Here is a 144,179-nt window from a genome sequence, read left to right as displayed (position 1 = left end):
CAAGTGTAAACACTTGAATTGGATATGGGTCATAGTTGAAAGCATGGGTAAACAGATGGTCAAAAAAATCAGATATAGGCAACAAATCAGAATTGGGCATCGAGATCTGCACTGTTTCAACAGGTTTGCATCAACATTTTTTACATCTTCGGGAATAGTCCAGATGAGTACCATGAATAAATACTGTATGGTGACAGCTGGAGAGACAGTAATCGGGGGCCCAACAAGCTACAAAAGCCCAAAAGGCTATGGAAAGCCCTAAGGATTTATACCCCTAGCAATGGTTGGTGGGTAAGCACCCCAACAGGATGGACACACAGGCATTGACCCAAACTAACGTAAATATGATGACGAGTGTAGTCTGCATATGTGGCAAAGTCTGCAAAAACCTTCATGGCCTGAAGATCCAATGATGCAATACACAGGTCCAGCACCTGGTAAGACGCAGGAGGAGCCAGACCATCAGTTTTACCCCTAGTTCCCCAAATCAGGCAACCAGAGCATCGCAGGAGTGAGTGGCCTGATGCCAACAGGATGAGTGAGTGGTTCCAGTTTAATGAGGATGTGGATTTTTATTTTATTTACCCATTTATTTATTTTAATTAAAAAAATATTTTTAGTGTTTTGGTCAATGTGCGTGAAGTGTTGCACAGTGTTTTAAAAGAAGATGCTGTGGAAAACAAATCTGATTTATGAGCAGGGTTTTATTCTATGAACAAATCATGCTTGAGTCACTCTATAATTTGGGGTACATTCCATGTGCATTGATGATAGGTATAGTAGCTCGAAATATTTTCTTCAAAAATATATTTTGCCACATAAGAGAAAGCATGTTATAATAACACACAAACATTATTTGCATCCTATGCTTCACTTAGCTTGAAAATTGTCATGATGTTGCCAAATTGACCATTTTTCCATGACCGCTTTTGCAATTCAGGGTTTCTTGGTTTCAAAATAATGAAGAAAAATAATATATAAAGTAATATAATTCTTCTCTGTGATGTAAACGCACTTTGGTAAGTGTTCTCTTATTTAAAAAAAAATAATTCTACCTATCATAGCTCATTGCCATTGAGTATATTGATTGACTCAACTCAACTATGTTATATACACTGATATGGTTCACAGATTCTTTATGATGATTTTAATTAAATGATTTGCTCAGATATGAACAAATTAAGTTAAAATAGTTCAATTAAACCAGTTAAGTTAAGCAGGATTAAATGTTAATGAAGTGGTTGGGTAAGGCAAGTCCTACTAGGAACATTTAGGGTCAAAATACAGAAATTGTCAATGATATTTACCTGTAATAAGTGCTGTGTAAGTTCACACTTCACAAGCTCAATGCTCAGTTCACATTAAAATCAACTAAGTCATGTTCATAGGTCACAATTTAGAATTTAGAAGTTAACTTCACAGCCCAAACAATTGACTAATTCATGTTAATTTGTCTTTTTTTTCTCAACAAACAAGCTGCTCTGAGATTGAAACGGTTGCTGGAAGCAGCATCGGTCACAGTGTAATAAACACCATGTTTCGCCCCACCTGAGAATCTGATTATCTTGTGACCTGCTTCACTTCTGACTGCTTTGACTAATGACATGGGAAACTTATTTCTTTGGCTCAAATAATAAAGAATATCAGAAGATATCCCACCTTGTTAAAACTCTTCAGCACCAGTATAAACATCCACCTATTAGAAATGAGGAAACTTTTTCATGAATAGTTACCCAAGGATCTAAAGTATGCTAGAATGGCAGGTTGTGCTCGACAATGAAAGAAGTTAAGTATCTTAGCTCTTATGACCCTCTCACCAGACTTTAGTTTTAATTTATTTAAATTGTGCATATACTATTATGTGCTCCTTAAAAAGAAATAAAAGCATGAGGTACATCCTTATCTTATCCTTATTATATTGGCTTGTGTAATACTTTCTTTTGTGGTTATAATTTTAAACCACTTTTCCCACTATATTCACATTACTGAAAATACTATTGCAGTATATGATATTATTAATTCATTTATTTTCTATACCCCTTATCCTGTATACACTGTAAAAAATGAATCATGAGGCTTGTAATTTTCATTAATAAAATTAAAATTATTTTTTAAACAATATATTGAGAACATTTCACTAATAAAATTAAGAAATAAATTTTAACTATTTTTTTAAGGAAATAAGTGCAATTTTTAGGCTTAATTTGAGGAAAAATTTAATCAAAAATCTTGAGGAAAAAAGGCTTCGTATTTATTTTAAGAGAACTGGCCCAATTATCCGGGTTTGATTAAGTCACCTTCTTTTGAATCTCAACAACAGCAGTAATCAGACGGCATTTTAAAGGAACACATGAACAGTGTAAAATGTTAAAAAGTTAAGCCCCTTACTAATTTTTATATTTTGTTTTGATTAAATAAGCTCCTTTGTTGCACTAGTGTCAGTAATATAAATGAAATAAATTAAACATTGTGAACATTTCTGAAAACATCCTGTCTCCCCATCAGCATACTTGAGTTTGTTGCAGTGTCTCCACAGTTCATTGAAACAGGTTTTGTGTAGTTAGTGTTTTACTGTACAATGTTACAAAGATATGAACTTGGAAATGGTTTACTGTACAAGTTCTCTCAGGTTTTAGTACAGAATGTGACTATTCCCACAAAAAAGGTGTTAGCATATAATGCTAAACAGTTTATTTCAATGGCATGTAAATTGTCAGTTACAAACTGTTTTACAAACTGTTTTACAGATCTTAAAACTGCTGTAAATGTTATATTTACTATTTATACCAGTGAAACATGAAAACACCAAAATGTTTAACACCAAAATGCATTATGTATTCATTTCATTATAAAATGTTTTTATATTATTAAGTAATTTTCCCTAATGCATATGAGTAACTTAACAAAGATTTTTTTTAGATTTCACTAATAATGTTAAAATCATCAGGTCTCTGGATAAAGAATTTAGGATGTTTTACATGATTTATTCAAGAAGATTCTACAAAAAAAAATCAAGCCTTAAAAACTGCTTAAAAATAATATGTGCAATTTTGTTACCATATTTTTTTTAAGTAGATAGCACATAGGATTTTTTACAGTGTAGGGGCAAGGACAGCCTACATACTGTATACACTGAGACATTCACTCACACCTCAGGCAATTTGAGAACGCCAACTCTGCATGTTTTTGAGCTGTGGGAGGAAATCAACGTAGGAAACCGATCAAGCACAGGGAGAACATACATACTAGAATTGACTGGAGGTGCAGGCCACAGTGTTAACACATAAGCAGCTGTGCACAATTATTTAAATATTCTAATTTAATATTCTATTAGACCTTTAACCAAGAAAACAGTAAGTTTGACCTCATCACACAGAGCTACAGGACACTAGCCAGATAGCTTATATGGAATGTAAGCTATCAAATGCTAATGAAAAAATGAAAAGGTTAAATTCCATTTAACATATCTTTTGCAACCTTTAAACTCACTACTACAGGCAGTAGAAAAAAAATCAGCGAACAAAACCAATATTATATTCACTGGCACGAGTACAATTTACTGTACTTGAGGTGAAGTGTGTTTCCTATCTTCACTTTTTTTGACAACTCCAGCCGCGGCACTGCACAAGATTTAGGTGGACTGATGGAGAGAGACAGAGAGGTTAAATGTAAGTACTGGTAAACGTGTAAACTCACGTTCTTTTGTTGCAAATTGATCTGTTCAGGTCACTGTTAGCAAAAAATGAGCTGTTGGCAATGAACAGCACTCTTTTTAGCGAAACACAGTGTTCATGCAAAACACTGCCTGTCAACAGTGTTAGCAGTGGGGTACATCATCAGTCAGGAAAAAATGATAATGATTAAGCTAGGCAATTCACAGATATGTTACACCAAAGAAATTTACCAACTTGAACCATTTTTTGTTCTATTGAGAGGGGACATTATTTTTGTTCTTTTTTACTTATTTGAATTAAAATGTAAAATGACTTACTCTACACATCCATTCCCTCCGAAACATGACTTTAATCTTCTATCAGCTGCAAACTTTATACAGTAGCTTTTCTTTTGTCATAAATGGATGACTATTTGTGTTTGTCTTAATTTGTGGGTTTGTTCTGGTTCAATTTATTTATTTTTTATATTTTATAATTAATGTCAGCAGTATAAAATGACTAGTTTTCATAAAATGGTTTTGATCTCCTGAACTAGTAGGATGATTTGTTTTTGACAAAGCTTACAAAGCATGTACCGTATATACTGGATAATTTTAGTACAGATGGAAAGTTAAATCCATATAAAAAAGTTGGCCAGTTAAGGTTTAAATTAATAAGACTTAATTTTATTGCCAAATAATGTGTCTGACCCTGGACCTGACCAACTAAACAACCCTCAGAGGTTTGTTCAGTGTGAACTATGCATGATGGGTGCATCACTTTATGTATTTAATGCATCTCATGCATCAGATCACCTCAATAACAAGTGGTTTCCTGGAAACACACAGCTGTTTAGTCCCAATCCCCAATCCTGAGTCATCCCGTTTTGCATGTGGAAATTATCTTACTTTCATAGGGTTTTTTTTGTTATGCAACTTTATGAAATGTTTATCTCATTGATTTACACTGATAAAAAATACTATTTGCATAGTTTTACTGTCAATCAATTGTGAAATTGTGAAACTTACAGCATGTTTTAGCTGTGAAAAATTATAATTTGCTAATATTTAAATGCATAGATTTTTTTTCTTTGCATTTACGAGATTCCACCAGACCACAGACCAAAACCAGAAGCCAATGTAGCAAAGAGAGCATTATACAGTATTTAAAGCTCATCAAAAATAATATAACTACATAGTTTACTAGTAATTCATGTGATGGTCCCATAACACAGCTGTATTAAACATCATTTCATTATGCTTATTACCATCTTTACTCAGTCACAGATGTGTGTACCCTTTATGAAAGTCAAGGCATTGGACTACGGTTCAGAAGATCCCAGGTTCAAACCCCACAACCACCAAGTTGCCACTGTTGCCACCCTTGAGCAAGGCCCTTAACCCTTAACTGCTCAGATGTGTAATGAGACAAAAATGTAAGTCGCTCTGCATAAGAGCATCTGCCAAATGCCTAAATGTAAATGTATAGGAATAAGAACCAACCAAGTTATCAATATATTGAATGAACACTAATATTTTATTAGCAACTTTAGTGATAAACTTTTTTGTTCTATTTATACTTTTTTGTTCTCAGCATTCAGCATCAGCAGTGTACTAATCACCAGCCTGATCATCTGTCATCATCTGCACCTGTTTCTTACTGATTTATGGCTTAACTTGGATGTTTTTTATGCATGAATAATTCCTGTAAATCTGGTTAGGTAAAGAGACTGACTGAAAATGAGAGGCAACATCTTGTGACAAAACTGACATTGTAAGGCTGTCTTATACATCTCCTACTCTATGAAATAATAACACGAATAACATTTTTCGTGTAAAAACAGGAACAGGCATCAAGGTCAAGATTAATGCTTGCACTGCTCACATTTACTGTAGCAGAGCAGTTGTGCCAATAAGTTCAAATGCCCGGTGGTACATTTTTGCAATAATAGTCTGTGTCCTACACTGTGTACAAAACAATTGCTTTAATCTCATATAGACATAAAGGTTTCTTGCAAAGTAATGAAACTATCAATATTGTACTGGGAGAAAGTGAAAACATGAGTGATTGTATTAGCGAAAAAAGAAGGATGCTACCTGTTCCTATGTTGTACCACAGCTATCAGTAGAGACCAATTAGCGGCCCCAGCATTGAACCTATTAGTTTTACAAATAGCTCAGGTGCTGGAACTACACAGTCTAATTGTGCAGGATGTCCTGAGCATAACATCCACTGAAGTGGAAAACATAAAGCCAGGTTTATGCTTACATGCAGTTTAAACGAATCAGGTTCAATTGAGCAAGTAAGCACATCTGCTAGCTAGAAAAAAAAAACATTAGCAAAAAAACAATGCATGATGCTACTGTAACATGGCTAAATTTTTTTTACTACAATTCAAACAAAACAGCAAAACAAGAGATGCAAAAGTTAAAGACATACAGTAAAGTACAGTAAATACACAAAAAAAACGAACACCAAACATCTCATCATTAGTTTCATATGAACATCATCATAGGCTGAACATTTCCATGCATGACAAGCTGCAAGTAATTTGTCAGGACTCTCAGCAACAGACAGACAGAATTTAAAATATTCCCCAATGTTCAATGTGTTGACACACCCCAAATAGGAATAACGGTACTCCCTCAACCTCTCCTGAACTTTGCATACCCTATTATAAAACAGACATTCTTAAAGGGAGACCTGCATCACAAGATGCCCATAATGATCCCTAGGACCTGCCTCACCTCATTGTATGTTACTACAGCTCAAAGTTTCTTGCCACCTTTGAGAGGAAGAAGAAATATTATTTCTACCATTTAAAAAAGTAGTTTAGAGGCAAGGTTGGATTAATGGGGAGAGGGGAAGAGCCTAGTATACTAATATACAGTGTATACAATAGTGTACATTATGAGCACCTGATTTAAGTTGGGTATCAGTGATACATACAATAGGCAAAAGACAATGTCCTACTATTCCTACTGTATATGTATTGTGCATATGTTAAGGTCATCCATTCAGTCAATATAGTATTGTGTACCTTACATAAGTCTTTATCCACCCCTCATTTCCTCACATTAAATAGAATTTAATTATGGAGATTAAATTAAAGAGAACAAATGTTTTACTGTAACAGACTGTAAAATGCCCAAAGATACAATAAAAAAAAATATTGTTTATGTAGCAACCTCAGCAGCAAGCTCATTTCATTCACATTCACATTACGGCATTTGGCAGACACTCTTACCTAGAGTGACTTGCATAAGTGCTTGGAAATCTCCATAAATAAATCTATCCTTACACTAGTTCACTAGGTTACTGACTAGAAGTTCCATCAAACACTGGTGAGTTTTTTTTCTTAACCCAAAAAAGTAAATAAACAGATGTAGAAAGTAACAGTGCCTCAGCTGTGTGGACACCGAGAATAAGTTATTCCATCAGAAAAGTACCACAATAGAAAACAGTCAATATGCATGTCTTCCTCAACCACTGAAATATGGAAGGACCACTACAGAAAGACAGTGGAAGGAGTGGTGGAGTGATGCAGGAGAACTTTGAAACTTGTTGATTGAAAGCAACCTGTACATTTCCCCACTTGTCTGTTCTGAAACTATTCAGGTTCAGGGGCTGGACTGAAAATGAGAACCAACAATTTGCCAAAATTGAGAGCCAAAAATATTCATTATACATAATTCATCCAATTTCACAAGGAAACAAGAAAATCTGGCCCTTCAGAAACAACAGATGAAGAAAGGAGGGGTGGCTTAAGACCTTCGCAGTGTACTGAGTTTTCAGAAGGCTGAGTCTTGGCCAGCAATGGTCTTCATGAGAGCCAGTTCCACCATGGTCCTTGACGGTTTTTGCAAATGCACTTGACAATATTGTTATTGCAATACCTATTCCGAACAGCAGACCTTCAAGTCTTAAAATGACAGTTGACTAAAATCCCATAAATCTCCAGTATTGTTATAGAACGTAAAAAATAAATCACGAAGAACACTGAATTAAAAGGTGTGTCCAAACTTTTGACTGGTACCCTATATTAGAAATGACGCTGCATCCAGAGTACAGTACTTCTAATAAAACCTCCTATGCCTCTTGCCATACTTTTGTGTGAGGAAGGGGATAAGTGAGCTTTTAGACAGCCATGATGATGAACATCACACAGACTTCAGGCAAAAGTTAAGTTGACAAAAAAGCCAAAGTTGTAGTCCCTTCATTTTCTAAACTCCATACCAGGGGTCGGCAACCAGGTTGCAAGGATGTACAAAGGATGTAGGCACACAGAAGCAGATGGTCATTTGGTTTGCTGCAGATATTTTAACTTGTTTTTTTTTTTTATTTCATCAATACGAGGGCTCAAATAGACATTGAGTATTTTATTTGAAAGTAACCTTTAACCCAGCGTCTTTTTTTCTGAGTTTAAAATGTTTTTGTTTGCATGCAGAAATAAAATTTTGTTTGCTCTGTAGAAGTTCATTGGTTTCATAAATGCAACACACTATAGATTTTTTTTTATACGTACTGTAGCATAAAAAACAGTTTATGCTGCAGTGTTATCCTTATTTTAAATGTCTAAAGGGTTTTGTGGCTCCCAGTGTTTCCTTTTCTGTGAGAACCGTGTCCAAATGGCTCGTTGAGTGTTTAATGTTGGCGACCCCTGTCCTCTGACCATCCCCACCCTCCGGCTGCAATGCACATGTACATGTGTCTTCATATTGCCGGAAGAGAGGTGAGCACTTTACTAGCCTGCTGGCTAACAAAAAGGAAAACCATTAGCCAATAACAACATTACTTCATTCTACTCTGCCTGGTTAAAAACAGTCTCTGTTTGGATTTAAATACCTAAGAGCTTTTGGGCGGATAATAACTGTAGTGAATAACATGCTTCAGCTGGCAACAATTCTTTTAACTCCAACTGATACAATGAATAGCCTCTAATTACTTAAGCAAAAATGTGTCTTGCAAAGTGTTTCAGGTGTTTCAGCAGGGTCAAATTATTGGCCTGCATCAAGCAAAGAAATCAACTGAGCAGATTGCTGAAATTACTGGAAATGGGTTCAGAACTGTCAACCGCATTATTAAAACATGGAAGGATAGTGCTGACATGTCAACTTCCTGGAAGGAATGTGGCTGAAAAAAATGAATCATGGAAGGCTGTTATGGGAGATCACAAACATTTCGTGAAGTTGCACCATAAAAAAATAAACTGTAGAAATCAGAGTTACATTTAATTGTGAAAATAAGAACAAAGAGCTCATGAGAATGGAACTAAACAGCCTGTGGACATAAGACAACTGCATGTTAGCGAGTCTCTAGAGGCATCTGCTGCTGTGATCTGGTCTGGGCTGGGCTCAACAATGCTATGGGAGAATAAAAGAAGGTTAGATTAATACCTGAATGTACATAAAGACCAGGTTATCCAATCTATGAAGCTTTTCTTCCCTGATAGCATGCTCATTTTTGCTGGATGACCATAGCAAGACAAGTCTGGCTCAAATTGTGAAAAAGTGCCCCTGGGAGCATAAGGAATCATTTTCACACATAAACTGGCCACCACTGAAAGTCTTTGGGATGCAGCAAAGGAGACTTCGTAAAGTGGTTCTTGTCAACACAAGGTCTTGGCCGAAAAAAAATTCTGGAAGGAAATAAATGTTGTGATTTTGCATAATGTTGTTGAAACAATTCCATGGCAAATGCAAGTCATAATCAGAGATAAATGCGATCCGATGAAATATTAGATCATGGAACCATTTTTTGGCCAGGCAGGCTATTTGTTGTTCATCTTAGACCGCGCATGCTCAAGGTGCAGATTCAGGCAGACCATGAACCCGAGGAAAAATACACCTTCTAATCCAAAGTTGTTTTCACTGGTTGTCATGCTGGCTGTAATAAGGCTGTGGGTTTAGATGTACACACATTCAAAAGAGCTGTATACATATGCTTTTGTGTGTGTGTGTGTGTGTGTCTGTGTGTGTGTGTGTCTGTGTGTGCGTGTTTGGCGAGTGTTCTGGCCCTAGGAGGCTGGTGAAGGGTGGGGTGGGGGTTTCTGGTAATTGTGCCGCTTCAGAAAGGGGTGGTATTAAAAGTAAGTGTGTGTGTGTGTGTGTGTGTGTGTGTGTGTGTGTGTGTGTGTGTGTGTAAGTGTGTATGTGTGTGTGTGTGTGTGTGTGCATGTGTGTGTGCATGTGTGTGTGTAAGTGTGTGTGTGTGTGTGTGTGTGTGTGTGTGTTTTTTAGAGAGAGAGAGAGAGAGAGAGAGAGAGATGTGCCATGTCAAACTGTTCATTGTTACAGAGCAGCTTTACACATTTTTTGCTTTACATGACTGGGGTCAGAAGAGCAGTAGATTGGCTAGCCTTTATGGCACCCCAGTGACCACTTTAACACCCACACACACACACACGCACGCACACACACACACACACACACTCCAATGCTGAACCTTGCCTCTAAGGCCTCATCCTACATGCATTCACTCACACACAGACACACACACACACAGACGCACAAAAAATGCACACATTTTCAGCTAAGACTTCCTCGAAGCCTACAAAAATAAGCAATTACTCGCACAGATATAGAACACACTCTGTCTACGCTCTGGCTCTCACACATATACACATTCTCAGCAGGACTCTCTCCAACAATGCCACAATGACATGCTACAGGACCAGGGACAATGTGTGCAGGCACGCTGAAAGAAATATCGTTGATGTTTTAGTTGACCATGCTTCCTTTTGACCAAAAAACGCAGAGAAAAAAGTCCACTACACAGAGATGAAATGTATAGAAGAAATCCTCCACTACACACAGTTGAGGTAAAACAAAATGAGTCCATTACTATGTAGAAGCTGATCATGACCAAAAGCAACATTTGGGTATGAAAATTTCCAGAAAATACAAGAAGGAACAGATGCCGATGAGTCCAAAAGCAGACATTTATCATGAACACATATGTTTCCTTGGACCAGGGTGACTTTTATGGATGCTGAAAGCTCCAGGGGAACTGATGGATGAATCCCTTTGGTAGTGATCAGTTTGGGTGGAGATCAGGAAAGAGAACTAATGTCTTTTACTAAGCAAATACAAAATGTCAGAACACATATCACAGAAGATTAGAAAGTATGGAAATGAGTGCTTTCCCAGACAGGTACACTGTAAATCTCATCCTAAAATAAATTAGACTTCAAAACTATATGAACAGAAATTAGCTTACCTAGTCATGGTTTAAAATAGTTAATAGACTTAACTTAGTTCTGAATTAACTCAACTGATTCAATAAAGGAGAACTTTAGTTACTTCAGGGATAAACTAAGGCGCAAAGTTAACCTTCCAGCTTAAAACTAGGTTTAGCATGTAGATTACCTTGACTATGTTGCATGAATTGTTTGCCTACGAACCTGGTATTGAGTTGGATGTTGCCATCATCCACCTACTTCACAGAGCACTCTCCCTCTTACCTGGAGAACCTGGGAACGCTGTTAGAATCATGTTTTTTATTCTTCAGTGCATTCAACACCATTCAGCCTGAGCATCTGAGGAACAGGTTGGAGAACACAGGTGTGGACGCCCTTCTGTCACACTGGATTCTGAATCTCCACATCTATTGTCCACAGTATATGAGGATACAGGACTGTGTGTCTGACATGGTGGTTTACAGTATAGGGGTCTTTCAGGTAACTATCTCAGCCCACTTCCTCTTCTCCATGTATACTGCAGACTATGTCGAATTCACTGAACTATTCCCTACAGAAGTGCTCTGATGACTCTGCTATCATCTGCCTCATTTCAGAGGAGGATGACAGGGAGAACAAAGTACTAAACCACAACTTTGTTACCTGGTGCCTGTGAAGCCACCTCTAAATCAATGCAGGGTGGAGCCGGTGGTGGATTTCTGTAGGAACAGACACCCTCCACCAACACTGGTGAGCATCCAGGAAACGGACATTAAGAAAACGGACTCTTATAAATATCTAAGTGTCCACAATAACATTAGACTGGACTGGTCAGACAACAATACTCTTCTCTTCAGGAAGGGTCAGAGCAGACTATATCTGCTCAGAAGAATATAGGCATGAAGGAGGCACTTCTTTCCTGACACAGTGGTGGCATCAGCCATCTTTTTTGGAGTGGTGTGCTGAGCCAGCAGCATCTCAATTACAGACAGTAAGAGACTTCCTCTTAACCTAGTGCAGATGGTGGGAGCCATGCTATCATCTCTGCTGGAGAATGTCTCCCATCCTATGCATGAAACTCCAAGAGCACTGGGCAGTTCTATTAGTGACATACTGCTTCATCCAAAATGTGTGATGGAGTGTTATTGTATGCCCTTCTTTCTTCTGCTGTAAGGTCTTCCTCTTGAACTCCTGCCTGGCAGTTCCAACCTCAGCATCCTCCTGCATATATATTTACAGTTATAGTCTCTTCTCTGAACATGTCAAAACCACCTCAATCTGGCCTCTTTGACTTTATCTTCAAAACATCTAACATAGGTTGTCCCTCTGATGGACTCCTATCCATCCTTGTCCCTCCCAAAGAGAACCTCAACATCTTTATCTCTGCTACCTCCATCTTTGCCTCCTGTCTTTTCTTCAGTGTCACTGTCTCTAAGCCGTAGCCGTGATACTCTTTAATCACACACATGAAACGTTTCTCCACTTGTCCCAACCTGCCTACACACGCCTCTTCACCTCCTTTTCACACTCCCCACTGCTGGACTGCTGACCCTAAGTACTTAAAGGCTAGCACCTTCTTTACCTCACCGTTCCACTTGGGTTCTTCTTATTCAAACACAAACGCATTCATCTTTTTATTCTCTGTTGCTGCTGTAACTATATAAATTTTCCCTTTGGGCGGACATTAAAGGTTTATCTCATCTTACAGTATCTTATGAATGAATCCATAAGTTATGATACACATATATACAGTAAAATATAGTATCGCATGTATAGAACTTATGTATGTATGTATGTAATATTCAGTAACCTCTTTATCCTGATAATGGTGGATCCAGAGAACATTATTCAGGGTGAATGAAATGGAAACCAATTCACCTACCAAATGTGTTTTGAAGAAAAGAGAACTTGGAAGAAATTGTGAAGAACCTGCAAAGATAATCTATAGGACTGATAGTAGACTCTGTATGATGCTGTACCACTGTAAGTGCCAGGCAGTACAAAAAATGACGAAGACTATAGTGGAGATTAAAAGTGGAGGTAAAGGAAGATGATGGGCAAAAGATGCTAAAAAAAATCATCTTCCCCAAATCCAAAAGTTCTACTTCTGCAAGGAAATGAGAACTGAGAAGATTTACACCCCTGTATTCTTTGCTCAATTACCCCAGAGACAAAGAGAAACCACAGGGAGAAACCAAAAAAAAGAGAGAAAAAGAAAAAGAAAAAATGATAATGACAAGGGAAAGAGAGAGACAGGGAGACAGGGAAAGATAGATAAGGAGAGAGAGGCAAAAAGCAAGGACACAATGTGAGGTAAATAGACAAAAACAAAAGAGGGGAATGAGTCTGTGAAGTAGCAGGCAGGAGAAAGGAGGAGGAAGTGCTGAATGGGAAGAGCAGCGGCGTGTAAGCGGTATGTGTGTGAGAGAGAGAACGCTGAGGCCTTCCCACACACAGCAGCCCGGCCGCCCCGCTGAGCCCAGCCAAGGGGAAACGCTCAACTCCTCTGAGCCATGGGGTCAAGGTTGGGGATGATTGGGGGGCAGGGTCATGTGCAGTGGGAGGAGCCAAGCAGGGATGAAGCAGTGATGAAGACTCGTACTGAGGTGGTTAACTGGGTCACAAACATGAGGCCATGGTCTGTAGTAGAGTCAGTCAGAGGGGTTTGTATGGACTGTATGGGATAAACAGCAGACGGGACATTTGTGGGTTTCTAGGGTGCTGAGGACAAGAAAGGGGGCTGAGAGAAAGCGAGGGTGATGGAGACATGGACTAAACGGTGTAGCTTTGACATTAGGGGGTAGAGTGGTCTGCTATGTGGAATGAGGAATGTTTGCTTAAACGATGGACACTTGTCGGGACAATGGTTTTGTCTCAGACTTGGGGATACTTTTATGCCTACTGAGGCATGTACAGAGGTGCGTGAGAAGGGTCAGCAGAGTTTAATGTGCCAAGGGATCTGGCGCCTGTGTGCATGCATGTGTGTATACATAATGTGTTTACCGGCATTCATTGTTTGCCTGAATTACTGTACTTCCTGTTAAGAAAGGCAACATCTCAGCACCTTAGACTGAGATACCAGAGAAATCAGGCATGCCAAGATTATAGAGAATTAAGGCATTTGTCTTAAGATCAAAGCTACACTTTTTTCTTTTTGCCTGATTCATACTTCATTCACATAAACCGGCATAAACAAAGGTCTTTATTAATATGCCTCTCACAAATCACTACATTTAATAATGTAAAGTAATATCTGATAAAAAGCCATAATCATACAATTAGCCTTGCAATAATTACAACATGAAGACAAACAACATTAAAAGCTGAATAGTAATGTATTTATTGTGACCTGTTGTCTGCTTTTATATTTATTCTATATTATTTTTATCTATTTTGCGGTGGTGGTAGCCTGGAAACCCTTGCTGAAAGATAACTAGATAGAAAACAGCAGGATAACTGCAGACAATAGATTCCCTGCAGATTTTAATTATTTACTCCTAATCTTGCCCTCACAGAAATATGTTTTTCTATTGCACATATCTAAACCTTTAAGTTTAAACCTTGAGCATGTTAACCTCCAAAAATGAGAATTTGCATTTTAGTCCCACTCCAGCTGATCTGAGAACACCAACACACTTATTATCCAGCAATAATGTATAGATTCAATTAAAACAATATAGAATTTATTACAGAAATAATAAATGAAAGCAATGATGAAGTTATTCATCGCATACAGAATGACAGGGTATCTAACCCATCCAGTAGTCATTCCATGCTTAATAATAATATCCTTTACTTATTATATTTTCAAATAGGGGAAAATAATCTTTCTACACTGCCAGGTGGAAAAAAAAAAAGTCCACACTCTTGGATTTTGTTGGCGTGCCTGTAGCATTGATTTCCACCCACATTTGCTATGGCATTATTTCAGTAATTTTATGCAATGTCACAACATTTATTTCCATCCAGAGTTTCATTAGTTTTTGGCCAAGGTCTTCAGTATTACTGATGGAAGAGTGGAACCACTTTATAAACAATTTTCTAGAACAAACCAATGACTTTCAATAAGATTATTTTTAGTCCTGGAATATGCCCAAGCTACCAGGGGAAACTTAATTCACAGGATAACCTGGTCATTCAGTACATTCAGGTCATCAGCTGACCTCATTGTATTACCACATAACATCGTTGACCCTACTGTAGATCTGACCAACTCAAGCAACCCCAGATCATAACACTGCCTCTAGAGGCTTGTATGGTGGGCAATATGCATGTGTGGTGCACTGCTTCATGCACTTCCCTTCTAACCCTTACAGAATCTGTTTATTATTATAGGTTCATGATGGAAATGATCTTTTGATCATCATCATCATCATCCTCAAGTAAGTTGCAGTCACAACACTTACATTTAGGCATCTGTCAGAATCCCTTATCCAGAGCGACTTCATTATACATAATACATCTGAGCAGTTGAGGGTTAAGAGCCTTGCCCAAGGGCCCAATAGGGACAACTTGGCAATCGTGGGAATTGAACCTGGGACAACATCTAGTAAGCAGTAAACCCCCTACACAACTGATCACTGTCCACTCTTACACCAGTGAAAACAATCAGTGGTCAACATACTGTATTTACATCAAGCCAGCACAGTGGAGTAGTGGTTAGCACTGTGGCATCACATCCCCAGGGATGGGGTTCGATAGCCGCTTCTGATCTGTGTGCGTGGAGTTTGCATGTTCTCCCTGCGTTTGGTGAATTTCCAACAAATACTCTGGGTTTCTTCCCAAGTCCAAAGACCTGCAGATTAGACTAACTGACATTTCCAATTTGCCTGGAAAATGTTTAATTTCCAATTAGCGTCTGGAATGGAACCCTGCACAGAGTTTGCTAGGAAAGGATGAGTGACACATTGCACAAGATTTGACGACTGACTGTTGACAAATTGAATCTGTTGATCGATGTCTACTGTATATTTCTGTCACACATAACCAACAACCTGATGATATTTGCTGTAGAAAACTACGACTTAAAACATCCTATACTGGGTCTTGATTTCTTTCTGGGTCTAGTTAAAGAACATTATTTTTTTCCTTAATGTGACACAGATGTGATTTTTTTAGAACTATGTGTGTCTTTTTTTTTTTTTTTTTAAATCAGAACGAACCACTTTAGTATGTATGTGCTAGATTGGACACAAATTCGATAAAGGATGTGGCCATGCAAGATGAATGACAGCAGTTCTATCAGAATTCATGTGGTTTGTTCTCAATGCACATGTTCCCAAATCACTGGATCATCAATATCCACTGTTGGCCCTGTGGCAAAACAATACAATTGTAAACAAAAAAAAGCAATTGCATTAACTATGTTCAGTGGAAGGAGAGGGTTAATTGTGATTTACTTGATATTTTTCTTTTTAAAAAGTGAAAAGTGCATCCCAAAAACAAATGAGGCACAAAAAAGCCAGGGGAACAGTCTTCAGTAGGAATACACTGCGAATCCCTTTCCACCACAGGCCCACCACTGCTGGCATCTCTTTTGTACCTACACCTTGTTTTGTGCTGCAAAAAGCAGCACTGCCTAGCCATTTGTCCTCTCCTTTTTGTCCTAATCATGTATGTTTGACAGCCTTCAGCTCCAATTGTGACACCGTTTTAATATGGATATGGATCACAGTAATGAAAACTACAATAAAGTATTCGAACTTGTGCAACGAAGCTTGTGATGTGGTGGTAGCCTAAGTGTGTTAAGGACAAAACCAAAAACACAGTTAAAAAAAAATATATATATATATAACCTGTGTAGCCAATGTAGGTTAAAAATCAATACGGGTATGGTGAATCTCTGAACCAGGAGCAAGAGTCTAGCTTGCAGTCATTGTACTGGCGGTAACAATTCATTTTAAATCATAATGATATAGATGGGATGTGCGCAGCGATGAGTGACTCCATGCACAATGGTAAATTTGTAGGTAAGCATCAATTTCTTGAACTTGATGTGATTAGTGAGGGGGCGGTTGGCGGTGTACGATGAGGAGAGGCATGCACTTGTTTAGACTTGTGGTTTACCAGTTCAAGTTGGTTAGGTAGGGTTACAGAATTCCAGTTATGAGATAGTGTGTGCATAGACAAAGAACTGTGTATCATGCTCCTAATATGGTCACACACACAGGTCATTCAGGGCTTGCTAGTAACCCATTCGTTTCCTTGGGTTTCTGGGATACACTTTAAAATACTAACACACCCAAAGAAAAGCAGTTTTTGTTTCCTGAAGTTCACCGTCTTCGCATGTACCCTTCACTTTCCGCGGCCGTACAGACCTCAGAACGACATGCACGAACATTTTCAAGTAATTCAACATATCCATTAGTGATGTGCGCTTTAAACTGATTGCTGCTGGGCTAAAATATTCCCCACCAGACATAAACATGATGCCTGGGACTGTTTCTGTCTTTCTGGCTCCGGCAGTGTTTTATGTGTTCTGATACATGTGTTAGAAATCAAGAACACACACTCTGTTCTCAGACAGAGAGGACCCTTGACAGTGAAGAGGATAATGTCTCTTTGTCTCTAATAAGATCTTGGATGATTTTCAACTTCAGTGTTGGATGATGCTTTTTGTATTAAGCACAGCTTTTAGGTTAATGAGGCACACCTTCTATAATTTTCTGCAGAATACAGGGCTATTCATGAGCTGAGAATTTTCCTGAACTAAACACACCATACACTAGGGTTCCTGATATTACACAGGAGAGCCATATTGAATTTCACTACCAAACTGACTGCATTTTAGATGACGATGATGATGATGATGATGGTGAGGAGGAGGAGGAGGAGAAAAAAACAACTATGCTGGAAAAAGCAGAATATAGAGGAAAAACATACGCTTTTCCATGCAGACAGTAGTCTAAACATAATTAGTTCTTAATTAGTCCCTGTAGAATTTTGTATTTAACCCATCACTCCGGGGTTGTTCCACACTTGGCAAGGCTGTGATAAGTTTGCATCACCCCATAATAAACACATACCAGTACACTTACTGTAACAGCACAGCACATATGGGAAGATTAGGACAAGCATCCAACTCCTATCCTTCATTGTGAAAGAGTCAGATGGAGGCTATTCCATAAAGCTTTTGTGGTTGCTTTTGCCCAATCCCAAACATTTGTATAATGACAGGCACTCTCTATGAGAGACTTAAAAAGACTCTGATTTCAGATTTGCACACAGTGATCTGGTTTACAACAACATTTACGAAACTGGTTATTACCAATGCTCAATTTTGGATTATTATGTACAATGCATAGATATTATTTTAAATTCCTATAAGTTTTATTAGGCACCAGTGTTGCACAGAAACTTTTTTCTCAATTTGCCTGACAAACTGGGGAAATTCTAACATGTTCCCTTATACAACATTCCAGATATCCAGATCTTCCAGAACTGAAAGTTGTTTCTCTTTTGCCCACACCTTTATTAGTTAAGCATTTCAAAATCTGGAAAGGAAATGAAAAGTCAACAAGCCCACCGAAAAACGCAAACACACTGATTGTTTATTTGGACTACTTACAACATAATTTAATATGTAATAAAGAAAATGTGTAGGGTTGGTTTACAGTACATTAAATTATGTAATATGTACATAACTATGACAATATGTCTATTCATTAGCCTTTATGTATAGTCTACAAAGTAATATAAAATGCAATATTTAAAAAAACAGACAACCTCAAATTATTTGTTGGAATTATATTAACTTGACTTAATATTATTTAAAGTAAAACAGAAATCTGATATGATTAATAAAATAACTACATTAACTTGGAATAATTACACCTCAGATGCAAGCACACCTTCAATAACCTTTTCTTTAATATCAGGCAAAAACCCCCCAATAAATAATTGGGGGGTAAATAATTAACTATTAAAATTATTGATTTTAAGGAAGACAAATTGATAACTAACAATGTAGAGGACAATATCAAAATCAAATCAAACTAGAATATATTTTTAGAGTTGAGTGAATAATCCTCTCCTAGCTCAGGTCTTGTTGGTCTGATCGTTATGGTTTGTATGGTCAAAATTTTAGTGTTCCACAAGGCCCAAGGTCCAATTTTCTAGTTTAAAGCCTACTAACTTCCTTATGTTTAATTATATATCTCAAACATATAATTTATTTCTCCATGCCCTTATTTCTTTAACAAAAAAGATGACAAAAAAAAGATAACATACCCCTTACTGCTTCCTGAGACTACTGTAACTGATCATTCGCAGGTTGTTGCTGCTAAAGGTGGACCTACAAGGTATTGAATCAGGGCGACTAAGTGTTTCCCACATGTTTATTTTCTTTTTGGCTTCATTCTGAGGTTTTGTTTGCCCAATACTGAGACCAGATATTTTATTTGTTATATATACGAATGGGTATTAAAAGGTTTTGACATTCGCCACAGATTTGATCGCTTTCGCCATACGTCCTCCCTCAGATGCCTGAAAACCTGGCAGTAGAATCCGCTTTTGTTTGATTAACGCTATAATTGAATGACGATATGGAATTGACTGATGTCTAGCCCCTGGGGATGATTTCTTGATGCAGCGAACTGGTTGAGTTGCATGGAGATGGTGTGGGTGGTGGTCGTAGAGATGGGCTCTTCCACTGTAAAGACTGTTGCTTCTTCTCTAGGTTGTACCAACACACCCAAGTTCCATCACTGGTAACAATCCTTGACGTAAAGGACAGGTCATCCACGGAGTTCTTGGCAGACTTTGACGATGTTCCTTCTGCTCCTTGGTCTGCTCCTAGGGAAGAACTTGGCAGCAACACAGCGCATGATTAAACCACACATGAGGATTGCCTGGACTGTTTCGTATGAGACAATGACAATGGCAGCAATGTTGTGGATTGTTCTCCGACACACATCATCATCATGCACAAGTTGAATGGTTTTGATATTTTTGGCGTTTAAGCTTGTTGAAAGTCTTCCTGATCTCTCGTCGGGTTTGCGTGACACTAAAAACACTGCAGCATCGCCAAACCTGCCCAATCATTTCAAATGTCCCTGTGGCAGATTTACTTAAAGAATTGAACATTCGCACTTTGTTCTAACTTGCTGTTCATGATGGAATAGCAGATGTGGTCAGAACTAGTTGCACACTCCAGATGTACACAGGATGATGTCTTTTGGCACACTGACTTATGAAGGTACCTTGTGTTTATATATACTGTACGTACACACACACACACACACACACACACACACACACACACACACACACACACACACACACACACACACAGTGCTGTACTAATCATCTGTGAAAAGCTTAGAATTGTCAGCTAACATTTTGCAACCGCTGTTTAAGTCCAACATGATTGTGACGTCAAAAAACAACCTGTTAAATTCAAAACTGCTATTTTTAATTATCTTTAGAGAAAACAAAATAATGTATAACTTTGGCCAACCTCTTCATTTTTGTGGAAGGAGTCTTATGACATGAGGATACATTACTCTCTCAAAAACTCATTTAGTCATTGAATGAAAATTAATTTTCAATTTAAGTCAATTTTTTCATTTATTATGGTGAGCATTTAATTTATTTTGTGAACTAGTTTTATTTAGAAAATCCTTAAGGCTAAAAGTTGATGTATAATATTCTGGAACCAGTTTAAGAAGGAAACCTGTCAAGAAAGTATTATACTATAAGTATTTACAGTATAAGGTATAATTCACTGTCCTGATTTCACGCATTAGACATGCCTTTACCTGCAATTGCACCCATCTCCATTCAATAAGACATGACAGTGCTGGAATATTAAGCCTAAAAACAGAATTGGATTGTTGACGTTGCCTGTAAAGGCATTGTCTGGAAGATCAAGCAGGTCTATGTAGACCTGTAAAGTGGGTTTGTGGATTTATCATGGCCTGGTTGTAATCAGTGCTGACCTTACAGAAGCATTAAAGTGTGCGTTTCCTAACCACAATTGTGTTGGACTTTCCCCTTCCACACGTGCACACACGCACAAACACACACACACACACACATACACATACACAGATGAGGTGGGGTTTCCTAAATTGTGCAGCATACCATGTTGTCGCCACCAAACACATCATGACTGCACAATGCCACAATGTGCATGGCAAATAATGGCACTGTGGTACGAGGATTTAGTGCGATCCAGAGTTTTTGGCATTTCAAGTGTGACTTATTTTTTACTTAAATAACATGAATCAACATTTTATTGCTACCCAACAATGTTGACGGCAATAGGACTTTGTACAGCACAATATTTAACAACAAACAATAGCAAAATTATACTGAGCAATTAAATGATGCTTCTTACCAAAGTCTGATCACACTGAAACCAAAAGAGAACAAATAATAAATTGACATTACTTGACATTAATTGACACAGTGGCTAGTGTGATTCCTCATTTTAGTGTCTCCAGCTTTCCCTTTTACAATTGGAGTTTCATCTGGGTTCTCTGGTTTCCTCCAACCTTCCAAAATCAAGACTGACTACACTAAGTAAATAAGTGTGTGCATGCTATATTTTTATGATGAAGTTCATAAATTGCATTTGGAGTGCATTCACACATAAAGGTATCCAACACTACCCTCCCCAGGATAAAACATTTACTGAGGATGAACTTGGAGTTTCATTAGCATTACATTATTATTAGCATAATAATGAAAAATATTGTTCACCATAACAGGTCTACACACAGCACCTTAGGTCCATTGCTATGAGTTTAAGTGAAAAGTCCTTTAACTAGTTATTAATGCAACAGCGCCCTCATCTGTTTATTGAGTCACTGTACAGAACAGCCATCATTATTGAAAAAAGGGCATTTTAAATAAAATTATTTTTAAGAATATTATTACACACACACACACACACAAACACACACACACACACATATAGTCTTTGTGAAGTATCAAGAGCCATGGTATCCAGGGTAATGTCAGCATACCACCCAGAAGGATGAACCACATCCTACAGGGGTAACTGTGGAAGCAAGAGGAAGCTGTCTGAAAGGGATGTCCGGGTGCAAACCCGGATATTATCCAAAAAGCATAAAACCACAGATGCCCAATTCACTGCAGAATTAAATGTGCATGCCACCTCTCCTGTTTCGACCAAAACTGTTCTTCGGGAGCTCCAACGAGCCAATGTACATGGCCAGGCTGCATTAGCCAAACCTTTGGTCACTCGTGCCAATGCCAAACGTCGGTTTCAATGGTGGCAGCAGTGAAAATCTTGGGCTGTGGACAATGTGAAACATGTATTGTTCTGTGATGAGACCACCGGGAGAGTTACGGTGCCGAGAAGCCCCAAAGAAGCGTACCACCCAGACTGTTGCATGCCCAGAGTGAAACATGGAGGTGGATGGTTTGGGCTGCAATATCATGGCATTTGCTAGGCCCAATACTTATTGATGGGTGCGTCACGAACCATTCTGGAGGACCAAGTGCACCCAATGGTTTAAACATTGTATCCTGAAGGGACTGCCGTGTATCAGGATGATAATGCAACAATACACACAGCAAGACTGATGACAGACTGGTTTAATAAACATGAAAGTGAAGTTAAATATCTCCCATGGCCTGCACAGTCACCAGATCTAAATATTATTGAGCTACTTTGGGGTGTTTTGGAGAAGCGAGTCAGGAAACGTTTTCCTCCACCAGTGACCTGGCCACTATTCTGCAAGAAGAATGGCTCAAAATCCCTCTGGTCACTGTGCAGGACTTGTATCTGTCATTCCCAAGATGAACTAATGCTGTATTGGCCGCAAAAAGGAGGCCCTACAACAAACTAATGAATTATTGTGATCTAAAACTAGGCGTGTCCAACCCCTATATATCAAGGGTATGTGAACCCCTGACTGTCAATCTCATATATCGGTTTTTCCCTTATTGTTGCCACAATGTTTAAAGCACACAGTTAAATATATTGCATTAATACTCTGTAACTTTAAGCAGTTCCCATTATTGGAACTAATGTGTCCCAAACATATTTCATAATGACTGTGTCCCTATGCACAAAACTAGATCCATAAAAACATGGTTTATCATAGATGGAGTGTAAGAACTTGAGTGGCCTGCACAGAGCGCTGATGTCAACCAGAAACACTAACTGAACTTTAAGCCTCCTGACTTGACATCAAAATCTGATCCTATTAATGTTCTTGTTAACAGCAAATAGCTACAAATTTCTAAAACCATACTCCAAAAATCTATTGGAAAGTCATCCTAGAAAAGTGGAAGCAGCAACAAATATGGAAGTAAATTTATAATGAAAAACTATACTGAACATGAGGATGTGCTTGGGCAGGTGTCCAATTTTTTTTAATATAATGTATTATAGTGTATTATGCCAATAACTAGAGGGAACCTCTATTTTTAGATGGCTGGCATTCAGGAAAGTTTACATGGTCATTTCTAGGATGTTACAGAACAGCTTTATGAACTATTGATTATACAGTAGGTATATTTTCATTGGGTTTTATACTGAAAATGGTATGAGTTCATTGTGTGCTTTACCGCTTTATCCTGTGTACAGCGTCGCGGGGGGCCTGGAGGCGCGGCACATCCCGGACAGGGTGCCAATCCTTTGCAGGGCACACACACTTTCATACTCATTCACACACTACAGGCAATTTTTGAATGGCGATTTGCCTAATTTGCATTTGGTCTGTGGGAGGAAACCAGAGAAAACCCACCAAGCAAGGGGGAAGAATATGCAAACTCCAAACGCACACAAACAGACCCGAGGCTGGAATCGAACCCAGACCCTGGACGTGCAAGGCAACACTGCCACCATGCCGCCTGGATTAATATTACTTAATTTGTACTTTAAATTTAGTAGAAAACTCATCTTACCCATCATTTGAAAAGGGGTGATGTCACATTCTGGTGACTGCTGATTTTTTTTTTTTGTTTGTTTGTATTGCCATTTATTAAATACACATTTATTAATGCAAAAAAGGCTTTCATCTTAAACATGCATAGTCAATAAAAACAGAAATCTAGTTTTTATTCGATTTAAACTAATTATTTCACTGTGAAAATAAATAAATTAATGAGAAAGTAAGTCTGGTAAAATATATTTTTATTATTGTTTCATTTAAAACGTGCCTTGTACCTTTAGGATCAGGGTTCGAGTCCTGCCTCGTGCCTGTGTGCAGGTTTCCTCTGGGTACTCTGGTTTCCTCCCACAGTCTAAAGACATGCAGATTAGCCTGATTGGTGTGAATTGCCTGTAGTGTGTGAGTGTCTGCGTGTGTGCTCTGCAATTAATTGGCACCTCATCCAGGGTGTACCACACCTTGTGCCCTAAGTCTCCTGGGATATCCCCTGCACACAGGATAACCATTATAGAAGATTAAGGCAGGAGAAACCACCTGGACATCAACGCCAGGCATCCTACAGTAAAGAGCTGTTAAGGGAGGGGGGTGGTAAGGCCTACAATCCATTCATTCATGGATCTCTGTTAAGACATTTTAATCGAGTATCACGCTGTGGTGATTTTATGGGGCGGCAAAAAATGGAACTGCAAGTCCCACAATGCCTCAGTCCACGAAAAAGAGAGCTGCGAAAAAGGCAGCGGTTTCCATTCATTTGGGTATCAGGAGAGCGTGAAGAGAAATAACAGCCCCGCGTTCTTCCCCGTATAAATGGAGGCGCGACCTTAACGAACAAAACGGGTTATTTTAAACATGGCGAAAGATCAAGAAGTCGAGCGCATCGCCAAAAAGCTGGACAAAATGGTGCACAAAAACAACACGGTAAGTGTGTGTGTGTGTGTGTGTGTGCCTGCGAACCGCCGGATTTTTTGCAGCATCAGGAAGCAGGTAGCGTTCAGGTCAGCTGCACTTACAGTTATGGAGGACATTTCTGGAAAGAAAACAAATCTCTGTGTGTGTGTGTGTGTGAGCACCGTTGTGAACGGCACTGCCAGTTCTCCATGTCCGTCTTCATGAAGGCGGTAACTTCTCTCCCCCGCGCTTCCCGGACCCGCTTTAGCTTTGCCTGGCTGCTTCACTGCAACATTGTGGCTCTCAGTTAGAGCTGGAGTGGACCAGATGCCTCCGAATAAGCCGCCATTGCTTCATTAAAGTCCAGGCTACTCATTGGCATGTCGGCGTGTTTTTATTGGAATGATGTGAGCTGTGCAGAGTTTCAAGCCGAAAATCCGTGAAGGAGTTACATATCCATTCGTCAGCATGTTGGGGGAAAAAGCAAAACCTTGTCAGTGTTTCATTAGGACGACTGTTGGGCCTAGACTGTTAGCTCCTATACAATCACATTAGTCTTGTGTTGTTTCAGTGGAGCTGATGAGCTGGCAACTGGTTCTTCTCCAATTTTCGTCCTGCGCATCGCTGCTCCTAAAGCAAAACGGTCTATTCTCTATTCACCATTACACTCCAAACAGGCCAAACTCTATGTTCCCTGATTTGGATTAAACATCAATCCACTACTTTTGCAGTGCTTACTTCATATGTGTTTACTACTACTACTACTACTACTAATAATAATAATAATAATAAACTTGCTGTGTTACTGGAAGTTTAAAAAAAATCTGTTGTTTGAGAAACCCATCCCGAATTTCAAATGTTTTTAAAGAAAAATAAAAAAATCTCCATTTCTCATTTTGTCTTTTAACCTTAGGATGGCGCTATGGACCTTTTAAGAGAACTGAAGAACATGAAGATGTCACTAGAGACCCTGCAGGTAACCCAGTCAGCGTTGATTTATTTTGATCAATTCTTTTTATTAATGTAGAAATTCTCCACAACAGGGAAGATTCAAAACTTAAAGAGGCCATGTGTGCACCATTTCCTCTTTTCAAGTCTCACAAACCAGAACTTCGCTGGTGTTTAGTACGTTTCCTCAAAAAAATCTAAAAAATAAATTCAAGACTCTTACTTTTACAGGAAGAGCTTTTAGTCAATTGGCCACAGCCTGTTAGCAACCAGGCGCGAGTGCCTCGTTTCCTCAGCGCTAAGTGTGTCGCGCAGTACTCTTGAATAACTTGTAATGACTGATTTTTGTGGCCAGTGTCTATTCTGCTCCAAAAAAATGTTTGTGTTCAAAAGTTGAAAGTTGTGGTCAGATAACATTTATGTTTCTATTTATTGCATGTGGCATAGGCGGCAAAGTAGCTCAGTGTCGCCTTGGACTTCCAGGTTCCGGTTCAATTCACGTCTTGTGGTCTGTGTACATGGAGTTTGCAGGTTCTCCCCATGCTTGTTGCCTCCCACAGTCCCAAGACATGCGAAAACTTATTCGCACACTGGCCTTAGAATTGTATCTTAAAGACCTTAAAAAGACAAATACGAGGTAGTATCAAAAAATTTCAGGACTAGTTTTGTTTGAAACATGCCAACAGATGGCAGCAGAAAGCTGCACGCACTGTCACAAGAAGCACCGACTTTCATAAGTAAATGTGCCAAGAGACATCGCCTTGTGTACATCAGACGCTGTGTAACTGGTGCTATTCCCACCATGTGGTTTATCATAAACAGCATGTTAGGACAAAGAGTGGCGTGAAATTAAGGGCAAATCTGCCACAGAGACATTTAACATGATTCAGCGAGTTTATGGCGTTGCTGCAACCAGTCATTTGAGGTGTTGTGAGTAGCAAGCGTGTTTCAAGTGCGGAAGAACAACGCTGGAAGATGATGAAAGATCTGGAAGAATTTCAACGAGCTCAACCCCTCAAAATGTAAGTCATCTGGCAACTTGTGCCTGATGATCGTCGGATAACAATCCACAACTGTCGTTTTATCCACATTGCCATTGCCATTGTCGGTGTGTCCTACTAAACAGTCCAGACAATCCTCACGTGTGATTGGAACATGTGCCGTGTTGCTGCCAAGTTCATCCCCAGGCTGCTGACCCAGGAGCAGACGGAACATTGCGTTGAAGTCTGCTGAGAACTTCGTCAGCGTGCTGTGGATGACCCATTCTTCATGTCGAGGAACGTTAGCGGTGATGGAACTTGGGCGTATGGGTAAGACCCTAATACAAATCAACAGTTTTCACAGTGGAAGAGCCCATCTTTTCCACAACCGAAAAAGGCGTGGCAGGTCTGCAGCTCGACTAAGTGCATGTTTATCATTCGCTGCCTTGTGCATGGGGAATTCATCCTCAGTAGCCAGATCATCAATAGCAAATGGTACTGCCAGGTTTTAAGGCATTAAAAGGTATCCATAATTTATATTCCTTTATTAAGAATGTTTTGGGCTAAGCTGCTTTTAGGGGACCAAACAGGTTAAAGTTCAATGGAGCAAGATCAGGACTATAGAGATGGAGGATGCTTACATCTATGTTACAACATCTCATAACATAGATGTTCAGAATGTAAACACTGTATATGGATGAGTATTGTCATGCAAGATCACAACACCCTTAGATAGCAGTCTTCTGCATTTTATCAGAACCTTTAGGCTTCAGCATTTCAATAAAAAGCACCTTACTGTAATGAACAATGTTGATTATCAGGAAACAGGTTCAACAATGGTTCCAATACTGGCCCTTGAGTCCCAGAAAACTGTAAGCATCAATTTTCCATCTGATGGCTGACTTTAACTTTTTTCTTGGTCGGAGATTGAGGATGTTCATTTCATACTCTCCCGTTTACTCCCATGCTCGTAGTGATGGATCAGTGTCTCTTCACCAGTAATGATGCGCTTTAAGTAACTTTCAACTTCCTTACAATATTGACTCAATTCATTCTTTCAGATATCCAAATGTTTGTTTGTTCCTCCACAAGTGGAGCGTCTATTTTTGCTTGCACAGCACTTACAAATGAACTGATGTAACATGTTCACACCTGCACAACAGTGACTTGGGTAGCCTGAAGTAGCCCTGAACGGAAAGCACTGATAAGACAGTGCAGCTAACAAAAGTTTTATTTGACCAGAGTGCAAATAGTTTTTGACTCATCCGCTTATATGTCTTTAGTTTTTATTTGACAAGGTTTTGGACATGGGAAATCTTCCAGAACAGAGAAGAGCCTTGATGCACATCTTTCTTATATCCCCCGAGAAATAGATAAGTGCATTAAGTTATGCGGGTGTTAACATTTTTGACTTTGTAAGAAAAGCAGCAGTGTTTGTCATATGACTCAGGCAGCTGTAGAAAGCCAGTGAAGGTCACATGGCAATGGAGGTGTGTGGAAGGGCATGCGAAGGTTGTAAGCAGTGAAAGTCATGCAGCTGAAGATGTGCAGTAGCGAGTTACAATAGTGCAGTACAAGGGACTGAACAAGCACCTTTAAGTGGACTATATGGATAGAAATAGCTAAATACTTCTGATGTTTTATTTATGAATTGTCATGAGTGTGTCGGTTTTAGTGTTATGGAGAAATTTTTTGTTTCATTCCTCTTTTTTTTTTCCGCAAGAATTGGGAAATTTAACAGTGCCACACTGTTAGTAATGGGGATGGCTGTTTAGGGCTGTGCAATTACTCGATACTTCAAGTATCTGCTGCTACGGTAATGTCTTGGTGCTGGATACCACAGCGCACCTTTACCATGACATGTTAGCTGTTTGGGTAAAAAATAAACAAAATAATTGTTTTTAATAATCATGATTTCAATAGTGACCGAAATAATCATGATTTAAATTTTTACCAATGTAGGGCACCCCTAGTGCTATTCCACAAGATCTATTAGTAGGGGCATCCTTATGGAAGCTATTACTTTTTTAAGGAATCTGATTAATGGTTTTCATAACATTTAGGATTAGCAGCCGTGTCGCCCTTAATTTGGCACACACCTCCACGAAGCTTGTATGAAGACATCTGCCCTGGTCTCATGAGTGCAATGGAAAATAAAACAAAAAGCCATTTTCAATTTATGAGGATCCCTTTGATACCCAGTCCGAACCACTTGGTTACCTGTTTTTGATCCAACTTGAAAATGAGGTTGGTTGAACAGCTTGAATAACTGTACTTTACTACAGTGTAGTGAGTGACCCAAAAAATAGACAGTGCAGTGCACCAGATACCAATATTTACGATAATGTACAATATCTTTAGTGTGCAAGTGAATGTTTTAAATGTCCAAAATCCGGTATATTGTATGTGGGTGTGCGGGAGAAATAAGTCGGCCCTACCCGCTTCAATCAATCAGTCCCAGAGCACAATGCTAGAAAATACCTGTCATTTAAAGCTGTCCCGTTGCTGAATAATCTTAATTTTGGAGAATCTTCAAGGTAACAGTGTTCAAAGTCCTATATAGACAGGGACACAATGGTGTCCCTGCTGCGTCACCAGGATTCCCCTTGCGATTTGGAGGCGCAGTCTCCTGGGAGAATAATGCGGAACCAAAACAGCAAACTTTTATTTATTTATTTTTTCTTTTTTTAAATATAATGCTTTACCTTGTATATTTGTGTCAAAAGTGTACAAGACTCACTTTGTCAGACTTACGAACAAATCGAACTTATGAATGTTCTCCCAGAATACAGTTTGTTCGTAAGTCGGGGATTTGTGTGTGTGTGTATTAATATTTTTATTTTATGTCTTTAACTTTGAATAAATGTACTTTATTTAAAATTTTGATTTAGATTATTTTCACTTTCTGTGAGAAATTAGACATTATTAACCACAGGCTTTTTACAAAATAATTGTATCCTTATCTTGTTTACCTGTCCTTACCAGTGCCAGTACAGTTTCATTTCAGTTTAATAAACAAAACACTTTTTGGCATTTTTTTTTTCTTGAGGACCAAATGTTTGACTTTCTAACTCTGTATGTTACACAATGTGTTCAGTCCACACGGATTGGGATGTCTGTGAATGCTGTTAGAAAGCAGAGTTCAGACGAGGAGGTACAAACTCTAGCCAAGTCTCTCATCAAGACCTGGAAGAAGCTGCTTGGTACAGTTATTTTATTCTTTTTTCCCCCCCTTATGTTTGTTATTAAATCATGTTCCTGTTATCAGCCATGGACATTTTGCTTAAGGTTGCTGTATTTTTTATTTTATTTTTTTGTACAGTGTTTAAAATGACAGGTGCTATTGCCTGCTTTCTGAGAAGATAATTTCTGATTATGAGCGTAGTCTAGATAGTAATGTGAAAAGTACATAAATTAACTTCTAACTCCTTCTACCTTCATAGATGGTTCTGAAGGCAAGTCAGAGGAGAAGAAAAAGGGGCTACCCCCCCTTCAGTCGTCATCGAAAGACAGTGCTGGATCCAGTGACTTCAGGTGTGTATTTGTGTGTGTTGTTAATAAAAACTATGTGCTGACTGCAACACCCCTGACCTCAAGCCACATTCTGTAATGTGTAAGAAATCTTATACAAAAACACTTATAAATAGACCTTGGACCATTATGTATGTATCTACTACAAGCTTTACATTCTTAGTCGGGATGCACCATTTGCGACATTCAGGGCCGATATGGATAGTCAAAATAATAGCGATACCGCTTTGTTTTGTTTTTCTTCTTTTGCATAGTTTGAGTGGAAAATTTAAATCATTTGTGTAATTTTTTATTCATACAGATACTTTAGTTCATCTGGCTGTACAGTAGGATGCCATATTTTCCTATGTGTAAATGAGTTTTTTTTTTTTTGCTTTGATTGTTTTTTTTTTTAGTAAAAAAACTGAGACGTCAAAAGCTCCCAGCACCCCTACGACCCCCACGACCCCTACGACCCCTAAGATGACCTCATTTCCCCCTCCCCCAGTTACCACTGACAGTGTACGCAATAAATGCAGAGAGCTGCTCGTGTCGGCGCTGCAGACAGACGGTAAGGCAAATGACCACTGTACCACACAGTCAGTAATTATGCATGTGTGTATTCAAATTCAGAGAACTTTATTAATCCCAGAGGGAAATTGTTTATGTATGTACATTAATCAGCCATAAAAATTGTAAGTAAATGCACACATGCACCGATCAGCAATACTCAATATCAGGCAGGTCATAATTTATTGCCTGATCAGTGTATGTAACTACCATTTCACTTTATTTTTAAATAGAAAAATATTTCATTAAATCAATGCTTTCACACCTAGAGGAGGAATTTTTCTTTATTTTTTTTATCCTGGACATGGAGTACCTCTAACCTTGTCTATTTCCTCTTGTCTTTGGGTGTCTTCATGTACAGTATGCAGCCCACTCAAATCAAATCCTATTGTGGTTTCCTCTTTGGTGCAGAATACACAGGAATCACACTCGGGTGCAGACAAAAAACATTTTTGATGTGCACCTGCATACTCATGGTCATGGTTTTATTTTTCCATAGCGGTTTTAGATATAACTCTTCACCCCCCATTTCCAGTGAAAGTTCTTCTGTAGTGTAAAACTAAGCCAAGATGCAAATGATCAGTTTCACAATGATTGTAGTTCAGCAAACAAAATTTGCTAACACATGTTGTGGCTTAACACGTACCTCAGTCTAGTGTGGGCCTACTTATTAGCGCAAATACCATCAAGTTCGCTAGGAGCACACTTAAATGTCCATGATACCCAAGTACAGGTTAGAGAGACCATGTTAACGGACAAATGAATTAAATTGAAACGTTTAGAGTACACTTGCGAATTTACACTCTCCAATACAACAGGGGACGGTATGCACCTACTTGGTTTGTGAGCTGTCAATCAAACACGAGAAGAAGAGAACAAGGAGCTTAACTTTTGTGCTATGCCTAATGATAAGGAAAAAAAGTCAACAGCGAGCTCCTGGATACTTTATAGGCAATGGCTGATCGCATCTAATCTTCTACGCACAGGTACGATTGTCTTTCATATCTGATTCGATCTGTTTCTGAGTACCGAGACAACCACTTCAATCGGACCCGGGCATGAATCTCCATGACCAAAATGCACCAGACTTTGCAGTTAAGTGTTCTCAGAAACCGTCCCAGGTCCCTAATGTGAAAACCCCCTAAGACCTCCTAATGAGGAAGTCTCACTTTCCGAGGGTTCCAAGTTTGCCTGATCTTATTTCTATTTGATCTAACCCTGCCTTATCACACTTGGTTCATTTTTTTTTCTTTAGTGAAGGAACCAAGTATAAAAACAGCCTTTTTTGCTCTTTTCACAGATGACTACAAAACAATTGGAGCAGACTGTGAAGCTTTGGCAGCAGAGATCGAAGATTATATCCTTCTGTTTTTTAAAAGCCTATTGTTGGATCTGTTTTGTTTCTCGGCGCTAAGCTGAAGTGGGTAGAATTGCTTGAGGCTGTAGGATTCCTTGAGCTTTGGAATAATGCTTTAAAGATAAGAAACGGCTCTATCCATTCATAGGTTAACGTCTCATACTCTCCGGGCTTTCTTAACTGACTTTTACGCATCTACAAAGAGTTCAAATCTACCGACGTGAAGTATAAGTCTCGGTTGAGGAGCCGCATCTCCAACCTGAAAGACCAGAAGAACCCAGACCTGCGGCGCAACGTACTGTGTGGAAACATCAGCTGTGAACGCATCGCCAGCATGACTGCAGAGGTGCACTTTAGTCTACAACTGTATGACCCATCACAACCCAGTCTTAAAAGCATATTCTTACCCGTGCTTGAACTTATTGTACAAGGATGTGTCCGTGTAAAAAAAAAAAAAAAATTATAATAATAAAAAATAATAATAATAAATAAATCCTGCAGTTTCTTTCCCGAAAAATGTTTGTGTTTTTTCGCAGGAAATGGCAAGTGCTGAGCTGAAAGAGATAAGGAAGGCACTAACTAAAGAGTCTATCCGGGAGCACCAGCTCTCTAAAGTAGGAGGCACTGAGACTGATATGTTTGTCTGTGGAAAGTGCAAGAGCAAGAGCTGCACCTACACGCAGGTAAAGAGCCACGCCTCTAACAGGCTTCACACTTCTAAGAAGGCTTTCCAATTGATTTTGGAGTATACTGAGGTTGTGGAGATTTGCACCTTCCAGCCACAAACGCATTAATGAGTTTGGGCGATGGTGTTGTGTTAGGGACGTATCAGTCATCACGGTCTCCGTGCAGGACATTTGAGTTGTTCCACACCTCCCCTCTGTGTAAACATGCCTCCAGGCACCGGGCTTTGTGCACCTTGTAGAACTGTCATGCTGGAACATGTTCGAGTCTCTTGGGTTCGTGAAGGCAAATGTTAAACTAGCAGCGTACAAGAACATTCTAGACGACTTTGTGGCACGGTTTGGGGAAGAACCATATACGGGTGTGACCGTCAGGTGTCCACAAACTTTGACAGTGTAAATAAAAGGAAAGTAACTATTACATGTGTTAGTATTTCGGCTGCTCCCATGAAGGGGGTCGCCACAGTGGACCATCCGATCCACACACAACTTGGCAACCAGGTTTTACACCGGCTGCCCTTTCTGATGCAACCATCCCGTTATATCCCGTTGGGTTTTTGGACGCAGGGTTGGAATCAGTGGTAATTTTGTCAGCTATTTTAAATCTTAGTCTTAGTCTATGTCCCTGTTAGTTTTTATCATATTTAGTCAATCTTATCCTATTTTTGTCAGTCAAATTTTATTCAACTAAGTGTCTGGGCGTTTTAGTCGGAGGAATTCTTACGTATTTATGTCTAGTTTTAGTCAATGAACTAAGTTTTAGTCTCGTCTTTTTTCGTCAACAATATCGCATGCTGATTTCGTCAGTCGGCTGTCGCTGCTCATTGACGTCTCGCCATCATCTCGTCTTGGTCTTGGGGGGGGAAAAGGTCGTCAAATTATTTTTAATTTTCACTGACGAATTGAACACTAGTTGGAGTAGAGCCTGGGCCTTAAGTATGGCAGGTGAGAAACTTACCGCCTGTGAAATCTAATTTTAAATGGAAGCTTATACTCTAAATGGAAAAATATTATAAATTTGTTTTTAACATACAGAAATCTTTGTTCCACTGTTCTCACTTATGCACAGTACCTGTCATTATCTACTGTATATGATCAAACAAAACTATCATGTGTCCTCAGTATAGAAATTCGATGAGATTTGACCTTGCTGTTTTATCACAGCCTAAATTTTAACTGTTATATAATGTAGGATGCAATAATTACATGACATGATGCTTGTATTTTTTACCTTTTTGCCATTTTTCGATCAGTTATAAAGCGTGACGTAATTATGTAGCGTGCCAGCTTTTATTGCACCGAGTCGTTACAGAAGAACACAAAGTCACAAAACTGTCCTGTTTCTAAGGTTGCTCGTTGTAAAAAGCCAATTTACTTAACTTTAAACAAACACTTGTCAATATGCAGTGCTGTCAGCATAGTTTGCCACGCCTGCCTAAAACTACCCAGTATATTGTTTGAGAACTACACACATCGACACGAACGTACACACACACACACACTCACACACTCTGCCCTGGGCAGGCCTGCACAAGCCCCCAGTCTCTTGAGGCAGTGATGGCAGAGAGATCCCTGACACTAATGGAGCAGTGTGTTCCTGCGTGTACATCCGTGCACAAGCTTAGTGGGACCAATGGGACTGAGCACTTCTTTGTCAACACACATTCTCTCTTTACACAGGTTCAGACTCGCAGTGCAGATGAACCCATGACCACATTTGTAATGTGCAACCAATGTGGCAATCGGTGGAAGGTAAGAGAAAGTCTGAACACACAAGATAAGACATATGCACTGCAATTAAAATATTTGGATTTTATATATTTTTAAAAAATCATAAGAATAAAATGTGTATAATCATTTTTGATAAGGCCACATGGAGGCACTGTTTGCTCAGTGTAATTAAACCTACTGTAAGCATTCTTCCAGTTAAAAAGTTTATATTATACACTTTATAGTGTTATAAATTGGTTAATAGAGACATAAATGGATATTTGGTTAGAGATCTAAATAGAAGAGTCATATATGAATAACTCTGCTCTCTGTTCTTTTTCTCAATTTAGTTTTGTTAAGAAGCGTCAGGATTCTTCATGTAATCAAGTGACAGATTAACATTGTTATAAGGTACATTTTGTTACTTTTTTTTCAAAAGAAATGTCATTTTTATACTCATTTCATAGCTTTGTAATATATTCTGTATGCATATTGCTGTATATGCAAAAAAAAAAAAGCATTTGATGTAAATTTTTATTTTATAGCATCTTTTGTACTGGGAGTATGTTCATTACCTTTAAGCACTTGAGTTAATTGGACTTTGTAAGTCAGCATTAGCTCATTTGATACTGCTTTTTGCCCCCCCCGATGACACACTCTCTGCTTTCAATGCTAAGATTGTCATGCTTAAAGATTTGTACAAATTCTTTTGCACATCAGTAAGATTTGTGAAAGTGTGTTGTAGATATGCATACACGGATTATGCATTCAGTAACATTATTTTACACTTTATTTGGATAGTCGTTTGTAGATGCTTCTTGAATTTCCAGTGATCATTGAATAAATGAATAAAAAGTTCCAAGTATACAGTAGCTTGAAGTGCATTTGGTCACCTGGAGAAATAACTGATTAGTCTGTAGATCATCTATAGGAGACCTTCCAGATAAAGTGGAACTTTTTGTTTTCTTTTGCAGCTGAATAATGTGTGAAAAGTGGATCTGATTGATATTTGACATGTATGATAAACTTGTAGACCAGTTGGTCTTAATAAATTTGGAAAAACATGTGCAGAGATTTTGTGGGATTAGTTGTGCATGAGTATCAGGTGTTTGTACGGAATTGAATAATAGCTAAGCAATTTAACCATTAACATATTACAGACTTCAGTAAGCAGGCAAGAACTCGATGAACCTGACATAACTAACAGAGTCCAGTAAGCAAATGGTGCCGTACATACAGGACATGCATTCAGGTTTCTCCCAAGCTGCTTTAAACATACTCCAAACAAACTTGGATTGAAATGCAGTTAAATGTCCAGTACAGAAAGTGGTGCCTTTACAAATCAAGTAGGGGTTTGTCCTTGTTTTTTCAGTGTTGCCACTAGAGGGTAGTGAGTACAGTAGGTCATGTCCCCAAGTTGCTGATCATCACTTTTGTAGTGTAACTGATGAGGGTCCTCAATGCATGCGCACTAAAGTTCACACACAGCAAATTAAATAAACTCAAAAAAGGACATTAGCCGTCAATGATTTCCCAGAATAGCCAGAAACTTTCCATCTAAGACATTAACACACTAAATTTAGGTTTTGTTTTCCTTTTCCAGAGTTCATGCACACATTCAAGATGAACGTCTGGTCCATGTTGCATTTATTCCATAATTTCAGATTTAATAAAATATATATATTTAGAACTATTCCAATAAAACAAATGAAAAAAAAGGTTGATTCTGTGTTTAGCTTTTAACGTCATTAGATATAAAATCCACACCTAATTTAAACCGTATGATGCACCACATTTTTTTTATTTGATTCACGCTAGTTGTACCAAAAAACGGGGTGTAGATCTGACCCAGCCTTATCCTTGTCCTAGTGGCTGGAGCAGTCACATACTGTAAAGCACACATTTCTCACCTCGTGTTAATCTTCATGGACGGATGAGTTTTCTCAAGAAGCAACATGCAGGAACTGGCATTGTCCCAGTGGTAATTCATACCAGTCTAATAAAATTACTTAATTACCTCAACCAAGAACAAATCTTGCTTAAGCTTGTTGGATCCAAGCGGATTAGTGGTGTTCCTCATGGTACCGTATACAGTAGTTGCTCATACAGGAAAAAAAAAAAATCAAGGGATGAAATTGTGATTAGGTGATTAAACCGAGAGCTGACAAAATTATTATTATTTTTTTATGCTTTCTATGAAACCTGTTTATCCATCATTATGCATCTGCATATAATCTGGGAATTTGGTAATGCAATTAGAATGGTTGTATGCCCTTAAGACAAAATACAGATACAAAAAAGTTGAATTAATAAGACATTAACTTATTTTTAAACATTCCTTCATTACTGCATCTACCAGTCACTGTTAATTAAACAATATATATCAGTTCTTCAAGGCCTGATATATATCGTGCTTCAAGGCCACCACCATCGTCCCCGTGCCCAAGAAGTCTACTGTGTCCTGTCTCAATGACTACCGTCCCGTTGCACTTACACCGACCATCATGAAGTGCTTCGAGCGGCTCGTCATGAGACACATCAAGACCCTGCTGCCCCCCTCACTGGACCCACTGCAATTTGCATGCCGTCCTAACCGCTTAACGGACGACATCTCCACTACACTCCATCCTGCCCTTACACACTTGGACAAGAAGGACACATGCGTTCGAATTGTGTACATGGATTTCACTATCATGCCCCAACAACTAATCGGGAAGCTGAGCCTGTTGGGCCTGAACACCTCTCTTTGCAACTGGATCCTGGACTTTCTGACCGGAAGGCCTCAGTCAGTACAGATCGGGAATTGCACCTCCAGCACCACCACACCGAGCACTGGGACCCCACAAGGCTGTGTGCTCAGTCCCCTGCTGTTCACACTGCTGACTCACGACTGTGTAGCAACACTCAGTTCGAATCACATCATTAAGTTCGCTGATGACACGACCGTGGTGGGTCTCATTAGCAAGAACGACGAGTCAGCGTACAGAGAGGAAGTGCAGAGGCTAACGGACTGGTGTAACGACAACAACCTGTCTCTGAATGTTGACGAGACAAAGGAGATGGTTGTTGACTTCAGGAGGACACGAGGCGACCATTCTCCGCTGAGCATCAACGTCTTCTCTGTGGAGATCGTCGAAAACACCAAATTCTTGGGTGTCCACCTGGAGAAGGACCTCAGCTGGTCCCTCAACACCAGCTCCCTACACAAGAAAGCCCAACAGTGTCTCTTCTTTCTGAGAAGACTGAGAAAGGCCCAGCTTCCACCACCGATTCTGACCACCTTCTATAGAGGGACTATCGAGAGCATCCTGAGCGGCTGCATCACTGTCTGGTTTGGGAATTGTGCCACATCGGACCGCAAGACCCTACAGCGGATAGTGAGGACAGCAGAGAAGATGGTTTGGTTGGACTTTCGGCTGCTCCCAGCAAGGGGTCGCCTCAGCGGAATGCCCAGTCCGCACTACAACTTGGCACAGGTTTTACACCGGATGCCCTTCCTGACGCAACCCTCCCATTTTATCCGGGCTTGGGACCGGCACTGCATCCAGTGGCTGGGGTTTGGGCACTGGCTGGGAATCGAACCCGGACCTGCCACATGGCAGGCGAAACACCTACCACTGAGCCACCAGTGCCCTCACAGCAGAGAAGATCATCGGGGCCTATTTTCCCTCTATTGAAGACATCTACACCACACGCTGCATCCGCAAAGCCACCAGCATTGTGGCTGATCGGACACACCCCTCTCACACACACTTCACACTCCTGCCATCTGGAAAAAGGTACTGAAGCATTCGGACACATGCATCCAGTATGTGCAACAGCTTTTTTCCACAAGCCATCCGTCTCCTCAACAAAAAGGGACTGAACTGACACACACACACAAACATTATCGCTCAGCTTAACTCAACTAATTCAAAACATTAAGACTGGACTGACTAATCAACACAAGCGCAGACACACTGACCTACACCACCAAACTATCGTACACACATCTGTAAAGGCTTCACTGTTGCACAATACTGTTGCACTCTCTTTTGCACAATATTCATTACTTTTTGCACTAATTCCTCAATTCTTGCTGCTGTGTTAGGAATGTTTACTGTTTCTCCACTACCTCAACACCATATTTCATGTCACTTTGTTGTTGCTCGTTTCCACATTTGCAAGTGCACTTTATGTTGTCTGTAAAACCTGTAGATAATCCTTAGTTATTTAGTTTTTGTTAATTTATGTTGTAATTTATGTTAGGACTATCTGTCTTGTCTCTGCTAGCCAGCTAACTAGGCCACTTCGTTAGCTAGTTTAGTGTCTATGTTAATTTATGATGTAAATTTATATTGCATGTAGCACCTTGGTCCTGGAGGAACGTTGTTTCGTTTCACTGTGTACTAACTGTATATGGTTGAAGTGACAATAAAGCCTACTTGAACTTGAGTTCAACAGTTGAAATCTTTCTTTCTTAATGAGAACTGTTCTTTTATACCTTGATCACTCCTTTACCTGCCTTTAGTGCTGCATTTAAAGCAATTCATCATTAGTTATCAATAGTTTCTTCCTGAAACACTGCGTATCAGTTAAACAAATATTAACACGTTGGTTCGAACTGAAGCAAACTCTGGTGTGGTTGATCTCGTGTGAAGGCTTCCATCCAAACCTCACTTCATACCATGCAAACGAAACAAGACCCCTTCAAAAGGTGGGAACTTTTCGTTTGAAAAGTGAACGCATCACAAACCAAAGATGTGTAAAGGAACCAAAAACTGGTAAGATGTCTCATAAATAGGCTACATAAGCAAGCAGAGGGCAAACATGGGTCAATGAGGAGGTAAAATGCATTATTAATATTTCGCACACTGACAAGTCCAGTATTTGTTAAAGACAATACCATTTATACAGACTTTATAAATTAACATTATTAAATCCAAAATCTGTTTGTGACTTTATTGGCATGCCTGCTAGTGAACGCTAAGCGATTACAACTACGAATATAACCACACCCTTTGTGCATTCCTCATATCATCACTGCCTTGTTTAGATTAGACAGAGACACAACACAGCTTCAAATACTTTCTCTCGGTTTAATTTTTTTTCTGCTGATTTTCCTCACAGTTTGGATTCTTTGTTTCATTTCATCCAATGTTTCATTTCACATTTTAAAACCGAGTTCAGATACTGTATAATGTATGTGGATGTCTTCATGGTTCTCCCGCCTCCCAAGAACATCAGAGGAAGTTGATTGCTGACTACAAATTGACTTTAGATGTGAATCTGTGTGCGTGTGTATGCACACACATAGTGTCTTGGAAAGGACTAGAATTTCAAGAAGTGGCATTTCCACTTAGTAATTAATGTTCATGGGATAAGATCCAGACCACTTGCTGAAGCTGAATAAATAAGTGTATGTGAGTGTATTTTATAAAGTAAAATAGTGCTTTAATGAATGTATTAATAGCCTCCACTCCAGGAGGAAGTAGATTCCAATCCATACCAACATGCAAAATGCACCACTTTTGATTGCTATTTTTTAAAACAAAATTAATATGCATACACTATACAGTAAGTAACATAGCGCTCTTTTTCTGGCTAGATTAATATAGGTATTGTAAAAAGTAAATACACTATATGGTATATTTAGTTATCTACTTGTTCATACCCTGTAATGAAGGTATTACTGTGGGTTGCATGGTGAATCTCAAGTCTATCCTGGGAACACTGGTGGGAACAAAACCAGGCATACACACTCACACTCACACCTATTGTTTATTTCTAATAGCCCATGCCAACACCTGTATGTTTTTGAGAAGTGGGAGGAAACTGTAACTTGAGCTGCGAGGCAGCAACACCACACACCGTGCCACTATGCCACCTGGGTGCTATGTGATTGAAGTGTTTAAAAAAAAAAAACACACACAACAAAAAGTGTAGGAAGATTTTCCCAACTTCACACATAAGGACATGCCTTTAAAAAAAAAAGTTTTAACACAAGAAGGAATCATCTGTTAAAGGCTTGTCTCAACACACCACACATCTCATCAAGCAAAAGAGTGAAAATCAAGTTATGCCATTTTCAAGTTCCGCTAAAGGTAATAAGTTCAACAGATTCTGATCTGTATTTAAAATTTGGCCATGTCTGCTTTATTATTAGTTATATATTACTATATATATTAAATTTATCCCTAAGGTTTTCTATCAGCTTGAGTTATTTCACACCAAACTTGTCATCCATGTCTTCATGGACCTTGCTTCATGCACTGGTGGGCAGTGATGTTGGAACTCATATGGGGTTGTTTTTTAGGACAATTTCCTGGTCCTAACTTTGTGGAAACAGTTTGGGGAGGGCAATTCCTTTTCCAACACGACTGCGCATGGATACACAAGGCTAGGTCGCGATAGAACACCTTTGGGATAAATTAGAGCAGAGACTGCGAGCCAGTCCTTCTCGTCCAACATCAGTGTCTGACCTAACAAATGCGATCCTGGAAGAACGGTTGAAAATTCCCATAAACACGCTCCTAAACCCAGTGGGCCAACATCATATTAAGCCCTATGGATTAAGAATTGGATGTTGCTCAAATTCATATGCATGTGAAGGCAGGCGAGCGAATACTTTTGTGAATACAGTATATATTCTGATTCAATTCTGATACATTTTATTATTTATTTTTAAAAGTCTATCCCAGCAAAGCGACCCATGGCATCAAGCTACCACCACTATGCTTTATCATGGGCATCGTGTCCTTTGACTGCTCAGATGCATAACAAGACAAAAATGTAAGTTGCTCTAAATAAGGGTGTCTGCCAAATGCTGTAATGTAAAAATAAATGCCAACATCAAGTATATTTTAGGATTCTGCTCCAAATGTTAATTTGTGGATTGGATAGCTGTCACATGTCTTATCCAGAGTGACTTATGTAATTTTTTCGAGGTTTCCATCATTAAATATATATAAAAAACCCAAATAGCTAAAAAAACAGATAAATCTTTAGTAGTCCCTTAAAGAATACCAGTGACTCGGTTGTAGAAATTCTAGAGCAAGTTAATTCCACTGCCTAGAAAACATTCTACATGCATGTCTTCCTCAATCTCTGAGAGATGGTGGAACCAGTTGAGCAGTGCTGGAGTATCGGAGGAACATGGTGCAGTGCGATAAGCGCTTTCAGGTAAGTGGGTGCTGGGTCACTTTTAGCTTTGTAGGCTGGCATCTTTTAAATTCGATGCGGGCAGCTACAGTACAGGAAGCCAGCGCAGGGAGCTGAGAGGAGGGGTGTTGTGGGAGAATTTACAGTAGGAGCGATATTTCAGGGAGATCCTGTCCTTAGTAATTTCGCTCTAGTGCTCTGTTCTTTCTACACGTTGATGATGGGATGTTCTTTTATCTGTGTCTGATATATAAAATAAATTGTACCCCTCTCTTGATCAATACTTTTAAAGTGTCAGATGAAACTCAAGAAAAAAATGTAAGAAAATGCAATAGAAACAGTGGATTTTTATTTGGGGTTAAACAGATTACTTTAATGACTTTTGAGTTACTTTTGAACAAGAGTTTGAATGTGAAGTATTCTGAGCCCAGTCACATCCCCTGTTATAAAAGGGTGTACACACACTTATGCAAAAACATGATATGAATATTTTTCTCTTACCATGTTCACTGAATTTTTTCTACTTGGTTTTCAGGTGAATTTTGATTCTATCCCACGAAATGCTAAAAGATCTGACATGATTTATATTAGTTTTATTTATTTTCATGTTTTTTTTTTTTTTTTTTTAATTCTGAACCTTCCTAAATAATGCCAGGTCCTGTGTGGCACTTGGGGCTGTAGACAGATGAAGAGTTGTACGCTGCTCAACACAGCACTGTCGGTCCTGCAGCTTAGGGTTATGAACCTAAAATCAATGAACCTTAATGATGTGATGTGTAAAAGCAGATGAAATCAAAGATACATGATATCAAAACATTAGGAGCAATATTAGCTCATTTCAGCAGAAGCCTTGAACTGCAAATTGGGAAGCTATTGACATGCTGTAATTATTATTTTGAGATAACTCATTATTTTAGGGCATTATAATGTTATTTTGAAAAATCGTACTATTCCAATCTAGGATTTAACACCACACACTGTAAATCTGAGGCACACAAAGGTTTTTTTCTTTTTATAAAGTCAAAGCAAAATAATAACACAAACATCTTTATTATCATCATCATTACAATCATATCTTCTTTTAAAAAAAAAAAGGGGGAAAATAAAAATGTTTTTAAAAAATGCAACCCATTTCAAAGTCAAGGAATGAATGAGGATGGTTTCTGTATGAAGTCATCTTCGAAAAAATGATGACATGGCCTTAGCGGTGGAGAATGTAAAAGTCATTTCTGATTTTTGAAACAAAAGTGTTTTGGTCCATACGCATACTTATATAAAATATAATGCTAATGTCAATAAATAATTGTCCATAATAAAAGTCCATGACTGTGGAAAATGTGTCTATGCTTCATGGCACATTGCTGTGGATGGCAGGAGGAAGCAACGAAAATATAAGTGAGAAAATTAATCAACATGTGTGTGACAAAGGCTGGGCCACGAGGAGTCAAAACTCTGAAATAACACATAGCATTCTTACACGACAAAGTAGTACAGAAAAAAAGGGACATATTTTTTAAGGGGAAAAAGGAAGAAAAAAAGCACTAGACATACATACGTTATGCAGAGGATTATTATAAGAGTATCATAACACACAGCTCTTCTGCAGTCCCACCTGTTTAGTTTTAGACTGTAAGAAGGCTAGGCTAATTTGGCACCTAGAGAAATGTATGTAAACATAAGCAAGTATACGTCTCAAGAGTCCTTCTCTCTTTTTGAACACTAGCTGTGGAAAATAATTTCCAAAATAAATCCATTTGGCCTGTTGTGTGATGTTTTATCTAGTGTGTAAAGTAGGTACAGAAGGGCTGATATGTCTTTAACATCTGTGTATAAATCTAGGATAAAAAAAAAATTATAAACAACTATTACCTTAAACCTTCTGAACTGTTTTATACAGGTTCCCTTACACGGTCACTATTTGACACACGCACACACACACTTCTCAGACACACCTTAGACTGGTCACATCTTATTGGAAAATGAGCAATACTAAATTACTAAATTGCACACATACACACATATATATATATATATATATATATATATATATATATGATTTAGTTATGCACAACTGCTATCTCATTTAAGCAAATAAAGTAATGAGTTTGTATCGTAAATTCTGTTTGTCCAATATTTCAATAAATGTAATTTAATAATTCCATATCGAATGTTCCACTTTGTTATTAAATTAAATTTTTTACATTGTCATCATATATAAATCTTCATATTCTATGCTAAATATATATTTACAGATAATTTCACTAAATGTAATGTCTAATGTATTAAGGTCTAAATTGTAAGGCGATGCTGATTTGTATACATAAACCATACACAGCTCACTGATGATGACAGGTGGACTGTAGATACCTCTTGCATCATTAGAAATTATTATTTCAGTTCACAGAATGCATTTCTCTCATTGATCAGAAAGAAAGGATCAGGCCTATGTTTTTTTTATTATGTTTTTAACACACCCTGGTTATCCCTCTAACAGAGCAAGGGGTTTTGACATACAACCAGAGAATCCATGATCAAATTCATTACATTTATTACTATATCTGTTATATGTATAATATAAGTGTGACTAGCCACATGAATTCAGTGGGTTTAATCCAAATCTGAGTAATTCAGAAAACATGTACATCTTTATATAATGTCTAAAGGTGATGGATAAGTCTCACAAAAACGCTCAATGGCACCAATAAATAGGCAAAATAAATTCTACATAGATAAATATTTAGCCTAATATTTTACTAATTAGGTTATGTACAGACTGGTTTTATTTTACATTTAAAGGGGCTAAAAAAGTATATATATATATATATATATATATATATATACATATATATGTATATAGTAGGAGGCAGATTTATCAATCACAACACACAGCAAGCATGTAGCTGAATCAGTGTCCTTGGTGATTTGTTCATAATTTCTTTTGAGCAGCTTACAAACAAACTAACCAAAAGGTTATTAGCAAAGCTGGGAAGTAAAGCACCCTTTAAAACTGATTATTTAATATTATCTACAATTATTTTTTGGAATGCAAAAGGTAACTGCTAGAAGGTAATGTGCTAGAAGCCGGTTAAAATTCTACATTCTAATGGGTTCGACAAGGTGAGTGGACCATCACTTAATGCATGTATATGTACATTTCTAAATTTTACACGTTATGTTTGTACCCATTCATACTAGTGATGTACCAAAATGGAGGAAAAATCATCAAGCTTTGTAATGACAAAAAGTGATCCATCAAATCATAAAAAAAAATTTCTATCGCTCCAATATGTACCTCTTATTAGCTATGTTTTGTATGTATCTAGTACCTAAATAAAAAAAGAAGCTATATTTTAACTTTGACCAAAAGTATTTATTTAAACTTACACTTTAATAAAGTAATTTGTCTATTTTTACCCCCTCTGGAAGTTACATAATTAGTGAGAGAATAGTAGGCCATACAACACCACAATTTTAAAGGGGTGTTCAAGTCAAGACGGGACTTGTGATAAAATTTCTGGTGAATGAAGGCAAACTTCAAGCATGATATAATAATGATACTTTTAAATGCGGTGAAACATTTAAATGGTGCAAGAAGGCCGAAGGAATTTGGCTAGGAGTTATTGCCACATCCCGTAGGCAGTCTTGACCTTACTCCAAGGCATTTTCACGTGTTCAGGCCATTAAAGGAGTTCCTGGGGGGCCAGCGGTTTAGACGCGAAGCAGGCAGTCCGATTATTGCTTCGGCTTACTGAAAAAAACTTTCTACCTTCATGGTAACCAAGGACTTTTAAACGCTGAGATAAGTGTATTAGTGTAGCAGGGGATTATATAAATAAGAGAAATAAAGGTGGTTTTTACTATTTGAGTTATTTAAAAGTCCCAGTTAGTTTTAAACGCCCCTCATAAATTATTGACTACTTTATTGCTCTTCTATACATTTATTAACAGCTCCACTTAATCTGAAAACAATATTACATTAGGTTGAAGTGTCTTCCCGAAGGTTTTGCTCCTCACTTATAAACTCAGTGGATACCCCAGGCTTCCCATTGCTTCTCCAAAAAAAAAAAAAAACATCACCTGAGCTAATATGCTAATTAGGTACTGGAAAGATCCTTACAGCAGCGACAAGTATTCGTAAGTGAGCGCATTGCCGAAAATAATATTGAAACATGACCCGAAATGTCCTCCAGATTAGAGATTTCTGGGGAAAGGCATGTTTTAGTCAGGTAGAAATGGCTATACAGCTATAGAAAGAAAACAGTATTTAGATCAGTGCCATGATTAAAGAGTACACTTAATTCATAACACTGCCTATTGTTTGCCCAATTTTTTTAAGACAAACACACATACAAAGAACAGTGGTTGTCTTTCAAATTCACATTTTGAAATGTACAGACACACAGGGCATGGGAGGTACAGTACACAGGCTCACAGTGGTAGCACCAGCATTGGTTTCAGGTCTTCTACACAACTCCAGTCTTAATAGAAATTACAATATGGAGTTTGTACCATGCGTCACTTGGGCGAATGCAAAAGGCTATAACCAAGAACAAAAAGATTCCTAAAAAACATGCTGGTCATAAAGTTACTTTTTCTTTAAGTGTTGGCATGATGCCAATTGAAATAAGTTCTCCTTTTCTGGAAAACCTAGACCTGCTGATGCATATGGTACCATTTAACTACGCTTACTTCAAATGTAACGGATGTGCTGGAATTAAACTCTAAGAAACACTAGTGTGTGAATTTTGGTGTGCTTATGTGCATCTATATGTGCAAGAGACAGAGAGGGAAAGAGAGAGAGAGAGAGAGAGAGAGAGAGAGAGAGTGCGGCTAATGATGTATCCCATATAGACCTGCAAGCTCTTCTAAATTTGATAAAACAACACTGTCACCGCTGTACTTGCCTAAAAACTACATAGAGACAAATTGGTAAATCTTTACATTGAATATTTTACTGGTTGAAGCGTCTATTCCCAGACTCCGGATTCTCTTTGTCCATCACTAGGTCAAAGCATTACTGAAAGTGAACAACCAAGTTTTGTAGCAGTATTTACAACTAATTTGCCAGATTTGATAATTCCTGGGTTTTTAAAGTCAGGAATTAAAGTCACCAAACAGCAAATAAAATCAACATAATATACAGTGATTACCTTTTCTACACTCTTACAGTAGTATACGGTAACTAATTATGTATTTGTGTTTTATGTCTATGAAAGTATTCAGTCACTGAGTTTGTTAGTAGTGGCATGCCAAGGCTACTGGAAATGTTTTACAGAATTGAAACCAGGTTTTTGTTTATCAAGTGAAACTAAGGCTCCTTAAGTAAGTAGAAAAATGTCTTGCTAACATTTTACTTGGTATTGGTATTCCTAGTGCTACATGCCACCTGCATAAGACGTTCATCCCAACTTATAGGCTTTAACCCCATATTAAATATAGATTTTTTTTTCCCAACAAGCATCAACTTCGATAAAGAACACCTGAGTTAAGTAACAGAATTTTCGTACCATATGGCTGCGGTGTGACACTTAATTACAGTAGAATGTCACAAGAAATGACATAGCTCATTTTATATCTGATATATCCCATTTGTGTTATGTAAACCTGCAAGAGCCTTTATGTATAGCAGCTGATTAGTGCTGGAACAATGCTGGAATTATTTTCATGTCAGCTGTCATGAAGGCCTTATGTAGTTGCCCTATAAGCAAGTACGTTTCCAAATGTGTTCACAACTCCAGTAGCCTTGATGTAGTATATACACCAATTATAACCCAACTGCTCTTTACAGTAAACGAGTTACTGGGGGAGTACAAGGTGTTATACTGTATGCATCATCTCAGCTCGACTCATCCACCCAGCATCGCACTAATAGGATGCAGCTTGTACTGTAGTTCCCAGAATTAACATTGATTATCTAAAGATACAGTATTATTACTATCAGCACAATACGCAATAAGGGTTAAAGCTGTGTTGGTGTCCCTAGAGCCCCATTCACATGTATACAGATATTTTTGAAAACATGGTTTCTACCCCTTTTAAAGGATACAAACAGTATTTTAAAAAATGCAATACAGTATTTAAAAAAATACAATATAGGGCCAAAAGTGTATAAACAGCTGATTATTAATTAACATACCCCGCCAAAATAGGCTAGCTTTTTTAAAGGCTCTCCACTAGGTTTTGTAGTGTGGCTATAAGACTTTTGCCCATTTATCCACAAGAACACAAGAGGTCAGGCACGGATCAACAGTAAAAATGCTTGCTGTGCAGCATTCTCAGTGTGCCTTAAATTTTGACCCTCATATGGGTGTTTTGATCAGCTGTCCATATACATTTTTGACCATAACTGTACAAAGAAAAAAAAAAACTGGCCATATGAACAGGCCAACCGGCTGTTGTAAGCATGTGCAGTGAGTGGTAGAGAATGCAAAATGTGGAGAAAGACCACCATGGCCAAAAGTTGGTTCATTCAGTCCATTGGTTCATTTTAATGCTGGTTAGGGTCACTGTTTGCCAAAAGTTCTAAAATGAAAAATAAGATGTCAGATGCCTTTGCCCACATTAAGAAATATAATTTGTTCGTATCCACAAAAAAAAAAAAAAAAAAATTGAAAACTTTAAAAAATTCATGTAGAATTATTTTCAAAAATATCCATAACCATGTGGAAAGGCCCTAACTGTGCGTGTTTGCTTACAGATCAGATATCACAAATCCCATCCCAAGACCGAAGCCCTGGTCAGACTTTTGGCAGTGAAATAGTCCTAAAATCAGATGAATTTAATACATGTATTTGTGCAGTTTTATCATTACCTTTAATACAATAAATGTACATCCTGCACAGTGCACAAGTCCCAGATGCTCAGGTAGAGGCCCATTCATCATGCTAAGTGATTATTCACAAAGTGTAGAAATGTCAACAAGGACGTACAATGTCATAGATGTGAAGCACCACTTTATAGAAAATAAAATGCTTGATAAAGTTCCTTTCTACGTCGTGATTTAGGTCCAATAATTGAAGGGAATTGTAATTTTTCTGGTTTTATTCGAATAAAAGTGATCATTATTAGGTAATGCCTTATGCTGTAGTTTGCCTCCTCTTGTGATCAATACATGAGAATGTGAAGAGGAACACAACAAGTGAGGACAAAGTGCAACTGCACAAGGTTGAACTACTAAGCACAGTATCCAGAAATGGTTTAGCTTGATATATGATTTAAAAAATGCATATGATTGGATGGTTTCAGAGGTGCGTTGCATCTATAACGATCCTTATCAATTCATCTGAATTAAGGAGTTTACCTGCCAAAATATTACAATACTGAAGAATAACTAAAGAAAGCCTGGAATTTATCCAGAAGAGAAACCCAAAAAGCAGCATCTCTGATTTTTTCGCAATTTTTGCTAAGAAAAGTGTCATGTGACCCATCAAGCATGTCATCCTGTAAATAAGGATGTGCCAGAGAGGTTGAGGTTTGCTTACCTACACATGCACACACAAACACACATACACAAACATACGCATGTGCAAACACAGACAGTGGACAATGAAGCACTCGTGACCTTGCTCGGTTTGTGTCATCCTTACTGGATTTAAAATTTGACTGTACAACAACAAAAGTTGACAAAATAGTAAAATAAATAACATTAAAAATACTAAATTTAAAATGCATTTTGCGTGACCAGTCTAATTAAGACTTGAGCATTTTCTCACAACTCACTTTTTTCTTTGTATCTACATCTATTTTCCACATATTGTTGTTTTTTAACTTGTTAACATTCTAAACATTCTTTGTTTTTTTTTCTTTTCTTTTTTGCAACTGGGAAACTTTCAGCCCCTGCGGTAACAACCGAAACCCTCGACCACCACCCAACCCGGTTTCTCAGAGAGCTGATCTCAGAGAAGGGAAACAGTGGACAGGTCAAAGGTCAAAGATAACAGGCAAACCAGTCGTAAGCGGAGCAGAGAAAGTCGACTCCAGTGTGTCTTATTGCAGAGGCTCTCTTGTCAACTCATGACATCAGTTAAAAAGATAAAACAAGTTCTAAACTGTGGTTGAACACATACCTATGGAAAAAGTGAACAAAGGTTTAGGAGACTCGCACGGATCAGTAGTTGTTTCCTTCGTCACCAGCAGTGGAATGACTATGACTACTTCTTCAATCCTGTATCTTCCAGTTTCAGACTGTGCAGGTTCAGAATATTCCAGATTGATGGTGTGTCCTCCAAGACAACAGACGAGAGGTGAAGTCAAAGCAAAACACAGGGAAAAGAGACATAATCCAACCATGACAAGAAGCCAACATGTACTTTCTCCTTTAGTGGTTGTGTTGGAAGGATGAACGTAGAAAGAAAGGGAAGTGGGGCGAGATGGGTTTAGGACTCAGACGAGGACCGTGAGCCTCCCTGCACCAGTGATCTATAGATGGGCGAATTGAGGAAGCGTGGGTAGGAGTCTCTGTGCATAAGCGTGTAGATCTGCAGCTGTGCGTCCTCAAACGTATGCGGAGTTGGTTCCTGCATCTTCCTGTTGATTACCTCACGTACCCGTGAGTCCAAACTCACCTGTCAGAGAGTAAGAAAGAAGAAACCAAAAAAGTGAGAAGCTTTAAACAACCAGTATATATACTGTATATATATATATAAAACAATAGCAAATAAATTTTCTAAAATTTTTCTAAAATTTATTTGCAAAGATCTTACTTTATAATAAACATCTGGAAGAAAATCTAGTACATTTACCCAAATCCAGGCAAATTGCTGACAGTGGGACTATACCTTACAGAAGCATTTCTACTGAAAGATATGCTTGATGTGTTTATCTAATATGTCACTAGTAATAAGAATAATAGCACGATCAGAAGAAAAATGCATCACGTAAACATCAGAACACTCTGACCAGATCTGGCCTGATTGGAATTAATTTTCAGTCATAATGAGAAGGGTGGTATAAACCTTTTATAGTCTATTCACTAAGTTAATATTAGCCATGTAAACACTTGATAATTTCCTTCTTGTTAGAACACCGTGAGAACAACTCTCTCTCTCTCATTCTCTCTGTCTCGCCAACATTCTTTTCGGACTTTCATCCTTGGCTGAGAAAGGAGAAATGATTGGCTTGCCATTTCACATGTAACCAATCATAGATGAAACTGAATATTTGTAACCAATCATAATCCATAAGGCGGGATTTATTGGAAAAGACTGGACACTTAACCTAACCTTGAAGCTCTTATTCTTCTGTTATATTTGTGGCAGATTAACTGTTTCAGAGATCAGAACCACTTTAAAAAAATATATATTCTGATTCAATGCTTTGTGCATGTAAACAGTTAGGTTGCAATCGCTAATTGAAATGGTTTTAATCGGAATTCCAGAAATATTGCACATGTAAATGTAGCTATTGGCCAGACTGGGAGGGGGAAAGGGGGGTTATAGAGCGGATAATATATGTATGTCAGGAATTTCTTTGCATTCATTCCAATGCTGAGATACTAAAAAAAAGTCACCCTTTTCCAATGGCCAAATTTCTTTGCTTGTTCCAGGCCTTTTGTGTGGTCTTTGAGATGTCGTTAAGGTGGAAATTTTGCTGAAACTTGGCAACCTTGAGTTACATTTTTTTTAAAGCATTGTTAGGCTCCCTTATTCATAGCAACTAACATGTCTCCAGAGCAACTTTCATCTCCGTTATACAACTGAGTCCAGCCCAAAGGGGGTAGCAGTGGCAGTGGCAGTGCTGGTATTTTAACCCGACTTTTTTTTAGGGCCAAACTGATGGCCAGACGACGGGACGAGAACATCTCGATTCTGGTACACAATGGTTAGTAATGCTAAAAGTAACCCAAGGAAGTAGAACTGTATTTCGGTGACGGTGATTATGGACACCCACGACATGATGGAGGTGGGTAGCAAAGTATACCTGGATAGTTGCAGAGTGGTCATAGTGTGTAGTCAGAACTGGACCATAGAGTTATAGAAGAAGTGGACTGGTCCTAATAATCACATTTTCTCTTACATCTTGTGGATGGTCAGGTGTGTATGTGTCACCATCAGGATGTATTACTGAAAGAAGTCCCCAGAGGTAGTGTAATGCTCTAGGCAATGTTTTGCTGGGAATGATAGAGCCCTGACATTCCTGTAGATGTTATTTTAACATGTACCACCTAGCTAAACCAACTATACCACTTTATGGCAGAGGTTTTTACCTAATTATCCAATGAGTGTGACAATGGGCTTAGTGGTTAGCACTGTCGCCTTGCACCTCCGGTTCTGGGTTTGATTCCCACCTTGGGTCTGTGTGCATTTTGGTTTGCATGTTCTCCCTGTGTTTGGTGGGTTTCCTCCAGTTACCCTGGTTTCCCCTAACATTCCAAAGACATGCAGATACGGCTGACTGGTGTTCCCAAAGGGAGTGAGAATGAGTGAAAGTGTGATAATAGAAACATAAAAAGTGTATACCTTTGTGATAAGTTACTTTATCTTATGCTGTCATTACAATATCTGAGATTTTTACTGTATGTCACCAGTTTTGTTATTATGAAACAGTCTTAATCTAATGTTCATAGTGCACAGACAAATACAATGTTTCTAGAACCATTCATTGAACCATTACAAAAACACTGTGTGTGTGTTTATTTTTTATACTTTTTATGTGTACCAACCCTTGACATGATTTATCCAGCTCCATAATTAATCAAGCTAGTCAATGCTACTGTATGCCTACACTTGTGTTGACATGTTGCTTTGTTTTTAGATTCTGGTGGGAGCTAAATATCCCCACAACGTGAAAGAGCCTGATATTCTTCTCCCCACCGAAAATATATAAGTGTTCACTTTGCGTGTTTGTGTATGTACTTGAGTGTGCATATACTGCCTGCACTCAGTGTGTGTGCATGTTAAAGAGAAATAGCACAAGGAAAATGTTCAGTTCACTAGCAGGAACAGACCACTGCTGTCCCGTTCAAAAAGAGAGAAAGAGAGAGAGGGGGAGAGAGAGGGAATTTCGCCATAAGAATCATGGAAAATTAATTCTGATCTGTATTTCCACACTGAGGTCAAATATCAGATCTGTATCAGATTTCAGTAACAAACATAAAAGTGGCTGCATGCAAAATTAAAACTAAAAAATAAATAAAAAATCAGTGAGTCAGCTTTCACACTGGTATAAATAATAAAGTCTGTGTGACTGAAGATGTTTGACATATGTTTAACATGTGTTTCCTGAACGAGATTGCCTGGGCGTCCACACACTTGGTGAAAAAAAAAGGTGTTCAGGTTAACATACATTTACATTAGTCAACATGTTTTTGCTAAGAGTTTAGGATCATAGCTTCGATATCAAACAGGGTTTCCTGGGAATGGGAAATAAAAACAAAACCTGTTCTGGCAAGGTACATCTAAACTTGTATCTACATGCGCACATACTAACACATACACACATAGACACACATACACACACGCTACGTTTTATTTACCAAATGAAGCTTATAATAATTATCTAATCTTTAAAGCCAAAGTTGCTCAGTCAAATCATTGCTGTTTAAAGTTCTCTGAGAAGACAAGAGGTGGTGTGGACAGCATAGAACAGGGGTTTCCAAAACTTAATATTCAAAAGTCTCTATTTAAGATCAAAGGTTCGGAACAACTGGCCATGAGCAAATTACTTTTATTAAACTTGCTTATAACTTACAGGGCAACGTTCACTCATTTTAAGACAGTCTGAGAAAAAATACCTTCAAAGCTAGTGGAAAAAAATGCTCAGATGCTTAAACCAAAGCAACAAATATTCAAAATTCCACGTTAGTGCAAAATTATGGCACTGTTTGCTTGCAAATTGCTGCTTGTAAACCTAAACAGCTCCAACTATCAACATTTTCCGGCATTCTGTGAAACTTTCTGTGATGTGGACGTACAAGGAAAACACATGAGTATGGTGACGGCGTCTATTTTTGAACGTGCTTCTGTATTTAAAATGACAAAATGAGCATGGAGAAGATGTAAAATGTTAATAGACAGTCAAAATACACAGCAGTCTTGTTTACGAAATGACTATGCATTTAGTCAGCTGCCTAAACCTTGGCACAAAAAACTGTGGTCACTAGACGGAGACACTAACCTTTAATTAAAAATTAAACATCGCACAGGGGACGTGATATACACTGACGCAGTAGTCTTGCTTTTCCCTTAACTTTTTCATGAATACGTGAAAACTATTATGTTAAACTAAAAACAGGAAAACTATTACGTTTAGCCTTAATCTCGGGCCGAGATCGCCATAACGATCTCTAAATAGACCACAAAACTAACAGTTATTTCAAAGTTGGTAAATTCTTTTTTTACATTGTATTATTGAATTGCTAATTTGAGATGTGGGTGGAGTCTGGACTTTGAGAAGCAATGGCATAGAAGGAGTGGACACACACACACAGACTCCTGCTGAGCCACTCCACTACGGCTGACCCAAAACAGCTCTCAGTACTTACAATACACTTTTAATATTTAAACATATCTTTATTTCCTGCTCTCAAAAAAAGAAAATGATAAAGAGAGAGAGAGAGAGAGAGAGAGAGAGAGTGAGAGTGAGCAGAAAGTTAATTAAAGACCGCAGAGAGATAAGCATGCTGAGCTATAGATAGAGTAAGCTGTTAGACGGACAGATGGCAGAAGAGGGTTAGGTAACATCTGAAAGAGCGCCATGTTCCTCTCATTATGAAGTGTGTTTAAGTGGGTGTGCATTTGTTATTAGTGCTATGCATTAAACACAACCTGGTTTCATTTCTGTAAGAAGAAGACAAATTAAGCTTTTCCCCCTCTAACCTTTGTGTAAATATTCACACAGTAAATGACAACTATTTCTTACTGTTTGGGTTCAAACTACAGATTTTTGTTCCCTGCTAAAAAAAAAACACTCACAAATGCACAAAAACAGCATGCAGGACATTAGGGCTCCTTAAAAACATATCATACTACAACAAACACCATTCTTAGATTAATGAGGTGGACCTGCTAGGAAATTCTTAAAATGTGATTCTCCCTACAAACATCCATCTATTTATCTTCAGTCGGCACTTAACCCTGGTTAGGATCGCGGTGAATCCGGAGTTCAGAATGGCACGGCAGTACACGGCAAAAATTCCCTGCACACAAACATTCAGCTATGGCCATGTTTCTAGTGATAACTGCTGCACATCCGCACCAACCAACTACAGGTTTCTCCAGTAACATTAGTAGCGTGACTTTATCAAGATAAATCAAGCACCCTGGCACACACATACATCACATGCATTGTGATCAGAATATTATAAGATCTATATTATTATTGTTATTATTATTATTATTATTATTATTATTATATCTATTATATTATGATTTTACTATATCATTGTTATTATTATTATTATTTTTGTTATTATAGTAATAATAATAATAATAATAATACAAGCTGGTTTTCCAGACCAAGTCCCCAGACACAGGATATTATATCAAATCCGAACAAAACCTCATAGAATGTTCTATAGCTGCAAACACGGCTTGTCATTATTCTTGGTATGGTGCTGTCCAACATTCAGCTGACAGAGACGACATAATCCGTCTTATTCCAGGTCTGTAGAAAGGTGCCTTAGTTTCTACACTGCACCACTCACTGTATTGCATATTCTACAACAGTTACTTCCGACTGAGCAATCCCATTGAACGAGAGGCATTCCACGAGTGATGATGATATATGTAGGGTTGAGTACTGAAAACCGGTGCCAATATGGCACCTGTACCTATACTTGGGGGTTTGTCATGCAATAAAAAAATGCTTACACTAAATGAATATTTTTTATGATAAAAAATGACACGAAATGAATTTAAATTATAAAATAAACAATATAAAAATAGCTTATTTTATAATTAAATTCATTTGGTGTCATTTGTAAATCATAAACCTGAATGTCACGTGACTCCTATAGACGCTATGCAGTGCAATAGATTCAAAAGAACGAACGACTTGGACTAGGAGATATGAGAGATGAGCTGCTCATTTTGTTTATCATAATATGTCCTTAGCTGCACTGTAATGTTTTCATTAATGGAAATATAGCCAAAATGTGTGTATGTAGATGTATTGGGGGTTTGTTTATTGAAAATTTAACATTTTATCTTATTTCTGATCAAAAGAACAAAATGAACTACATTATAAAAAAGATTCGTTCATTTTGATAAATGAGACTCAAAGAAGTCACAAAAAAAGAATTAAACTTCCCATCCCCAAAATACTTATTTTATAATTAAATTCATTTGGTGTAATTTGCAATTTGTAAATCATAAACCTACGAATTTATGTTCTAATATAATATTTGTCAGAGGACATTTTAGCGCATAACACTGGTATGTTCTAGAACCGGATCAGAGCAAATTTCAAAGCCTCAATTCGGTGCAACCCGCACATAAAAAAAAAATTCCCGACTGAGAAAATGCATTTGAAAGCGAGTCAGAAAGCTCTAATAATACAAATTCGAACTTGCAACATCATCTGGCAATGTGTGTGTCTCCAGCCCCAGTTAGACCAGCTCCAAAGTCAGGAGACGTGTTGTATTTTTGGCACTTAGGGCAAAATGATTAGGGGTATAATCATATTTCTACAAAAGAATTGCTGATATTTGAAGCTGTTTTCTGGCATACCATGAATACCAACCACTTTACAGTTATTGGTGTTAAAGTACCGTAGTTGGGTCAGGTTGGGTCACACATTAGTTTAGTGTTTTGTTTGTACTTATATTTATCTATACAGTTAAACCTTAGACTACTAGCATAATTCGTTCCGAAGTGGGCTCATATTCCAAAACACTCATAAACCAAATTGAATTTTTCCATAAATAAAAATGAAAACTCTAATTATTCTTTCAACAACCCAAAAAAAATTTATACATACAAATAATTAACATAAAATATAAAGTAAAAATAAAACAAATTAACCTGCACTTTACCTTTAAAAAAAAAGTAAAAACAAATCTAGACAGATAAGTGTTTCCGTTTCTGTGCGCAGGTGCTGTGTATGGGTGCGTGTGTGTGAATCTAAAGTAAGCTCCCCTCTCCCTCTTCTCGTCTTACACAGTTACCCTTCCCCCACTCTTTTTACATACACATGCGCACACATCAAGAACACCATTTTATCGGAAAAATAAACAAGAAATCTCTTTAATGACAGTCAATTAAGCGACACTAACGAAATTACTGCTGTAAAGTAAAAAAAATAAATAAATAAATTACCTGCACTTTATCTTTAAAAAGAATCGTGACAGAGCAGTGTTTCTGTGTAGACCAGAGAGAAAGAGCGGGTGTGTGTCTGTGAAGGCGAAAGTAGGAGGGTTCTGTCTGTCTGTCTTTCTGTGTGTGTGTGTGTGTGTGTGTGTGTGTGTGTGTGTGTGTTTGTGTGGCACAGTGTCTAATGACACGCGCACAGACATAAAGAGCAGGCTGGGAGAAAATGGATCTTTAACCTCTCTAATGAGACTTGCGTTTGCTTTACACACGTGCTGTTCACACACGCATACAGACACAAAATATAATATGTTTTAAGCGCACACACATGGTCACAGTGTTATATTAATTAGTACACGCGTGCATGGATGTTGATTATACCAGTAAGAGCCACACGCTAAGACTTTTACCCGCAATTCCGCAGCGCAAGAGAGAGAAAAATTGTTGGCTCAGTTGTGATCACGTGACACTCTGTGTCAAAACAAGAAGCGCATGCGTACTACATGATACTCGGTACTTGTCACCAAGACTTGTTTGTTTTCCAAATAAAAACTTATCAAAAATCTTTGCTCGTCTTACAGAACACTCGCAAACCGCGTTACTCGCAATCCAAGGTTTCACTGTAAATATATTATATGTATTAATATGTAATATAAATGTATTAATATTTTTTTTGTTTATAAAAGGATGTTCTTTAATGATATCCAGCATTTTTAGTGGGACCTAAGGCACCAAAACGATTGAATTGGCACTAGTGTCATATCCAACCCTAGATATACGGCAATAGCACTGTTTGAAAGAACAAACAACTAGGAGATATGAAAGATAAATTGCTCATTCTATTGATCATAATATGTCCTTAGCTGCACTGTAATATTTTCATTACTGGAACTATAGCCAAAATGTGTGTATGTAGATGTATTGGGGGTCTGATTATTAAAAATGTAACATTTTATTTTATTTCTGATAAAAAGAACTAAATAAAGTAAATGACTCAAAAAAAGATCAGTTAATTTTGATGAGCGAGATTCAAAGAATCACAAAAATGATTTGTCATTAAAACTTCCCATCACTAGCACACACTCACAAACTCACTCACATATTACAGGGAATTTTTTATTTTCATGAATTCCGTTAATCTTCTATACTGCTTATCCTCTATACGGCGAGGCGAGGGGCCTGGAGCCTTTCCCAGGAGACTTGGGACATAAGGCGGGGTACACCCTGGACAGGGTGCCAATCCATCACAGTGCGGGTACACACACACACACATGCACACACACTCACAAAACAAGCAATTTGGGAACACTAATAAGCCTAATCTGCATGTCTTTGGGCTGTTGGAGCGCACCACGCATAGGGGGAACATGCTTAATTAATCCCTTTACCCAGGTGGTGTCAGGCCACAGTGCCAACCACCACACCACCTTATTATTATTATTATTATTTGTAATTATTATTATTATTATTACCTCTTTAGGTGAAAGAATAGAGATGTAGTCTTCGTAGATCATTCGTGCCTTCTCCTCAATCATATTCTTGCTGATCTCATTCTTCAGATCCTCGACAGCCAGCCAAAAGAGCATGTTCTCCTCACTGTACTCGGTGCGCAGAAACTCCCGAAACACATTCCGGCCTGCTGGGTTCTTCATCAGCTTATCGAAGGACTGAGACCACTGTTTTATCTCCTCCACCGTTGGTTTGGTGCTGTGGAAAAAAATAAAATAAAATAATTAATCTGGCCAGAAAATGTGTTCTTAGGTGTTTTTTTTGTACATGCACAGCACAAATCTACAGAGCAGACACTATTTAAGATTTCTCACTATTACCGGTTTGCCAAAAATTTGTTCCTTTGTTCCTGTTTTAGAACAAGCATGGGCATGCAGTGGTATGCAAATCTCAAATGTCTATAATACTAATGATAAAATCATTTAGAAGATGCTGCTTGCAACCTGCTCTATAGTCCAGTGCTCATAGAACTTCCCTCATTACTTAAAATCTAACAATTACAGTCGAATTAATCAATCGAATCCTCTGCTGGGTCTTAGTGTGCGTCTCTTACTGGTATAATCAAAAACTGTGTACGCGTGTACTGTTTACTATAACACTGTGTGTGTGTGTGTGTGTGTGTGTGTGTGTGTGTGTGTGTAAAACATCTTTTTTGTGTCTGTACGCCTGAGTGTATAGCGCACGTGATGAATAAAGCAAAAGCAAGTCTCAGTAGAGAGGTTAAAAATCCATTTTCTCTCTCTGCTCAAGTCTCAGCCTGCTCTATGTGTCTGTGCGCGTGTCATTAGACACTGTGCCACACACACACAGACCCCTCCTACTTTCACCTTCACAGACACACACCCACTCTTTCTCTCTGCTCTACACAGAAACACTGCTCTGTCTTTGATTCTTTTCAAAGGAAAAGTGCATGGTAATTTGTTTTTATTTTTACTTTACAGCAGTGATTCCGTTAGTGTGTCACCTAATCGAGTGTCATTAGAAAGATTTCTTGTTTATTTTTCCGATAAAACAGTGTTTCCGTTGTGTATGTGTGTGTTAAAAGAGTGGGAGAAGTTTTGCTTTACATACACACACACACACACACACACACACATGCATACATGCACACATACACAGCGCACAAACGGAAACACTTATTACAAACGAAAATACTTGTCGGGATTTATTTTTCCTTTTTTTAAAAAATAAAGTGCAGGTTAATGTGTTTTATTTTTTTCATTATACTTTGTGTTAATTATTTTTATGTATTTATTAATTTTTGGAACGAGTAATTTGAGTTTCCATTATTTCTTATGGAAAAATTCAATTTGGTTTACGAGTGTTTTGGAATACGAGCCTGTAGGTAGATCAATAAACCTATCAGGAATGTTTAAAACGTGTTTTAGAAACTAAAATGCTGTGTTTGCATTTTTAAATAATCTGTTTTTTGTTTTTGAAAGGAAATGAGTTTAAAATATATTTTTAGGAGTTAAGAGTAGTAGAGTATTAGAAGATGGAGACAGCTGAGTTCTCTGAAATGAAGCAACAATCGACAAAGGAAATCGACAGGTAGTTAATAGGTTTGCACGTTATGACATTGGTTCTAGCTTGAGCTCTTCGGTCTATGAAATTATAAAAGAAGCAGTCTCCCAACTGGTGGTTTTATAATTATACTGTATTTGCAATAAATATGTTATTTATTATTGTAAAACAGAAAGACCAGATACTAGTTCAAAAAAGATAACCATGCTGGAAATAAGAAATAACTGTCACACCTAAAACACATCCTTTGGAGTAAAAAGACATAGGGGTCCTGCTGATGTGCCTAACACATCAGTGCCTGGAAGTGCTGGGATTTAAACTCTTCTAATCAGTAATCCTAAGAAAATGTCATTTATAGCAATTCTTAATGAAGATGAAGCATTTGTATTTTAACAAAATCTGAAAGCTGGTTGTACGCATTTACTATTATGCTTTAACTAGAAAATGTCTGAATATGCCCACACCAAGAGTAACTGAGAATGTGTGTGTGCGTGTGTGTATATGCCCTCACCAAGCTTCACAGTTTGGTATGGTCTCCAGCTTAGTCTCCTGGGCTTTCAATCTCCGGCGACTCTCATCTTCTCTCCTAATAGTGAGACTGGAGGGTGGTAAAACGGCATTGAGAAATAACAGTTGTGCCCGAACCATCTTGGCCTGGCCACACACGCACAGACACACAGACACACGCAGACACACACGCACGTACAGATACACGTGACATGAAGGGACAAACATTCCTAACACATATACTCTCCAGCTCACTCTTATTATTGTACACATACACATGCTATTTATCACACAGAGATGTTAAAGCATGTGTAGCGTTGCAATCTTGGGTCATGGAAAAGACCTACTTATAATCGAATAATTTAATATGAGAACGGAAAAATATATACTGAAAACTTTTTTCCACCCCAATGGCTACATGATAGCGGCAATGACTAAATTCTGCCCAAGGGGTTTGTTTTCTTTTCTATCAAGTGAAACTGCATGCAAATATACAAGCCCTTATTTAATCATCATATTCCAAAACAGGCTTTCAAGATTAGAAATTAAGTTTTGATTCAAGATCTAATTTTATACGTTTCTATTTTGAATAGTCAGGGCTGAGTGCTATATGGTAATTGCGGTCTTCAAATCTGTTTCCTTAACTGACTTTTTCTGTTGGTGACCTCATGGGCTGCTGATAGAGCGGCTCTGAGCTAGTCAGGCTGACCGCAAAACCTCAGGGTTTGTTTCAGCATGTGGCCATGTGCTGCTAACACTGCGCTGTGGGCCACGGCTTACACCTAACACAGACATGTGTAGCTTGGCGGCGGTGCTAGATCTTCTAGTTGCAGCTTTATGCAATCGTTTATGAAGAGCCTGTCAGAAATAGATCTGAAGCAGCTCTGTTATTAGGCAGTAAAAGCATTCCCAAGTATCTCGCAATTTGTGTGTGCGTGTGCATAAAAGAGAGAGAGAGAGAGAGAGAGAGAGAGAGAGATGTTTGAATATGCAGCCAGATCTCACAGAGCTCAAGTTAGAACAAGAGCATTTTTAATCACAGTTGTTCCTTAGGTTCCCAGTACACAGTGCTAACACACACACATACACACACATACACATACATCTAGAAAAACATGTAATATTACAAAAAGACGAAGATATGATAGAGTTCTTCATGTGACACAGGGAAGGTAAAACAAATAAAGGAAATTAAATCAAACTAAATATTAAACAAATCTCAACAACAAAATCAATGATATTTAACAGAAATCGAGGTGGAAGATGCAGATATAAGATAATAAACGAGGTATGCTTCCATCCAACTGTTGTGTAAACGTTGATCTAGCTGTTAAAACCTGCTCTCCAAAGATGATTATAAGAATACAACATACGTACAGCTGATCAACAGCACATGCCTACTGACAATGCACCCACAATCATGCAGCAGAAATGTTTAAAGCAAAAAAATGGTTTTGTAGCTGGATACAGTTTGGCATGTAAATCACTAGAGACCATCATAGTGACTTTAATACATTCTATATAATGTACCCATTAGTTATTAACAGCCCATTAACTTCTCCCAATTGAATTTATCGGTTTTAGGTGACTTCTGCTTAGGTTTTCTTTTTATAAACAGTTAAATGGAGTTCTCTTTGTGTTTGTGAGAGGGGTCGAGTGTCATACCAAGAACAGCTACAGCAGCAGCACCAGCAGAAGCAGCAAGCGTTTGGTCTCTGTGTGAGGGGCGAGTTCTGTGCCCGGCTTGGGGACATCTCGCTCCGTGCCATCGGAGACTCGCGCTCTGCTGGGACGGGGCCTGTGTACTGAGACACACACAATAAGACATCTGGACAGCACACAAAAAAAAACTAACAAACAAAGTGTTCACTTCCAAGAATCACTTAGAATCACTTAGAATATCCTGTCTGATTATTATTATTATTTTTTTTTTGTGATGGCATACAGTATTTATTCATTGTTTTCATGTCTTATTGTCCAATTATTACCTAATATTGACTAAAAATAATAAATAAAAACTGTTTTTGGGGTGAACTCAGACTTTTAGGTCAGACTGTATTTTACATTTACAAACATGCTTTAACATGCTTTCGAACAAAATATATCCGCAGACATTCACAGAGGTCATATATTAAGATGCACACAGTCATGCAGCCACAGGATAAATCAAAAATTGCTGCGTGTATCAGACACATATATCCTCTATAAGAAATTTGGTCCTGCAATAACTTCTTTTTGACCAACTACAATGCATTTAGGGCATTTGGCAAATGCCCTTATACAATGCGACCTGCATTTATCTCATTATACATCTGAGCAGTTAAAGGTTAAGCCCTTGCTTAAGGGCCCAACAACAGTAGCTTTGTGGTGCTTGGGTTTAAACTGTGACCTTCTGAGCCATAATCCAAAGCATTTACCATTGCACTACCCCTGCCCAATACCACCGATTCATGTTTCTTTTCTGCAGCAATTGATTCTCATGGTTCTCTGCATGACTTGGCGGGGACATGAACACACTTAATGAAGGAACCAAACATGTGTTGGATACACGTGCTGCATGTGTACCTGCAGTCGTGCACACATGTCTAAGTACAGTAAGAATATAAACAAATAACCAAAAGACACACGATCAGTTTTAAGAATACTGAGTTTAATAAGAAGTAGACACAACACAAAATAGCATGTGCATCTACATAATGACAAACAAGGTGATACATAAAAATTGTACATAAAAATACAAAGTACAAAGGGGGCCTGGGTAAGCATCAGTAGCAAAATAATATGCATAAGAAATCACATATCAAACATCAAACTTCTCTGAGCCTTCTCTGACAGGAAGATCAGTAAGGGGGACAAAAAGCAGAAATGACGCGGTTCAGAATTGGTGCAGGTGCTGGAGGAAAATCCGTTTGGGTACCAACAGTTGGACTCTCGTTAGTTTGTGTACTAACGGACACAATAAAATCAGTCTTGGTGGCAACACTTACATGACAAACAGGCCTTAGAACAGAAGGAGCTGGAGTGCCGGACTATGGCCGTACAGGCCTAAAGGCATGAGGAGAAGGGCTGTTTACCTTCTGGACCAAGATTGGAATCGTCCTTCCTGAAATACGTAACCCCTCTCTCCTGTAGAAATTGCATCAATTACACAGACGGCTGACACTCAGCCTGACACTCAGAGGCCCACAGAGGGCAAAATATGCGCCGCCCTGATATTTTTTTTATAAACTAACCAAAAGAAGTGTAACGATAATGAAAAGGAATTTGCATGAAAAATAGGAATCATAACGAGAAAAAATCTAATCACTTGGTACAGATGATGTAGAGAGTCAAATGACGTGGTATATGACGAAACATAATATGGTAGAAAAAGCTTAAACATAATGGGTGAATTTATTGAAAATGTTAGATTATAATGGTTAAAACTTTAGTAAGAAATGAAAAAGAAGTACAGGGGGAGGGGACAAGGTGAGCATCCCTCCCCTTGAAAACTCTATATAATGAGCCTGCATATGTAACTGTCAGACAGTCTGCTCTTGATAATGATTTACACCGTAAGCAAGTGCTGCTTACTTCATCTAGATCTGCGCAGAGTCCTGAGTTGTTCTTTGGTTCTTTTTAACTAGAGATACTGTACAGCGTTTGTGGAAGATAAAAATTTACCACAACACCCACAGGATTACCAGATTTCAGACATGAGCAGGCCAGGTAGGGTTAGACAATGGAAGTGGTGTTAAGCAACTACCCAATAAATAACCTGAATTGTTAATTATGCCACTTTTAAACCATGAATTTAAAGTACTTCATTTGTTGTACAAAATAATAATCATAATTATTATAAAAGCACTGGTCATTCTGACTTCGATTGTTGGTGCAAAAGTATGTGAACATCTGCCCATCATATACACACTTGGCCCTGTAACGAACTATTGCAATAAAGTTGGAAGCACACAATTGTCCAGAATTTCTTTACATAGTGTAGCATTAAGATTTCCCTTCACTGGAACTAACGTGCTTAAAACCATTTGTGACCATGACGTGCGCAAAGCAAAGTACATACAGACAGGGTTTGCCAAGGCTGGTGTGGAAGAACTCAATTGGCCTGCATAAAGCATTGACCTCATAATCAATGAACACCTATCATATATTTAATAATATTTTAAAAAATCTAGTGGAAAGCTGTTCAAGAAGAATTGAGGCTGTCACATACTCAAGTATTTCATTATCATTCATTGATTAATAGTTCGTCTTTAGCTTTGATTATAGCAAACGCTCAGCCAATTTATGAGTGAAAATTGTTCCTTGTGCTCCCAGAAGGGCTTTTACACAGTTTAAATCCCTCATGCCATCAGGGAAGACATTTCAGTACAATCAGATGATAAAATGTATTAATGCAGCAGGGTACAAAGTGCTGAAGGATACAATGAAAACATTGGTTGTTTGTGTATTAACCTCAGCAGCAGCCTCATTTCCCCTCTCGACTGCCTTCAGAATCACCAGGTATACTAATCACTGGCCTGATCATCTGTCATCATCTGCACCTGTTTCTCACTTGTTCATACCTTAAGTTAAATGTTTTTAATGATTGAATGATTCACTGTGTGATATAACATACAAAAACATTCATCAGAAACTGGTCAGGTACAGGGACTGGACTGAAAATGAAGGGCTAAAAAAGTTCTTCAGGAAGCCTAGACAACTATTCTTCACGACTACATTTAACATTTCTAGATATTTTTGCACAGTACTGTGCATGCATACCTATTTTTTTTATTATTTAAGAATGCCGTATGATTACACCTGAGAACTAAAGTAAACAATTCAATGCCCAAAACACGCATCCACACTCTTGTTACACAACTGTTCTCAGCTCAGGCGTTATTTTCAATTTCCTAAAAAAGCTCAGCTCATAATTCTTTGCTAAATACATTCAGGCCCAAATAGAAGGGCCCTATGCCTCTGTCCACTGACCATAACTACTGTAATACCATCAGAGTAGCATGACAGCGACAGCTACACACAGAGCACATGCTGCATTTGTGCATGTATGAGTGTATGTGTGCAAGTAATCTAGCAAAAGGGAACTACGGAGTGTTGAAACAAAAGCGCTTTGTTGCTTAATAACCTGATGACAATATAGAGGCATATTTAGATGAATGGAGTATCTCTACAGACCCAAACACACACACAGCCTTGTTACAGTAAAAAGGATCTCATAATGGAGACTCTGGCCGAACCAACAAGCCTTAAATTGTAACAACAACCCTTTGTAGCAGAGGACAATAAACACACTATAATTATCCTTTGCAAGGCTGCACACCCGTGAGCTGAAACAGCAAGGGGAAGTGTGTGTGTGTGAGGGTGGAATAAAGTAGACATTTATCCTGTCGAGTACCAAACAGAAAAGCACTACATTACTATGAGACTGACAAAAGACTTACAATTAGGCGTAGCTGTTCAGTGATGTACCATGTGATAGTTATCACACACAATGGTTATTAAGGATATCACCAGTCCAAAAGGGTCACACTCTGTTTAAAAAGTGATGACAATTTGGTATATCCTAAATTACTTCCTGAACTTAAGATCAAGTAACTCAGAATTCATTGTTTCTGAGATCTCCTGACTTCTCATTTGATGCAAACTAACAGTGTGTAGTTATACTGTATGATAGGAAAGAACCACCTCTTCCCTCCTCCTACAATGAAAAAGTAAGAATTGTAGGTTACCTCTATGTGATTTAACCTTAGCTTTTTGAATTATTTAAAAATAATCTTTCTAAAGTCAGAAAGGTTGAATGTAAACCTGTAAGGCTTATTTAATTTTTTTATTATAAAATTAAAATAATTTTTAATTATCTAAATTAAAACATTGATCATCCATAACTTCAAAACCTTTAACAGGTGAAGTAAATAACATTGATTATCTCATTACAGACCGAACTGTAATAGCGAGATGACTGGGTTATTAGCTTCTCCAACATGGCAGGTGTTGTGTATCTACCAAAGCTGGCTGAACAAACAACAGGATCAAGGGTATGCAAGGACCAGTGTTGCACATGCGGACTAAAGCTACTGTAACTTGCTGCCTAGCCACAGACTTCTGTGCCCATACTGATGTCTGCTAGTGAGCATGTGAGCATCAGAACTGAACCACGGAGCAACTCAAAAAGGACTTCCTTTCTTTTACTTCTAGTGGATGGCTCGGTACTGTATGTTGTTATTGCTTACTTAGAGAGAAGATAGGACTAGGATTCATTATGTGAAGAAGGCAAACCAGCAATGCCGTGAGGTTCTCTAAGCATTTGATCTATTAGGAACCACCAGGTCCTGGCATTCATGTGAATGCTTCTTTCACCACGTTCCTGTTGCACCCTCATGGCAACAGTATTCTCTAATGGCAGTGGTCTGCTTGATGCATTTGCCACATTGCAAACATCATTCAGGAATGTTTTGAATAATATTACAAAGTGTTTAAGGTGTTGACTTTTCCCAGATCTCAATCTGATAAAACATCTTTAGGACCTGCTAGGCTGCAAATCATAAATTACAGGACCTAAAGGATCTTCTGCTAACTATTTGTTTCCAGATACCACAGCACACCTTTAGAGGTCTTGTGGAGTCCATGCCAAAATGGGTCAGAACTATTCTGGAGGCATAAGGGGGCCCTACACAAATACAGGCTGGCGGTTTTGTTTTTATGGCTGATCTGTGTATGTTTTTAATAACAAAAGAGATGTTTATTGGTTGAATATTTATAGAAGGAGTAGACTCTTTCCTTTCCAAGCCTCTGTTCCATGGCCTCTCCCAGCGTGACATAATTTAGTTTCAGTGAGTGGACAGTAACTCGGGATATTTTTAGCTTTTGGCAGCCGCCTATCCCTCCTGTCTGCTCATCTTTTGTTTCTACTTAGCGCTGAGTCTATTTTCTTCTACAGGGTTCAGTAGGTGTAAGTGCATGTTTAATCTATGTCAAGAGGAGGATAAAGTGTGTGTGTGTGTTATGGGATCGGGGGGAGGGTGTTAAGGTAGCTGAAGCATGATAACACACTGCATGCTTCATACACACTCTTAAAGCAAATAAAGGAAAAATCATCTTGTTTGTCCCTGGTGGTTTCCACTCACTCATGGTGAGTTTCCCTCTGGAGAATCTTGGCTCAGCAATCATCAACAGTCTTGTGTGATTGTGTTTGGCACCAAGCAGTAAGTGTCAGGAAAGCATTAGTCTTTTTTTAGCCATAAATTTCCTTATTTAAATATATATTTATGCATGATGCATAAAAGAACCTTGTACAATAAGAACAGTTTGAAATACTTTTTCCAGAGAAAGCAGTACAACCCAAAATAAGAGAAAACTTATCCAATAGAACAGTGACATAACTAGTCTTATCTTTTTTTTTTTTTGCGTTGTCTAACTCCATTGCAAATTTATGGTCATTTATTACAGATCTTTCTTACTCTGTTAAAACCTTTGTGTAGTTTGTACAGTGTGATGGTTGAATCACCACAGGACACCACAATATTCAGACTTTCTGAATCATCTTTTTTTTTTTAACACCAGGAAATGAGTTGGTGCTATGACAAAGGTATCACACGAAAAAGTCAACCCTTAAGCTTTGGAATCTATTCTACATACAGTAAAAATATTCACCTCAATCAACTGCAATGAGCAAAATTAATTTAATAATTTGAATTTAATTCAATTAGAATTTTCAGGACACTCACACACATCGCTCATCTCTCAGACAGTGTGTGTTTTCATGACATATTTCACAGTTTCCAACCGACAGGAAGGTGTGAGAAAAAAAAAAAAAAAGGGTTTGTGTACAGTACATGCTGTACTGTATGCAGCTAAATTGCTTCTCATCATATTAACCCTCCTACCAAAATCCAGTTAGATAGGATTTGGTCAAGCGGTGGCAACCCCAGCTGCTGCATCACTTGACTCAAAAGAGCAGCCAAAAAAAAAAAAAAAAAACATTCTTGTCTGTGTGTATGAGAGAGAGAAAGAGAAGGAGCGAGCGATTGGGGGAAGGGGGGTAGCATCTGGCAGGGCCTTTTGTCTCTTGATGCTGTATGTTTAAAGAGGAATATGACTCTCACCGAGGGGTTTTACCTAATTAAGCACTTATTTGAGGAGTAATCTGTGATTATCCTTCCATTCCTGCGATCTAAGACCGGACCAGATTCTATCATAATCAGATCAGAGTCTAACTCCCAGGCAACATGGAGTGGTGGCGCATTTAATTTCCTTACATATAGAGGGAAACACAATCTAATAAAATGGGTTTAATACTCAGAATCGTGCATGATGTTGGAATCTTTAGTTGAACATAAAATGAGAACGACAGTGAGAATTAGAGAGATGCATGCTGGGGCCTCCAGACACACGCATACTGAGCTAAACATGTCCAGTGCTCTCATGTTATAGGAGATCTCCTTAAGCCAGTCCCTGCACCAAAAATTAAGCTCTACAACACACAAAATGAGTCACGCATTAATAAAAGTCAAACTTATATTAATGTGTCCATAGAAGAGAAGAATAACAAAAGAGGGAAAAGCCAAAAAAAGATACTTTTCCTAGATCACACACTTAAAGTTATTTATATTTGGCTGCACAGCTAAACATTTTCATAAAAAAAAAAAAAAAAAAAAAGGTAGTTAAACTAGGGCTAGATTTGGAAGGAGACAGGGGACCTTTGGAGTATGTATGGAGCAGAGTGAACTGTCCTTTCCGACTAGAGATGCTCATCATACAACATTCAGACTACAGCAGCTTCTATTCAGAGGCTACTAGAGTTGTAGTCATGCCTTTTTTATTTTCAAGAGCGGAAGTCGAGTGGGAAATAGCTTACAGTTAGCCACTTCAGCTGAATGTGCAGTTCAGGTTTTTAGAGGTAAACTGAGTACATGCGAGAATGGAAAATGCTACTAGCCAGAAGTTACTGCAAACTGTAAGATGTGTCTGGATTGAAAAGTGCTGCAGTCTGGTAGCTTCTCAGCTTTATCTACCACAGTTAGTGAGTTTATCATTTTGTTTTGCCATTAAGACACACAGCTTTTTATTACTGTTTTGTGGGGTAATATGGAGAGCAACTAAATTGATCATTATAGATCAGTAATGCTCCCTATATAACTCATGCCTCCTGATGAATCTATTAACAGGGCATGTTCACTTTGCTGTGCAGGTCACCACTGTTCATTGAACTGGAGTCAGCACTCATTTAACACACATTACCATAATAATCTTTACCAAAAACTTAGATGTACTTTGTGATCGATGATTAAATGATTAATCCTTATCAAGGTTTCATGTGGAAAATTAATTATTTACAATTTAGTGCCTGTATTTCACATTTTCACATTGACGCAAAGCTCATTTACTCAAAGCTTACAGGTAAACGAGCATTTACATCTACATTAAACAACAAGGCTACAAGGTCTAGTGTTGTGGAGGCCATAGCATGTACACTGACTCCCAAGGTCAGTCACCCATTTTATGTTTTATGTTAATAAGGCTGATAAAGTAAAACACAAGAGACGTAATATGAGTTGTGGATAGTCAAGATAGTATTCTTGAGTTATTAAATACACCCTATAACCTATATAAACTTGTACACGTCTAATAGACAGCTTTTGTCTTCTCCTTTTTTCTTTGGAAAGTTTGAATACTATTATATATAATAACGTTTAACAGAAAACCTATGATGAGTTAGAGCCGATTAATACTTCTGCAGTTGGGCATCTGCAAGCACATCCATGTGGAGTGTGCAGAAAGACATGGATGTGTGTGGATGTGTGTTGCATTTCACGTGAGCATGTAATGTAGTGTCACATGAACCAAACCAGAATCTACAGAAAATTTTACACAAGAAAGAACAGCCACCGAGTCTAAAGCGGAAAGGGCATTTCCTGGAGGAATAGAATAATACATATACAGTATTGACATAACTATACTATATAAAGAGCTGGGGAATAAAGAATCCCCATGTGCTTAATTATGAATCAATGCATTTCTAAAGTATTTTTATTGGTTTGTTTTTAGCAGCATTGAGATATATCAAGCAATCATGGAATGATATGTGAGACATTTTAGAGAAGACGTGTTATTTCTTTAGTTTCGCTTTAGGTTCTCTTAAGGTTTAAGACGTTAGTAATGCACAATTAATCGCAGAAAAATCTTAATCTCAATCTGGACCTATGCAGTTATATAATCGCATAAGACTGAAATTTTCTACAGGTAATATATGCATAGTTGGGAATTTATGTGGAGTTTGTCTATAATTTATATTATAATTGGCAAACACTTTATTGATAAGAACATTTGTCCAGTTATTTGGTGTTAGCCTGAATAAATATGTTAGAATACAAAACTGTACATTTATTAGCTACATGTTGCGGCTTTTTACATATTCGTTTACGGAGCTTGTACTTATCACTGTATAAAAGTTGATTAAATCTTGACAATGTCTTGTAAGAACGTTTCCTGGTATACAACCAAACACACACACACACACACACACACACACACACACACACACATCCACGAACCAGTCAGATAGATGGCTGATGCATAGCACCATAAATATTGATAACAGTGAGGTTTATTTCTCTGAGCACAGCATATAAGTGTTTTGTTAAAACCAGAATGCAATCACGTAGTTTTTTTAAGTTTGTAACAGTTTTAACAGGATGCATTATTCCAGAATTATTAAGTAGATGATTTAGGTCTAATCTTCTTATTCGCATGTAAGTAAATCCCAATTTAAACAGTTGCTTACAATGAAATTTGGGATAAAACCACACATGATGTAATAAAGCCTAATGAATTCACGTTAATCAAAATCTGTGTTCTCCGGACAAGGTTAAATCTTGAGTTACAGAGATTTTGGCCTTTGTACCGTCCCCAGCAGAGCAAGCAAGGAACAGGCAGAGAAGGGAAGTGTTGTAACTGGCCCGATGTTGTAAGCGACACAAGGGCGTGTGTGAAACCTAGTGAGTCAGCATTGTCTCTTCCTCTTTCTGCTGTTCTGAAGACCGGAGCAAACGATAAGCACACAAGCCTTATGAAGACACATCCTCAAAGCATTTTTGTACTAAATCTTTTAAATGAGTTGAAAAGCCTCTGGATTTTGTATAAGCTTTGTACAATATTAAGAAAGGCTAGAAAACCGAATTATGTTCACATTTTGTGCCACAAAGTTTGCATCTAAAAATGTTAACCGATTGAAGTGTCACCATTTCAGTTTTTACTCCTTTATTCCATTTAAGGTTTTCGGTGCATAAATAATTATGATGACTCTCTTTATTTTTGTTGTTTGCAGTGAATCCAGTAATGGAGTTAAACTGAAAGGAGGAAGTATAGAGTCCTTTAATGCATCATGCCAATGTGATGTGCTGACTTCCTGTCTTACCCAACCCTAGACTCTCTTTTCTTACAGCAAAAGCCAGAAGTCGGAGATCGTAGGGGTAAAAGGTCCAGGACCGTGGGGGCATGAGAACACCAGTGAAAACTGGTAGAAAAAGTTTTAGGATGTAATGTGAAATAAGTGTTATGCAATTTTTTTCAGTAAAGATTGCCACTTCACCTTATATGGATATGAACGTCTGCAGGGTAAACAAATACACTAATTCAGTTTTATTAAATTTGCTCCACATTGGATTTGATTAGATTCATCTTTATTGTCATTACACATGTACAAGTACAAGGCAACGAAATGCAGTTTAGGTCTAACCAGAAGTGCAATTAGCAACAAGTGCAGGATAAAGGTCCTCAGTGTTGGACTCTGCTGCTCTTATGACATGATAGCTTTAACTTGTTCTCAACTTATTTCTTGTCTACAATTTTTCCCTCCTCTCCTAGACTCTCAGCCATTATTCACATCAGAGTGTGAGACAGCGAGCTGGCACATGAGTGTGTGAAATTATTTAATTATGGCATATCTGAAGATTTTCCTGGCCTTCAAAAAGAACACGGCATAGCATCCCACCACTATCTACATGTCATTCTTGTCATCATCAGCTGTATCATGACTGGTCTTCCCGCATCCTTCCTCATGGATTAGTTACAGTATATCTGTATTCTAACACACAGAGCTACACCACAAACTCGGAACAGCACCACATCCATACCAACACAGAACATTACTGCTAAGAGCTGATTATTATCTAAAGATTTAAAATAAGCGATGTGATATCCTTAGAAAAGGAATTAAAACTACACTATAAAATTATATTATAGGTTACGCATAAAGCCTTTATCTTCAAAACATACAGTGACCAGTGATAACATTAAAATATAAAACATTATGCCCAACATTGTGTATGTTTTCCTTGAGCTACTGTCCCTTGTGGCATGACCCCGCCCACCAAAGACCTGTGGCGGTGTGCTGTGGTATCTTGCACCAGGAAGGCAGATCCTTTCGGTGCTGTGAGTGGTGGAGTGAGGCCTCTCTGGATCGGATTGTTTTGTCCGTTGCATGCCATGGGTGCTCGATTGGACTGTAAATTTTTTTATTTGGAGGTTGGGTCGGTGGCCTTGGGCTCTTCGTCTGCTGGGCCCTCAGTGCGGCAGGCTGAGCTGTACTAACTGTTCTGGTTATTGACATTTCTATGTGATTTTTTCTTGGGCTCCAATAATCGCACTGTGATTACCCAGCCGTGTGTAATAAAGCGGATGATAGGATGACGGAGGAAACATCATCAGGTGTGCTGAACAGCAAGTTTCATTAAAAAAGCTTCTAGAAGGGAGTTTGGACAAAACCAAAGTCATGTGCTCAAGCTACCTTGAAGGGAACTACTTTTACAAGAATATATTACATGAAAGACACTAAAAAGGCTATGAAAGTGAGGCAGTTGGCAGAAGCTACTTTTACTGCACTTACTGGAGAACCAGTGGACATCAGTAATAACCGTAACTACCTCGGCATAACAGTACGCCTAACCAATGACAAATGGCTAACATCCTCAATGTTAAAAACACAAGAAAGACATTTTGGTGAGCATGTGCTAGCCAACTGCGTTGGAGTTGAAAAGGCGATAATGAATATAGTCACCACTACATGAGCAGACAGGGCTCACAATATAATTGCTGCTGCGAGAAGTTTACCATTCAAGAGATTTTAATTTAACATTTGTTAAATCAACTAGATTAATTTTTTTTATCAATTGACAGCACTAATGTAATTTATATATCAATTTACAGTTAAGAGACCCACCACAATCCAAGTCTGCATCACTGCAGCCTAGAACCAGCTCCAGATGGGCTACTTACTGTATAGCACGGGTTAGTTTTAGGGTTACACAAGGTAGAATCATCTTCTTCTGAGATGTGCAATCACATGTTAACATCCTACCCCCACCCAGCATGAAGGTGTCCTGCTTTTTGGCTTCAAGCTGCAGATATACAAGCCTTGCACGACATGGTCGAAAGCAGAACAAATTTTAATATACGGACTTATTAACAGACGATCTTCTCTGAATCAGGGATGCACGTATGTAAAAAGATTTGCACCTTGCAAAGACATCATATAACTGTCTACATGCAGTCACCTCATGGTTAAATAAATTGCCAGACTCAATGATATGAGGACAACAAATGCCAGCTCTTAACCAAAATATTGACCAACGACTTTTCCTTTAAAGTGAAAATATTATGTGCAGCGATAGAAACTTGTCTTGAAGGGGATAAAAGGTGAGGCTTCATTAATATAATTTATAAGTGCACTGTACATCATTACATTACATCATAGCTATTATTAGTGTTTTTGCCCAAAATGCATTTACTTGCCTGCCTGTCTAGGTATTGAATATGAATTTATGATTTGTCCATAGCCTGTACATTATATATTCTTTCAAGTGAAGCCAAACTGAAGCTGATGGAAATGAAGAGTGCAATAAAGATATAAAAGAGTGTAATAAAGATACAACAGAAACAGCAGTACAGTTATAGTATCATCAAATAAATTTAAATCCTCATAACGCAAACATACACCTTATAATTTGCCTCATAATCCCTCAAAGGACCTTGTACTGAAAAAATATTGTTAATAAAGTTAATCATTATGGTAGGCTTAAATCTAAACCTAACCCTAATCCTAACCTCTGTAGGCAATCATATGAAATGATTTTTGGAAAGCCAGACATCTTGCTGAAAAACTCTATGTGTTGTTAAGCTTTGAGGTTTTCAACATGCATGAAACAAATGCGCTTTCAAACTCACATTTTCGTAACTTGATTTTGTTCATGTCAAAAAATGTTCTAAAGCAATCTGGAATTTCTGAGAGTGTGAAAGAAAGAGGATAACCAAATGATGCAATGTAGACTTCACAATAAAATGCAACACACTATGAAGTTTGGAAATGCCAAACGAAAACTTCAGACTGGCCCTCGGCTCCTCAGCCTTACCCTTAGGGAGTCATTTCTTTTTCTCCATGCATACTGGGAAGAAAGCAACACTGGAACTTATCTATTGCTCACATAACCACATCCTACTTCATGACTTGTGGCCTGACAGACAGCTTTCAAGAATATATTTTTATATTTCGGAACAAAAACCAGGAATTAATATACAGCCATTTTCAATAAGTTGAAAGGGCGTTAAAAGAAATCCCCTCTTTTAAATGTGTGTATCTAAACAGCACAAGATCATGTCTTACTATCAGCAACAGAGCAGGAATTTATTAGAGAATACGAATAATTGTTGAATTAAGACACACTATTTTTTTTTTTATAAATCAAACTCATTTCTTCAAGAGGGCTCCTTTTATAAAAAGACAAAAACAAACAAACAAAAAAAGCAGCACTGGATAGCATCATAGTAAACAGACTGATTTCTATAACCTGGCCTTATTTATGAGAAACCATGACTAGTCATATTGGAATAGTCACTAGTCACTAGTCACATGGAAAAGGGTGAGAGAGAGAACGAGAGAAACCGAGGAAGAGAGAATGCTATAAAACATTGCACATACAGTATACATACAGTACTATACAGTCTTGATTTAACCTTTCATATCTTCACATTAAATTATGTAAGATAAATAAAAGTAATTAGAAAAACATTTTTTACTGCAACGGTCTGCAAAGCGCCTAAAGATTTTAAAATTATTTGCTTTTGTAACAACTTCAGCAGCGACCTCATCACCAGTAAACTAATCACCGGACTGATCATCTGTCATTATCTGCACCAGTCTCTCACTGGTTCATGTCTTAAGTTAAATGTATTTTTTTGTTATGCTTAAATGATTTGTAGGCTACTTTTTGGATTAATAAACTAAACTCATTCCTCAGAAACTAATCAGGTACTGGACTAAAAATGTAGAACCAAAAAGTCTTTTAGCCTTGTGGGCTATACCTGAAGACTACAGAAGTACACAATGTGTTACATGTGGTAGAAAGCACTGTCCAATATGTCAGTTTTCCGCACGTCCCCTCAGTGGGAAGAATCACTGCAAATCATTTATTTATTCATCTATAGTAACCTGATCATGTTCGTGGTGGATCCAAAGCCTATCCTGGCAACAGAACGGAATGCATCAAAAAGTCATTCTAACTGATCCCTTTTATCCCATACGGAAACATTTCCAGAGGTGGAGTGATGCTAATGACAAAATCCTAGCAGGCAAAAAACAAACAAAGAAAAAAAACTTTACTATAAAGACAGTGGTGTGTTACAGCATATGAGATGACCTGTGTCTTTTCCCTCTGCACATGTGCCCAGGCAACAGTTAGAAAACAGCAGGGCAAATGTCGGTAGTGGAGCTACTTAATAATCATCACCATCTTCGTTTTTTTTTTTTTTTTAATGAACTAAATTTCAACTGGATGAAAAGATTGAAGTTTGTGAATTCAAAAGTCAAAGTTCACCTAGATAATGTCGACACAAAGCAGACGTGATCGTACCGGAAGAAAATGGCTTCACTCAGTGGTGGAGGCATAAAAGGCATAGTACTTACGTATCCACACAAGGAGATACTACAGCTAAGCTGATGATCTTTTCGCCACTATAATTCTACCCTGATCAAAGTGGTTACCCAGGATGACTTTCTTCCTCATGCACAGGGAACAAGAACGGTTTCACAAGGATAAACATCATGTAAATCATATGCTCTGTCCGCATAGTCAGCAGATCTCACATAGAGCAATCATCAAAACAACATCTTTGTTTTTACTTTGTTAAAAATTATGTTCATCCCTCTGGTACAGACCAAGAGAACCATTGAGAAATATTGAACGTGTTCTCACATTTTGTAGTGACTAACCAAGAAACTTTTTTGCTTTCTTTAACTTCCCTTTGCATTTGAACACATGCACAAAACTATATTTGACAGACTATAAAGATACTCAAGATAAATGCTACATGCTCAGTCTGGACTGACTGCTTTAGGAGATGTATGCTAGCTTCACTTAGTTCTACACACAGACACTTCTGTGCATAGTTCTACACACGCACAGAAGGAATGTCTGCCTAGTTTTCTGTTTTTAGATCTGAATCTTGCATCCAGATGCCATCCCTGACTGGACATAAATCACGTAACTTACTCAGAGTCTTCCCACACATCCCACACTCCCATCCTAGAGTTGTTTCTGCAGAACAACGTACATTTGAATTTCATCTCCTCTGCAAAGACTAAAGATAAAGTGTCTCTAATATTGGTTAATATGCAGGTACACAAGAGTTGTTGTGAAATAAGCAGGGTGCATGCAATGAGGCCTACAGGGCTAAAAGTATGTGAACGGTTGTCCATCACACCCGTATGTCAGCTTTCACCAAAGTGATGACATAAAGTTGTAAACACAAAATTGTACAGGATGCCTTTGTACGCTGTAGTGATTCATTGATGAAAAACACTGGAAGTAAGTGGTTTAGGCTAAACCGGTTTCAGCACGGCATTGCACCGTGCGCACAAAGAAAGTTTGGGATAAAATGCTGAATGCACCCCAGGCCTTCTCAATCAATATCAACATCTGACCTCACTAATGATCTCAAGAATGACGAAAATGTTGTGCTTATAACAAAAAAGGGGGACTAAATCTGGAGCACAATATTATTTTTTTTAATCACACATGGGTGTGATGATGAGGTGTCCACAAACTTTTGGCCACATGGTGTCTATTATGACTTGAACATCCATTAATATTCTATTTATTAGCTTGAAAAGCACTTATCAGAATATCATCATTTTGTATATATCTAACAGCATGCTGTACACATCTAAATAGAAACTCTGCGTACAATGAAAGCTGACGATTAGCCTTTCAAAAACTGATTTAACGGCATAGTAGTGGACGTCGTGCATGCATGCATGTGCATCATCAGCAAAACGCACACCAATACTGACAAGTCATAACGACATTCCCAAAAACTACCACCACTGAACAAAAAGAGGAAACAGCCACTGAAGACGAGACCTAACGCAACCCCAAGCAGCAGACAAGTGAGAGCGGCGAGTTACCAGAATGTCCATCATGGCTTGGCGGATGGCAGCCAACAAGTCTTACAATCCTCAACGTTGTTAAAAGCCTGGACACATGCATGTCATCCCCCCGCAGGCTGGAGACCTTTCCTTCACAAACATACACGCAGGCACACATACAGATACCATGGAAATGCAAAAGGATGTACAAAAACAAACACACGCGCACACATTGAGGAAGAAAAAAAGAGAAAGAAAAGGACAGTGCTTATTTCAAATGCATTAAGGTTGAGCACTTATGCATTGTTCAGGACATTTGTGTGGTACAAAAAAAATGCAATCAAGTCTATAATTAGAATACAGATGTTTTATACAGTACGTGTAGTCAGATAAAGAAATGTTGGACTCTTAAAAACTTTAGAAAGAAAGTAGTTAAACTTTAGAAAAAAAGTAATTAGAACTAGAATCAGGACACAACTGACACCACACACAATAAAAATATTCCAAACCTCAAACTGTTCTTAAAATATCATATTTTGGTAGATGACAGTCTCAATACACTCTCAATTATGTGACAGTCATACTAATTATTTTAATGCTAAAACTGTGATGCCATTAAATCGGTTAATGGGGATCAATAAACCACATTTAGCAGTTTTAATATCCGATTAAAGGGTATCTCACAAATTTAGTTCAAAGACACTTTGGCAATATTCAACATAAGGACTTACTGTATTCTGAAATTGCACACCCTATTCAGTATTCTGACCTGAGTCATAACTATATAACTATGCACTGCTCAGACATTTACAAGGGCAATACACACACAACATGGAGTTTATGTTTTAAATATTGCCCCGGTTGAACTAATATAATATTTGCCATTATTTTATTATTAATAATAAAAAAAAACCTAAAGAGTAAATTAAAACATTCTACACACATATGACACGCTGTCTCATGACCACATTAACATCCAAGTTTCATGATATTGTATAAAACAGTAGTGTACACTGACTCAAAAGGTTGTGTCTAAAGCATGACTTATTTGACTTACATGTTTATTTAATTAAGCATTTAACTGTTACCTAGCTGTGGTGTGAAAACCATGCAGCTCTATGTAGCTATATACTGTATAACTGTGTTTCTGAAACCTCCACTTTCGTACATGAACAGCTGGGAAAAGAAAGAGGTGAGAGAAAGAGAGCGCGATAGAGAGAACCTGAGTGAGAGAAGGAGAGATAGAGAAAGAATGTGTGTGTGTATGTGTGTGTGTGTTATTAGTGCCAGCTAGCATGCTTAGGAGAGGCATGCTATTTTTAAAACGTAGTAGCCTCTCCTGATTTGAGATAAGAGGAAGTTACTTTTTCAGAAAAGGGAGTGTAGGCTTGAACAAGTTAAACTGTTTATTACTTTTCATACCTGTAACATAAGCAGTACTGTATGTGTTGTTTAAGAGATCCATCAAAATACAATAGACTCCCAAATCAAACAGCGCATATGACATATTAACAGGAGATAATTGTTTATAAATGTGAACGTGTTAAAGGGACTATTAACGTGTATTTTTGGACTCTTTTTGGACAACAGAGGCATTTTCCCCTACTATTAGAAGATCAAAATTTTTGAATATCATATTTTGCTTAAGGATTCCTGTCTATATACTAGCTGCAGGGTGATTTGGAACAACATAGCCCGTGTTTGGTGTCGCAAAAACAAAATGGATTTTAGTTCAAAGCCTGCCATGAGCTTCCTACTCTAATAGTGTTTTATTTTTATTTGCTTGGGTTTTAAATAGGAAAATGTATTCGTGTAGATCTCTGGTTACTTTACTATAATCCTTTAATATTTAGTCTGCAATGGAGACGAATAAGAAAGAGAGAGAGAGAGAGAGAGAGAGAGAGAAAGAATAAGAAAAAGGAAGAGAGTGAAACTTTTTAAAACCACTGTTCTCAAACTATTTCCAGCCATGGATCCCTTTAACTATAAAACAAATTACACTGACACCCTCAGCTGCAATTTCTTAAAAAAAAAAAATCCAAGGTCAAGATGAGTGCATGTGAGAATCAGTACTAAGGGTATACATTAACATTTAAGTTATTAACTAGAGCTGCTATTCCAACATTTTCAACCAACAGAACTCATCAGTTCCCATTAGACATTTCTTACAAGACATAATTATTTTTTTAAATTGATTAATGTTTGGATTAGACCCACTCTATTAACGTGACCGGTCAAATAGTCGTGTAAGAACACATATATCTTTGATAATGACAATTGTAAACTTTTTTTTCTAAAACATTACTGACACGTGGCTTCACGTGTCAATATCCCATATCTCTATGTCAACATCAGGATCTTTTTAATACGACTTTACAAAGAAATGAGAAAGCATGTTTGTTAAATACAACTTTTCTCATTTATACATAAATCTGTTAACACATTGACAAACATTTCTGTTATATATTGTTAAACAATTAGTTAAATTTTCGTGATATTATTTCATAGATTTTTAATTAAGAATGTTTCACTGTCTGTAATATTACCTAAATGGCTTACATTACATCTTCATTTTCATTGACTCATTCATGTATTAAACCACACACACTCCTCATTCATGTTTTGTTTGTCTGTACTGTATGTGCCTACAGAGACTAAGAGTCTTCTCTTAAAGAATAGAGCACATTTATAGTTAAAATGACTATAGTCTAATAACCTACAAATTACAGTAGACATTATTGGTCTATCAAAGATAAAATGTAATAAACCCACTTAATTCTCAAACTAGCTACAATATTTGAAAATTTCGTATAACTCTAGCTACTGTATTACAGTGCAACCCTACAATCAACCAACTAAACCTTGAATTCACACAGATCTCCCCTTTAAAAAAACATTTTGATTTCACAACTTAGCTAAAGTAGTCACTTCCCCTATATTAATGAGTGAATTATACTTACATTGCCCCAGGTCTAAGTGAAAATACTAATAAGCTGTTTGTTTGCCAGGGTTGTCTCTGATTATATTCATGTCTACACGCACAAGTGTGTGGCCAGCATGGCCAGCATCTTCTACTTTACTTCTCCTTTAGCAAGTTGAAGAAGAGGGGAGGAAGATGAACTCAGCTCAAAAAAGGGGAAACGAGCAACAGACGAGAGAAGAAAAAGAGAGGACAGAAAGGGAAGTTGTTGAAGCTGTACTGTAGAGAATTCACAAAGACAGCAAATGTTAAAAAATATTTAGATGCAAAAAAAAAGTAGTAGTAGTAAAGATTAAAGAAGCAGTCAGTATGAAAGTATCAGTATCAGAAATGGTCTTATGACACAACCAGCTTTATGTCAGTCATGGGGTGAAGCAGTAATGAAAAAACTAGGTGTGAAAAACACTGGGCATTCCAAGATGGCCATAATATGCCACAGAACATGGCAGGAAAAGATGGAGCAAACAAAGGATGACCACACAATGACATACATGACTCATGACTTCCTTTTTAAAGCCTGTCTTTTTTATGGTGAAGCAAAACTAATCCCTTGATGACTTGCACTTAAACTGCCTCCTTCAGACCAAAACATGAAAGACAGAATATATTTTCAGGGTTTTAGGGGCATGGAGCCTATCCCAGGAGACTTAGGGCATAAGGCAGGGTATACCCTGCACAGGGTGCTCACACACACACACACACTACAGGCACTTTGGGAACGCTAACCTTTTCTGCATGTCTTTGGACTGTGAAAGAAAACCGGTGGAAACCCATCAAGTATGGGAAAATACAAACTCTGTGCAAACTGCCATGAGGTACTGTAGGAATCAAACCCATATACTCTATATATATGTACTGTATTACATCAATCGAAACCATTGGAGAATATATATATATATATATATATTATATGTAATACAGTACATAACACTGAAAGACAGAAATGTTTACTCAGATTAATTAAACTATTCAATCAAATAATCTATAACATGATACAAGAGGCACAGAAACAATTACAGTGCTTTAATAACTGATTCTCTTTTAGATCCAATCTATCCATAGAAAACTATATTAATCCTAATATCCTGTTATTAATAAGTGCAAGATGTCATCTTCTGTATATTAAGGAGGGAAAATAGTGATTTCTACGGAAGCAAAAGGCAGATATGGACATCAAGATTTGAGGTGTAACAAAGTAATTAAAGATTGCTCTCTCTTTTTAGGCATTTTAGTTACAAAATTAACCGTGATTAAGAGTTTAATTAATCACTCAAAAAAAAACTAGCACTATAATTGTGTTGTTACTTCAGTAAAAACAATGATCTCTAATATGTAATTGTGAGCCAGATCTGTGCCCCAGTAAAAAAAAAGAGGTTCGTACAAACATACTATAATCCTTAGACATATAGTTTCTTAAACATAATGAAATCACAATTATACGCATCACCCACTGTATTTAGGTTTTAAAAATATTAACGCATCCACTCGATGTGCATTTTAATTATTAAATAAAAACTTTTAAACCAAAAATCCTTGTTCCTACTCGTTTTGGAAGGCCTTCTTGAGTTAGGCTTTAAAAAGTGACTTTCAATCATAACATGCCTGTAATCAGGTTTTATTTATTTCTGCGCTGCTGTCCATCTCTTCTATTTTAGCCTGCCTGACTGTGACCATGGATAAGCCACAAGATGCATTCCTTTTTGCCAGTGCCCAAGAACATTTAACTTTCCCTTGCATAAAGTTGTAAACTGCTTAATGTGTTCTTTCACTTGTTTTGCATGCAGGATATTTGCATGTCTCCATGGAAAATGAAAGAGAAGTGAGACGAAAAATGTTTTGCACCACGACATTGTGAATGCACATTTCTTGCAATAGTAACTACATAAATTTCTTGTTAGTTACATTGCACTTACCTAACACCTGACTGTAACCACTGAGTAACAAGCTTTAAAAGATGAATATTTGCAAAATAAACTGAAATACCCACTTAAACTGCAGCACGTGAGTAACCCCTCTAAACTCATATTTACATATTACAAGTTAACCCCATTTCAACAAAACAACCTCAGCTGTTAATTTGCACTGCTCTCCACGACATCTATTTTCGCACACAAACAGTTATGGACTATTGTGGACTACTCTGCACTTTATGTCCGATAATCATAACTGTTGCAGCCACCCACACTTATGCCATTTATATTGTTAATTATAATATTACATTACTACACATCTGAACATATTTCCATTTTTTTTCGCTTGCACATATTTATTTGATTGACTTTTTGTATTGTTTGTTTATTCCTTTTATTCTTATTTGTATTTGACTATGATATTCCTATTCCTATTTCCAGTACAGTTTATTCTTGTTTTTGTTAACTTTTAGTCTGTTGAAGTTTTTTTTGTGTGTGTGTGGATTTAAGTTAATTACCTTGCACTTTATTTTCTGGTCACTGACAGTAGGTTTAGCATTTCACTTAAGACACTTCACTTGTGACAAATAAATTTAAATACGAATAGGCATTACAGTCAGTACTAAAAACATAGCTACATAAGAGAAAATAATTAATAATTATTTGTCATGGAATAACTACTCATAAACAGTCACTGCTCCTTAACAAATTAAATATTAAACTGCTTTTTAATTTTACAGCTAGCTATCTGCATCATTTGTAAGCATTAATATCTAATATACACCTGTCTGACGTGTGTTCAAGATAACTGCCATTGCTTAACAAGTCAACAGTCTATTACGAATTTAAGACACATTATTACACAGCATATAGTCATAGCACCATCTGTTACTCTCAGGCATTCGGATCAAACCTTAGTAAAACTAAATTAAAACCTGTTGCCCTGAGGTTAGGCCTTACTACCCTCAGTCCTTGATTAAAAGAGAGTGTAACTCACAATGAAATGCATACTGAACTGGAATATCCTGTTTAGCTACAAAAGAAATGTTTGTCAGTCTAGGGCCTTGTTTGCATTCATATAATATGACAAACAGAAAGTGTGAATAAAGTCGCTCTTAAAAGTTTGTGTAGACGATGCTTAAAAGTTGGCTTAATTCATAAAACTCCTTACAACCTTGGCTTAACAGTAGAATATTTCTGTGCTCACTTAATAAAAGCAAATGCCAATGACAGGTGCTTAACCAATAAACAAATAAATAAATAGAAATACTCACTGACAATAGTAAAATATGTCAAAAAGCTAAAAGTTAGCTTAATGTTGCTCTCAAAACAAGCATGCCTTAGGTTCAGCGAAGCAACATTGGTGAAGACTAAACCTAACCCTGCCCATGGGTACTAATTAATTGCATTAATGGTCTGTATCCAATTAATTAGGTGCAATTATATCTTATAAACAAAAGGCATTGTAGTCACCCCTAAAAAACAGAGTTGCAAGAGATTAATTAAGTATTAATTTATCACTGCATCATTAGTTTTTCCAAACAGTTTATTCACTCTAGTTTTGTAAACATGATCCATTGACATCTGGAGCAGATCCTTATCTAATTATTTGGATGAAGGCAGCTCGTCAGACCAAAGATTACCTACAAGGCATATATATTTATTCAATATGAAATATTTTTTTAATTAAAAAATAAGCAATATTAATTAATATAAGTTTAAGATACATTTTTAAAGAGATTTTTTATTTTATTTGCCCTGTCTAGTCTGATTCTTGAACGGACAACTTTTTATTAAGTAGAACAAAGCAGAATATTAAAGTTATGTGAGGATGTACAATGATGCACTGAAATAATGCAAACTCCAATTTGTTTATTTGTAAATATTGTTTAAGCATTAATGGGTAACTGGTGTTGCCATTCAGTAATCCTAGATATTTATTAGAAATGAAGATACACCAGGCGCATGAATTTAAAGGATATTGAAAGGAGATGCATTGGATCCTTGTCTCACACTGATAAGCATGACAGCAGCACTCCCAATAAAGGATTCAATAATGCATAAGTTTCAGTTAAAAGTGATAAGCATTTGGGGCCCTGAGTTTTTATTCCCATTGTCACTTCCCTAAAACATGTAGGAGGATTGGCTACAATAAATTGTCCCTGGGTGTGAATGTGTCAGAGTGTGTACATGGTGCTCTGTGATGGCATATTTAACCGTATGTGTGGTGTGTCCCCCACCTCATGCCACCCTGAGGATAAAGGGTTACTGTAAATGATGGAATGAATGTGGAATAAATGGTAAACATTTACAAGTTAGTTGCCACTTGTTGAGAGTCACACTTAATTTGTCACTACACCCACATAAGAGCAGCTTCAATTTCAGGCCACAACCAGAAAAGCATGCGAAAAAATTGGTTTATGCTCAACCAAATTAACAATATATGAGCATATGCTAGTATGCTAGCACAGGCATAATCTTTGTGAACATGTTATTACGAAATTAAAGTTTTAACTACCCTAAAACTTACAACAAAATAAATAAGTAAATGAATAAATACTACTCTGCAGTTTGTAAGCAATATGTATTTCCATTGTATTTTACTTGTAAAATAAATGTTAATGCTAAATGTTAAATGTTAAAGGGGACCAATTATACAAAATTTACCACCAACGGGGTGATTCAGGGCAGTTTATATTAAACTACACCAACTGAAATGGTGCATTTTAGAAAGTACTGCATGATAGAATGCAGGATCTGAGTTTTATTTCAGGTCGAAAATTAAAAGACACTTTGCAAACCTCTTAGACTTCTTCTGTTTAAAAAGAAGAAGGGCAACTTTAAATTAAGCAATTTAAAGGATTCTTAATAGCATATATTGTTCTTCTTCTACAATATAATAATAATAATAATAATAATAATAATAACCATCATCATTATTAGCCTGAGACATCCTAAAGGGTGAATAATTATTAAAATAAATCAAGTAGAACAGGAGAAAAAAACTGCTGTATTTTTTTCCTGTAAAAAAACTATAGTTTATACATAAAAGTGGTCAAAACATTTTGACAGCAGGATGTAATAAACACAGTTTTGAAACTTTACTCATTTTGGCAAATTAATATTTTATGACACACAAGGTTGTCCACGACAAAATGTTTCATTTCGTTTTACTATCGGTGTAGCACAGATATTTCCTGTGCTACACAGCAGCTGCCATGAGTGGATCGGATGTGTTCAAAGGTTTTTCTGGAGAATGTTTAAGCCAAGAAAAAAAGGTTGACAGTCTGGTACTTCCATTGCAGTCACTCCAGCGATACTAAATTACAGGGATGCGTTATTTACTGTCCGCAATGCTTTCTGTGAAATAGGACATTATATGACATAGATGTTGTCTGAACACCACTGTGGTATATTGTCTACTTAAAAAAAAAAAAAAAAACGTGGGATAATGTAGTGTAATCACTGTGGTTAAGCGTAAAAAACTATTTGTTTACAAGACTATTTGTTTTATACACACTGTGTATAAAAAGAAGATGCATTCACTTTGACTGGTTCTGTACACTATTACTGTACGTTATAAACCTCAACTAATGAAGTGAAACAAAAACTGGTAGAGGAAGAGCCTGATGATGATGTTAACTAAAGTATTTTGTGTTCTCAACAAATTGATCTAATTTGCTGGCACTGCTTTTTGTTTGACACATTAGAAAATCACGATCAAAGCATGAGTTTGTTATATTTTTCCATTAAAACTCAAAAACAAACTGCAAAGTTAAATAAACACAAACAAAACTGCAGGTCTATTTATCCATTGTGATAAATGGAGTTGTTTAAAAACTTTCCATCCTTTTCCACAAAAATTCCATCTTATATAATCCAACCAAATATGACAAAATATTTTGCCATTTCTGCTCTTTAGAACACTTCTGAACAGTCTTTTTAAAAGACAACAAAATATTTACAATTAGTTTAAAATACTTCTTACTTCATTTAAAAAAAGCAAAAATTTTCTCAAAACTGCAATCTGTCAAACTGTTCATGTATAAATATCACCCACTAAAGCATCTCATAAAAAGTAGCTTCATTTTTTTTGTTTTTGCATGTGAAAATCTGATCAACGTTAAATGACTACGGCATTTATTCATGGATGTCTGTTGAGTAACCCTCAAAACAAGATAATGTTTGCCAACTGTAGAGAATGAGGTTAACTTGCAATGTTAAGTGCTAATAAACTGTATAATTCTCACTCACTTTCACTCACTCACCATCTATACCGCTTTATCCTGAATTCAGGGTCGCGGGGACCTAGAGCCTATCCCAGGAGGCGGGGTACACCCTGGACAGGGTGCCAATCCATCGCAGGGCAACTGTATAATACTCTTGCAGCAAATTTTAAAATTCTGCTGATATCCAAAAAAAATAAGTGCAGTTCCTATGAAACATTTCCTTACTATTATATCATAGTCAATCACAACAAACCTCTCTACAATCAACAGTTTAAAAGGTAACTGTACAGGAAATGTCTCTGTGTGATGTCCCAAACATTGCTTTTGTCACGTCGACTCATCTAAAAATATAACTTACTAAGTGCACAGACTTAAAACTGCTGGGAAAATGCAAACAAGGAGAAGCTAGCTAATTAAAACTGGGATGAAAGCATTTATGAACATTTAAAAAAATATGCAAAAATAATAAGCAACATGAGTAGGGCTTCAACAACGTGTCGGCATAATCAGTTATGTTGATTACATAAACGTCAGTGGAGTGTGTCCATGGAAAAATCCGAACTCAATTGGCCAACATGTGGTTATTTTTAAATTAATTCTAAAATCTTTAAAAAAACTAATAAAATAAACCTAATAAACACCTAATAAAATAGTGCTCTACACACACACTCATGCACACACACATACAGAGCACTAACATCTCAAAAGGAAACACCCCGTTTCTTTCTGACCTCAAAACGATGAGACAGCAGCCTAAGGGTGTATTAGAATGAGTTTAGTTTGAGTCAGCTCATATCAGCTACGTTTTAGACAAAATCTTAACAGAAGTCTTTCCAGAGCAGATGCTAATGGTTAGTCTCGTAACACCAATTTCTAGCACACTGGCAAGCTGTAAATTTTATGCAAGCAGTTTGTTTATGTGAAAACAGACTAACTAAGCGACACAGAGATAAAGTTCGAAATGACTGCTTACTACATAGATTTCATGTTAAAATAAGTTATAAATGCATGAGCCTTTCTAAAAGTAATGAAGTTGGTATTACTCATAGATCACTGATAGACACTGATTTTATTTTGTGGGTTTTTTTTTGGTGTCGCATGAAGACCCCAAGCTGTGTGCAAATTGTTTATGAAATGAATTTTAAAAAATCTATTTTTTTATGTGAGATTTTTTTTGTAAAATAATTATTTTATGATAAAATGCTTAAATAAAAGGTTAAATGAATTAACATCAAAGTTAAAGGTTATTATTTACTGGATTGTTAATAAAAGGATTAATCATCCAACCAAAAAATTATTGCTAGAATAACTGAAAAATATTTTTTTTTCAGTTGATAAAAAAAGAAATAAGAAATTCCCTAATTAAAAATAATAATAAATAATAATAATAGTAATAATATTAATAATAGTTAGGAGAAACCCTAAACATGGGTGTATATTAAAATTATTATTATTATTATCATCATTATTATTATTAATAATAATAATAATGATAATAATAATAATAATAATTGAGGGCGTTTCATATGGCCACATGTATAGAAATTCTCAAACACACAGAGGGGTCTAGTCAAGAGCATGACAACTACCACCTCTTCAAGGCATACTTACAAACTCTTGACCTCAGAAAGGTGAAGTAAATCACATTAAAAACATTTTTCTTTTTGCAACTTAACGTTTTTTCGCCCCTAGGAGTGTATGCATCAGCTTTTTTATTTTTATCTAAATATTTTAATTATACATCCCTGACATGCATACACATTATCTATATATTGCCAGTAACCACAACGTCAAGTTTTTATAATATTATATACTTGTATAATAATATATCATTTTTGATATTAGTTATTTTAGAAAACTTGATATTGTGGTTACTGACAATATATAGATAATGTGTAATCATATCAGGGATGTATATAGATAAACGTCAAATTCCTGAAGTGTCTTGACCTTTACAAAAGCTGAAGTAGCAAAATTTTTTGACCATCTGTGTTGAGATGATTAGGTAATGATGACCGACAGGCAGGATACAGTAGATAAAAATCTAAAAATATATAAAATTGTGTTTTACACAGAATAATGTTTTGTGTAGATCTGTGTAGTTTGAGTTTACACATTTACACTTAATGTAGTAGTGAATGTAAAATATTTCTTCTTACTATTTACACATGGGTTTAAATTGGGCTAGGTTCAAATGTTTCATACTACATGCACTTTTATAGTGTAGAAGACACATGCTACAAGTGCAAGTGAGGCTTGAGGCTACCACCCAAATACCTCTTTTCTGGTGCATGTCATCTGAGCAGCATAACAATAACCTGACTGCAACACGGATTCTGTATTGTGCAAATGTCAGTTAACTCGATTTACCAGGTTAATGTATTATTTCCATTTGATTAGTATACTGACTGTGAACACATAGTTCACAAAGAAAACACATGCTTATCTTTAGCTCTTTACATACATTTCTGGTAACCTCGGGAGTCCTCTGAATTACGTCAAAAGCGCGCGAGCGCTCGCGTAATCGCCCCCCCTCCTTGCCCAGCCACGCCGCGCTACAAAGCGCGCGCTCTGCGCTAAGCCACACGCGAACGCGTTCAAAGCTCCTTGCCGCCACGCGCCATGCTTGCTCCAGGACCCGCCCACTCCTTGCTAGACCAGCACGCGGCGCGCGCTCCCGATTCATTCACCCGAAGGTGTCGCGCGTGATGCGGGAACGCGCTTTACTACGCCAGAACCACAGGGAAAGCGAGAGAGAGAGAGAAAGGGAGAGAGAACGCTTTTGAGATGTGAGAAACAGAGGAACTCGAGAGAGCACGCAGCGGAAAGAATTACGATAATAAACAATATAATATAATTACCTAGAAAAACAAAACATTAATAAAATGAATCTATTTCCCGCCCACACTTCCTATATTTTGCCTTGACAATTACCCCCCTCCCACAACACCGTAGGCTAATCGGTGCATTCGGATAGTCTCTGCGATCGTTATAAGGCTGAAAATACCTTTTACAATCTCACGTTGCTTAAACTTGACTGTATTCCAATAACGCCGGCTATCTGCACTGGTTCTCTGTTATTTTTTTTTCCTTGAAGAGAAAACTGGCTTTCAAAAACTAATCGGATACATTCTTTTCTATACGCTTTCTTTCTGTGTTATACAAATGCACGCAGAAGACGAGCGCCCTTCCTATGCAACACTTTGGAAAATTAAATCATAGCCCCGGTTTCAAAACAGCAGGAGACACACACCGAACACAAACAACTACCGCTTCCCTCCGTGCCGATACATCTGATTTTACTGCAACACAATCAGCAGTAACACATGGGGAATAAAGCCGTAGTAGCCGCGTCCTCAGTCGCGAATAGCCACACTAGTTTACATAGCTTATCACATACATCCGTCTGTTTCTAGGAAAGGTGATTTCACACTAAGTCCTAAACGTTCGTAGGCAGGCAAACAAAAGCCGAAAGAGGTTAGTCATGATGTGTAAAAAGGAGAGCAGGATTAAACTGAGGACGACCCCGTTCTCGAGGAAATCACGAACCTTTTCGAAACGGGAAAACCCACCATCCGCTGGCAAACTGAAAGGTTTCGCTTGAAAACGCTACTACACGACCATACTTACAATGTTGGCATTAAAATGCTCTGGAGGGCGGTAGCCGTTTCGTTTTCTGAAGCACATCCGTTTCTTTTTTTTTGCTGTTTATATGTAAAGTGAAATACAGTATCGTTTTTTCCTCCTCCAGTGTTCCAGCTTCGGAATCGACACCCTTGACGGAGGCTGGCTAAGGATGAACGACGCATGCGCGAACCCAGTTCTGCTCGGCCGATTGACGAAGGACTTCCTCGGTCACTGTCATTTCCATCGGAACTCCTCTCATGTAGAACCTTTACTGAAGGACCCCGGTTCTTTTCAAACAATGTTGGAATCTAAGAAACAAAAGCGTCCTTGCTTTAACAACTTAATGCCATGTTTTGTTAGAGTTTTTTTTTTAATTTTTATTTGGCAAACAGATAAATTCAAATTTGCTTTATAACCCAGTGTAGTCACCAATAAAATGTTTTACATGCCTTCTTCTTGTATATTGCCATTAAATTATCATCTAAAAAAACATTTTATATTTTAATGTTAGAGTATTAGATATAAATCATAGGTTTAGTAAATGTGAATTCCTTTTTTAGAGAACTTCCCATGTCAACCAACAGGAGGCGACAAACGCCAATAATAATGATTACAATCTGAATGAAAAGTAAAATACCTTGAAATGCCTGTTATAAACGGTAATATACAGTATATAAGTGTGAAATAAATAGCCATAAAAATGGTCATTCACACATGAACACTAACATTTCATTTGAAAGCTTTGATGACGGTAGGCAATGTGGAGGGCAAGTCCTGTGTGAAAATGATTCTTCATTCTTCTGCAATACACTTACAGGTCACACAATGCACTTTATAATCCCTGCTACCTCAATGTTTCACTAGTTCTTGGATCCCATTATGGTAGAAAGTTTTCTTAGTATGCTGGAGCAATGGTTGGCCCCCCACCGACAGGATAAGCAGTAAAGAGAATGAATGAATGAATGAATGAATGAACATCCCAGTATTATGACCTAAATAAAAGTCTCAAAAACATTGCCTGTCATAACAGATAAATATATCACTTATAAAAACTCATAAAAATACAATAACGTAATCCCATTTATATTATTCATGTATACTGCCTGGCCAAAAAGTTCATGCAGACCAATATTTCAGTTTTCAGTTTTTCCCACTTTTAGCTCTGATTATTGTCAATATGGATGCCAATTTAGGTGTGCAAATGGTTCCTCATTTTCACAGACCCTGTCTTTCCTAGTTTGAGTCCTGGAATATTCTTGTGCCATCATGGGAAAAATAAATCTAGTGATGTGAAAGCCAGATAATTCAGCAGATTCAGGTAATCAGCTGATTTCATTTTGTTGCCACATAATTTTGCTGAGCCTAGATCTGACCAAATGAAGCAGCCCTGGTTCATAACACTTCCTCATGAGGCTTGTACAGTAGACACTATGCATCATGGGTACACCTTAAAAAAAACTGAAATATTGTGAAAAGGTACTTTTTCTTTTGGAATTGAATTGAAAACATGACACTCTCATACATTCAAGATTTATTACATGTAAAATGAACCTTTTCAAGTATTTTTTTTTATAATTATGCTTACAGCTTATGATCACACACAGTCTCAAAATATTAGGATATTTAATAGGATCAATAAAAAATACCATTACAGAAATTCTTCAAAAATATGTTTATTTATGCACTCAGTACTTGGTCAGAGCCCCTTTAGCACACACACACACACACACACACACACACACACACACACACACACACACACACACACACACACACACACACATTTCAAGAGGTCTTGGGAGTCATGTCATGAGGAGAAAGAGCCACCCAGGTGGCACAAGGGGAAGCTCAATAGTAGGCATAATGTTCTGTATTTTAATATGTAATGTTTTGTGCAATAATAACTAGCAGTATGACACACACACTGCCTAGACAAAACACTACATATCTTAATTTCAGAAGAGGTCAAATTATTGCCCTACACCAAGCTAAGAAAACATTACTGAAATTGGAGCTCTTTAACACATTAATAAAACCTGAAAGGATAGTGCTGAACCATCAGCTTCACAGGGGAAATCTATTCAGCACTTCAAGTTGCAGTGTAGAAAATGTAGTCTTCTTCTTCTTTTTATTATTATATTATTACTATTATTATGATGATTATAATATATGATATTACATTATTATTATTACCCAGGTAGTATATATTGTGATATACTTCTGTTTGGAATCAGAGGTCATCAACTGGCAAAACAGATTTCATTAAGTACAAGTTTAAGCTAAAAGATTTGAGATGTTTACCAAAGTGGAACCCTAGATTTCACACCTAATTCCTATTTATACTCTAAAGCAAACAAGAAATGAAGAACACAAGTAGCTGCCACTTGGTGTCAGTAAAGGTCTCTCCTTTACTGTTAGTGTGCACAATGCAATACTGATTTGTAGAAGGTACAATAAATTATGTGCCTGGATTCTAGGCTGTATTAATTAAGGATTGATTTTAGTTAAAAGACTTTGATGATAGCTTGCGCCTTGTATGCTAATGTGATTGACTGTAGCATCGATAATTTGCAGCAGCAATCTGCTACCCACAAGTGCATTTTCTTTCAGCTCTAATATTGTTTAAAACGACACTCTACAACACTCTCAGCATGCATGTTCCTTTCTGTTTATTAGGGTCAGACCTACATAAATGTTTTAGGCATCCTGAGTAATTCATAATAAGGTTCATATAGGGTTAATTGTCTGTTATTTAGTCCATACAGGAAATTATTAGTTTAACTTCCTCTTCCAAGTACAGTACTGTGACTGATTATCAGCCTATTGGGTTAAAACCTCATCCTTATTTTCCTGGTCATTTACCCTTCCTATCTGTGAGGTGCATGCTGTTACTGAATCTTTTTGTCTCATTTTTTTTTATTTTTTTTTATTTTTGCACAGCATCGAATGCTTTTAGTAAGCACAAGGGAAATCGGAGATTAAATTACACTACAATTACACCAGTCCCAAACCCAGAACATAATTACCTGTTTTAATATTCTACTTCATGCCATTTGAGTACATAACTATATTTTTCAATAAAGTTGTAATGCAATGAACACAAGAGTAGTTGTAATGGTATCATTTTTTCATGCAATGTGTCAGCAGCAACTATATAAATGTATGCCTCGTCAAATAGTTTAAAACATGGAAGCAATGAATGCATAGATAATATTGTTTCTGTATTTGCATTAATTGTAAATGTGGCTATAGTTTATTTTTTCTTTTATTCCGCACTTATCTTCTGATTATGGTTAGGCCCTTTTCGTCCTCCAGAATTTCCTCTATTCTCCGTCTCTGTAAAGCAATAAATAAAAGGTAAATGTGTTTAAAATAAGACACTAGCTGCCATTGAGTCTGTTAAAAGGATTTAGATAGACAGAGAATACATTCCATATAACATGCAGTCACAATTGAGTCCATAGTCCTGTGACTATGCAGTAGTCTACTATAACATTAAATGCATCTGCATAAAACTGAGTAGGATTCTATCATGCTGTCAGAACAGATCTGGCCTTTCAAGATATCTGTGTGGCTCACCTGGCTTCACAAAACCTTTTAAAAAGTGTGCTGTGGTATTTCATATCCTGAGCAGCAGATCCTACAGTATTTTGCAGTTGTTTCCTGTTTGCACATGCCAAAGCAACATCCACATACTGATATTATCAATGATATTAAAACTGATATTGTACATCATTTTGGAAATTTTAAGGTCATTACTAGGTATGATCACAGATATCCTTCAAAGCAGCCAGAAGTGTGTACGGCAAGGTTTTTTATTGTCATCTCTTTAAGCAGTCTGTAGGAATAGTTCTCCAGGCTTCTTGAAGAACATTCCAAATATTCTTATGCCTTTTGTCCAGTTCTCTGACAAGATAATCACATGCTACTTCAATAAAGTTAAGAACAGGTCTTTGGAGATTTTTTGCTATGAAGGTTTGCTTTGACTGCATTTGCATTGTGTTTGTAATATTCCTCTAAATTACATACAGTCTAGCTTTTTGGAAGCAAAATATGAATAAATGAGGCATGGCTCAAGATGTTGTATAGTACTGTAAATGCCAGCGGATCATTGCTAAGTGTTGCACACTGCAAAAGCAAAAGAAAATGTCATTCATCAGACGAGCCCACTTTCCTCCACCACATCATCTTCAGGAACTGACCGTCCACTGCTAAACATATCTCAACTATTGACAGGTACGGCTGTATATTAATCACTGTTATTCATATCTGTAAGTTGTTTTAAAATAAAATTTAAATCAAATTCAAACTTTGTCACATACGAAGTCATACACAGTACGATATGCAGTTAAATGTTTATACAACCACCTGTGACCTTAAAATAAAATATATATAAAAAAATTTTAGGTATAGAAAATTCACAGTTCACAGCTAATGTGCAGTTTGCTAACATGATCCTTTGGCAGGTCAAAACTCATACGTGCATATTCCTTCAATTAATTTTACTTTAGCTTCTAAATAAATTATAGTAGTTGCTGTTAAGATGTTTTAAGACGCGTAATTAAACAAATGAATAAGCTGAGCATTATTCATTTGTTTGTTTTATTTGTTCGCTTGTTCATTCTTTATTTGTTTGTTCACATTCTTTTATGTGTCGCAGATACATTACCATTTTAACAAATATTCTCTTGTTTCCAATAAAATTCTAAGAATTTTTGTTTAGTGTATCCATGTATGTATTCTTTAGTGTTATATTCTTATTTGCCCATTTTATTGTTTTATTTAGGTCCACACAAGAGTCATTATGACTGCTGGTGGTGTTTGTTAAAACGCATCCAGGCAAAATCATAAAAAATAACTTACATTTTAAACTGAAATGGACAAAAGTCAAAACTAGGACATACTCTTCCAAAAACAAGGGTAAGCCAAAAAAAAAAAGCTACTGTACAAAGATGCACCATAGAACTTTTAAAAAAAAAGAGCAAGTTCCAACAAACACATTAATCAAGAATTAACAAAGTACAAGTGAATAAAATCAGGTAACAAATGACAATCACATTATGTAGGAAGAGACAGAATCCAAATCAGAAATCAAGAAGTCAGCACATGGCTTAGCTGTGTAAAACAAAGGGGAAATTCATTACACCTCACACAGCAGGGATAGCAAAGCTGATAATGACCACATTTAGGTAGGCTATAAAGACCCATAAAGACCACAGCAGACACATCCAGTGGCCATTTTGTAGTTGAGGACATGCAAATTGTTGAACTTTTCTTCCTACATTGTAATGCAACACTAAATGCATCCAAAATGTGCAATAATCTCTTTTGCACATCGATATTGAGATGTGTCTCTCGGTACTTATGCTCCTTAAAGCCTTCATAACAGCTCTAATCTCATGTGCTGTTAAATTATGACATTTGAGGCTGGTGACTCTAAATGAACTTCTCCTCTGCGGCAGGTGTTAGTTTTGATCTTGCTTTCCTGGGATGGTCTTCATGAACCAGTTTCATCATGTTGCCAATGCTGTTCTTGCAAGAACTATCCCAGAACAGCTGACCTTTACATCTTAAAATAACAACTGACTGTGGTTGTTGTGTGTATGTCTGTGTTTGTGTGTGTGTGTGTGTGTGTTTGTGTGTGTGCACATTCACCCCAAGATCTCCTATACAATGCTCAGAGAAAAAAAATAAAAAATAAAATAATAATAATAATAAAAAATGCAGGAGTAACATACAGGCTTCATTGAGCATGTTAAATGTTAAAGTCCATGACAGCACAATTAGAAGAATAAATCGAAAAAAAATGCAGAACCAAAAAGGAGCTGTGCATAAATGAATTCCCCAAAACCTCAATAAAACGAAGCAATGTTGTAAAGGGGAATGGGTCAAAATTCCTTTTTATTGGTTTTTTTTAATTTATTCTTTGTAGTTTCGTTTTTCTTTATTAAATTATTTCTGTGTGAAACAAGTTATACGAATAATCTCTACAATTAATTTACAAAACACTACTAGTTATGATAAAAATGTCTACAGACTTTATCAAAAAGATACCTTTATAACATAAGCCCTACATAAAAATGAGTAAAGAAAAGAAAAAAAAAACACTCTCTAGTTCTTGCTTGTCAATCCTCTATATTTCATTGACACAATGCAATTATTCAAAGTTAGTTTAGAAGAAGTAATAATAAGTCATAGGTTTTAATTTGTTTAATCTTCCTAGCCAGACCAGACAAGAAATCCAATTGTTGTCACATTGGAGGTTTAATGTGTGCTCAGTTTCCTTCCTAAAATACCTTTGTGAGAGAATTAAGACTTGTTTTTAGTTAGAGTTTCTTTCTAGTACCTCCGTCTAAATACAGCCATGCATGCCCCTGGCAAAATTAATTAAGAGGTAATTTACCCTCTGCATGGATTTTCTATACAAATGGATGCTGAAGTACTGATACTGGGTAAGACTTAAGATTCTCAGCACTTTTTTAGATAACTGTTCTAAGAAACAGTCATTGCTTCTGGACAATATATGGAAGGGCCAAAAATTACATTGGAAAAAAAGCCAGAACAGGGGGGATTAGGGGGTTGGGGAGCTTGTGTCAAGGCCACACATCTATGACTCAAAGCTTCACAGTACACATTGCTTACACCTTTTGCTTTTCGGAAACAATGATCCCCTCACTGGCTTCAGAGTGACATTTTTTTGTGCTCCGCATTGGTCATCATGCAACCCTTTCTCTATAAGAAAAAGATTGCTCTGCCTCACTACACTAAGGATATTACTTAAAAAAAAACGTGTCTGTCTTTATCAGAAAGGAATGCCTTGTATGACTGCTCAGGATGCCTGGTTCTTGCTTCTTTTGCACCTTTAAGAGCTGCACATGAAGAAGGGGGTTTCTGACATGGCAGTGCCTGAGGGCAGCAGAGCTACACATTTGTCAGCCCTTGTACATTACATGTACATGTCTCACTAATCACTCTGACCTGTGTCTCAATATGCTTTGTTAGAACCACTATAGAAGCAGCACTTTTATTTTACCAAAACATACAGTAGAATGTGTGAATAAGACACCTTTAATATTTAATTTAAACTCATGGAAATCTTCAGGCATTGAAATCACTGAGTAGTCATATGTAAAGGAGACCAGACTTCTTTTTTTACTTCTTTTCTGTCTTACAAGCTTTGTGAGGTGGAACTAGTGGACTTCAATGAATGATGGTAAACGTTCAATGATTCAACACTTACAGTAGCTCAGATTCAAGTCAGAATTGTACATAGTTGAGATAAACCTCTATTTTGGTGCACAGTAATTGTGACTATTAACATTTACTTATTTAACATTGTCATAGCCCATTTTCTGTTTTGCTGTTTTTTTTAATGAACATATATTATATGCTTATATCCTCTCTCTCTCTCTTTCTCTCTCTCTCTATTTTTTATTTACCACAAACTAGGTAATATAATTTTAGTTGAATTTTAGTTCATTTTAAACAAATACCCAAGCATGACTTAGCAAAAAAGCAAAAAAAAAAAAAAAAAATACTTATTAAAAAGGGCTTATTGACAGCACAGATACACATGATCACATGTTTTTGTTATTGTTTTCGGTTGTTTCTTTGACCAAAAAAATCATATTCTCATTTTGAGAGTTCTACATTTTTGCGCGATCACATTCAGATTCTAGTAGTGGTAAATTTACCCTTTATAAAAGTAATAATAACTTTTGTTTTACCCAACATATCGGAAAATCCAAATACAGTTTAAAGTCTAAAGCCTTCTTGTTAACACACACCTGCAAGGCTTCCATATCAGCACATATTTATATTTTTTATCGTCATTGATCTATGCTGTGTTGCCGGAACATACTGTATCTGTGCTGCTTGAGTTTTAAAGGTTTTAACTAAACTGCGTCCAGTTCCTGCCCTCCAAGGCTAGATGTCGTCCAATGGGATTATATAATCAGAAATATATTTGATCTTTGTTTTGTCACCCTTGTGAAGAGCTTCATTAGCTTACTACCTACTGCTAAAACTATTTGAAGGCCTGGTGCAGCATACTCAAGATTACACATCAAGCCCTGTCACTATGACTTATGAAGCGTTCAAAGTAATACCAGAAAATCTTTATAACCCTAATGGCCTTACTTTATATTCAGTGTTGCTATTGTTATTTACAATTAATATTCAGGAACATAAAAGGTAAGATATAAATCATATAAGCTGATTATCTTACACCTACAGTAGTTACCTGTAGCTGGTCGAGGGTATCTGCATTATTCCTTTGTTTCTCCTTTGCCAGGAGCAGCTCTAGACGCACAGCATTCTGCACACTAGCCTGGCTTGAAATCATAAGGTTTGCATCCCGCATCTAGCAATATGCAGAACACATTGTCGAGTTTCATTTTATATGATTTTCTTTCTTTCTGCAGCATCTCTACAAAAATTTATACATGATAAAAGCCCTCCAGCTTTTCAATAAACCTGCTGCATTTAAAAGGATAATTCAGAAAAAAATTAAATAAAGATAATTTTATTTGCACTTTTGCATTTTTTAGTTTTAGAGTAGCGCTACAAGGCTAACAATGTTTTTTTATGTTTTGAAAATAGAAAACAGATATAAATAGGAAGGTGGAGGTTTTAACTTCCATAAGAGCATAAACCACTGTTATAGAAAAAGCTCATGGGTACTCCGTGAACTAGGCATGCGCGGTACATTTACAGCATTCTTAGTAACTGCTTGAACAAGGTCACAGAGAGTATTAATTAGATTAAATTAATGAATGTATGAATGAGTCCAAGAACACCGTAGTAGGGGCCATATAAATGTATTGGCCATGTCTGCAAATTTAAATCTGAATAGACATATTGTAAAGATATAAATTATTAAAGAGTTACAGTATGGACAAATAGTATTAGTGACCCTTACAGGTTTTTAGTTGAGTGTGTGATGATTTAGATAAGCATGATGCCAACCTGGTAACTATAAGCTTTCTACGTCTATACTGTAGGGTGGATCAATAAGTTTTGCTTTGGCCAAACCATCATTTACAGTTACAAGCTTTTGCCATGACTCAGAAGTGCATTTACTAAGATTTATAGTTACATGCATTCATTTTGCATGTACTATTATAAAAAGCTATTCTAATTTCAAATGTATTCTTCTATCAGTTCTACAAACCAATTTTTGAGATTAAAGGTGTTGACCCAAAACCGGCCCTCTGTGAGTCCTGAGATTCTAGAATAATTTTCCACAGCAACAAGATATTGCAGTGATGGAAGGATTTATGTATAAATATATAGATGAATGGGTGGATAGATTAATAAATATATATATAGATTTATGCGGGTTTAATGTTGAATGTCCTTCATGATATGATACTTGGGATGCTCCATGACTGAGTTATGGAATTTAAAGCCAGAACATTCTGCATGGCAGAAATCACTGAGCCACCACTGCCCATCTTAAAATTTATTATAATAAGTAAGGTCTTTTGCCAATTATTGACCAAGTGTTTTCAGACATGGTTGTAAGAAAGCAGATCAGATCAGGGGAGCATAGACAGATAGATACCGTAGATATAGATAGATGGATAGATGGATAGATAGATAGATAGATAGATAGATAGATAGATAGATAGATAGATAGATAGATAGATTTACATCTATCTATCTTAGTTATGTTATATAAAATAGATAGTTTAGATAGATAGGATCTTAGTTCCATCTATTTTGATTACTTACAACTGAAAGGCCTAACCTAATTTGTGAACAGAACTAATTGGTTTCCCCTAGGAAAATGGGGCCTTTGTTTCTCATCCTCGTCATGGAGCCAAGAGTCAAGAGAGTGTTGAACATCCCACATATTAACTCACTGCCCTGTGAGCATGTTTTCTTTAAAGTGGAAGATGATGGATTGCAAAGGCTGTTAGAATTTTGTTGAGTCACTCAGTGTGTTTTATACAGCATACCATTAAAAAGATTCATTTGTCATAACTAGCTGTTTTAAAAAGGAACTAAAGCAGGATTAATACACACTAGGCCTAAGTTGCAAGAAAACATACAGTACCTTCAAATTATCACACTTCAGCCTCATCTGTCGAACCCTATTTCTTGCTTCAGCAGCTTTTAATTGGCCAATAAGTGTGTCATGGTGTAATTTTGAATCCAGGTGTTGAAGAGGATTTTCCCTCCACACTTTCTCTCTCTTGTGAGCAAGTCTAGAGAGGACTCGTTGGTGGGAAGCTGCCATCCAGGCTTGTACTTCTTTGGAGGGCTCAGCATAAGCTAGATAGCGAGCCTGTTGCTGTGGACACATCCTTTTCAAATCAACACTTTTTTTGTTCCCACACTTCTTTTCCATCTCGGTTTGCTTACTGCGAACACAATGAAGTAGAGGTTTGAGGTTTTTCTGTAAGATGTGAGATGTTAAATAAGCTTATGTTAAACATAAAACACTGAAACATATACATCTTTGTCCTATTTTTATATGAATACCATTTAAAATTAAGGTAATACCTTTTAGATATCATTACCCAAAGAGCACTCACTGACCAGAGATCTCTAATATCAATTTCTTGGTCAGATTGTATTGACCTACAGTACAGGGTGTCTCAAAATTGTTTACAGCATTTGAAATATGAATAGCTGAGTAATTATATGTCCAAGGCTAAAGATAGCTAAATTAAATAGGCTTTATGTTGAAAAATAAAAGATTTATTTATCAAAATTCCAACAACATATTCAAAGATATATAGATTTTACAAATAATTTGTACAAAAGATGTTTTATTGTTATGAGTCTAGAGTCACATCATTACAAAAATGATAGCAGTGTGTGGCTTCTATTGAGGATGCTAGGACTAGTCTATGGCTGCAACAAAAAAAAACTAACATTAAAATATGCCCTTGGTTCAGTGATAGATGGAAAATATAATCAACACAAATCATATCATACAGCGAATTCCCCTGTGTTAAATTAACACTCAGCATTTTTATATATACTGTTTGTATGGAACTACAGTAAATAAACTCCAAAAATGTGAAATCAACACTGGGGATTTTACTGTGTGAGAGATAATCAATGCATATCCCTTATTTCAGGGGAGCAGTTACCCCCAGCAAGTGCATGGTGTATATTGGGGACTTTGTTCTGCTTACTTTTCCTCTTTCGTTGAGAGGTTTGATGCTCCAGGAAATCTCTCCAGAGTTGTTATCAATTTAGTCAATGATGTTATTGCCTATCATAGAACAGGCAGGCATGGTGTAATATCTATTTGGTTTAAAAATATAATATGATGAAGTAATAAAATAAGATTATATGAAATTTTAGAAACCCAAATGGAGTATTAGAAGGATTGAATGTACCAGGATGTTCCAACCACAACAGTACAGTACGAACTTGTACAACTTGGCAGGAATGCAGTAGAAACCAGTAGTATTATCTCCCTTGATGTGAAGCTACTGTACCATGCTTTTTTAGATTAAAAAAAAAAAAAACTCAGCTCTGATAAGGATAAGTTACAGTAGAAGCAAGATGCCTGAAAAAATTAATAAGGACTTATTAATGATGAAACTGACCACAAGCTACAAGCATGCCCCAGAGAGGAAATATTATATGGTGTTCTGACTGAGTTGTCCCTGGTCACTTAGTTGTTGCTATGTTGTCTCAATGACCTCTTCAGGCTTGTGCTATGACCATGGTAAGGCCATGCCACATTATCGAAGACCACATTAAGTTCATATTATATTCCTCTCATGACATTTATCGCAGGCAGCAGGTTATCAGTGTGTCTATGTCACTTTCAATGCAATTAAATTCAATTCAATTTTATTTGTAGAGTGCTTTTAACAATGGTCACTGTCGCAAAGCAGCTTTACAGAATCAAAAGAAAATTATGGAAGTGTGTATGAAATATTAGAAAATGTGTATGATTAAAACGATCAAAAATTTTTATATAAATACAGGATGCATTTTCTTACACTTTGTGATAAACTTTTTTTTAACAAATTGTACTGTAACTTTATCTGTGTGGTTGCTGTGACATTGCATTTTCACTTTCAATAAAAATGAATATAATTGTAACTGTCATAATTTAAAATGCAGTAAATGATGTGTATTTGGTTTACATGAACCTGTTGTTATAGAAACTGCTTGGTTATTGGAGTTTGTAAAATCGAACTATTTTTTTTTTAAAGTAAATGTATGGAAGCAAATTATTATAATTATTTGACTTAAATCCCCCTTTAAAAACACATTTTGAAGTGTAATCACTGTTGAATTGTTAATTTTTACATTTAAATAGCACTGAATTTATTCAACTAAAATTTTTGGCTTTAAAAAGTAACATCTTTGAATTTCAGTGCTTTAAATGTCACATGAAATTTTCAATTTCAGCCTTCAACCTTCAGCAATCTTTTAGAATGTGAAATAAGTCAGGGAAGACAATAAAAAGAGAAAATGTGTCCAAACTTTTGACTGAATATTTGGGTGAATACCCTTTGGCTTCGAATCAGCATCAGTTCTTACACTTGCACAAAGTCAGGTATTTTGTAGGATCAGAGTCTTAAGAGATTAACCAAAATTTAATGACCAATTTAGTTTAATCAAATCACTGTGACGATCTTGTGTGATGTGTGATCTGGTTTTGTCGGTAACATGGTTGATAAACTGAGTGGTGAAAACAGATAGAATGACTCAGACAATACCTTGAGAATTTCAGAAATGTTTTGGGGTGTTTATTAATTGCAAAATAAGTAAAGTAAAAATTCAAAACGTAATTGCATAAACAAATAATACATCGCTATTAAAGTAAAAATTAAAAAGTAATATATTATTTATGGACCTTGTAGTAATGTAGGTTGTGACAAAAGTTTTCCCGAGACAAGCTTTTTCTTTTTGTTTTAATAGCGGCTAGATTACAGTAGTGGATAAAGTTAAAGTTTTAAAACGGACCAATAGACTGGTTCGGTTATTTTCTTTAATTGGTGGGGGGTAACAAGAACCTGGTAAAAACAGTAAAATGCGAATATCACCGTAATACACTAGAAAACGACGCAGGTGCTTCGTGGAGATTTACCCGTATCAATGAGTTTATTATTATTATTATTATTATTATTATTATACGTAATAGACTCAGTGTCATAACTATTACTATATCACGATTATGAGCTTACCAAAGCAATTTCTTCCAGCGATAAACGTCTCTTTCCCAAAGCGGAGGCGCGCTCTCAGAACTGCTTGTATACCGGCGTTGTCATGGCAGCACGGACTCGCGCAGCAACGTCTACATTGAACCCTTTATCAATTAGGAATTCTCTCAAATTCTCCCTTCACTGCAGATCTACCTAAGAGCAGGATTTTTTTAGAATGTTCAAGTGTATTGAAATAGTTTGTGAAATAGAGATAATGGTGGAATTAACATGTGTTAAAAATTATCAGAAGAATTTACATGAGAGGGTGTACTTAGTCTGCAACAAGGTTTCAATAGTATGTGTCAAAGCATCCATAAACGCCAGGACCCAGATTTTCCCAGAAGAACATTATCTAGTGCCTCACCCTTCACTAGCTTGCCTTCCTTCCATAGTGCATGCTTGAGCTTTTTATTTCCACAGGTCAGTAATACACTTGCACCTGGTCATCTGTCTGATGTAAAAGAAGATACAATATTCATCATTTAAACCACCCCTTTTTTCATTGGTCTATGATCTAGGTGCTTTCTGTAGTAGACAAGTGTCACTATGAGCAGTCTGGCCGGTCTGTAGCAACACAGTCACATGTGCAGGAACATAACTTTTTTAGTAATTTGTCCTACTGTAGATCAGTAGATCAGTCCCCTGCTCAGATCAGTGAGTCTGGTCATCCATGAAGAGCAGGATTTTATTAGACTGTGTAGTGGAATCATTTATTTCCAGACTTAACTAGAAAATAATAATGGTGCAGGTAGAAATAATCAGAAGTCAAAGGCCTTCAATGCCTTTAATAATGGCACTATATTTACTTAAAAAAAAATGCAAATATTCATATTTCTACAAACGTTTTTTGAAGTCAGTTTTATGAGACACAAGAGCAAGGTAAAATTAAGCCTGCCATACTTCTTTACATGTTCTGCTTTTGCCGTGTGGTTACAGAGGCCTTGCTGAACTTGTACAGAAGGCAATGTAACTGAATAAGACCACAAATTAAGATTGTTCAATTTAATAATATTAATAATTAATTTAATAACTATCAGATTTTGGTGTATCATTTTTGGTAGTATTCTTTCACTAGAAATGTTCCACTTATTTTGCATCAAAAAGATGTATTTAGTGTCTCTGCTGCATTATCATAATATTACAATTACAACGTGACAGCTTTTGTAGTTAGCAAGCTGTATTTGTTGTGCGACCTTTTTGTGGTAGCTTGGGATTATCAAACTCTGGAAACTGTAGTGGGTGGAATTCCTTAAAGATCAACATTTTCTGAAATAGAAAAAAAAAAAAGCTGAGTAGTTTATAATAGGCCAAGGATCAACTGAATGATTGGGTCATTGCCCAACTTTTTCAGAAGAAAGAAAAGATGGATTTTGTTTTCAAGTAAATGCATCAGAGAGGTTTTTATATTTACTTTTTTTTTACTGTTTTTACTGGTCATGACATTATACATTATCCAACTACTCTATTTTATCAAACTGGGCTGGTATTTTGATATATTTCACTGCTTTTCATTCAGCCAGCATTAAGCCAGTGAATTTGTATTGATTTTGTTTGCATCTCATCTTGACTTTAATGTTTATAAAAGGCTGTGCTTTTCAGGTGGTGTACTGTATATTGTTTTAAATCTTGAATTAAATTTTAAATCTCACTAAAATACATTCTTCAACATGAATTAAAGATAGATTTTAAATAATTGATTGCTTTCATGGTGACTTATAATTAAAAATTATTTTTATGGACACTATCACTATCCTCAAGCCACATCTGGGTAGCAAGTATATTGACAATTAGCAGCCGCTGAGGAAATATAATTACATTTATCCATCATTTGGTCACACAGGATGTATTCTTCCTTGCAGTTAATTAGGCTAGGTTATTTTCAGCTCATCCCCCACTCGCTGTTACTGCTACTTAAAACTGGCCCATCTAGTGCTTTGTGTGTAACTGGTATCAATCTATGTGACGTGCTAAAAAACAGTATTTCCAAGTTTAAGAATGAAAAAATATGAGTAGGTATCTTTTACTTTGCCCATATTATTTTTTTCTTCCCCATTACTGTGTCATATTTACATGTATTATATTTTATTAACTAAATAGGCACTATAGATCTACTGTAATAATTGTCAAATTCCATTTGGTTGACTTATAGAAAGCCATTTGTGCCTGAACATGAAAGCTAATTAGTGCCCCCGGCAATCTGCTAAAGGATTATTTCTCCTGTCAGTACTTGGTTTACAATGATTTTAAGGAATTGGGTGCAAAGTTCAAGGCACATATTGTTACATAAATGTTTATCTGGGACACTGAAATTAATCACAGATGATTATTTATATTCCTAACAATACTACATGCAGTTTCTTGTGGGGGACAGTAATTTTTTCAATAGCATGTTTTTCTGTATTTGAGCTGGCTGTGTTATGTCTCTGTTCACTATTTAGGCTGCATGAATATGGTTGTTAGCTGCTACTATGTGCTCTGCTCTTTAGGTTCAGCAGGTTTAGCGATAGTGGCCAATTTTTGGTAAGGTTTCATATGGGTCTGGGGTAGAAGCTGTTACTAAGTCTCTTTGTACAAGATGTGATGGACCCGTAGCATATCTCAGATTTTAGCAGGTCAAAAAGATGGTGTCCAGGGTGGGATAGGTCTTTCAGTATATTCTGCTGCTATAGTGAGAGCAGAATAACTCCCTATTTACATCAAGAGCGGAAGCGACATGCTCTGGCCATGCTGCAGTCCCTGGAGATGATCATTCCCATTCAAGTCAATGGGCGGAAGCTGTTTCTAAGACGTATCTCAAAACAACCACCCTTTGATATAGTTTAAATATTTAGCCATTTAGAGAAAGGAAACTTAAAAAAGATTAGTTGAGTCAGGTAGTGCTATACTCATGAATATTCATACTAGGTCAACTGTCAAGTCAGGGCTCTCCACCGCTGAAATGCTTTCAGTGTGGCATGAAGCTGCGCTGAGGACGACATAACACGTTACATCATAGATTAGCTCCCCAGTGGAAATCTGGCCTAACTCTTCCTTTCTGGGTGGTGGAAATGACCCTCTAAAGAGCTCTCATGTCTGCTGCGGTAATAAAATATTGTGGTGTTTGTAGTCTGGGAGAGATCATCTATGATGTGCATACCCAGGAACTTGAAATTATGAACCCTGTTCATGCAATCTGGCCTAATTTATAGTGTATCAGGGGTTGCTATACCTCTGAAAGTATTTAATAAGTTCCTTGCTTTTTGAGGAGTTTAGGGGATGATTGTTCTTTGCACAACAATGCTAGACTAAATACATGTAGGCTGTCTTTTCTCCTGAGGTGAGTCGAACCACAGCTGCATCCTCAGCCTCAACTTGATGTTTGTATTGGTGTGTTAAGTGGGGCACAGGCATGAGTGTAGAAGGCATAGAAAGTGGGCTTAACACAGTGCTGACTTTAATTGTGGAGGAGAGGTGGGGTTTAGTCTAACAGTCCTAGTCTAACAATTTGTCAGGACATCCTTTATCCAGTGGTAGATGGTTTGGGAGAGTCCATGGATAATAAGTTTGTTAACCAGTTGCCTTGGAATAAGAATATTGATAGCGGAGCTGAAGAGCATTCTCACATAGCTCCCCTGGTGGTTAATTTGGGTCAGTGTAGGTGTGAAGAGCAGTGGCAATGGCATCCTCTGTAGAACTATTTATTCATATCAGTAACTGGTTTGGAGCAAATGTGGGTAGGATGTATGCTTTAAAATGTGGCAGCACAAGTTGAACATTTTTCTGGACTGTGGATAGCTGCTTTACGATGTATTTCAACATAGATGATGGCAACATCTATTTATGTATGGAATGCCTAACATGGTGCCGTACTTCGTCTCCCACCAACTGCTGCACTTTAACTGGCTGTCACAAAACTATTTGCACTTGATTTACATTTCTGCTAATTAGCACAAATATATATTTCCAGTACTCTCTGTCTTTTGCTCTTGTCATCACATATTCTGTATTCATTAAATTGTGCTTTATTTTGTTTATTTTTATAATAGATGTCTTTCTTTATTCTCACTTAACAATAAACTTCAATTTAAATAATTTAATAAACCTTCATTTAAAACAGACCCATGACTGTGTCAGCACCCAGGACATTGTCATTAAGAAATTTGACAGTTATAGGTTTCTGGGCCTTCAAGTAACAGAAAACCTATGCTGGACCAAAAACACTGTTGCTCCACTAAAAGAGGCACAGTAGCCGCCATACTGTACTTCATTAGGCTGCTAAAGAAGGCTGGACTGAGCCATTGCCCCCTCATCCAGCCCTACCAAGGACTTATAGAGTTGGCACATGTGGCATTACTGTCTGGTTCAGAAACACCACCCAGGCAAAATGGCAAAAAAACTTCTCAAAAAATCTAAAAGTTTGCAGAGAGTATCATTGGATCTGACCTTTCCTCAGTAGACACTCTATACACACAACACTGTAGTGAACACTGTTTGAAAACACACCACATACCACCTAGCTAACTCTCTGCTTATGTACAAACACACAACCACAGATAACAACTCTCAGTCACAGTCAGACTGATGGCACAAGTAACAAGGGAAGAAGAGAGCATGTCTGTCTAATCCCTATAAATGTTTATCTTCGTTGTATAGATACCTGCTGCCATCCTGGGGCCCCACTTCTGGTTGGAGATCTCGTCGCATGGATGCCTCGTGTGTCTCTTTGACATGCGTCTGGTGTCTGGGGATGGTTTCACTTTAGCATAAAGACGGTTCTGGCCTCCACTAGTGTTGACAGCTGTTGCTCGATGGTTCAAGATTGCAATTGTCTCCAATAACTACCTGGACTCCATATTTACATCAATTACATCAACTGTTATACTGAACTGCCTGCCGCCTAACACACTGTATAAATGCAGATCAATTCCTTTCTGTTTCACCCAAATGAGGATGGGTTCCCTGTTGAGTCTGGTTCCTCTCGAGGTTTCTTCCTATTGCCATCTCAGGGAGTTTTTCCTTGCCACTGTTGCCTGCGGCTGGCTCACCAGGGACTATCTGCTCATCTTGATTCATGCACACTTACATTCCATACAGACTTAAATAATTCTTCTGATTGTGTAAAGCTGCTTTGCGCTTAAAAGCAAATCAAATAAAATTTAATTAAATAATCTGTGTACATGTATCTGGTATTTCACTTTGTGAAAGATATTGCTTTCCCTGCCATAGGCTTCACCTTTTCACTAATTTTGTAGGGACAATTGCTTTTTCTCATGCTGGTATAATTAAGCACTCATATATACAGTTTTTCCCTTGTCTTTGTCCCTTTTTATCCTAGGGGATACCAAGATCTAACAAAGGTTTTAGACCAACTGAATTTCCTGTTGCAACCTGTCCATTGTCTAATGAGGCTTGGGAAAAGCACTGCATGTTAGCTAGGCTGAGTGGGGCACAGAGTTAAGGGGTCCTACCCATGGACCTAAAACCAATTTAAGCTTACTATCATCTGACTAGGTGACTCAAGAGCATGGTGAGGAATCATCTGTGATCTTTTTAATAAGCCAAATGTCCACAGTCCAAAAATCAGGCAGTTATGTCATACAGAATGTAACATTCAATAGTCCATAAGGCAGCTAAAAACCAACAACAACAAAACAAGGAATACAGACTAGGATTAGAACAGAGAATATAAGAATATCATGCACTCTTGTGGCTGGCCATACTGAAGCTTCAAATTCATCAGAATGTGGATATTAATTGTTTAAGCACACTATGTTGCATTTTTCATATGTTTAATCTGGATAACAACTGACTCATTCATTTATTTTCTATACCGCTTATCCTGTACAGGATCTCGAGAGGCCTGGCGCCTTTCCACACTAGGCGGATACACACTGGATAGGGGCCAATCCATTGCAGAACACAGGCACACACACATACGCACACACACTTATTCAAACACTGCGTGCATTTTGGAAACGCCAATTAGTCTAATCTGCATATCTTTGGGCAGTGGGAAGAAACACACCAAGCATTGGAGGAACATGAAAACTCTATACACACAGACCCGAGACAGGAATCAACACCTATTGTGCGAGGCCACAGTGCTAACCACTATGCCACTGTGTCACCAAAAGCCTTATAAATCTAGTTTTGTTAGTGAGTGTTTCAAATGTTCCCTGAAAGCATTGTAAAATCAAATAATAACACATCAAGTTAAATAATGGAGAGCTATTACCTTCCAAACACCTACAAAATCCGCAGTTGCAGACTACAATTTCCACTACAATTTCCGCTCCATCAAATTACCCTCAATCAAACATCCAGATCCATTCATAGTTATATGATTACTAATGACACTTTATTTTGAGGTGTCTTACCAAAGTGAGTTATTGGTCTTTCACGTGATTACTTAGTTTTCTTGGTGTAGTAGGATGCTTTGTGTTTAAGGGTGCCTGTGTTACCTTCTGGCTGCCCTAGTTATGTTTTCATAGCTAGGTGTATGGTTTCCCATTGTTCACTTTATAACGATGTACACCATTTTTACCAATTACAGGATAAGAGAGTGTCTAATAATCTGTTCTCCTCTCACCCTCCAAGCAGACCTGGTTTACCTTAATACTCTACATCTGCTTGAAGCTTTCTGCATTTGTCATGCTGTGAATGGTCCCACATGGATACCCCAAATATATGCAATGGCCAAAAAAGTCTTTTAAATAGTTAGGTATTTATCTTTTTAAGCTGTATAATTTCGTTGTATTTATAGTCCCATTTTGTTTAAATACTTCACAAATCCATAAAGAAATATGGAATGTAAGTAGTGAGTCATCAGTTTTGTCAAAACTTGACTATTAATTTTGGTGTGACAGCTTCCCATGTGCAATAATATGCCAATTTCTTCATTAATATAATGGAACTGTACAGTAAAATAGATGAGTCATCTTGAGAAAAAAAAAAAAGTATGAAAATGTAAAATCCTGAGGTGGATGAGTTGCCAATCTCTTGCATGATAATGTACAATATGCATAGCTAATGTATCTAATGTGTGGTTTGCGGCCATGGTATTGGAACGTGCAACCCATGTTTGAGAATAGGCCTTTTCAGTCATTAACTCCATAAAACAGCCAAGTCATTTTGAAGGAGTAAGTGGATGCAATAAATAGCCACCCTATTATATTCCAAACAAACCCATTTCTGTATTCATTATTCTTGAAAAATCTTTAAACTTTATTATTTGAGTAGTGAAGTTTGTTCGAACGATGGTGGTTTGTAATGTTTAAAACATTACATTTTTCACATTTTCATATTCACATTTGCATAGTTGGTTGGTAATTAACTTTGTCAAATTGTAATAAAAATTTTAAAAAGCCCTCTTCTAATGAAAGTTAATTGCCATTTTCTTTACCAGCCACAAATTAGCATACAGAGAAAACTATCTACTTAAGTAGCATTTACCAATAGACATTGTCATAAAGAAGCTTCTGTAGAGCTAGATCTCTAATCAGCAATCTAGAAGAAACAGAGACAAAAAAACATTCTAAATTACAAGTGGATAAACCCTCGAGAAGAGGCAATCAATTTTCTTTTTAGTAACAATAAATAGTAGGATTATAAACCATTACTGTAGACATGTATGTGAAGAAAAGGCAAACAATAATAGATATCTGTTGGTTATGAACATAAATCCCACTGCTTTAGAAACATGCTGTGTTTCTTGTTCTTTGTCTGTCCGTTTTGGCATTAAATTAAAATAAAGATATGTTCTGTTCTTTTGCTGGCCAATACAAATGATACCACAAAGATTTTATACTAATGCATAGCACTTAAAATGCCTTAGTTATATAATAAATTAATATTACAATTTGGAAATCCAATTAAGCAGTGTGTTATGTTTATAAGCAGACATACAGTAAAAACAGATACTGCGTACTAAAGGCCAGCTTATACTAAACCTTTATATTTCGGCAAACAATATCAAAAGAGATAATCAGAGTCAGACAGGCAGTGTTCAAGCAATTTGCAAACCACTTACACAGGACTGAGACAGAATTGCAAAAGGGAAGAAAAACACCAAGATCAATACCAAATTAACACCCAGAAAATAAGGCTTGCTAGTAACTGACACAGAAAATACACCACATTATATATAAATACACCATATTACTGTGCAGTAAGTAAGTAAGTGAGTGAGTAAAGTCAGAGTTCTGATGCATCCATGACTGCATTTGGGAAGATGAGCTTAGGGTGGTGCCAATTAGTAATCAATGATCTGGAGCGGGTGTATTGGGATGTGTAGTTCTCAGCGTGTGTGTGTGTGTTTGTGTGTGTGCCTGTTTAGACACACTCCTGACACAGGGTGAAATATCACAACATATCAAAATATTACATATTGATTATCCCCAATACCCAAAGAACAAACCTCAGAGTGTTTTTATGTAGGGTACTACACTCAGGCCCTGATTGTAAAAAACAAGCTATATTGAAAAATCAGGAAATCAGGTTTCAGTAAAGCATTTAATCTGCTTAGTACAAAGTATTAGTAGTAGTATGGGAAGGCTTCCCATCTTTTTTGACAAATCCCGCTTTCTTTATTATAAGTGGTTATAAGAATTCATTCTTGACTATAATTGGTTAAATGCATTTCTAAGAGCCCAGTGGATAAAAGTCCAAAGTAAAGACTGGTTGGCGAGAGTTCTCCCAGAGATTATTGATCAGGAAGGAAAGCTAAATTTCATTCCTTGAAATTCATCACATCAACAAAATTTTCCCCTCATATGGGGCAAATGCACGGAAGGAAAATATTTATTCCAGCAAAAGAGAAACAATCTGATCTGACAAGTCTTTACAGGGCTACTATTTACTTACTGAACATATTATCAAAAATTTATATTAACTCCCTTTCATTTCAATTAAAATTGATTCTGATCAGGTCAGTCTGCTCTGATTGTGGTGGTTATATGGTGCGTTTTTATTCGGATTCCGTTAATTAGCCGAGTACTAAGGTCCATAAAAACATACTGACACCACCAGTCTTGACTATGAGGAGCGCTCATAACAAGGTTAATGCAGTCATTGGAAGGATTTCAGTCAGTGGGGCCTTAAAATCCTAACAACGACTGCATTAAAACTACTGATTAAAAAGATCAGTAAGAGCTTACAAAAAAAGCTGCGAGATATTTAAACCTGACACGCATTTTAGTTGTAGCATCAAGTCCTTAACAACTAATCAAACTGAGCTAATTAAAGCCCTTCTTACTGATATCCCACTATTGGTACTGCACATATATATATATATATATATATATAAAAAATTTAACGTGATAAAACAATAATTTACAAAAAATCCGCACTTGGATTGCACAAAAATCAATCAGTGCCATATCTCAGTAGTACTGCCGACTCACAGCTTCAGTGCCCTGTACTTAATCCTGAGTTTGAGTTACTGTGTAAGGAGTTTTGCATGTTCTCCATCATTTTGTGTGAGTGTCCTCTGGGTTATAATTTTTTCTTTTATTTTTAACACAAGCAATGCATATAAAAAAGTCATTGTACATATACTGTAAACTGATCCACAACATTAAAATCCCAGACACTAAGCCCAATATTGTGTGGGTTTCCCTTGTGTTCCAGTAATTTGTCTACATGATCCTGCCACAGATTTACTGATATATAATTAATAATCAATGTTGTTCAATTCAGCTGGTGGTAGTGTTAGTGTTGTGACTGTTCAGTGTAATTTACAATTAAATACAAAGGGAATGCACAAAACGGAAACTCTAAGCAGATTATGTATAGACAACAATATACGGAATATGTAAACAGATCAACAGTACTGTATACATATAGTACATGATATTGCAAACAGCAGTGATGTGCATCACATATGAAACTGAGTTGTGCATGGTAATGCAAACAATAATAATATACATCACATATGAAAGTGAAGCATACAATTTTATACATTATTTGTAAATGTGAAGGGTGTACATGTTGGTGCTTTTGCAACAAATAGCAGCTGATCCTCATCACCTATTTAAATCCAAACCAGACTTTGATGAATGGGCTTAGGAATTTTGTCAGTGACTGCAGTGTATGTTTATGTTGGTTTTCCACTTCAGGTCTTGGGAGATGGTGGTTCCCTGAAGAATAAATGTGTCCATGAATGGCACCGGGCTACAGTATATTGTGGGGATGGGGCAGTGCTGAATGGTGACCCTAAAAATCCACTATCCATCTCAAACGGTTTGAGTGGGTTCAGTTCTGGGTTGTTCTGATTGCACCAGAGCATCAGTTACTCAACCTCCTGCCAATATGCAGGAGTTTAACAGCTGGGTCCCTGGAGGTACTGTACAGTACAGTTGTTGGTGTAAAGAAATAAGAGCAGGGGGGAGAGGACACATTCTTGGGGACCACCATTGCTAACACCAGTTGCTTAAAGGACTTAATGATGACATATATCAAAGCAACAGACCTGTGGTCATTCAGTCCTGTGATGGAGGCTTTTTAGTTGACCCCCATGATCATGGAGTGATTTTACACAGCTCTAGGGACCTATTAAAGATCTGGGTGAAGATTGGATTCAGTTGGTCAGCATTTACTTAGAAACAGGAATAGCAATTGATTAGAGGCGTTCCTGGTTTTCTTTCTCCCTGTAAGAGCCTTCTCACATACTATTCATATATTGTACAGTAAGTGCAGCTTAAGTACTAGGGAGTTAGTACAGGGGTTGCCATAAGTGGAATCCCCCCCTCCCCCCCCCCCCAAAAAAAAGAGGACCACAGATGTTTTCCACTGTTGTTTAGTATTGATGCTAAAGAAAAGACAGATGTGTTAAATAGCTACTATTTACTTGAAGGAAGCTTCTGGCTTACCCACGGTGGAATGCATAATGTATAATGCATAATTAATGTACCACTTTCCATCTTGGCACCCCTAGAGAAAAACTAAATTAAATATGACCTTTCTTGGGGTCATGAGTTAGAGCATTAAACAGCCTCTAGCAGTCTTGCACCCATAATGGTTTAACATAACAGAATAGGTGTTTCAAAATGGCAGTTGATGGACTTCTATCATCCTATACTTCTTATGACAATAAAATTTGGCAAATGGCTGAACTCTATTCTATAGACCTCTGCAGCACTTTGGGAAGGTGCTTTGTAAACATGGGCAGGAATGGCGGGTGGGTTAAGGAGCAAACAACACAATAATTAATATATTGTATTTGAACCTATGAAACTAAGCATTAAAATCATTTTTTAAAGACCACTTTTACTTAATGCTCCTTCAATGCAAGCTGCAGCTGAAAGCCGCAAACCAAACACACTTTTTGTGACTTTAGCTGACCGAAAGGAGAGGATATCTCTCTAGTAGAAGAGAACAGACTTTTGAAACATAGTCACAACATTGATGATAGTATAGCTACAGGATCACTTTTTCCTTTTATATTAAAGTGGGTAAAAGTGGGGCACAATTTTCTGTTTTAATGCAGTTTTCATGCTGGGGCATACTTTTCTGATACAAAATATTTTCATACAATTTGAGATTTAACAAGTTGAATGCTTATGGATTCATGATGTATTTTACATTTATGAAGACAACTGGCCAGTTTATATTAGTATAGCCTATAAATGACAAAATACACATCTGTAATGGAAACAGCTGTGCACCTGATCATGGTGATCTCTGCCTTACTGCTAATCCTGTAGTCTCCTGCAGTACCTCCCACAGTTTTCTGTTGGGAGGTACTGTAATTGTTAAATTAGCCTGCATAACAGCTATTGTAGCTGTTACATAGGTAATAAAAGCTATGTAACAGCTTTTTGCATCCAACCCGCGTCTCATGCCTCTTGTAAACAAAACCAAGAAGGCCAACCAACAATAACAGTGTGATGCTTTGTGCAATGTTCTGCTGTGAAAACTTGGGTTCAGGATCTTATACGGGCATAAGTTTACCACATACTACCTACCTAAATATTGTGGCAGACCAGGTACATCCTTTCATGGCAACAGTATTCCTAAGGGCAGTGGCCTCTTTTAGCAAGATAATGAATCCTGCCACCCATGGAACATGACAAGTTCTAGCTCTCAAACCAACTGAGCACCTGTGGGATGTACTAGACAAAAAGTCCTGTCCAATAGAGACCCCACCTTGGAACCTAAAGTATCTACTGGTATTATTTGGTTTTTAGACACCACAGCACACCTTCAAAGGTGAGTTCAATGTTATAGCTGATCGATCTAAATCAGGCAAAGATCTCTCCCTGTTTTTTATTTATTTTTTGCATATTTGTAACACTGTGATTCAATGATTCAGATCATCTAACAAACATACAAGATAACCAAAGTAGATACAAAAACATTTTTTAAGGATTTTTGCCAATTTTTCTTCCCAATTTAGTAGTATCCAATTTCTCCCAGTCACTAGGGAGCTCCCACATTAAACCACTATGACCACTCAGTCGGGAGGGCCGCGGACTATCATGTGTTTCCTCTGAACCACGTAACTTCACCGACCCCATCTTCGTACTGCTCACTCACCCAACATTGGGGGTGGCGTAACACACTCGGAGAACAGCGGTATCCGCTTCTTCCGCTTTCCTTCCGCTTGAACTCACAGACGCCCCTGATTGGTCGTAGCGCCGTGATTAATGTGAGAGCAATTTTGCTCTCTCTAGGCGCTCGGCTGCGACAGGCTACAGCATCACCCGTGGATCGAACCAGCAATCCCCGGATGATAGGGCAAGCACTTTACCACTGCGCTACTCGGCCACTTATTAAGGGAAACAAGCTGTCCAAACCTTGCTGGCTATATTTGGAAAAAGTATTTGCCCCCTAAACTAACAACTGATTGTGCCCATCTATGGCAGCAACAACTGCCATCAAGCGTTTGTGATTATTGGCTATGAGTCAGTCAGTCTTTCACGTCACTGTGCAGGAATTTTGGCCCACTCTTTTTTGCAGAAATGTTTTTAATTTAGCCACATTAGAGGTTTTATCCTCTTTAAGGTCATGCCACAGCATCTCAATCAGATTTATGTCTAGACTTTGGCTAGGTCACTCCAAAACCTTAATTTTGTATATATACAGTGGTGTGAAAAACTATTTGCCCCCTTCCTGATTTCTTATTCTTTTGCTTCTTTTGCATGTTTGTCACACTTAAATGTTTCTGCTCATCAAAAACCGTTAACTATTAGTCAAAGATAACATAATTGAACACAAAATGTAGTTTTTAAATGAAGGTTTCCGTTATTAAGGAAGAAAAAAAACTCCAAATCTACATGGCCCTGTGTGAAAAAGTGATTGCCCCCCTTGTTAAAAAATAACTTAACTGTGGTTTATCACACCTGAGTTCAATTTCTGTAGTCACCCCCAGGCCTGATTACTGCCACACCTGTTTCAATCAAGGAATCACTTAAATAGGAGCTACCTGACACAGAGAAGTAGACCAAAAGCACCTCAAAAGCTAGACATCACGCCAAGATCCAAAGAAATTCAGGAACAAATAAGAACAAAAGTAATTGAGATCTATCAGTCTGGTAAAGGTTATAAAGCCATTTCTAAAGATTTGGGACTCCAGCGAACCACAGTGAGAGCCATTATCCACTAATGACAAAAACATGGAACAGTGGTGAACCTTCCCAGGAGTGGCCGGCCGACCAAAATTACCCCAAAAGCACAGAGACAACTCATCCGAGAGGCCACAAAAGACCCCAGGACAACATCTAAAGAACTGCAGGCCTCACTTGCCTCAATTAAGGTCAGTGTCCACGACTTCACCATAAGAAAGAGACTGGGCAAAAATGGCCTGCATGGCAGATTTCCAAGGCGCAAACCACTTTTAAGCAAAAAGAACCTTAAGGCTCGTCTTAATTTTGCTAAGAAACATCTCAATGATTGCCAAGATTTTTGGGAAAATACCTTGTGGACCGACGAGACAAAAGTTGAAATTTTTGGAAGGTGCGTGTCCCGTTACATCTGGCGTAAAAGTAACACAGCATTTCAGAAAAAGAACATCATACCAACAGTAAAATATGGTGGTGGTAGTGTGATGGTCTGGGGTTGTTTTGCTGCTTCAGGACCTGGAAGGCTTGCTGTGATAGATGGAACCATGAATTCTACTGTCTACCAAAAAATCCTAAAGGAGAATGTCCAGCCATCTGTTCGTCAACTCAATCTGAAGCGATCTTGGGTGCTGCAGCAGGACAATGACCCAAAACACACCAGCAAATCCACCTCTGAATGGCTGAAGAAAAACAAAATGAAGACTTTGGAGTGGACTAGTCAAAGTCCTGACCTGAATCCTATTGAGATGTTGTGGCATGACCTTAAAAAGGCGGTTCATGCTAGAAAACCCTCAAATAAAGCTAAACGCAAACGCTTGATTGCAGTTATTGGTGCTAAGGGTGGCCCAACCAGTTATTAGGTTCAGGGGGCAATTACTTTTTCACACAAGGCCATGTAGGTTTGGATTTTTTTTCTCCCTAAATAATAAAAACCATCATTTAAAAACTGCATTTTGTGTTTACTTGTGTAATCTTTGACTAATAGTTAAATATGTTTGATGATCAGAAACATTTTGTGTGACAAACATGCAAAAGAATAAGAAATCAGGAAGGGGGCAAATAGTTTTTCACACCACTGTATATATATATATATATATATATATATATATATATATATATATATTTTTTTTTTTTTTTTTTTTTTTTTTTTCATTCATTCAGAGATGGACTTGCTGGTGTGTTTCGGATTATTGTCCTGCTGCATAACCCAAGTGCGCTTCAGCTTGAGGTGACAAAATGGTGGCCGGCCATTCTCCTTCAGGATTTTCTGGTTAAATTCATGGTTCCATCAATAATGGCAAGTCAGCCAGGTTGTGAAGGCCCAGCTCTAGGCCATCACACCACCACCATGTTTGAATATTGGTATAATGTTCTTTATATGAAATGCTGTGTTAGTTTTTGCCAGATTTAATGGGTGTCAGACCTTCCAAAAAACTCAACTTTTGTCTTATCAGTCTACAGAATATTTTCCCAAAAGTCTTGGGGAAAATATATATTTTTTGAGAAATGTTAGATAAGGCCTTTGTGTTAGTTTTGATCATCAGTGGCTTTCGCCTTGGAACTCACCCTTGGATGCCATTTTTACTCAGTCTCTTTCTTATTGCTGAATCGTGAACTAATGCTTAACTGAGGCAAGTGAGGCATGCAGTTCTTTAGATGTTGTTCTTGGTTCTTTTATGAGCTCATGGTTGGAAGGTATGATTAGACAGCTTTTTCCCTTTTAATAAATGTCTGATATTTATTAAGAATAAAATCATATATTAAAAACTGCATATTGTATTAAGGTATCTTTGTGCAATATTGAAATTTGTTTGATGATCTTATTCATTTAAGTGTGACATATGCACACTATAATTTTTCACTGCACTGTATATTTCTCAAGATAAGTGTAGCCTTTTTTTCCTTTTATAGATGTGGGACTGGGTGCTCAAGCTATTTGTTAACACAAAAGGAGTGTTTCTATGGTTACTTGCCAATGCCATGGTCCTGATGGATAACCCCATACATTAAAAAAGGCTGTTTTCAGTCACAGACTGGCACCTTTTATGTCAAAATGAATATCTGACTCTTCAAAATAATCACTTTGAGGCACTTTGTTGTGGCACTACATAATTCTAAAGACATGTGTTCAGTTGGTTTAGAAGCTGATGAAGAGATCCTCTATTCCAGCCAAGTGAAGCAGAAAATCAGCTTAGTGCTCTGCCCTCCTACTTGTGGACTATTTCTCTACAGAACAACACATTAAATGTATGTCATAAACATATAAACTGGACACTGGGAAATCTGGCTGGGGGCTGGCCATTTTTGACAGGCTCCTTTTGTGTGTGTGTGTGTGTGTGTGTGTGTGTGTGTGTGTGTGTGTGTGTGTGTGTGTGTGAGTGTGTGTGTGCGTGTGTGTGAGTGTGTGTGACTGCTCGCTTCATTCCACCATCTCTCAGGGATCGAGGGCGGCATTCATCCAGGCTCTTTTCTGTTCTGGCACCTAGGTGGTGGAACGAACTTCCTCTAGATGTCCGTACAGCTGAGACTTTGACTATCTTTAAACGACGACTCAAGACACATCTGTTTCTCCAGTACTTGAACTAACCCCCCCCGAAAAAAAAATAAATAAAAATACTCTTCCCAGTTGTGTTGGACTAATGGCACTTAGTTATTAACCTAGTTAACCCAGTGTATGTATGTATCCAATGATGTAAACTTTAAAGCACTTTTTGTAAGTAGGAGATAGATGTTATACAGAGCTCTCCACAATTATCAGCTAAACACTGAAAAAATATCTTTGAAACAATAAAACAAGGGTGCCTTTAGACACACTATGTTTTTTCTTCTTCTTTTTGTTACACTTTTGTGTGGGCTGAAATCTGAAAGAATCTTCCATCATTCCCCGTCTGTCTCTTTGTCATAACACCCTATATTTATGGTAGGGACACAGCTATGATGTTTTTTATTATGAGAGCATTGTCAGCTCCAACTCACTGATACACTCCAGTATTACCAAGCTAAAAAAAAACATTAAACAAAGACAGATTGTTATATTCGAGTCTGGAGTAAGCTGCATATGGACTGGCCATGTATTCTGGGACTCAAATTCAATTGAAAAAATTATGCACATCATTAAGTAGTCATTCCTTACCATCTGGGACCATCTGCCAACTGGACCCTATATAGTGGAGAGAGAATGAAAAAAAAAAACAAGTCACTTTGTTGTGTTTGGTGTCTCTGTATACCTATTACACTTGCCATGGCCCAAACTGTTAAAAAAGTATTTTAAAACATCCATACACTCCAAATAAAATAGCTGGTTTTTGTGATAGAAAAATGAAACCAAGACAAAAACCTGGTAGATCCATTTACACCAAAAAATGGAAGCAGCAACCAACATAATTTGAGTAAAAATAAATTTTTTAAAGAAAATTGCGTCTGAATAAGTGTGTACACCAAATTTCTTTAAAATGTTAAGATTTTAGAGGCCCCACAAAGTAAGCCTGTTTATGCTCCAGCTGAAATACCCAACACATCAGATTTTTTTGTACTTCAACTCCCCCTGTTTCACTCCTCCGCTGAACATGCCATTTCAATGGCTATGTCCAAAACAATCCCCACCAGAGAACACCAGGGCTGAACAACAAGCAAGGGGAGGATATCTCCTATGACTCTTTTTTTGGGGTCTGGGGAGTTTCACTCACATTATTTTGTTTGCATTTAAATGTTTTAAGATGACTAAAATGTGAATGCCACTTAGCAAGCTACTGTATGTCCCCTATATGGCACCTTACCTTTTAGGCAAGGGTTTAAACTTTGTACCTCCTGCTTTAGTAAATCTATTCCACTCTTTTTCAGAAAAATGTTTCAGATCTATTAAATTGACAGAGGAACTTTTTGTGTAACCCTCTTCTAATAATTTCCCAGGATCTAAAGCATTTAATTTGGCAAAGATCTATATATAATTTTCCTTGTCTCTTCACATGAGTCCCAATCTTACCTGAAAAGAAGCAGACCTATAGCATGAGTCTACCACCACCATGCTTCACAGTGGGTACGGTGTTCTTTGGAGAATGTGTTGTTTTCTTGTGCCAACCATATATTTTAGAATTGTGTAAAAGATTTGTAAATACAATGATGTCTAATGGATGAGAGTTTAAAAAATGTCCAAAAAACCTCAACCTGGCCTCACTGACTTTATCTCCAAAACATCTAACGTGGGTTGTCCCTCTGATGAACTCATTCTTGATCCTATCCATCCTTGTCACTCCCAAAGAGAACAACATCTTCAGCTCTGCTACCTCCAACTCTGCCTCCTGTCTTTTCTTCAGTGCCACTGTCTCTAAGCTGTAGAGCATCGCTGGTCTCTCCACTGTCCTGTACACCTTTCCTTTCACTCTCGCTGATACTCTTTTGTCGCATAACACACCTGACACTTTTCTCCACCAATTCCAACTTGCCTGTACCTGCCTCTTTACCTCCTTTCCACACTTTCCATTGCTCTGGACCATTGACCCTAAATACTTACCTTTTTTTTTTTTTTTTTTTACCACTGCTCCCTGTAGCCCTACTGTTCCACTTAGGTTCCTTTCATTCACACATATGTATTCTGTTTTGCTATGGCTAACCTTCATTCCTCTGCTTTCCAGAGGATTTAGCAATTGTAAAAATACAAAAATAAAGGTACAGTAGAGTATATCACATGGCCACAACTAAGGGGCATCATTATGGCAGGGCACATGAGGGAACTGAGAAAATAAAATATTAATGCAGGGTTGGTGCAGGAGGGGGTATCTGTAACTGTCTGCTTTGCTAAGAGAACTTGTTTACACTGCACTGTGTATTGAACACTGAGTATTATTAAAACCCAAAATTAGCATATATAACCCCCCCGGCTTCAACAACTGATCTGTCAGGCACAATAAAGTAGCCAGGGAAATCAGGTATTATGTTGCTAGGAGAGAAGTAAATATGGACACGTGTGCACACACACAGATTGAGAGAGAGAGAGAGAGAGAGAGAGAGAGGAAGAATATGATAAAATAATTTCATACATATTGGCATATATTTTTTAAATGTAATAACACTTTTGAGAGTCCATTTTTAAGACATGTTAATAGTTACTGCATCCACACTTAAAAGTCTCAGAAGAATCAACTGCCATGACCCTTTTTTTCCCACTTTATCATAATTATTTTGCCCTATAACAACAAGGAGCCTTTGTTGGCCTGACTAATGAACTTGCTGGTGGCACTAGTCAGACATTCAATTAAGCATAAGTAGCATACACAGTATAATATATATATATATATATATATATATATATATATATATATATATATATATATATATATATATATACCTTGCTAACAATTATATATGTATAAAGTACACAGGAGTAAACACTACAGAAGTACACACAGCAGTATATATATATGTACTTTATACATATATAATTGTTAGCAAGGTAAACAAAGTATAACATTAAATAATCTTACCAGTTCAATAGTAAGCACAGAACCCAATGATAATGTAATGTATTCTGGTTTCCAGCCACAGTTCAAAAACATGTAGATTTGTCTAACTGGCATTTTCAAATTACCCGTAGTGCGTGTGTCCTGCAATGGATTGTCACCCCATCCAGGGTGTACCCCGCCTCATGTCCTAAATCTCCTTGGATAAGCTCCAGGCCCCCCTGTATACAGGATAAAGTGGTATAGCGATATAGATGATGAGTAAGTGAGAGTGTTCTCTGTGGTAACTAGCAATAATAATACTTAGTGTGCAATACACTTTGCAGTGTAATCAAGTCCTCTTAGCTGACAGTTCCAGATACTGTACCACCTCCTGCACCAACCCTGCATTTATATTCTATTTTCTTAGTTCCTTCATGTGCCCTGCCATGATAATGCCCCTTAGTTGTGTCCATGTGTTATTTTTACAATTGCTAAAAGCAACTAAGATGGATATTTCCCTAACAGGGAATAATGTTGTCCCATAAATCTTTTTATTTTTCTTTCCATAAGGGCCAGGAGTGCCATACCAGGTAAGGGGTTCGTTTTTATTTTAATACCACCAATCATAAGGTGCACTATTGCAGTTTGTAGTAAATACATCCAGACTATTGGATAAAGTTACATTGATTTAAAAAAACCATTTGTCCATTCATTTATCATTCACATTATCATTTAGTTTTTATGTGTTGAGGAAAAACATAAACATTTCATCATAGTTAACATTTTCAGAGATGTCATTTTATTTTGTTTGAGTCTTTAAGATGAAATATAAGATGAATGGACTGTTGGTTCACTGCAATATGTACTGTAAGTATTTAAGTGGTTTTTAGTCAATGTATTTCCAGTGTGGTCATTGTCATGTTAAAATCTTTAACTTTTATGCCCAGTGCAGCAGGGTCTCCTCAGGAAACAGACTGTATTTAGACCAGGCCAGATATTTTTTTCCCCTGTCTTTAATTACTGTGCTATTTTCAAATATTTCTTTTACTAAAAACCTTTACTGATGCAAGCATTGGCCCTTTAGGACACGGGGGAGTGAGGTAAAATTCAGCCAGTCAGATATTTTTTGTGCTGTTCTATGCAGTTACTGATCACTAGAGGCTTTTTTGGAGACATTTCAAATTATAATTACTGTATGGCTCCTGCAATGTAACTAAATGATGGCACAAAATTAAGGTTGATTAACTAAATAGCCATCAGATTTTGATGAACTGTTCCCAGGTGAGCTCATTCATTAGATGGTTGAGACACTCTACATGCACCAGTTTATAATAAACTAAAAAGTTCATTTAGTGACTCAATTTACAGTAGTTATTGAAATATTACAATGCAGGAGTTTTTGTTGTAGTTAGTGAGCTGTGTTTAATATGGGACTTCAATGCTAGCTTGCTAGTAGTTTATGGCTGAAAGAGGGAAATCTGTCAATCTTTTTTGGATTTATTAAATCCAATTCATTTAGTGACTGTTTTTGGTGAAATTCCATAAAGATCAACAGTTTCTAAACGAATATGCTGTTGGATTTATTAGGTTATTAAGTCATTGCCCTCTACATGCAAAATAAAATACAGATCTTCTTTCTCCTTACTTGGAGGAAATAAAAAGGGCGTAGCATCAGTCTTGTAAGCATTGGCAGCACAGCGAATATTATACTTGACTGTGAATAATATAATGTATATTTTAGAGTCTACATGCATGGCAAAGGACAATAGTCATTCAGCTACATGATTTTTTGTTTTAATGAGCTCACTAAAGGGCCAATTCTAACAGGCATGGTTTATTACACTGTCTGCCACTCTTGCTCTGTGTGTGTGTGCGTGTGTGTGTGAGACCATGTTGATAGATAATCTAAAGCTTTCAACCAAAGTTACTGCTGACCTTTTAATATGATGGACAGAGGAAAAGGAAGCTTTTAGTGAATTTGTGAATAACATCTAAACAACAGCACAAAATGGGGCTAAAAGGCTAGTGTATCTATTGGGACCATCCATCATTTAGCCTGTTCCTCTAATGTGGTTATGTAATGAACTGTTAATGAATTTTAGTGGTGCTGTCCTGTCCTGTAATTTTTTTAAATGAGTCAGGAAAAGAGGAACTAATGTCAGAATTGTACTAATACAATGTCATTCTGCATTTCTCCCGGATTTACGATTGAGTTGGGTGTGTGTGTGTGTGAAGTGGGGATATATATATATATATATATATATATATATACATTATATATATATATATATATATATATATAATATATATATATATATATATATATATATATATATATATATATAGATAATAATAATATATATATATATATATATATATATATATATATATATATATATATATATATATATATTATTAAGTATGTTTATGATTTTGTGTGCTAGGAGTTACTGATTTTCTGCTGCATGCTTGTCAGTATTTTGTTTTGGTTAATTATACCATGTGTGTGTATGATTAAACTAAAGATTATGTTGATTGGGAATAGCTGTGACAAATTAATTGATTTCCCCACACAGAGTTACATTGGTGGAGATGCACCTGGAGACACCTTTTTTTTTTTTTTAAATGACTGCATGTAGGTCATCCCTCTTTTGTTTTGTGCCCTTCTGAGTGAATGGACACAGACTATACATATGAGTGAATAGAGATGGCTCCTTAACAGTAGGAGGCCTGTTGCTTTCTATAACATGAACAGGCCGGTTGGTTGGAGGACCACTACATTTGGTCTTCCATGATGAAATAGTAAATACATTTCTTTATCAGTAGTGAAGTGCCAGATTTAGCGGCCCCACCCTTTACGCACCTGCTGAGGGGGAGGCTGTATGCCAAGCACTTTAGAGTGAGAGAGGAGCAAAAACATTTTGGATGCACACCTGTCACTGTGTTGATTCCAAATTTAATTAATATATTCAGAATTTCTTTTAAAATATACAGAATTTATTTAGCATATTCAGTTTTCATTCAACATTCTTATGTTTTTTATTCAAAATATTTAGATTTTCATTTAAAATAATGTACATATGCAACATCAGATAACACAGGCTTGAAGGCTGCATGATCACTTTATTCCACTTTATGACCTTTTGCCAATGCTTCCACAATTTTTTTTTCCTCCTTCTTGATCATGACTCATTTATGACGCTTACCATCTTTTCTGAATTCAGTAATGTGATGAGTAAAAAACTGCCCTCAGCACTGGACTGTATTATGAATATCCGGTGGTCCTGTTTGGGCTGACCAACGTGCCAGCCATCTTCTAGACCATCATTAACAATGTCCATAGAGATTTAATAAATTCTTTTGTCTTGGTCTACTTAGACAATTTCTTTCCTCGCAGCCTGGATGAATATTGTCTTCTTGTCCATCAGGTTCTCCAGAGACTTCTACAGAATCATTTATATACCAAGGCTGAAAAGTGCAAATTTCCACAGGACATATATATATAAACCTTTTATATATAATTAGAAAAAAAAGATTTTTTAAAATATTTTCCCCTACATTGTAGAACAATACTGGCGATTTCATTACTATGAACTAACACATATGGCATAAGGTAATTAGGTAACAACAACAACAACAACAACATTCAATTGTTGTTTTAACATGCAAAGGTCAGCTGTTCTGGAACAGTTCTTACAAGGACAGTATTGTCAATTGCATTTACAAAATCAATCAAGCATTATCATGAAACTGGCTCTAATGAAGTACCGCCCAGGAAAGAATGACCAAGAGATACCTCTGAGGCAGCAAAGTTCATTTAGACTTACCAGACTCAGTAATTATATGTGGTGTAAGGATCCAACCACAAGTGCAGTTTAAAAAACATGTTTGATGTTTAATTCTAAATAACTTTTATTTGCCATATTTGGTATATTTGGTTTTACTGACCAAAACTGCTAAGATTTGAATTTATGGGTCTTTCATTATGTCCTAAGTGAAGGTCAGGAAAGGAAAGTTTACACAAAAGTCCAAACAATCAAATAAACCAAACTCACATGCATTAAGAGTGAGACTCCCACCATCACTCATCTTCACAAGCTCTCATAATGCTTCGCCACTTTGTTTTCTCCAGGTCAAGTGAAAAATACTCACATAAAAATATTCACAATAATACATGCAACACAATTCCAGTTTATCTTTTTTCCTTTCCCTTTCTTCTTTCCTTCTTTTGTGTTAATGATTCTTCTTTGACCAAATTTGCTCAATTAGTTAATGTAATAATAATAATAATAATACCTTTTCTTTTTGCCTTCCTTCTTTGTCAGTTGTTCTCATCACCTATAGTTTTATTGATTTATTTTTGTTGTTATTTTGGTATTTGTTTCTGATTGTTTGGGCAATATGAATGTCCATATTTGCCATGCTCTCTCTCTCTCTCTCTCTCCCTCTCTCAGTCTCTCTGGACCAGTGGCTGATCCAATTTGGTGGACTTTTCTATCTTACAATTTATAATATGATGATTTTCCATGCTCATTTGTTCCTGCATTGCCCAAGATTCCTTGCTGCCCTCATACATTCTCTTTGTTCCAGAGGGCCTGCATGACTGTTGTAGTCCACATAATATTGTGTGCATTTTGTCTTAATCTTGTTTGTTAACCCTGAGTGTTCTTATTAAAATAAGTTGTGATACATTGTTTTTTGTATGATTAACCTGATGGACATACTTTCATTTTCTCTGTCCTATGTGTAATTCATTTCACTGCCTCCAGGTGCATCATAATGAATGGTGGGTGGAGGGTGTGACTGACAGTGCAAGGCCCCAATTATGGTAAGGCCCTTGTTTTTCTGGAATAATATATGAGAGATAGGGATCATCAAAGGAAGGGGGCCCAATGAGACACATACAGTTGGAACCAGATATTTACATACACTTCAAAAAAAAAAAAAAAAAAAAAACACAAAAACTTTTTTTTCTTTACTGTCAAACATTAAAACAAAGTAAACCTTTTTTGTTTTAGATCAATAAATATTAACATATTTTTTTACATTACATGTCAGAATCGAGCCAGGGAGAATTTTGATTTATTTTATTTTTTTTTAGCATTTTCATCAAAGTCAGAAGTATACATACACTAAGTTTATTGTGTCTTTTAACAGAAAGAAAACTCCAGATGATTCCATTCTGAGCTTAAGAAGCATTTGATAGGTTAATTGATTCCATTTGAGTAAATTGGCACACCTGTGGATGCCTATAAAGGCACACCTCAAACACAGAGCCTTTCTTCTTTGTCATCATAAATAAATTAAGAGAAATCAACCAAGAAAAGAATTGTGGTCCTCCACAAGTGTGGCTCATCCTTAGGTGCAATTTCCAGATGCCTGAAGGTCCCACGTTTATCCGTTCAGACAATAATATGCAAGTATAAAAAACATAGGAATGTACAACCATCATACCGCTCAGGAAGAAGACGGATTGTGACCCAGAGAGGAAGGTCTTTTGGTGTGAGATGTGCAACTCAACCCCAGGACAAAGCAAATGACCTTGTGAAGATTCTGGCTGAAACTGGTAAGACAGTGTCATTATCCACAGTAAAACGAGTCCTGTACCACCATGAGCTGAAAGGTGAGGACTTTGGGAGGAGAAAGCCATTACTTCAAAACCACCATAAAAAAATCCAGACTACAGTTTACAACTGGAAATGTGGACAAAAAAATAAATAAAATTCTGGAGACATGTCTTGTGGTCTGACGAAACATAAATGTAACTGTTCGACCATAAACAGTATATTTGGTAATACCGTATATTGATAAACGTATATTTGAAGGAAAAAGGGCCAAGATTTTAAAAAAGTATGGGGGTGGTAGAATAGGGCTGCTTTGCTGCAGAAGGGACTTCACAAAATAGATGGCATCATGAGAAAAAAAATTGTGTGGATATATTGAAGCACCATCTGAATATATTAGGAATTTAAAGCTTGGGTGCTAATGGGTCTTCCAAATGGACAATGACCCCAAGCACACCTCCAAATTAGTTACAAAGTGGCTTTAGACAAGTCAAGGTTTTGAAGTGTCTATCACAAAATGTCTATCTCAATCCCAGAGAAAATTGAAAAGGCAAGTGCGGGCAAGTAGGTCTACAAACCTGACCCAGTTACACCAGAGCAAGAGTTCAGTGTCAAGAGGAGTGGGCCAAAATTCCAGCAAACTATTGTAGAAAGCTTGTGGAAGGATAACCAAAATGTTTGACCAAGGTTTCGGGGCAATTCTTTCAAATACTAAGTGAATGTATGCACATTTTTGACTGATGAAAGTACTTAAAACAGAAATCCATAAAATTCTCTCTAGCTCGATTCCGACATTTAACAAATGCAAAAAATATGTTAATATTTACTGATCAAAAACAGAAAAAGTTTACTCGAATTTAAAGTTTTTGTGTGTTTTTTTTTCTGAAGTGTTTGTAAATATCTGGTTTTAAGTGTATGTACAGTACCATGAAAGTTTTTGCCATTTTTATTTGTTGGAAATTTATCACACTTTGATTAGTGAGATTAGTTACAAAAAAAAAAAAAAAAAAAAAAAATGTCCAAATGTACCTGGCCCTATGTGAAAAAGTAATTTCCCCCTAAATAAATCATCAATGAACTGTGAATCTTGGAAAGCTAAGTTAAATTTTAATTTTCTCCACCCAGGCCTGATTACTGTCAGACCAGTTGGGAATGGTCTAAGGTGAAAGCTACTACTCGTCAAAAAGGCAAAGGCACATCTAATATTTGCCAAAAAACATTTTAATTGACTCCAAGATTTGGGGGCAAATACTTTGTGGACTGATAAGACAAAAATGTAACGTTTTGGAAGATGTGTGTCTTATTACACCTGAGATAAAACTAACACAGCATTTCAGAAAAAGAACAACATACTGTACCAACAGTCAAACATGGTGGTGGTAATGTGATGGTCTGGGGCTGCTATGCAGCTTCTGGACCTGAACGATTGCCATAACTGATTGTGTGTAAGTGAATCTATCAGAAAATCCTGAAGGAGAATTTCCGGCCATTAGTTTGTGACCTCAAGCTCAAGTGCACTTGAGTTATGCAGCAAAACAATGATTCGAAACGAAGCAGCAAGTCAACCTCTAAATGGCTTACAAGAAACAAACAAAAGGTTTTTGAGTAGCCTAGTCACAGTGTGGACAGTGAAATGCTTAAACAGGCCCTTAATGTTTGAAAACCCTCCAATCTGGCTGAATTACTGTAAAACAATTCGACAAAGAAGAGTGGGCCAAAATTCCCCAGTGATGTGAAAGACTGTCAAGGGTGGCACAAGCAGTAATCAATGAAAACATCATTTAAAAAAAATCATTTTGTGTTTACTTGGGTTATCTTTGTGTAATATTAAAATTTGTTTGATTATTTTAATCATTTAAGTGTAATAAATATGCAAAAAAAAATATCTGGAGTGTATAAATACTTTTTCACCACACTTTACTGTATATAGCACAGAATTCTACACCACTGCTGAACTACAAGAAGCTAAAGGTGGTTTGGCTGGAAGGTTAGGTAGGCCCCATTTAATTTTTTTGTTTGGGTGAATAATTTAAATGTCACTTAACTGGAATAAATACAGTCAGATGTATTTGTTGTTTTACTTTAACACTGTAATGCTAAAATATGCAGAGCCTGAGCCATGCAGGGTGCAGTAAGGTGTATGGTTAGCGTTAGACAAAATGGCTGTGCGTTCACAGTGGGGTGTTATTGTCAATGCCCTTTTTTCTGAATCTCACTCCAAGCCTCTCTTAAAAGTTGCCTCTGACATAAAATATTTAAATTTGTCGTAATTTTCTCAAAAACATAAACCAGTGTTCATAAACCAGGTAGTAGAGAATAAGTACACTGCTTAATTTTTGCTCTTCATTAAGACAAGAATTATCAGCAAGGCATGAATAATAAAATTTACAAGATTGATCAACCATCAAAAAGTGAATTTCTCTATATATAAAAAGCAGAGCTTTGGGGAGTTTGTTGTTTTAAAGCACACAAGTGTCTGCATCATGCTGAACAGCACATTATCCATGTAAGACTGAAATATACAATACATTATATCAGCCATGTGGTATGAAAAAGCAAATACTGTATATATCTTTAAATTTATACAGTACTTGCAATGTTAAACTTTAGCACAATTAAGTCATGTTGGGCTTGGTCATTGGAAGTTCCTGTTAAATCTTTTAATTTTAATAATTCCCATTTTAATAAAAATATTTGAAAATATGGTGTGACCCAAAATCATGTGGTGCAAAGACAGTCAAGATGTTTGCGGAATTGAAGAGCTGAAAGCCATCTTGGTCAATTGAGTCGCTTTTATTGTGTACAGACTGATTTATACTTTTCAGATGCATTCAGCACACACACACACACACACACACACACACGCACGCTCGATGCTTGGGTTCTCTGTGTCCCAAATCTCTCTCTCTCTTTCTGCCAACACAAAAGAAACACATAAACAAACGTTCCAATCAGCCATATATGAAAAGTCTTACGTTACCTGTTTTGTTCACCCATCTTTTTCTGTCTGCACGCAATGGTTGACCATTGCTCTCACCTCCTCCACACTTTGCTTGAGCCAAAGATTTGTGGACATCTGTCACACCCACATGTGTGCTTTCTTAAACCTGTTGCCACATTGCTCTAAGAAAACAATTATCTAAAATGTATTTGTTCTGTATGCTGCAGTATAGCCTTAGTTAAGTAACTTGTTTAATCAGGACAATGCCCCTTTGTACAAAACAAGGGTTCTTAAGTATGGACTACATATCAAAGTAAGATCCACCTGAATGGAAGGACCCAAAGTTCTCCATCAGACCATTGCCTAAAGATTCACACTGGCTGCAGACCAATCAGCTTTAAGTGTCCTGCAAAGTATACTGCACAGGGTATTACGTCATGTTAAGTGCATTTCCAAACGAAGGCAGAGGAACCGCTCAGTTCAAAGGGAACTATGAATGGTGTGGTGTTACATTTAAAAAAAAAATGAAATAAGTTAATTCCACTCTCTTTCTCTTGGATAATCATGTGTTAAATCTTCCATGCCACTACCTTTCTGTCTCCCACACTGTTTTACTTATTCTCTCTCTTTCTTTCGCACTCTTCTCCTCCCTTGAGCTAACACTGGCTCTGTCTCACTACTGGCTCTGTCTCCAACTTCTACTTCACACAGGGATTTCACCAGGAGTTGTTAATATGGTTTATGTTCTTTGTAGTAACAGATGCCATGTGTTTGGCCAAACATTTAAAAACTCTGTTTTTTAAAAAATAATAAATATACTGTAGACCTTTCTGACAGTTTGCATGTTTTTTTTTTGTGTTATCAGTTTATGTTTTAATAAATATTCAAAATTCCGTGGTGTGAAATTTCCAAAGTATCAGCAACAGGAATCTGAGTTTCTTATGTTACCAGGGTAATGAAGAGAGGAAGAAAACATGATTCATCTGACCAGCCCACCTTCTTCCATTGCTCTGTGGTCCAGTTTTGATGGTCACATGCCTGCTGTAGACACTTTTGGTGGTGGACACAATTTCACAGGGACAAAATCAATGCATTTCTAATTGTATGTCCAGTATTTATGTCCATAGTGCATTTTTCCTCCCTGTGATGTAGCATGAGCAGCAGTTCAAAAAGATCCAGTTGGCTGGATTTATGTGCCTCGGAGAAATCATGCCTACACCCTTTTTTGGTTGGTAGCTGTCATATGCCAGAGGAGAGCTGGCTGGTAGTTTGGAATTGGCAGGTGGCCAAGTTATTAAGAAATAGTAGGAAGAAATTAAAGGTTGTTTTTCAAACTTAAGTTAATTAGGTGCTATCATTTTCACATAAGTGTGAAAAATATGTAATGTGGAAGCTAGACATGATCATTGCTGCATGTAGTGGGCATTTAATGTCATGCTGGCAGCTGAGAAAAGCTCCAAATGACCAGCACAGCCTGAGCAGTGCTTTCTCCATCTGTTCCACAGTTGGTGAATGGTGCTTACTGAGTGCAGATATGCCCTCTCCTCTTTCAGCAGTTCAACCAGCTGCTACAACATAACAAAATGATAAATAAGCCAGTATCCACTCATTTGACCCCTGGTCTTACTACAGTGACTAGCTCACATATGTTCGGTTGTTTTTAATAAACTTGATTGCATATACTATAGATTTTTGAAGATGAAGATGAAAATATTGGATATTAATTTTCAGATCTCTATGTAATAAGATGATTTACTGTATGAGAAAAGAGTAGTAAAGAGGCAAATACTTTGCCTGGGAAAAAGCTGTACTTCCCAATAGTTCTTGAAAACATCTTTAGTTTTGGTTAAAGCAAGAAATGTGGTGGCCAATTTATGTATGAAAAAGATTCTTTATGCTCCCAAAGCACCTTTTCACACTTCGGGTCCTGGAATATGCATATGCCAACAGATAAAAAACAACAACAAAATGCATTAATTTGGTTGCCTGATCATTAAGTATATTGAGGTAGTTTACTGACTACATTTTATTGCCACTATTGCTGAGCCCTGATCTGACCAACAGAAGCGCCCTTAGATCATAACACTGCCTTCAGAGGCTTGTATAGTGAGCACTACAGTATGCATGATGGGTGCATGGATTCATGCTTTTCCCTTCATGTCCCAACATGCCCATCACTCTAGAATATTAAAAATGGATTAACATGACCACTTGACTTTTCTCCAAACTCTATTCGTTGTGCAGCCTAGCAATTTAAAGGATTTTTTAAAATTAGCTTTAGTAACAAGTGGTCTTCTTATGGCCAAACAGCTGCATGTGGAAATGCTTTTAGTTTCACGATTAAACATAGCTCTGAATTCTACTAATTTCTCCGATGTTTTAGAATTCACCAACAATTTAAAAGCTTTCTGATCATGGTCATTTGATTATTTTTTTCTGACCCTATTTCACCAGTAAAGTTGACAGTTCATTACTATCCTTCTAGGTCTTAATAATGCTTTGGATGCTTCTCAACACAATACCAGTCATTTTAATGTTTTCTTTGCTTAATGTGCTCTTTTGTAAAAGTGTATTTTTGCCAGACAGTGTATGCTTACATTACCTTTTTAAGTAATTCCGCAAGAGACTGTGAAGGAATATACCTCCATGGTTTTAATACTAGGTGTGCATGGTTGGCAGGGCTAATTTGGCCCACTTTATTTTAAACATTACTTGACCTAAATTAGTTTGAGGCGGCACAGTGGTGTAGTGGTTAGCATTGTCGCCTTGCGCCTCCAGGGTCTGGGTTAGTTTCCCGACCAGGCTCGATTTCCGTCTCTGTGTGCATGGAGTTTGTATGTTCTCTTCGTGCTTTGTGGGTTTCCTCCGGGTCCTCTGGTTTCCTCCCACAGTCCAAAGACATGTAGGTAAGGTTAATTGACGTTCCCAAATTGCTCGTAGTGTGTGAATGAGTGTGTGTCCTTGTCCTTGTGCCCTAAGTCTCCGGGATTAGGCTCCAGGCCCCCCGCGACCCTTAATATAAGATAAAGCAGTATAGAAGATGAGTGAGTGAGTGATATATTGGTTCGATTGACACTCAAATACAGATAGCTCTCTAAAAGCCATCCCATGAAACCTCATAAGTCAAAGGGCATGCTGTCAAAGCGATTTGTAGAACAGATCATTGTCTCAGTTTCTAATATTTACCCTCCCTGTATATGAAATGAAGAAAAAGGGGGCTTATATCTTCCTCTAGAACACTCAGTCTTTGTTTCTATGGCAACGAGTTTTTGTTTCCATGTGTGGTGTCCCCTGTTTTTTTTTATTTCTGAAAAATGTTTTGCTTGGTCCTTCCTAGGTTTCATATTTATTTATTTATTTATTTATTTATTTATAGTTACATTTAGTCTTATAATTTACTTGAAGGATATGCTCTTAATTCTGCCTATGTTAATGGCTGTACTGCATGGTATCAGTATGCTTCCTGTTACATCTTAGATATCCTCATTAAGTCTAGATATATGAGTATCTGTAGTAAGTTATCATTTACTCTTTGTGATTATTTTATCAGTTTGATTCTTGACAAATAAAATATTATATACTTTTAAGGTCATTCATTTTCCAGTGGTATCTCTTTGTTTTCATGTCCTGTCCTTATTGAATTTTTTTTAATGATTTGCAACATTGATGTTTTTCTTCTTATGTATAAGTACTTTATATTATTTTCTTGAGGACTGTTTTACAAGCTGAAAATGAAAAGGATAATAGCCAGTGTTATTCTGGGCATGAGTAAAAAATATCAAACATGTTGAAATTCTCAGAATTTTAAAAAGGTACACTATTGTCATGTCTATGCTAGGAAAGATACAGATAAATAAACAGATGTATAAACATGGCAAGGACCAGTACTTCATTGACTAGGAAGGCTACAGACTGGAAGAGGGGTGCTGGATTCCAGCCTACACATGCTTGACACTCTGCTGTGTCAAGACTTACTGTACATGACCGTGCCGAACAATAGTCTGTCTAGATCAATGTATTTTTCCACTGTTACAGAAGATATAGTACCAATATAATCCTAGATTTTAATTTAATACTGTATCAAAATGAAGTATGACTAAGACCACTATAGAAACATACATACCATTAACATGTAGCAGTGAGGCAAAATATTAATCAGAAAGATTAAAAGATCAGATTTTAAACCAGACAATTTAATAAATACAGTAATTATGTAGGTGACAATATAACTAGTACTTAATTGAAATCTTCTTAATAAATGCCAACTCACACATCAAATTTTAGTTTATTTCAAAATTCAACAAAAGGTATTGTACATTTTTACAAACGCACTTATGAGTGAGCAATGTCACGGGCACATCTAGTACTTAGTAAAGAAACCTGTCCTCAATGCCAGTCAAACATGCCATTTATCTACAAAATTTTAGAAAAGGATGTGACAGAGAAGATTTCCTCATATCTACAAATGAAATTTATCAGTCAGGATTTAAACCGTATATAGTACAAGATAGTACCAGTTAAAGTGGTAAATGATCTATTATTGGTCTCTGATCAGAGTTTAGTCTTCTTGCCTATGATGCTTGACCTTAGTGCATCTTTTAACACTGTAGATTATACTGGTATTCTTGATAGATTAGAAAGGATAAGGAAACAGCCCTCTCAGGATGCACACAGAAGAGGATGAAGAGATTCATATTCTGTGCTGTGATAAAATGAAGATGGCCAAGTAAAAAAAAAACAAAAAAAAACAGCTCAAGCCAGCAGTCTGTACCTTCTTCACACAGGGATAAACTTGTTGTGAAAAAAAGGATTGTAATAAAAGGCCACAAGGCAGTCATTACCTGGACTCTGGCACTTAGATACTAAAGCAACTAAACATAGAGCCAGAAACATCATCTACTGGCCAACAATGTAAAAATACATCTCCGAGGAGCTACTCTCATGTGCAGTGCCATCAGCAGAAACAGCCTCTTCACCTTTCCCCAGTTCTATCCACAGTGGCAACAGACATCAGACACTTTTAATCACAACACATGTCACCTGGTAGACCCAAGCCAACAATACACTTTCCACTGCTTGCAAGTGTTTGCAAGTCAAAGCTCAATTATATGGACTAAATACGCCATTTAAGAGTAACTGTTTCTGTGTATGTAAGTTCTTACACCCTTTTTTAAACATGTGGTCACTTTTCCTGTGTCATGCCAGCGGTAAAGCGTCCCGAGACCATTCATGTTTGGGGTTGCCTCCACGGTGGTGGCATTTAGTGACATACAAATGCCTTTCCAGCATGATGGACCACCTTTTCATAAGACAAAAGTGATAACTAAATGGCTCATGAAACAAAACATCGAAATTTTGGGTCCCCATACCTTAATCCTACTGAGAACTTGTGGACAATCCTCAAGGAGTGGGTTGACAAATAAAAACTCACAAATTTTGACAAACTCTAAGCATTGATTATAATCTTGCATAATTACTCTTGATTTAGATATAGATCTAGATGTAGATCAAATTTTATGACAAATTAATGCAAAAAAACATGAAATTTCAAAAGGTTCACATATTTTTCCTTGCCACTGTATATATTAACAGATGATAAAAAGTTGGTTAGTATATTTGCAATTTACTACATAAGATTTATAATATAGCCATATAAGGAATATATAATATAATAATCTAAGAATTTTATGTGAATATGTACTGTATTGTAATGCATTTTTCCAGACCACCCCACATACAGTATGCCATGTCTCTTAAAGGGGCAACATATCTTATAGTATATACCGCTATGTTTGAGTCTGCACTAACAAATTACACTAACATTCCAATAAATATTGGATAAATATACACCACATTACAAAGGCAATTGCAAATGAGTTATAATCTGCATGCATCATTTTGGTGGTTCAATCAGTTGTCACAGAAGATACAGTGGTGTGAAAAACTATTTGCCCCCTTCCTGATTTCTTATTCTTTTACATGTTTGTCAAACTTAAATGTTTCTGCTCATCAAAAACCGTTAACTATTAGTCAAAGATAACATAATTGAACACAAAATTCAGTTTTTAAATGAAGGTTTACGTTATTAAGGGAGAAAAAAACCCTCCAAATCTACATGGCCCTGTGTGAAAAAGTGATTGCCCTCCTTGTTAAAAAAATAGTTTAACTGTGGTTTATCACACCTGAGTTCAATTTCTGTAGTCACCCCTAGGCCTGATTATTGCCACACCTGTTTCAATCAAGAAATCACTTAAATAGGAGCTACCAGAGAAGTCCAAAAGCACCTTAAAAGCTAGACATCATGCCAAGATCCAAAGAAATTCAGGAACAAATGAGAACAAAAGTAATTGAGATCTATCAGTCTGGTAAAGGTTATAAAGTCATTTCTAAAGCTTTGGGACTCCAGCGAACCACAGTGAGAGCTATTATCCACAAATGGCAAAAACATGTAACAGTGGTGAACCTTCCCAGGAGTAGCCGGCCGACCAAAATTACCCCAAAAGCGCAGAGACAACTCATCCGAGAGGCCACAAAAGACCACAGGACAACATCTAAAGAACTGCAGGCCTCACTTGCCTCAATTAAGGTCAGTGTTCACGACTTTACCATAAGAAAGAGACTGGGCAAAAACGGCCTGCATGGCAGATTTCCAAGACGCAAACCACTTTTAAGCAAAAAAGAACATTAAGGCTCGTCTCAATTTTGCTAAAAAACATCTCAATGATTGCCAAGACTTTTGGGAAAATACCTTGTGGACCGACGAGACAAAAGTTGAACTTTTTGGAAGGTGCGTATCTCGTTACATCTGGCGTAAAAGTAACACAGCATTCCAGAAAAAGAACATCATACTAACAGTAAAATATGGTGGTGGTAGTGTGATGGTCTGGGGTTGTTTTGCTGCTTCAGGACCTGGAAGGCTTGCTGTGATAGATAGAACCATGAATTCTACTGTCTACCAAAAAAATCCTGAAGGAGAATGTCCGGCCATCTGTTCATCAAATCAAACTGAAGCGATCTTGGGTGCTGCAGCAGGACAATGACCCAAAACACACCAGCAAATTCACCTTTGAATGGCTGAAGAAAAACAAAATGAAGACAGTGGCCTAGTCAAAGTCCTGACATGAATCCTATTGAGATGTTGTGGCATGACCTTAAAGGGCGGTTCATGCTAGAAAACCCTTAAATAAAGCTGAATTACAACAATTCTGCAAAGATGAGTGGGCCAAAATTCCTCTAGAGCGCTGTAAAAGACTCGTTGCAAATTATCGCTAACGCTTGATTCCAGTTATTGCTGCTAAGGGTGGCCCAACCAGTTATTAGGTTCAGGGGGCAATTACTTTTTCACACAGGGCCATGTAGGTTTGGATTTTTTTTCTCCCTAAATAATAAAAACCATCATTTAAAAACTGCATTTTGTGTTTACTTGTGTTATCTTTGACAAATAGTTAAATGTGTTTGATGATCAGAAACATTTTGTGTGACAAACATGCAAATGAATAAGAAATCAGGAAGGTGGCAAATAGTTTTTTTACACCACTGTAGAAAGATATGAGATATAATAAAGTATACATGTAGTGTTATGGTGTCTCCCACACTGAGGATCAAACTTGGTTTACTGATGAACATGTGCTATAGTGGGGAGCTACAAGGCTCACGTGGAAACAAGTTGCTGAACAGACCAGAAGACAGCAATGAAAATAAAACATTCTTTACTTTGAAATTGTGGCAACAAAATAAACAATAAAAACAGTCTGAGTGCAAAACAGCAGGGAGTCCAAACAAGGGAAAAAATAGTTCAGAATTTTCAAAAGAAACACAACTTCGTTCTAATCAGTAATCCATGAAGGCCAAGTAATAACCCACAAAGTCAGAAGCAAAAAGAATACATAAAAATATTTATGATTTATATAGGCCAAAAAACTAGAGCACAAGTTACATGCAGTATGGCGTTCTCAGGACTGAGTGAAGCTGGAGGAAAAAGTCAAGGCTTTTAAGCCCAGTCAGTTAGGTACAGTAATTAATTAAACAAGATACATCACACAAGGTAAGTACAAGTCCTACAAATAGAAGACATTCAGGGAATTAGTATTTATAAAACTGGAGTACAATTAGCTATCAGTAGAACATTACAGGTTGTACACTAAACTGTTCGAAAAAAAAAAAAAAAAAGCAGTGGGAAATTTTTGCTTTTCACTTACCAGCACTTTTATTAACTCTGGTTGTGTCAGCAAAATGATATGGCACTCCACCACTACCACTACCACAAAAATTCTTCATTAGAGCTCCTGAGAAAGTAACAAATAATGTTACTGTGTGCAGAAAATAATTCTGTAAAAAAAAAAAAAAAAGTGTAAAGTAAAATAAATCCAGGGACCTGTTATTTATGTTAACCATATAGCTTTAGTTTAGTATGAAATTGTTTCATTTGCTATCTAAACATAATTGTTTTAGCCTTTCATTTGATCATAGTGGGTTTTAGTATGGGTATTAGGAAATACACTCAAAGAACATATAACTTTTTTCCCTGTGCCATCATTTATTTAACAAAAATGTAGCCAATAAGAAAAAAAAACATAGGGACATTACCAAGTACCCCTGGAATTCATGGTACTGGCCATTATGGCCAAACAACTCTAGTTTGGTCTCATCTGTCTTTAGGACATTGTTCCAGGAGCATTGTGCTACAGTATGTTAAGATACAGTTTTGTGACCCTGCCATGCTTCCATGTCAACAGTTGTTCAGTCTTCTCCTAATTATACTGTCATGGACTTTAACATTTAACATGGGATCTGATATGTTGCTCTTGTTTTTTTTTTTAATTTTTATTATTTCTCTTAGCATTGTAAGGTCTAATCTTGGGGTGAATATGCTGGGACATTCACTCCTGTAAATATTGGTACTGTAACTGTCATGATTGCTTTCTACTTGTATCTTTTTTTTTTACTGTAGAATGATAAACTCCAAATTGTTTGGAAAACGTTTTATGTCTCTTTTCAGATTTATGTGAAGTAACTATTGCTTTTGTAAGACCATTGCTTATGTATTTTTCTCTTGGCATTAGGTTAAAACATACCTAAATGCTCCCGACCAGGAAACTGCCAACATCTTTGCTTTTTTAGAGATCCGCACACTTGCTGATGATCAGTTAATCAAGGGCTGATGATTAGCAACACCTGGCTGCAAACTACCACCTTAAATCCTGTGGAAGCAGTATTGCTTACATGCTCTCTAAGGTTTGGCTTCATTTTGATTAAATAAATAATAAATAAATTATACGCTGTAGGATGTATTTGACTAATATTAAGACTGACTATGATCAGATAATTTTTACAATATTTTTACACAAAAATTGTGTCTTTTCCATTTACATTATTTTTCTTGTCTTCATCAGCCTTTTATTTGTGGTGCCTTATAATTATTTTAGACATTCTAAACTCAGGAATTGTCACAGTTCCTCCTCTTTTGGATAGTTCTTAGCAGTGTGGGTCAGGATAATCTCTACTGCTTAGAAGAGATGACAGTTTTCCCTCATATAGTTGTTACATTCAGTCTGAGAGAGACCTGTGCGCCATCTGCATTGGTTCAGCAAAAGTGGTCTCTGGGCAAACTTCTCAGAGGACGCATTGAGGCCCTCGTATAATCTGGAGCTGGCAGGGTCCCCCTGGCACTCGCAAAGACAGTAATCCAGATGTATGGTTTAGAGTATGGTTGACTTCAGATCACTGGCTTCTCTTCTGAAAACAAGACTTTTTTTATTCCTATCTGAAAGGCTGTGCTGAAAGGCTGCAATAAGATCCTATCAGGTTTAATTATTCTCTGCTATGATGATGTAAGTAATCCTTGATCGGTCTGAGGAAAACCTGGTTGGCTGGTAAGAATGTGGAAGTGCAGAGAGCTGGCGAGAGAGCTTTGTGTGGAGCGTGAGCTGTGCGGAATTTCGGAAGTGCAAATAGCGCTGATAGCGAACAGGTGTGCAGAGTGGAGAACGAGACGGTGGGGCAAAAGGAGCGGGGTGTATCATGGAAACAGAGTGCACAGGTGATCATGAAGGGGCTGTGGCTTGGTGGGACATGACTGTAACACCCCAACCCCGCCCCAAGGCTTGTGGCGTCAATAAGGCCACAAAAGGCCTTCTTAAAATAAATCGAGAACTGAGTGGAAGTCTGTGAAGTCGAAAAACATGAGCCCAGTCTTTTTCTTAGTAAATAAAAGCTTTGGTAGTGTAATGAAGTGGGCAGATTTGGACAACCGGTCCACAACACCACAAATGCAGGTGTTGTGGTGGTAGTCCAGTAACAATGTCAATACAGATGTAAGACCAGGGGTGATGGATAGGAGTCTTAGGTAGTCCTTAGGGGGCAGCTAATTGTTTTGTTCCTTGAACAGATGTTACAAGAGGCTACAAAATGCTTGGCAAGCTCCTTTATGGTTGGCCACCAGATCTATTTGAGTATGAGTGAGAGGGTGCGTGTTGCCCCAGGGTGACATGCCAGCCTGGAGCTGTGGGCCCAGTCTAGTACTTGGGGTTTCATCGAAGCTGGGACGAAGAGCATCCTGGGGGGGTCCTGGAGCCAATGTTTCCTCTAATTTTTCATTTGTCAGATTTGTGCACTGTGGTCATACCAGCATCACATCTAGAGAATTGCATCTAGATAATCTCTAGAAATGATTAAATTTTTGCCTTTACAGTACATTTCTGTTAGAATACTTTTCATTAAGTGTTTCAGCCCACTTACAATAAAAATTACAAAAATCTTTGTAGTATGTTAATGCTATTGACAGTACAAATTTTTAATTTTAACTATGGCAAAACATGAACTGCCAACCAATCCAATATAAACTCCAATTTTGAAAACACACTGAATATTTTCATTATAAAGCTCTGACTTTCATTGTGTAAAGCTCCTGCTGGGCACTGGGTGAGAGTGTCCTACTGTGGTCAGGGATAGACTTCTGTAACTCTTTGTCTGCAAAAATACAGTATGTAATCACATTATTATTTGCATTTCTACTACATAACTAATGATCATTTTACTAAAGGGAATGTGTCACTTCCTGGTTGTTTTGCCATTATTATAAAGGGTCAACATAAGCATCACTTAGCATCGTCCACACCACTTTGTTGTCATAACCTGTCATCGTTGACTAGCTGCGTAAATACGTATATGAATCGCATCATTGGCTGGAGCAGCCAATCACCAGTCACTCACTGACTCACATTGCAAAATAGAATTAATTATGTGTTTATTTTTTTTTCAATTCAGGTTGTTTTTTTGTGTGCGGTTAAATTTTTTGTGTGGGGAGACTGTGTCAGCAGTGAGCAATTACGCACATGCGTAGCTTAGAGGGAACAATGCCTGGAGCAGTTCGAAAGCGGATGACATCAGTGGGAGAGGGTAGCAGTTCTTGCCTGTGATCTCATTCAGTCCCCTGTAGTCAAAGCATGGTCTGAGGTACTTATTTTTCTTCTCCACAAAAAAGAATCCTGACCCCTCCAGGTGAGGAGGATGGGTGAATTATCCCTGCTGCAATTGAATCGTTGATATATTGTTACTCGTTACTTTACCTTTACGTTTTCATTTTAATTGTTTATTTGTACCACAGTGTACTAGGAAACGGTTGTTAAACCATAGCACTGGGTGAGAGTGTCCTATTGTGGTCAGGGATAGACTCCTGTAACTCTTTGTCTGCAAAAATACAGTATGTAATCACATTATTATTTGCATTTCTACTACATAACTAATAATCATTTTACTAAAGGGAATGTGCCACAGGGATGTAGCTTCTGGTCTGGACCTCGCTGAGAGAGAACCGCGCCAGCGCCCACATCTGACGCGTCCACCTCTACAACGAACGGTTGGTTGGCATCTGGGTGGAGAAGAATGGGTGCAGTGGTGAAGCGGTAACAAAGTTCTTGAAAGGCGGAGGTGGCTTCAGAAGTAAGATAGAAGGAACGAGAGGAGGGCCTGGTCAGACTGGTTAGTGGTGCTGCAACTGTACTGTAGCCCCGGATAGAAGTTCGCAAATCCGAGAAACTGTTGAAGCTGTTTGAGAGTCCTGGGTAGGGGCCAATGACGAACAGCTTCCAGTTTCTGCGGATACATGGCCACACCCTGGAACAAGATGACAAAACCCAGGAACGTGGTGGAGTGCTGGTGAAAGGCACACTTTTCCAAGTTACAGTACAGTTGGTGAGCAAGCAATCTCTTAAGAACCGCCCGTACATGTTGGATATGTTCTTCAGTGGTGTGAGAGTAGATGAGGATGTCGTCCAAGTATACAAACACCCATCGGCCTAACATGTCTCTCAGGACATCGTTTATGAATTATTGAAAGGCCGAGGGTGCATTGCAGAGTCCAAAGGGGATGACCAGGCTCTTGTAATGTCCCTTGGAAGTGATAAAGGCCGTTTTAAACCTATTGCCCTCTCTGATGCGCACCAAGTTGTAGGCGCTCCGGAGGTCCAACTTTGTGAACACGCTGGCACCAGAGAGAGCGTCCAGGGCTGAGTTGGTGAGCGGCAACGGATGTCGGTTTTTGATAGTGATCTTATTCAACCCCCGATAGTCGACACATGGACTTCAAGAGGAAGAAACCAGTGGGCGCTGGCGACGAGGAGGGCCGGATGGTTCCATGGCAAAGGGCACTGGCGACGTATTCCTCCATCGCCTGTGTCTCAGCGGCCGACAGCGAGTACAGATGGCCACGGGGGGGAACAAATCCTGGCTGCAGCTCTATCGCCAGGTCGTAAGGGCGATGTGGTGGAAGGTGAGTGGCTCTCCGTTTACAATAAACTGCAGCCAGGTCACGGTAGGCAGAAGGGATGGCGTTGGTGTCGACATCAGGGGCCTTAGACTCCGTGGAACACGTCCCAGCTGGGTCCCGTAGGCACAGTTCAGTGCAGGTCGGCCCCCACTGGAGGATTCGATTTCTGTTCCAGGAGATGAGAGGGTCGTGCTGTAGCAGCCAGGGGTATCCGAGGATGATGGGAGGTGAGGAGATGGATGTGAGGTGGAATTGGATGGGTTCGTGGTGTTGATTTATGATGAGGGTGATGGTTTAAGTCTGGTGGGTGATGGGG

The 144,179-nt window shown here is 37.3% G+C and overlaps 3 protein-coding genes across 10 annotated transcripts; 1 reads left to right on the top strand and 2 right to left on the bottom strand.

Moving 5' to 3' along the window:
* The first annotated feature begins 24,390 nt into the window (after positions 1–24,390).
* On the top strand, positions 24,391–35,980 carry tcea2 (transcription elongation factor A (SII), 2). 2 transcript variants are annotated; one of them, XR_008356133.1, is made up of 11 exons: positions 24,391–24,617; positions 25,501–25,563; positions 29,613–29,718; positions 29,959–30,049; positions 30,442–30,596; positions 31,896–31,952; positions 32,144–32,298; positions 32,489–32,635; positions 34,316–34,387; positions 34,696–34,756; positions 35,949–35,980. XR_008356133.1 is itself a non-coding variant. In XM_053483292.1 (10 exons), exons 1-10 carry the CDS (start codon positions 24,549–24,551, stop codon positions 34,702–34,704), a joined length of 924 nt encoding a protein of 307 aa, XP_053339267.1. In that variant the 5' UTR covers positions 24,392–24,548; the 3' UTR covers positions 34,705–35,409. The 2 variants fall into 2 exon arrangements, 1 of the variants encoding a protein (XP_053339267.1); XM_053483292.1 differs by lacking the exon at positions 35,949–35,980 and having other exon boundaries at positions 24,392–24,617; positions 34,696–35,409.
* A 5,837-nt stretch (positions 35,981–41,817) lies between these two features.
* Positions 41,818–90,580, bottom strand: rgs19 (regulator of G protein signaling 19). 7 transcript variants are annotated; one of them, XM_053482222.1, is made up of 6 exons: positions 80,647–80,994; positions 77,726–77,836; positions 61,936–62,075; positions 60,275–60,349; positions 58,203–58,437; positions 41,818–50,049 (listed from the first exon to the last, which is right to left on the bottom strand). In XM_053482222.1, the coding sequence occupies exons 2-6, from the start codon at positions 77,738–77,740 to the stop codon at positions 49,861–49,863; spliced, it is 654 nt and encodes a 217-aa protein (XP_053338197.1). In that variant the 5' UTR covers positions 77,741–77,836; positions 80,647–80,994; the 3' UTR covers positions 41,818–49,860. The 7 variants fall into 7 exon arrangements, with proteins under 7 accessions (XP_053338197.1, XP_053338198.1, XP_053338196.1 ...); XM_053482223.1 differs by having other exon boundaries at positions 77,726–77,831; XM_053482221.1 differs by lacking the exons at positions 77,726–77,836; positions 80,647–80,994 and adding an exon at positions 90,436–90,580.
* A 3,128-nt stretch (positions 90,581–93,708) lies between these two features.
* On the bottom strand, positions 93,709–100,786 carry LOC128510133 (protein LKAAEAR1-like). The gene is made up of 3 exons (XM_053482172.1): positions 100,493–100,786; positions 98,675–98,794; positions 93,709–93,768 (listed from the first exon to the last, which is right to left on the bottom strand). Exons 1-3 carry the CDS (start codon positions 100,784–100,786, stop codon positions 93,709–93,711), a joined length of 474 nt encoding a protein of 157 aa, XP_053338147.1.
* Positions 100,787–144,179: the final 43,393 nt, after the last annotated feature.

This window comes from Clarias gariepinus, chromosome 22, assembly GCF_024256425.1.
Source record: "Clarias gariepinus isolate MV-2021 ecotype Netherlands chromosome 22, CGAR_prim_01v2, whole genome shotgun sequence".
NCBI classification, from domain to species: domain Eukaryota; kingdom Metazoa; phylum Chordata; class Actinopteri; order Siluriformes; family Clariidae; genus Clarias; species Clarias gariepinus.
Note: the sequence above shows the minus strand (reverse complement) of the source record. Positions and strands in the feature narration are given on the sequence as shown.

Coding starts and splice junctions, on each gene's coding strand:
- LOC128510133 (XM_053482172.1), bottom strand. CDS start 100,786: ATGGAAAAGAAGTGTGGGAACAAAAAAAGTGTTGATTTGAAAAGGATG. Junction 98,795..100,492: donor TGAAGTGTGATAATTTGAAG/GTACTGTATGTT, acceptor GCATATTGCTAG/ATGCGGGATGCAAACCTTAT. Junction 93,769..98,674: donor ATACCCTCGACCAGCTACAG/GTAACTACTGTA, acceptor ATTGCTTTACAG/AGACGGAGAATAGAGGAAAT.
- tcea2 (XM_053483292.1), top strand. CDS start 24,549: ATGGCGAAAGATCAAGAAGTCGAGCGCATCGCCAAAAAGCTGGACAAA. Junction 24,618..25,500: donor TGGTGCACAAAAACAACACG/GTAAGTGTGTGT, acceptor TTTTAACCTTAG/GATGGCGCTATGGACCTTTT. Junction 32,636..34,315: donor AGAGCTGCACCTACACGCAG/GTAAAGAGCCAC, acceptor CTCTTTACACAG/GTTCAGACTCGCAGTGCAGA.
- rgs19 (XM_053482221.1), bottom strand. CDS start 90,492: ATGTGCTTCAGAAAACGAAACGGCTACCGCCCTCCAGAGCATTTTAAT. Junction 62,076..90,435: donor AGCATTTTAATGCCAACATT/GTAAGTATGGTC, acceptor TGTGTGTCTCAG/TACACAGGCCCCGTCCCAGC. Junction 50,050..58,202: donor CTATTCTTTCACCTAAAGAG/GTAATAATAATA, acceptor ACTCTCTGACAG/GTGAGTTTGGACTCACGGGT.